This window comes from Crinia signifera, chromosome 9 (genome assembly GCF_055691185.1).
Source record: "Crinia signifera chromosome 9, ASM5569118v1, whole genome shotgun sequence".
NCBI lineage: Eukaryota > Metazoa > Chordata > Amphibia > Anura > Myobatrachidae > Crinia > Crinia signifera.
The window spans coordinates 148,394,277-148,538,455 of NC_139225.1; the positions used below are offsets into that span (position 1 = coordinate 148,394,277).

The 144,179-nt window shown below is 45.9% G+C and overlaps 2 protein-coding genes and 1 pseudogene across 4 annotated transcripts in view; 1 reads left to right on the forward strand and 2 right to left on the reverse strand.

The window, feature by feature from the left end:
- Positions 1-22,587: 22,587 nt before the first annotated feature.
- On the reverse strand, positions 22,588-89,888 carry LOC146036974 (class I histocompatibility antigen, F10 alpha chain-like; annotated as a pseudogene). Its single transcript, XR_014460975.1, has 7 exons — positions 89,831-89,888; positions 86,642-86,902; positions 80,332-80,610; positions 46,461-46,733; positions 36,272-36,382; positions 34,259-34,294; positions 22,588-23,524 (listed from the first exon to the last, which is right to left on the reverse strand). The product of XR_014460975.1 is annotated as a class I histocompatibility antigen, F10 alpha chain-like (transcript).
- A 6,265-nt stretch (positions 89,889-96,153) lies between these two features.
- LOC146036280 (major histocompatibility complex class I-related protein 1-like) lies at positions 96,154-124,771 on the forward strand. 2 transcript variants are annotated; one of them, XM_083160196.1, is made up of 6 exons: positions 96,158-96,702; positions 117,254-117,517; positions 121,250-121,534; positions 122,510-122,782; positions 123,852-123,937; positions 124,528-124,771. In XM_083160196.1, the coding sequence occupies exons 1-6, from the start codon at positions 96,630-96,632 to the stop codon at positions 124,561-124,563; spliced, it is 1,017 nt and encodes a 338-aa protein (XP_083016322.1). In that variant the 5' UTR covers positions 96,158-96,629; the 3' UTR covers positions 124,564-124,771. The 2 variants fall into 2 exon arrangements, with proteins under 2 accessions (XP_083016323.1, XP_083016322.1); XM_083160197.1 differs by lacking the exon at positions 123,852-123,937 and having other exon boundaries at positions 96,154-96,702.
- Positions 124,772-127,295: 2,524 nt separating this feature from the next.
- Positions 127,296-144,179, reverse strand: part of LOC146036281 (HLA class II histocompatibility antigen, DM beta chain-like) — a 20,885-nt gene continuing 4,001 nt past the window's right edge. Inside the window, exons 2-6 of the mRNA XM_083160198.1 lie at positions 141,817-142,104; positions 139,474-139,752; positions 137,714-137,830; positions 130,964-131,032; positions 127,296-128,766 (exon numbers count right to left, since the gene is read on the reverse strand). Of these exons, the coding sequence (XP_083016324.1) occupies positions 130,995-131,032; positions 137,714-137,830; positions 139,474-139,752; positions 141,817-142,104 (722 nt within the window). The 3' untranslated portion in view covers positions 127,296-128,766; positions 130,964-130,994. The remainder of the gene's footprint in view (positions 128,767-130,963; positions 131,033-137,713; positions 137,831-139,473; positions 139,753-141,816; positions 142,105-144,179) is intronic.

The window sequence follows — 144,179 nt, forward strand, 5'->3', positions numbered from 1 at the left end:
GTAATCCGCGTGCGCTCGCCACACTATATAAAATCAACTCCATGCGTAGTTGGATAGCGGGGGTATGAAATCACCCATGGTTGACTATACAATTAAAAATTGGGTCTTTACAATGAAAAATCGCATCGCATGCCTTAAGTAGTGGCATGCAATGAAAAAATCGGGCGCCCAGATAATACATAAGTACCAAGAAAACACATCATAATAACCAAAGTGAATTCTGTAAACCATGGCGGAGGGCAGAGTCCGCAAGATCTCCATAACTGCATAAAAATAACTGGTAAAATATTCAGAGGCTTATTTTAATTTTTATGAGGAAACTGGAAAAATTAAACATTAAGCAGGAGCTGCTGCGGCTCTTTGACACTGCTATTGTGGAGTCCCTTCTATGCTCCTCTATTACAATCTGGTATAGAGGGGCCAATGAATCTGACAAACGAAGCCGGCAAAGAGTGGTCTGTCTATTGTAGCAAAAGAAAACAAAAGTGAACTCTGTAAACCATGGTGGGCAGAGTCCGCAAGATCTCCATAACTGCATAAAAAGTGTATATATAAGTTGTGTCCGAGCTGAAATAAACCATCAGTGTTGAATAAACACATCACGCCAGCAAATAGCGGCAGCATGGAGGGGGCGTTTAACTCCAGATGGGAAAAGCAAATATAAAAAGCTTGTGGCTTTCCCACATCAAATCTTTTACTTTGTGTAATGCTGCCCAAATGGCTTGCTTGTGCAGAAAGTTGAGGGTTTTAAACAGAGTGGCCCTAGGTCTGGGTTTGGTAGTTTCTTGGAGGCTGGGGAGGGGGTGTCCAGGTCAGTGTCCGGCGCCATGTTGCCTGGTGTGCGGCGGTTTTCCTGGTGGGAAGCGGGGGTGCTGTGCGGCGCTGCTTGGGTCAAGTAGCGGCCCATCATCAGAACAGCAGGGCGGAGGATTGAGATCTGCCAGACTGGAGGCTGCTAGCAGCCGTGAAAAAAAGGTAATCCAGCGGTGATCTGCGGAGCTACGGTGTCTGTGTCCTCACAATGGCCTTTATTCAGATCTGATCGCAGTACAAATTTGTTTGGAAAATGGGCAAAACCATGTGCACTGCAGGTGGGGCAGATGTAACATGTGCAGAGAGAGTTAGATTTGTGTGAGTTATTTTGTTTCTGTGCAGGGTAAATACTGGCTGCATTATTTTTACACTGCAATTTAGTTTTCAGTTTCAACACAACCCACCCAAATTTAACTCTCTCTGCACATGTTACATCTGCCCCACCTGCAGTGCACATGGTTTTGCCCATTTTCCAAACAAATTTGTCCTGCGATCAGATCTGAATAAGGGCCATTATGAGTCAAAACACTTTTTTTTTAAAGTTGTTTAATATTATATGGACCAAATTCCTTGCTTATTACACATGAATAATCAATCACATACATATACAATATACACACATCAATAACGGTAAAAAAAAATGAAAAATAAAGGTACTTGTGTATTAGCACGGCGCCCACTTTCCCTACGTACGCTAACGTAGTGAAATCGCATCGCATTGCATCGCATGCCATTATTGTATGGCATGCAATGTGATGCGATGAGATACGATCTTCCTATTTAATTTATTCACTGCTCTCTGTCACTGAATAAATCAAAAAAATTGTATACGATGAAAAAATATCCGGATATATCCTATGATATCCGATTTTAAATGTTATAATGGCATTTAATGTGGTATACAATTAAATGACATATAGGGGGAAATTTACTAAGAATACGAATACAAAAAATTGTATTCGTATTCTTGCTTCGAATGAATACGACTGCATACCTCGTATGCAAAGTCGTGTTCTGGAGGGGAATTTACAAAGCATAAAATAAAAAAATTGTAATAAAAATATTATCACATGCAATGAAGTCCTGTACAGGTGCTAAAATATTCAGAGGCTTATTTTAATTTTTATGAGGCAATTGGAAAAATTCAACATTCCGCAGGAGCTGCTGCGGCTCTTTTACACTGCTATCGGTCTATGATCCTCTATTACAATCCGGTATGGAGGGGCCAATGAATCTGACAAACGAAGCCTGCAAAGCTAGGTGTCACAGTGCCCGGAGCAAGGGCATGCTTCGCTACCCCCCCCCCACCCTGATTTATTGTCTGTCCTGGGCTCATATAACGCGTTTCTCCGCCTGTTATCAGCGGCTTCCTCACAAGAGAATAGTGAATGGATAGCTATTCGCGATTCCCCCACGCATCCATATGCAAATCACAATCGATTGATATTCCCAGCCTGTGCAAATGTGAGTACTGTAGCTGTCACAACTGTGAGACAGAATCAGGCAGATCGAGGCCGGTGCTGACATCAAAGACCCTTCCTGTAAAAGCCTGGGAACGCCTGCGTTTCTTCTGACGCTCCCAGAAAACTGGCGGTTTCCGCCCATAAATGCCGGCTTCATGTCTGTCAAATTGCGAGGGCATTGCGATCAGATGTATACGCTATTTCTGCTCTCCCATACACGCTACGATCCATACACATGCACAGACATTTGATAATCGAATGGTTCTGAATTCACACAACATCGATCAACTCTGAATAACCCCCATAACACTAGGGATGGCCATCGGTGTGCTCACTATCGATGGTGGAACTTCGAGTTGTCATTGATGATCACAACCTATGCCATGGGAGACCATTGATGGTTATCCCTCTTCTTTTAGTAAATAGCCAGTGGGCCAATCACATCCTTGGGGCAGGGCTTCACAGGTGTCAGGGGCGGAGCTATGCTCTTTGTTCTGGCAACTTGCAAAAAAAGTGTTCAATCTGTGTCATTGATGGAGGGAAACAATCTGTTCTCTTCCATTGATGGCAAAACTATTTCACATCAATCATAAACCATCGATGATTGTGAATTATTGATGGTCGATGGCCACACCTATACAGAACACAATGGGACCAATTCAGACTTGTTCATTCGGGTCCAAACTCGGTCCTGTTTTCGATGGTGGGGATCTGCGCATGTGCAAACCCCCTGTGTGAACGCCTTCGGCACGTATCACACTCGCCGATGCATTCGCACTGTCAGGGGAGGGAAGGGAGGGGGCTGGAGCTATGGAACGTAGGCGTGCTGATGCCTGGGCGGGCGGCTGATGTTAGATTAGCGGCCATCTGAAAAGTTTAGACTGAAGGCTGCAGAAATCATTCAACTGTCAGCAACCATCGAATGATTTCTCTGAACTTACGCAGTCTAGAGAACAGGTCTGAATTAGGCCCTTTATGCCGATGACACATAGGGATGGTCACACAGACACATGGCCCCTCCCATCCCATACACATAGCCCCTCCCATCCCATACACATGGCCCCTCCCATCCCATACACATGGCCCCTCCCATCCCATACACATAGCCCCTCCCATCCCATACACATGGCCCCTCCCATCCCATACACAGCGCTCTGCTCCTGGTCTCCCCCAATATGGCTGTCACCTATTATCTAGTACAGCACAGGTGACTGATATCATCCAGTGAGAGAGGAGCAGAGCATTGTGTAACTGATAGCAGGATCCACTCATATACAGCATACTACCAATTGTCCGCACAGGGTGGGTGGAGTTGGGGGGTGGCAGCATGTGAATAGAATAAATGTCGTGCAATGCGATGTAGTCACACTGAAGGGAGAGCATCACGGAGAGTACTGGGAATGCCCCTCTATTGATGGAAACTGTGATTGGCCACAAGGACATGCTCCTTCACTATGAGACTTTCACCCTGTAACCCACTGTATGCCCAGCCCCTTGTGGTGGGCACCTAATGCATACTATACCTTCCAACTTTGCCTGTTAGGGAACTGGGACCTGCCACACTGGAGGCATGTCCGCACCTGAAAAAGGGCAGGGCCCCTGGTGGAGGGAGCAGGGCTTCACTTCTTGACCCCCTTTTTCATCATTTTGGGGGCATGCCCAGCACTCCCTGAGCAGCTGTGCAGCCCCTGGCTCCCCTCCCAGCACTGCATGCGCATGGCATCTATTCAGTGATCACCAGCTGCTTTGTAGAGCAGCGCTGATCAGAGGCTTTTCCAACTGTCCCCCCCCCACCACCACCACCTCACGGGACACTGACAATTTAGATGCTGCCTGATGGGCAGCAGAATCTGGCTGTATAGCAGCAATCTCAGATTCATCTGTTACATGATGAATTAAAGGAGATAAGAAAAGGTGACCCAATTTGTGCAGTAGCCGGACCCTTTTTTGGGCCCCTGGGACCCCATGAAGCCGAGAATAAGGTCTTAGTGGTCGTAAACGTAATCTGGACCAAATCAAACCACCTATGATTGGTTTAGTCCAAATTGGTATGACGGTGTCCAAATGCATCCCGGACAAATAACAGGTGTGTAAGAGATACTGTATGAGGAGATACTGTATGAGGAGATACTGTATGAGGAGATACTGTATGAGTATTATTGGAGAGGGTAGGGGGATTGAGGAGGTTGAAGGTAGGTGGCAGCTATGTCCTCCATGGTGATAGCCACATGGCTCAGGATACACACCCAACCACATCACCAGTCGTACACCATGAATTTGCACACACTCCCTGTGCCAGCACACAATAGGCCCTTCATCATTTTCAGCTCCAGGCCCATGTGGACCTTAATCTGGTGCCCCCACACACACACACACACACACACACACACACACACCTCTTCAGCGATCAGTGCGCAAGGATTCCGGGAATGGAGACAGTTGCATTGGTGTCAGTAAACACCTGGCAGCAATCAATTAATGTATTGACCCCCCCCCTGCCAGCCCGCCCGCCCGCCAGCCGCAAACACATACCTCCCAACTTTTGAAGTTGGGAGGTCGGGACGTTCGCGCGGCGAAGCCGTGCACGCTCCCGAAAAGGGGGCGTGGCCTCGATAAAAGGGGGCGTGGCCTCACGGGGTGACGCGAACTCCGGCCCCGTTTTCGCCGCTCGTCGGCGCTGAATAGATGCTGTGCGCATGCGCACAGCGTCTATTCTCGGCAAGCTGGGGGGGCTCCCAACTGTCCCCCCCACCGCGGGACAATGGCGGCCCCGGGCGGGACGCGGGAACGTCCCCGAATATCGGGACGTTCCCGCGGAAATCGTGACAGTTGGGAGGTATGCAAACATAATAGGGGATATGGAGCTATGGGGGGATGCTGCGCGCTGATCGGATCCCTGTGGATCCGCGGCACTGCACCCCCAGCTGACTTCTGAGCTGTCTGTGCAGAACGGATGGAAATGGTAGAGAAGTTTGTCACCAAAGAGAAAGAATTAATGAGAAACTTAAAATTTACCTTTTATTATGGTTATTTTAAAAAGGGGCTACGAAATATAACAGACTACATAAAACATAGAACATAAACACAGTGAATACAGTGCAGATTAAAATGCACGTGCGGTGTCTCTTAGCACTTATTGCTTATTAGAGAGTACTGGAGTATCTGTCCCTTTAATATTGGCCCTTATGGCTCATAAATGTGACGGGACTCCTGTTGTATCAATAGTTGTGATCGACTAGTCTATTGTACGCAAATACCAACAGATCTGGACGATCATTCGTTTGTCTCTGTGTATCATTTTTTGTGAGCGATTTAATTAATTTTTATCCCGGTCTCGTCAGTTCGCTGTAATGTTCATGGATACTGTTATGTCTCAGTCTCCACTAAGATACTTTTAAATAGACATACATGTAAATCAGAAAGGCTTCTGGATGTATGTGTGCTTGTATATATTCACGGATTGGATAGAGTGTTATGTGTCGGACTTTCTGTAGAATTAATGTTCAAAAGATGATACAAATGTCTCTGTAATTTGACACGAAGCACTCTCTCTCCAATAGTAAGAATGTTTCTTTACACAGTAGTCACTGACTGTTTTTATTAAGCTGATATCAAGTGGACAGGTTTATAAGGTTCTACCCAGTGGTGTAGTCTGTGAAGACCAAAGGCCTTTGATAAAGTCATCTGTGGATGACGAAACGCGTCAGGCGCACACCCTCTACTGGACCCTGTGGATTACAAAATTTCCCTACCCTTTCTCACTTGGACCAGCTCTCTTTTATCCAATTAAGGTACTGGACTTTCTAAACAAGGGACACTACCACCTGATAATTTCGCAAGGCCCTGCATTCCGTGACAGGGGTGCCATCTTTCCTCACTAAGGGGCCTTACCACCCCCAGGTGTGAGCAGCTTGGCAATATCTACCCATCTCTCCAAGCGCCCTATATAAGCTCTGCCATCTAGGTGGTAGGGTTTATAACTTTTTTCTGCTTTTATTTAACTATTGGTTTTGTTGTGGAACTGATGGTGCGTACACACTGCTGCAATTAGTCATGAAATCGCTGGCAAAATGGTCGCTCAGTGACCATATTGCCAGTGATTTAATGTGCAGCCAGCGATAAATGGCTGGGAGCGCGCTCCCGCGGCCAGCCCTTCATGGTCGCTGGTCGCAGGAGCTTGTTTCTCCGATTCTCCCTAAAAATTGCTGGTCGCTGGTGCACAAAGCACTGTGCACCAGCGACAAGCGACACCTTCTACGTCCAGCGCCGGCCGGGACCCGTGGACCCGCCCACCCTCCCTGTCACAGCGTGACACGCCGGCCGGGACCCGCCCACCCTTCTTGTCACAGCGTGACACACGGCCCCCCCCACCCGCCCTGTCACAACGTGACACGCCGGCCGGGACCCGCCCACCCTCCTTGTCACAGCGTGACACACGGCCCCCCCCACCCGCCCTGTCACAGCGTGACACGCCGGCCGGGACCCGCCCACCCTCCTTGTCACAGCGTGACACACGGCCCCCCCCCCCCGCCCGCCCTGTCACAGCGTGACACGCCGGCCCCCCCTGCTTCCTCCTCCGTCCCTGCCCGCGCATTCAGCACAGAAGCTGCTGCGCAAATCTCCCCCCCCCACTGTGCCAGCACTCACACCTCCTGCGCGCCCCACAGCTGCACTAGTCAGTGCATAGGCTGTCTTTAGAGGGCATTGGTGTTGGGCAGCATGATTATGTTCATGCTGCCCATCGATGGTGATTTGCACCATCGGTGGGCAACATGAGCATTACCATGCTGCCCCACACCAATAGTATGTGACATTGAAAAAATGAAGGGGGCATTGATGTCGGGCAGCATGATTATGTTCATGCTGCCCATCGATGGTGATTTGCACCATCGGTGGGCAGCATGAGCATTACCATGCTGCCCCACACCAATAGTATGTGGGCTCAATATAAATGAAGGGGGCATTGGTGTCGGGGTGGCAGGGGCCGCACGGCCGTCTTGTGCCCCCACACCCCTGGCAGGAGCGGGGCACTAGCGGCTGCTGCCGCTAGATTATCCTGCCCCTACAAAGATGACCCCTGCTACATCTGTATATACACCATATACACTTTTATTCCCTTCCAGAAGGACTTCCCACAACCCATGTCAATCATAATCAAATCTAGTCAAAATTGATAGCAATTTTCAGGGAAAATTGCTGGTCCCTCTGAAAAACTGGAAACTGAGCAATATATTGCTGAGAAATATATTGCGGAGATATATTGCAAGTACACCGAGCAATATATTACTCAGCAATATATCTCCCCCGTGTGTACACACCATAATGCTGTGTACACACGGGGGAGATAGGTGCTATAATCGCTGGGAATATGGTCGCAGGCGACCATATTGCCAGTGATTGGGAGTGTGCCCCGGAGATAAATCTCCGGGTGCGCGCTCCCGTTTTCTGCCCCATTGTAATCGCTGGTCGCAGGAGCTTGCTCCTGCGACCAGCTAATTACCTCTGCGGCTCCCCCAGCAGAGGTTCGTTTTCAACAGCGACCATCTCTGGTCGCTTGTTGAAAAAGAGACACTGAGCAATATATTGCTCAGCAATATATTGCAAGCAATATATTGCTAGCAATATATCTCCCCCCGTGTGTACGCACCTTTCGAGTCCCAGCAAGCCCATTAATGGGCCGCATGCTGGGACTTGTGGTTCTACAAGTCCCAGTTTGCGTTCCAGGCTTGCTGGGACTCATAGTTCCACAACAAAACCCAATGGTTTAATCTATTTGTTTATACTTTATCAGCCCGGTACCCACAGCCCAGGGGTACCGGGGACAGCACCAGGCTTTAGCCTGGCCAGGTAAGTCCTGGAGGGGGGGACCCCTTTATTGGGGGGGTCCCCACTCCCCCTGGCCAGGCTGACCGGTCACAGGAATGAATGCTTTGGCCGGGAGGACCTGTATTAAAAAGTCTCCCCCCCGGCTGCGGCATTACCCTGCTGGCTGGTTGGACCTGGTTCTTAAAATATTGGGGACCCCTAGTCGTTTTGTCCCCTGTATTTTGGGAACCAGCCCCAGCCCTGGAGCCTGGGGCTGGTTTTAAAAAATACAGCGGAGCTCTGTGCAAATTGTTCCCTGATTTTTTAATACCAGCCCCTGCTCTTTCAGCCTGGTGCTGGTTACGGCCGTGGGGGGGGGCACGCAGGTTTTTTTTTTTTTTATATATTTACACTGAAGCCTGCAGGGATCTGACTGATCCGTGCAGGCTGAAGCCAAATACGACAGGAAAATGAAGTGTATTTTTCTGGCGTATTTGGCCGGCAATTAGCGGGCGTATCACACTAATTGACGATAATTACCGGCCATATTGAAATTACGGCCGGTTAGTAAATTAGGAATCACCATTTTTTTGAATAGTGATTCCTAGTCGTATTCTATTGATGTATTTGTAAATACAAATACGAATGTCCCATCAATACGAATAATCGTATGTTTGGCATAATAAATGCCACAAATGCTCCCCCCAAAAATCGTATTTTACTATGAAAATATGATTTTTTATTTTTACGAATTTCGCTTAGTAAATTTTCCCCAATAAGTTTTTTCGGTACTTGTGTATTATCTGGGCGCCCGATTTTTTTATCTTAAGGCATTGTACAACCAAAAATCGGTCGCATTGCATCGCACCGTCCATCCCCAGTCGTCACCCCTGCAACCCCCCCCCCCAACCCCAGGTCCAGCTGATAAACGGATGGATGGAGACCTACGTACGGGGTCAAGATAGGTAAGTATCTGTATGTGTGGGCTGTGTATGTAATAAAGTTTTATTTTTCTGGCATCAGTGTGTTTTTATTTAACTATTGGTTCTGCTTTGGAACCAGCAATTGTGGTTCTCCAAGTCCCAGTATGCAATGCAGGTTTGCTGGGACTCATAGTTACACAGCAGAACCCAATGTTTTTTTTCTATCTGTAACAAAAAAATCAGCCAGGACGCAGGACCCCTGGACCAGGACGCCAGACCAGAACGCCGGAACCCAGGACCAGGATCCCAGGACACAAGACCAGGACAAATTGTTCCCTGATTTTTTAATACCAGCCCCAGCTCTTTCAGCCTGGTGCTGGTTACAGCCGTGGGGGGGGGGGGGGGGGGACAGATGTAGTAAAACCATCTGTTTATCACCCGTCGATGGCCAAAGTATTTGACATTGGCCTTCAACCAGTGATGATTTTGAATCAACGATGGTCGATGGTCATTCCTAACCATTAATCACTTAAGTGGTATGGGTGGAAATTTTCCGGGCTCAGCTTTGCTACCGCAGTACCCTGTCCCGGAAAATTTCCAGCCATACCACTATGTAGTAGATGCGCACCAGTGGTGCCTCCATCAGAGCACCACTGGCGCACTACCTTTAGGGCCCCCCCTTCACCCCCACCCCTCCTGTTGGTCCCCCCCAGTCCCTCCGCTCTGGCGTACCCGGCGATTGTACACCGGTGCTCCCCCGCCGCTAATCACATACTGCGCTGTTGGTGCGGGGTATGTGGACTGGCTTTTCACATTGCTTGCTGCAAACACATGCTTATAGTCTTATTAGTAATCATTCTTGTATGCGTGATGCATTTGTAAAACCATAAATTGTCCTGGCCTATTCTTCAACCTATAAATCTTTGCCACATGGCTGTGTGTTTTGGCAGTAAGACATGTACAAAGGCAGCATGACATCCATTTTGACATGTTGCCTAGTTACGCTTACATAGGCTTAAATGATTTATAAATAAAATAGTTCCAAAGGATGTTTATGTATTACAATATAAAAAAATTGTTTTCCAGAGCTTTACGGAAAACGCAAGAGGCTTATTCAGGAAAAAATGTCATCATCGGCAGGATCATCAGCGAGCCAAGGTAAATTTTAGAACGCAGTCACTTTTAATTCTAAAAATGCTTGTGATGAGTTAATTTTTGGTACAGTAGCTTCCTGACTTTAGGCTTTACTGTAGACATGGTATGTGCTGCATTTGTGCACAATTGTGGGTTATTCAGGATAATTGTCAAGGCTGTGAATCAGCCTTGCAAATCCACCAAACCCCACCCTACGAATTTCTGCCCCGCGCCCCCCCCCCCCTTTCGCCCGCACAGGCTGTGAGTGGATGTTTACCACAAACATCCATTTGTATGCCGTGGGTAACCTCCACATCTTTCGATGGTCACCGACCATCGAAAGTTGTGGGAGATACACTCATATAAAAGTGTTTCTCAAGTCACTTCCATATGCGTGCACGCTGGGACGGATAGTGGCAGGCAGCCATACACACAACCCGCAGCCTATTACCACAGTCATTAGATTAGAGGACACCGCATTGTGGTGTGGCCAGGAGAGGCGTGGTGGGGGCATATGTGTATCTTGCACTGCACTATTGTGGCCTTATATCATGGCCCCATTTTCATTGGACATGCCCCATGTGGCATGTGGCCCCAGTATTTATCTAATTTATTAGCAATTTCGGTACTTGTGAGTTATCTGGGCTGCCGATTTTTTGATTGTATGCCTTAAGTTAAGGCATACAATCAGATGCGATGCGATATCGCATCGCATCGCATGCGACCATCGGATGCGATGACCCGATTTTTCCATAGGAATCAATGTTAAAATTGACTGAGTCCATTTTAACATGGAATTCAATGGGAAAAAGGGTCCTTTTCATACCCCTACTATCCAAGTGGGCATGGAGTTGGATATAAACCTGTGGCGAGCGTAGCGAGCCACCGAGCCCGAAGCGTGGCGAGCGAACGGTATTCTGTGTCCCCTCGCGGGGCTCGCTACGCTCGCCACGCTTCGGGCTCGGTGGCTCGCTACGCTCGCCACAGGTTTATATCATACTCCATGCCCACTTGGATAGTAGGGGTATGAAAAGGACCCCTTTTTCCCATTGAATTCCATGTTAAAATGGACTCAGTCCATTTTAACATTGATTCCTATGGAAAAATCGGGTCATCGCATCACATCGCATCGCATCCGATGGTCGCATGCGATGCGATGCGATGTGCCCGATCCGACCCGATTTAGAAATCGGCAGCCCGGATAACTCAAAAGTACCGCAATTTCTTGCATTCTGCAGCGCTAAACCACTAAGTATTTTTTTTAGACTTGCACCACTTGCTGGGGCCAATACTTATCTGGCACTGCAGAAGAACATTGTGTATCTGGCATTATTTGTATATATGGCACTGCTGGGGCCATTGTGTTCCACAAAATGTTGACCTGCACCTTTGGGAGCTCCACCCTCAATAACGGCCACTTCTGCCCCGCCCACACTTCCTGAACCGATTTTCCTACAAAAACTATCTCTGGATGTATAGGATGGTTTTATTCAGCAACAGTTGTACAGGTAAATGTTCTCCTTCACTATATACATGTCACTGTCAATTTTTTGAGTTTTAAATTTAAAATGTATTTGAAAAAAATTCATTAAATTTACATTTTTTTGTTATATTTATACTTACAAGTCGCTCTTCTGATGACTACACCAGCTACTGGACTGGATTCATTGCCTTATATAGGAGCCACGAATGCCTGTGGCGTGTCCGGAGCAAGGACTACTCCAACAATATCAAGTGGAACCTTGCATTCCAGGACCTTGTGAAGTATTGCCAGGAGAGAAACAGCGATGCATCTGTGAAAGGTGTAAAGACAAAAGTCGCCATTATGAGAACAGTGTTCCTTAAGGAGTACAAGAAGCACCAGGAATCGTTACAATCAGGTGCTGGGGCGGATGAGGTCTACAACCCAACGTTGTGGTACTATGACCTCCTCAAATTCACCGTGGAACAGCTTGCAAAGACGACATCCGTCAGTAACGCTAGACCCGTGTCTCTTCCACAGCCTTCACCTGCCAGTGTGGAGGTTGAAGAGTCACGGAGTCCGGATCTAGTGAGTATATTTACATTTTAAAAATTTCATAATTCTTCTAGCTTGCAATGTATTTCATTATATTCTTTCTTTTGCAGGCGTTATCTCCGGAGCTGGGCAAGGATTTGCCATCGTCCATGCACCGGGATCCTACAGAGGGTACAGCGGACGTGGACCAGCCATATCCTTCTCCGCTTGTCAGACGGAGGAAGGCCTCCAAAAAGTCTGCCCCGGTGCAGCCCAGCCATGAGCAATTTTTTCAACAGGCTGATGCATTCCTCAGTTTGCAGACTAATTCGGATGCGTTGTACTGGCAGTATATTGCTAGTGAAGTAAAAATCATGGATGAGGAGCAAAAGAGGCTTTTCAAGAAATTGGTAGCGGAAGTAGTGAACTATGCTTCGGCCAAGAAATTGACCGAAACATGTACGGTGCTTCCGTCTACCACCCCTCATCCAGCAGTGATGCCTCCACCCACCTTTCACCATTCCCAACCCTTTCTCTATGTGCCGGGATGTCATCAGCGTTCCCACACTTATATGCCGGGTGCCCACATGTCCAATCCCCCCCAGGCAAGCAAGTACTTCATCCAGTGGAGCATATTCGATGATGCTGGAGTCCGATATGACTCCACAGGATGAGACTAGCTTGCTTGATTTATAGTTTCTAAATTTTACGTCGTTCTTAAAATTCTTAGGTTATGTTTAAAAAATTGTTCATGTTGTCGTCTTTGTAAGCTGTTCTGTGAATTGGAGGTGGTCTACCGTCCCACACGTTGGATTGTAGACCATATTCCACCCGGTCACCTGTTGTATAGATTCCTATGTGTTCTTGTGCTTCTTTAATGAATGCTGTTTGCATTTTGTCTTTATCCTGACCACAGATGCATTGACCGTTTCTCTCTTGACAAAGTTCTTTGCAAGGTTCTCGTATGTAAATTGTAAATTTCCGCTTGATGTTGTAGTCTTTGCTTCGGGGACATTCGTGGCTCCTATAGGCTAATTGAATCCAGTCCAGTATGCTAAATACAATTTTTTTATTTATTTTTTTATTTTTACTTTTCTAAGTAAAAAAGTTATACTATAATTAATTGTGTTGTGTCTTCATTAATGTCTAGTTATTAAATGGTAAAGTATTAATGTCATGTTTTTTAGATTGATTTAATAGGTATGTCTTAGTAGGAGGAGGTGATGCTGCTTTAAAAAACCCAACCCTGCTTTGACCCGGTTTTTAAAATGTTTTTATTTTAAGGGCTCAAATCAGATTTCTGTGACTTTCTGACCGCACATATTAACTGGTATTACACAGGGTCTATCCTGGTTTGGATTTTTGAATGCAGCATCACACTGTCAGGTAACATGTGTGGCCAGCACTGAGGGCCGATGTCTTGTGCTTGCTTCCAAAATTGGGGAAACAATTGCACAACTCACCTCTTTCAAGTACTTAAGCACTGACATTGAGCTCCTGCTCTGTACAGATCTAAAGAATGGGACCCAGCATAGTGAATATTTTATGAATGGGTCCCCGGCACCTGCATACCGAACGAGCGGGACCCGTTCATTCAATAATCACTGTGCAGAGAGGGTCAGACTTTTTAGGTATGCACAGAGCTGGACCAGCTTGGCCTCAGTATTGGCGGGGTCGGCATCATTGGTGGCAACGTCATTACCTTGTAGCTGTTGTGGAACTACACGTCCCAGTAAGCCCTGCCCGGCAACTGTTCCCGCACACCAATTTTATTAATTGCCTGGCAGGCCATGCTGAGACATATGATTGCGTGGCAGGCCATGCTGAGACATATGATTGCGTGGCAGGCCATGCTGAGACATATGATTGCGTGGCAGGACATGCTGAGACATATAATTCCACAACAGGTGCAGGGCAATGACTTTGCCACCACAGGTCTACATGTATGTCATTGAATTTCTAAGGCTGGGATGGGGCACCTTTGGCCCTACAGTTGTTTTTGCACAACACCAACCAGCCTACAATGCAACTGTTTTAACATTGCAAAACTGTTCAAAATTAAAAAAACATGCTGGGCTATGTAGTTCATCAACACCGGGAAGGACAATGGTGCCCCATCACTGCTCTGGTATCTGGAGTGAGTCATAAGGTCGACCGCTAATCAGCACTCAAAAGGTCGACAGGGGCAAAAGGTAGACAACCAAAATGTTGACAGGGTTTAAAGGTTGACATACAATAAGTCAACAGGGTCTGAAGGTCGACATGGCTAAAGGTTTCACATGGAAAAGGTCGACATAAAAAAGGTAGACATGCTTTTTTACCCCAGAATTTCAGCTAACATGTGCGAACAGGCGGAATTTTATGCACTGAGGTACCAAGCCTGAAGCATGGTGAGTGCAGCGAGTCATGTGAGAGGACATGGTACTCGACATAGACACCTTACAAACATTAAAACCTCATGTCAACCTTTCAACCATGTCAACCTTTTACCTGTTGACCTTGTTACCCTGTCGACCATTAGTGGTCGACCATATGACAGTCTGTCATGAGTCAATCTATGTTTAATTCCATAAACCCCTGCTCTCATTGAATGCAAATGAACAGTAGGGATGACCATCGTTGCCATTGCCATCGATGGTTGCCATCGATGGCAATTCTGCAACTGCCCATCGATTAGTCCTAAACTATGCAATTGATGACCATCGATATTTCTACATATCGATGGTCATCCATTGTGTTTGAACGATTGGCCTGTGGGCCAATCAAAACACGGGGCCGGGGCTTTGCGGGTGACGGGGAGCGAAGCGATGCTCCGTGTCCCTGCACTTTGAAAACAAAACATCGTTTTGTTGTTCCATTGTTTCCATTGAGAAATAGACAACACCCCCTCTGCAAGTAACGAACACCCTTTATTCAAATATACAGATAAGGCAAAATCGCATAGTGAAAATCTCATAGCAAATCTCATAGCAAATCTTAAGCACAAAAGTGTAAAGGGGTGTACACACGGAGCAAATTTGTGCTATTTTCTAAGCAATCTGACTAGATTGCTTAGAAAGTAAGCACAGATCTCTCCGTGTGTATGCTCAGAGAGTTTAAATATCTCTTGCTAACTAAGTCAGTGCATGCAGTCAAAATCTAGTCAGATTGCTTAGCAAATGACTGAAAATCTCTGTGTGTGTACAGAATGAGAGATACTGATCGCAATCTCTCATTCTGAACCACTACCCGGTTCACAGATCTCTACGTGTGTATGCCCCTTAAATCTCAAGCTGATCTCACATGAGTAGAGAAAAAAAGGGAAAAGCAAAAATCAGATGAAACATCAAACCGAACATCGAATCGCATGGCACATCTCACCATGTGTACACACTAATAGTTATATATATCTAACAGGTATACTACTGTCACAATAATAAGTCAGTTATATATAATTTACATTTTTTTTAAATAAATGAAATAAAAAATGAATTTTCAGTCGTATTGGTCGACATACACTGTCATTGGTCGACATACACAACAATGACACAAGGTCAGGTTTTTTTCGGTGTCTACAGATAGTGCCGCACTTATCCATCCTACAAGTGTCCCGTCTATGCGCCCCATTTGTGGCAGTGAGACGCGTGTGTGTGAGATACTCGTTCATTCCCATCTCGGCAAGACAGGTCATTCCGGTGCACTGGCCGGTTAGATGAGCGCGGCTCCATCTGTATGTCAACATATGTCGTTATGGACCGTTGCGTTGCTATGCTTTGGGCACACTATTTTATTCTCCCTCTATGCCATATTTGCCTCCCCTACTGCAATCTCCCTCTCTCCCTCATTAGTCTAGCAATCTCCCTCATGTCACCTAGCCCACATTACACTGTTACATCATAGTTACCTCCCCTCCTGCATTCTGCAGGAGACTCCCTGACATAGCAGCAATCTCCCTCTCTCCCTCATTAGTCTAGCAATCTCCCCCATGTCACCTAGCCCACATTACACTGTTACATCATAGTTACCTCCCCTCCTGCATTCTGCAGGAGACTCCCTGACATAGCAGCAACCTCCCTCTCTCCCTCATTAGTCTAGCAATCTCCATCATGTCACCTAGCCCACATTACACTGTTACATCATAGTTACCTCCCCTCCTGCATTCTGCAGGAGACTCCCTGAAATAGAAGCAATCTCTCTCTCTCCCTCATTAGTCTAGCAATCTCCCTCATGTCACCTAGCCCACATTACACTGTTACATCATAGATACCTCCCCTCCTGCATTCTGCAGGAGACTCCCTGACATAGCAGCAATCTCCCTCTCTTCCTCATTAGTCTAGCAATCTCCCTCATGTTACCTAGCCCACATTATACTGTTACATGTGCTGGGAAAAAAAGGAATGAGAGACAGATACATTTACATTGAATAATCAGTGCCATTTCCCAGCATTGGCGATAAAACACAATGATCCCATGGTTACATGCATGTCTTGTGGCCATTTATATGAAACGACGTGGAACACACAATATATGAAAAATCCCTGACATGTATCAGTGACTTTTCTTTGGTAAGTATTGCCCCTCTTACTAACTGCTTTGGGGTCATCTACATTTGGATATAAGTCATTTTAAAAGATTCCTCTCAGGTGTAGAGGTACATACCCATGATTCTAGGCGCCACATTAACAATCTCTTTTCACAATCTCTCCATATATGGAACTAGACACGCCCTTTGGGTGGAGCATGACACACTCCGTCAATGGAGCGATGTGCACAATTCTACTACCAACTATAATCTTCCTGAAACTAGTTTTAAAAAGTAGGCAAGTATTCTCTATGCCTGCTGGGATTGTATACAACAGTCAGTTGTAAAAAAAATTCTAAAAAACTAATATCGACCTTTTTCTGTGTCGACCATGTCTACTTTGTGTCAATGTCAACCTAGAGTATGTTGTCCATTTTCAGGTGCCAACCTAGTCACTGTCGACCTAGACATAGTTGATCTGATACAGACAAAAGCTGGGTACACATTGTTCTTTCAAAACGATAACTATATCTAATCTAAGCGTCACACTACTCACACACATTACAGTGTTTATGCTTTCAACACATCCCACATATTCACTACACCACCATACATATTACATACACTGCAAGGGGAGTATCCAATAAGCTGCAATTAGAAATCAGGAGTGAAAAACATTTTTTTTTTTTATTTGTGGGGAATTTTGTGGGGTAGAAATACATTTTCTCCTGAAAAACATACTGGCTTAGTGAAACCTGTGTGTTTCCCGGCCACAGGGGTTTGCATGCCTGAGGCAGGAAAAACCGATTCCTGATAAACTGCGGCTCACTATGGCTTTATTGGGGCTCATTGTATAGTCCTGGGAGAAGTAATTAGCTGTATTCAATGGCCGCAGGACACTGAAAACCGCCCTACAGATGACTTTGCTTCATGTGGTTTCCGGGGACAGCGGCAGCGGGCGGGGACAACAGCGGAGGCGGGCGGGGACTACAGCGGCACTGGAGGGGGGGGGGGGCGCATTGCGGCAGCCCTCCCCTCCATAATGTTAAGAGCCGCTACTGTATACAACACACAAACACAAGTATATTTCTCTGTCATACAGATCTTATTAGATATGAGACTCCCATAAGCCGCACGTTCTCCCCATCACACAGTTATTACATCTGACATTTAAAAGACGTTTAATAATTTTGCTTTGGGAATGACAACCGGGAAATACAACTAGGGCCTATAGATAATGTGTAATGTCTTATATAAATGATGCATAAATGCAAAGTTACATGTAACAAGTCTATATGTTATATTATTAATATTCAATTACATTTTTAGATCTTTTCTCTATTTTTGGCAATGTCTGCTTATCTCCCAACGGTCCCTACATTATAGGAATGTTCCACCGCTGCCGCAGACAGGAGTTCTGTGCTAAATGCTGTCATGGGCCCGATTCAGACCTGATCGCATGGCTGCAAATTCGCATGGCGGCCGATTACCTTGGTAGTTTTTTGTGATATTAAAACACAGCCTGTAACTAGAGGAAGGGTCCCGGTGGGGACTATGAGATAAAACAAGCATATAAATAAGAATTAACAAACAGTTATTAAATACACAAGAAGGTAGATAAAAATATGTTTATAAAAATATGTTTATAGTAATAACATTAGTTGCTGCATATATCTCATAGCTTTAAGTGGCATGTAACAACTTTGATATGCCAATGGTACATTAGAGCATTATAAGGAACAAAAAGGAATGTATTAATATGTATTACCATTGTGAGTTGTTTGGCAACACTGCCATCTAGTGGCCGTTTATGAATAAGACCAGGGAAAAGTGCGTCTTTCATGAGCATAATTGTTTCTCATTGTATGTTGGTTTTTAATAGATGATATTTTTTACATTACTCACTCACTGTATTTTCTTTTTTTTTATGTAAACAATTTTATTGAGCAAATACACGGATAAACAAGCTTTACAGACCAGCTGTTTTCACAAAATATCAAGACAGCGAGTATCACAATTTGCCAAATTTTCTGTATTTAACATAGTACAAGAAGAGAGCTGAGAAATAGAAAGAGGGGAAAGAGAAGGGCGTGACATCAGGGGAGAGATAGAGAGGAGGGAGGGATTGGGGAGGAAGGAACAAGAGAAGAACGAGTGAGGGGGGGACTGGGAGGTGAGGGGGGGGGGGATGGCCTCCATTAACATGGCTCAAACGGGGGTGGCACGTTTTGATGTGAAAGCCACGGGTCCCAAACCTTTTGAAAGGACTTAAGTGAGTGGCGTAAAGTTGCAGTAATGTATTCCATCTTATATACATACCACACCCGTGTGAGAATTGCCTGTATTGGGGCTGGAGTGGGTTTTTTCCAATCAGCCGCAATTTGACAAGTCATTGCCGACGATATATGTCTTAGTAGTTTGTGCTGATGTTGGGAAAGCTCGGGGGGCTTCAGTGGGAGGAGGAAGTATCTGGGGTCCCTTGGCACCGTAACTCCCAGCAGAGTTGTGATTAAGTCGATTACTTCTCTCCAAATGCCCGTGATTTGGGGGCAGGTCCACCAAATGTGGAGGAAGTCACCTTCAGCAGGGCAACCCCTCCAACATCTGTCAGAGACCTCAGGAAATATCTTATGCAGCCTAGAGGGGACGTAGTACCAGCGATATAGCAGTTTATATGTATTTTCTTTGATTTTAACGCAGATGGAACTTGATGCTGCATTATCGCGTATTTCCTCCCAGTCTTCTTCGTCCAGGGTGAGACCCAGGTCTCTTTCCTAAGCCTTTTCATGAGGATCCCGGGACGAGGCTGTGAAGGGATCTAGCAGGGAGTATAGTGCAGAGATTAACCCTTTAGATGAGTCGCGCTTCCAACAAATGTATTCAACGGAGGATAGAGGCCTAGCAATTATTGTAGAAACTACTTTGGCGTGAAAGTGGCGAATCTGGAGAAAACGGAAAAAATCTATGTTTGGAATTGATGTGCCTTCTCTGACTTCGGAGAACTGGGGGAAGGTTGCCTTGTCCGATATGTCGTTTAAATAATAAATGCCCTCTTTAAGCCAGCTGGACAGGGAGGAGCATCCCAAGCCGGGGGGGAAAGCAGGGTTATGGAATAAAGGTATCAGTGGGGAGGGTGGTGGGGCCAAGTTATATGTTTTGTTCATTCTATCCCAGACCGCCAGAGCACGCGACACCACCGGGTGTGACACTGTTGATTGCGGACGTTTAGTTTTGGGTAGCCACGGCAGGGAGGACAAAGTGTTCAGACCCAAGTACCCTGCTTCTATGTTCACCCATACTTTGTTCGCACCCCAGGGGTTACACCACTGCACGGTCTGGGACAGTTGTGAGGCATAGTAATATCTCTTGAAATCTGGAATCCCCAGGCCACCTTGGCAGGAGGGCCTCTGCAGTAGTTTTAATCTAATACGGGGGCGTTTTTTGTCCCATATGAATTGTGATGATTGGTGTTGCAAAAATTTAAAAACATAAGTCGGGACATATATGGGCAGGGTCTGAAAGAGGTACAACAGGCGTGGGAGGATATTCATTTTTATAGAGTGTATTCTACCTATCCAGGAGATTAAGTGGGAGGACCAGGTGGAAAGGTCTGACTTAATCGTGTCTAGCAGTCTCGGGAAATTGGCTTGAAAAAGTTGGTGGTAATGATGTGTTAGATAGATACCTAGATATTTCACTTTTTTTCTGTTCCAGTTACAAGGTAGTATTTTTAACAGTTCTGTTTTAAGGGGTCCGGGCACATGAAAGTCAAGAACTTCGGTTTTATCAACATTTATTTTATAGTCAGAAAGGCAGGAGTATTGTTGAATCTCTGCTAATAAATGGGGGATAGAGCTCATTGGATCGGCGAGGGTCAAGAGCACGTCGTCTGCATATAATGCTATTTTGTGCTCCGAGGAGCCTACTTTGATGCCATGGATAGACGTGTTATTGCGTATCCTCGCTGCCAGGGGCTCCATGACCAGGGCAAAGATTAATGGGGAGAGGGGGCAGCCTTGACGAGTGCCGTTGGTTATACTGAAGGGGTCTGACCTCGCCCCGTTTACAACTACCCGGGCGGAAGGTGTACGATATAGGGCTTTGACCCCCTCCAAGAAGGGCCCTGAGATGCCCATCTTTTCCAACACTGCGAAAGCGAAGGACCACGATATACGATCGAATGCCTTCTCTGCATCTAATGCTAGGAGCAAGGCCGGATTTTTCTGCTTTTGGATTATATGAATAAGGTCAATCGCTCGCCTTGTGTTGTCCGACGCCTGGCGCCCCGGGATAAAACCCACCTGGTCCGGGTGGACAAGGAATTGGAGTAGGGGAGCCAGACGTCTGGCTAGAATTTTTGCATAGATCTTCAGGTCAATATTCAATAGTGAAATCGGCCTGTAGTTTGCACAGATTGTTGGGTCTCTGCCCGCTTTAGGAATCACCACTATATCCGCTAGGGCCGTCTCCGGGGGAAAGGAGGCACCCTCCAGTATATTGTTAAACAGGGCCACTAAATGGGGGGCTAGTTCTTTTGCAAACCGTTTATAATAAAAGGCCGAAAACCCGTCTGGGCCGGGCGCTGCTGATGAGCGCATAGATCTGATCGCCGCTACCACTTCTTCCTCTGTAATCTTCCCACTTAAAGTGGCTAGTTGAGCCTCGGGAAGGAGCGGGAGGGGGGTATCTGCAAGGTAGGAGATCGTCTCTTCATTAACTGATCACTCACTGTATTTTCACTGATCAAATGTATAAAACTATAACTGATAAGCACAATGCACTTTATGCAGCCTGTACTAACTGTGGGCACTTTGTACACTGTTTCCCTAGTGCGGCTTCCTCCGCTGCCAGGACAGCCGGGTCACTTCCGGGAGTACCCGGAAGTCGTCATCAGGAGTCCCAGACGGAGGAGGACGCTGCACGGCGGGTCCCCTATATGTAAGTTGATTTTTCTTTGATTCACTGTTGTTACACTGTTTTGTTGTGATTTCCTATGGTCCTGACGAAGGGTTAAATACCCGAAACGGCGTAGACCGTGGAAGTAATAAACTTCACCTGACTGCTTCACCTAAAGCCCCGGAGTGACGCCTGCTTTTTGAAGAAAATATTTGTGGACACCATACCACTGGGAAGGCACCCGGGCAGCAGCATTGCATGATAAGAGCGGGGAGTGCCGGACACCCACACGAAATATATATATATATATGTATATATATAAATGCTCCAGGGGTCCGGTACAGCCACTGATAATGCTCCAAGCTGGGTGCCCACATAAACGATGCACAGGAACAAGAGGTGCAGCACTCCAAGCAATAGTAAATTATGCACAGCAATGTTTCAATGCCTACACAGCATCGTCCTCAGGCTAAAATGCACTTACAAACACATACCTTAAATAGCAGATCACAAGGCTCTCCCGGCAGCACGCCACGTCCAGGGATCGGCGCCCAGCACTGACGTCACAGCGCTCGAGTCACCTGACCCGTAAGCGCTCAACGTCAAGCCGGCATTCAGTCGCCATGGTGATGCTATCAACTAACATATACCAATACAAATACAATCTAAAATCCGGCATATGCCGATATCATTAATGGGACATACAGATAGCAGCAAAACTCTATAGGCATACAATGTTATATCGATACCTTAAAACGAAAATAGATATAATTGACAATTATGCGGCAATGAATGGACAATATTACTATGCAGTACTAATCAGTTATATGAAACACCTCATCAGAGGTACATCATATGCAAAACCATACAGTACAAATCTCTGATAACCACGATTAAAACAAAACTTTATGTATTCATAAGGGCATTAATGCCAGGGTGGTGCCGCGATTTGCGTAAAAAAAAACACCTCCCGCGACCCGCCCCTCCCGCGATTCTCTGCAAGCCCCCCGAGCCCCCCCCCGTGATTCGCGGCACCCACCCACCTGAACTGTAACTTCCACCACTAGGGAGTCGCTGACGCTGTGTTGCCCACATACCCCTATCATGCCTCATAGCCAAGCCTCCTGCTTTCATGCACCCTAACTCCCACCCAGTAGGAGGAGACACTGACTCAGGGCCACCGTCCGGTACTAAACAACCACACACCTAAACAACATGCACACACAGCCCCCCACACCCACACTCACAAATGTCACTGTACCATCCACACTATCAATGTACATCTTACTCTGTAACCGCTTTTTAATTAAACAAAACAATACACACCCCCTTCCACATCATATGCTCTCTATTTAACACATTTCACCTATAACTCAAGTTGCAATACAGGCATCTTTCATACAATTCTAACCATCTTTCTCATATGCAAACGTTCACAAATTAAGGGGGCGCAGTGTGAAGAGCGCGATGAATCACCTAGTACATAAATCTATATATATATATATATATATATATATATACATACATACATAAATAGATATATACATGCAATCACATTACTTCACAAGGCGGGATTTCACTTTAGCGGGGTGGTGGCTTACTTGAACGCTGGTTGTTCTAATTCTCGCACGTGCGATCACGTCTGAATACGGAACTGTGTGTATCCTGCTCACACCACTAGAGGGTGCCCATAGCAATTGTAGGGGATGTTTAGGAAAGCGGAAATAAATTCAGGCAGCCGAGCACTTCAGAATACATAGAGCAAGGTACAAATGAGGTAGAGGATGGCTGTGCGGACAAGAGAAGGAAGAGAGTTCCCTGCCCCTAAGAATGTCTTATTATAACATTCTAGATACAATTAGATTCTTGTAACAATGATGTAATAACTCGGTGTAACCAGGATCACAGTAAATTAGCAATAAGGGTAACAATATATCAAGTAGAACAGGACGTCTGTAGTTTCCTGTGTGATGCTCCTCAGTGGTTTCTTATGCTGTAAAGAAACAAAGATCCATTAATTTGTGCTGGTGTATTTCCTGCTTATTGTACACGATATGTTACTCAGAGTATAGGTGTGATTACAGTACACAGACCTCACCGTATCTCACCTGTATAATCCGCTTATTGTACACTATATGTTACTCAGAGTATAGGTGTGATTACAGTACACTGACCTCACCGTATCCCGCCTGTATAACCCGCTTATTGTACACGTTATGTTACTCAGAGTATAGGTGTGATTACAGTACACTGGCCTCACCGTATCCCACCTGTATAACCCGCTTATTGTACATGTTATGTTACTCAGAGTATAGGTGTGATTACAGTACACTGGCCTCACCGTATCCCACCTGTATAACCCGCTTATTGTACACGTTATGTTACTCAGTATAGGTGTGATTACAGTACACAGACCTCACCGTATCTCACCTGTATAATCCGCTTATTGTACACTATATGTTACTCAGAGTATAGGTGTGATTACAGTACACTGACCTCACCGTATCCCACCTGTATAACCCGCTTATTGTACACGTTATGTTACTCAGAGTATAGGTGTGATTACAGTACACTGGCCTCACCGTATCCCGCCTGTATAACCCGCTTATTGTACACGTTATGTTACTCAGAGTATAGGTGTGATTACAGTACACTGGCCTCACCGTATCCCACCTGTATAACCCACTTATTGTACACGTTATGTTACTCAGAGTATAGGTGTGATTACAGTACACTGACCTCACCGTATCCCACCTGTATAACCCGCTTATTGTACACATTATGTTACTCAGTATAGGTGTGATTACAGTACACAGACCTCACCGTATCTCACCTGTATAATCCGCTTATTGTACACTATATGTTACTCAGAGTATAGGTGTGATTACAGTACACTGACCTCACCGTATCCCGCCTGTATAACCCGCTTATTGTACACGTTATGTTACTCAGAGTATAGGTGTGATTACAGTACACTGGCCTCACCGTATCCCACCTGTATAACCCGCTTATTGTACACGTTACGTTACTCAGAGTATAGGTGTGATTACAGTACACTGGCCTCACAGTATCCCACCTGTATAACCCGCTTATTGTACACGTTATGTTACTCAGAGTATAGGTGTGATTACAGTACACTGACCTCACCATATCCCGCCTGTATAACCCGCTTATTGTACACGTTATGTTACTCAGAGTATAGGTGTGATTACAGTACAATGACCTCACCGTATCCCGCCTGTATAACCCGCTTATTGTACACGTTATGTTACTCAGAGTATAGGTGTGATTACAGTACCCTGACCTCACCGTATCCCACCTGTATAACCCGCTTATTGTACACGTTATGTTACTCAGAGTATACTGTAGGTGTGATTACAGTACACTGCCTTACCGATTCCCACCTGTATAACCTGCGTATTGTACATGTTATGTTACTCAGGGTATAGGTGTGATTACAGTACACTGACCTCACCGTATCCCACCTGTATAACCCGCTTATTGTACATGTTATGTTACTCAGTATAGGTGTGATTACAGTACACTGACCGCAACGTATCCCACCTGTGTAACCCGCTTATTGTACACATTATGTTGCTCAGAGTATAGGTGTGATTACAGTACACTGACCTCACCGTATCCCACCTGTATAACCCGCTTATTGTACACGTTATGTTACTCAGAGTATAGGTGTGATTACAGTACACTGACCGCAACGTATCCCACCTGTGTAACCCGCTTATTTTACACGTTATGTTACTCAGAGTATAGGTGTGTTTACAGTACACTGACCTCACCGTATCCCACCTGTATAACCCGCTTATTGTACACGTTATGTTACTCAGAGTATAGGTGTGATTACAGTACACTGACCTCACCGTATCCCACCTGTATAACCCACTAATTGTACACGTTATGTTACTCACAGTATAGGTGTGATTACAGTACACTGACCTCACCGTATCCCACCTGTATAACCCGCTTATTGTACACGTTATGTTACTCAAAGTATAGGTGTGATTACAGTACACTGGCCTCACCGTATCCCACCTGTATAACCCGCATATTGTACACGTTATGTTGCTCAGAGTATAGGTGTGATTACAGTACACTGGCCTCACCGTATCCCACCTGTATAACCCGCTTATTGTACACGATATGTTACTCAGAGTATAGGTGTGATTACAGTACACTGACCTCACCGTATACCACCTGTATAACCCGCTTATTGTACACGTTATGTTACTCAGAGTATAGGTGTGATTATAGTACCCTGGCCTCGCCGTATCCCACCTGTATAATCCGCTTATTGTACACGTTATGTTACTCAGAGTATAGGTGGGATTACAGTACACTGACCTGACCGTATCCCACCTGTATAACCCGCTTATTGTACACGTTATGTTACTCAGAGTATAGGTGTGATTACAGTACACTGACCTCACCGTATCCCACCTGTATAACCTGCTTATTGTACAAGTTATACTACTCAGAGTATAGGTGTGATTACAGTACACTGACCTCACCGTATCCCACCTGTATAACCCGCTTATTGTACATGTTATGTTACTCAGAGTATAGGTGTGATTACAGTACACTGACCTCACCGTATCCCACCTGTATAACCCGCTTATTGTACACGTTATACTACTCAGAGTATAGGTGTGATTACAGTACACTGACCTCACCGTATCCCACCCGTATAACCCGCTTATTGTACATGTTATGTTACTCAGAGTATACAGTAGGTGTGATTACAGTACACTGGCCTCACCGTATCCCACCTGTATAACCCGCTTATTGTACACGTTATGTTACTCAGAGTATAGGTGTGATTACAGCAGGGGCGGGCTGGGCCGGGGGGCAGGGTGCCACATGCCCCCCGGGCCGGTATGCAGTGGCTGGGCCGGGGCCGGCTGTGTGCAACTTGCACAGCCCTGCTGCCGCAGCCGTCTCCGGGTCCTGCCGCACACAGGCCTCCATGTATGGCGACGGCCCCTCCAAAATGGCCGCCGCCTTGGAGGAGACAGACTCTAGAGGTACTGCTGTACCTCTAGAGTCTGTCAGAGCCTGGATGACAGTGTGGCCAGCAGAGCAGTATGGGTCTGCACTCGCAGTCCTAGCGGCAGCGGGGCGGAGCCATCTCCACGGCACTATCCGGCAGGCAGTGCAGCAGAAAGCAACGCCAGGCACATGAACTCATCTATGATCAACCTGATCAGGTAACAGGCTTGAATAGGGGGGGGGAGGAGCGCTGTACTTGTACTGATCAGTATCCTGGGTGTTGTTATTCCATTAGGATCCTGAGGTACTCAGAGTTTTGGCAAAGGTCGTGTGAACTGAAGGCATTCAGGTATACTGGACGCCAGCATCCTAACCACCAGGATGATGACTGCATCCATGCCTCCTGTTGCTATCTCCTGCGTGTGCCTGAAACCCCTTCCCTGCAAGTTATAGCCCATCTCTCCTTCTCTCACCTGCTCGTGCCCACCTCGACCTAGTAGTTTCTCTTCTACTTGATCCCACTCCCTCTCTCTGACTTTCTCTCCCACTCTCACTTGTCTTGCTGACATTGTTTCCCTCTTTTTCCCTTTCTGCTCTCTTGCATTCTCTCTGTTTCCTTAATACCATCTCTCTCTCTCTCTCCATCTCTCCATCTCTATAATGGTATACCGATATATACACATCTAACAACATACACACATGCAGCCGCACTGGAAGCGGAATCCAGACACCCCAGGAACACCATTTTCAGCTGCCGAAAATAGTTACTAGAGATGCACCTTACACACAAGTGGTATACACCTAACTGCACACAGGCAATATATAACTTTCACACAGGTGGTATACATCTTACTGCACACAGGCAGTATACACCTTACACACAAGCGGAATACACCTTACTATACACAGGCGGTATACACCTCAATACACATAAGCAGTATTCACCTCACACACACAGGCGGTATACACCTTACTACACACATGTATGTAATGAACAAACAGTGGCACTCCATGGGTTAAAGCAGGCAAATATGTTTAATGGGCATTACGGTGTGTGGCTTTATGTGTAATGGGCATTACAGTGTAACATTTTGCAGTGCGCTGTTCCCATTTCGGGTGTGTGTGGGGGAATGATTGTTTAATAATTGCTGCATACTAGAGGGGAGAGGGAAGGGTGGTGAAACGATGGCGAGGGTGGTGGGCCACTTGCTTGTGTTGCCCCCCAGGCTGAAAGTTGCCAGCCAGCCCCTGGATTACAGTACAGTGACCTCACCGTATCCCACCTGTATAACCCGCTTATTGTACACGTTATGTTACTCAGAGTATAGGTGTGATTACAGTACAGTGGCCTCACCGTATCCCACCTGTATAACCCGCTTATTGTACACGTTATGTTACTCAGAGTATAGGTGTGATTACAGTACACTGACCTCTCCGTATCTCACCTGTATAACCCGCTTATTGTACACGTTATGTTACTCAGAGTATAGGTGTGATTACAGTACACTGGCCTCACCGTATCCCACCTGTATAACCCGCTTATTGTACACGTTATGTTACTCAGAGTATAGGTGTGATTACAGTACACTGACCTCACCGTATCCCACCTGTATAACCCGCTTATTGTACAAGTTATACTACTCAGAGTATAGGTGTGATTACAGTACACTGACCTCACCGTATCCCACCTGTATAACCTGCTTATTGTACAAGTTATGTTACTCAGAGTATAGGTGTGATTACAGTACACTGACCTCACCGTATCCCACCTGTATAACCCGCTTATTGTACACGATATGTTACTCAGAGTATAGGTGTGATTATAGTACACTGGCCTCACCGTATCCCACTTGTATAACCCGCTTATTGTACATGTTATGTTACTCAGAGTATAGGTGTGATTATAGTACACTGGCCTCAACGTATCCCACTTGTATAACCCGCTTATTGTACATGTTATGTTACTCAGTATAGGTGTGATTACAGTACACTGACCTCACCGTATCCCACCTGTATAACCCGCTTATTGTACATGTTATGTTACTCAGTATAGGTGTGATTACAGTACACTGACCTCACCGTATCCCACCTGTATAACCCGCTTATTGTACACGATATGTTACTCAGAGTATAGGTGTGATTACAGTACACTGGCCTCACCGTATCCCACCTGTATAACCCACTTATTGTACACGTTATGTTACTCAGAGTATAGGTGTGATTACAGTACACTGGCCTCACCGTATCCCACCTGTATAACCCACTTATTGTACACGTTATGTTACTCAGTATAGGTGTGATTACAGTACACTGACCTCACCGTATCCCACCTGTATAACCCGCTTATTGTACACGTTATGTTACTCAGAGTATAGGTGTGATTACAGTACACTGACCTCACCGTATCCCACCTGTATAACCCGCTTATTGTACATGTTATGTTACTCAGTATAGGTGTGATTACAGTACACTGACCTCACCGTGTCCCACCTGTATAATCCGCTTATTGTACACGTTATGTTACTCAGAGTATAGGTGTGATTACAGTACACTGGCCTCACCGTATCCGACCTGTATAACCCGCTTATTGTACATGTTATGTTACTCAGTATAGGTGTGATTACAGTACACTGACCTCACCGTATCCCACCTGTATAACCCGCTTATTGTACACGATATGTTACTCAGAGTATAGGTGTGATTACAGTACACTGACCTCACCGTATCCCACCTGTATAACCCGCTTATTGTACACGTTATGTTACTCAGAGTATAGGTGTGATTACAGTACACTGGCCTCACCGTATCCCACCTGTATAACCCGCTTATTGTACACGTTATGTTACTCAGAGTATAGGTGTGATTACAGTACACTGACCTCACCGTATCCCACCTGTATAACCTGCTTATTGTACAAGTTATACTACTCAGAGTATAGGTGTGATTACAGTACACTGACCTCACCGTATCCCACCTGTATAACCCGCTTATTGTACATGTTATGTTACTCAGAGTATAGGTGTGATTACAGTACACTGGCCTCACCGTATCCCACCTGTATAACCCGCTTATTGTACACGTTATGTTACTCAGAGTATAGGTGTGATTACAGTACAGTGACCTCACCGTATCCCACCTGTATAACCCGCTTATTGTACACGTTATGTTACTCAGAGTATAGGTGTGATTACAGTACACTGGCCTCACCGTATCCCACCTGTATAACCCGCTTATTGTACACGTTATGTTACTCAGAGTATAGGTGTGATTACAGTACACTGACCTCACCGTATCCCACCTGTATAACCCGCTTATTGTACAAGTTATACTACTCAGAGTATAGGTGTGATTACAGTACACTGACCTCACCGTATCCCACCTGTATAACCTGCTTATTGTACAAGTTATGTTACTCAGAGTATAGGTGTGATTACAGTACACTGACCTCACCGTATCCCACCTGTATAACCCGCTTATTGTACACGATATGTTACTCAGAGTATAGGTGTGATTATAGTACACTGGCCTCACCGTATCCCACTTGTATAACCCGCTTATTGTACATGTTATGTTACTCAGAGTATAGGTGTGATTATAGTACACTGGCCTCACCGTATCCCACTTGTATAACCCGCTTACTGTACATGTTATGTTACTCAGAGTATAGGTGTGATTACAGTACACTGACCTCACCGTATCCCACCTGTATAACCCACTTATTGTACACGTTATGTTACTCAGAGTATAGGTGTGATTACAGTACACTGACCTCACCGTATCCCACCTGTATAACCCACTTATTGTACACGTTATGTTACTCAGAGTATAGGTGTGATTACAGTACACTGGCCTCACCGTATCCCACCTGTATAACCCGCTTATTGTACACGCTATCTTACTCAGAGTATAGGTGAGATTACAGTACACTGACCTCACCGTATCCCACCTGTATAACCTGCTTATTGTACAAGTTATACTACTCAGAGTATAGGTGTGATTACAGTACACTGGCCTCACCGTATCCCACCTGTATAACCCACTTATTGTACACGTTATGTTACTCAGAGTATAGGTGTGATTACAGTACACTGGCCTCACCGTATCCCACCTGTATAACCCACTTATTGTACACGTTATGTTACTCAGTATAGGTGTGATTACAGTACACTGACCTCACCGTATCCCACCTGTATAACCCGCTTATTGTACACGTTATGTTACTCAGAGTATAGGTGTGATTACAGTACACTGACCTCACCGTATCCCACCTGTATAACCCGCTTATTGTACACGTTATGTTACTCAGTATAGGTGTGATTACAGTACACTGACCTCACCGTATCCCACCTGTATAACCCGCTTATTGTACACGTTATGTTACTCAGAGTATAGGTGTGATTACAGTACACTGACCTCACCGTATCCCACCTGTATAACCCGCTTATTGTACATGTTATGTTACTCAGTATAGGTGTGATTACAGTACACTGACCTCACCGTATCCCACCTGTATAACCCGCTTATTGTACACGATATGTTACTCAGAGTATAGGTGTGATTACAGTACACTGGCCTCACCGTATCCCACCTGTATAACCCGCTTATTGTACACGTTATGTTACTCAGTATAGGTGTGATTACAGTACACTGACCTCACCGTATCCCACCTGTATAACCCGCTTATTGTAAACGTTATGTTACTCAGAGTATAGGTGTGATTACAGTACACTGACCTCACCGTATCCCACCTGTATAACCCGCTTATTGTACATGTTATGTTACTCAGTATAGGTGTGATTACAGTACACTGACCTCACCGTATCCCACCTGTATAACCCGCTTATTGTACACGTTATGTTACTCAGAGTATAGGTGTGATTACAGTACACTGACCTCACCGTATCCCACCTGTATAACCCGCTTATTGTACATGTTATGTTACTCAGTATAGGTGTGATTACAGTACACTGACCTCACCGTATCCCACCTGTATAACCCGCTTATTGTACACGATATGTTACTCAGAGTATAGGTGTGATTACAGTACACTGGCCTCACCGTATCCCACCTGTATAACCCACTTATTGTACACGTTATGTTACTCAGTATAGGTGTGATTACAGTACACTGACCTCACCGTATCCCACCTGTATAACCCGCTTATTGTAAACGTTATGTTACTCAGAGTATAGGTGTGATTACAGTACACTGACCTCACCGTATCCCACCTGTATAACCCGCTTATTGTACATGTTATGTTACTCAGTATAGGTGTGATTACAGTACACTGACCTCACCGTATCCCACCTGTATAATCCGCTTATTGTACACGTTATGTTACTCAGAGTATAGGTGTGATTACAGTACACTGGCCTCACCGTATCCCACCTGTATAACCCGCTTATTGTACACGTTATGTTACTCAGTATAGGTGTGATTACAGTACACTGGCCTCACCGTATCCCACCTGTATAACCCGCATATTGTACACGTTATGTTGCTCAGAGTATAGGTGTGATTACAGTACACTGGCCTCACCGTATCCCACCTGTATAACCCGCTTATTGTACACGTTATGTTACTCAGGGTATAGGTGTGATTACAGTACACTGACCTCACCGTATCCCACCTGTATAACCCGCTTATTGTACACGTTATGTTACTCAGAGTATAGGTGTGATTACAGTACACTGACCTCACCGTATCCCACCTGTATAATCCGCTTATTGTACACGTTATGTTACTCAGAGTATAGGTGTGATTACAGTACACTGGCCTCACCGTATCCTACCTGTATAACCCGCTTATTGTACACGTTATGTTACTCAGAGTATAGGTGTGATTACAGTACACTGACCTCACCGTATCCCACCTGTATAACCCGCTTATTGTACACGTTATGTTACTCAGAGTATAGGTGTGATTACAGTACACTGACCTCACCGTATCCCACCTGTATAACCCGCTTATTGTACACGTTATGTTACTCAGAGTATAGGTGTGATTACAGTACACTGACCTCTCCGTATCCCACCTGTATAACCCGCTTATTGTGCACATTATGTTACTCAGAGTATAGGTGTGATTACAGTACACTGACCTCACCGTATCCCACCTGTATAACCCGCTTATTGTACACGTTATGTTACTCAGAGTATAGGTGTGATTACAGTACACTGACCTCACCGTATCCCACCTGTATAACCCGCTTATTGTACACGTTATGTTACTCAGAGTATAGGTGTGATCAGTGGCGTAGCTATGGTGAGGCAGCCCTCGCGGCGGCTTGGGGGAGCCAGCGCCTGCGGGGTCTGTGGGGAGCGCCGGGTCCAGGATGATGTGGCAGGCGCAGTAGCTGCCGCCTGCTTAATCAGTAGAAACCGTACCTCGTAGCTGTGTGCCTTCCTCCCTCCCGCCCGAGTGCGCTGCGGTCAGTGTTGGCTGACGAATTCCTGTCAGTCGGTCCCGGCGACCCTTCAGTCTGCTGTGCTCGGAGGTCCGCTCCATCAACCTCCTGCCGTACTCGGAGCTCCGCTCCATCCCCACTTGCTAGCTGCTGCGCTTGGAGCGCCGCTCCATCACCCCCTGCTAGTTGCTGCTGCGCTTGGAGCGCCGCTCCATCACCCCCCTGCTGGCCGCTCCTGCGATCGGAGCTCAGCTCCAATCAACAGCGTTCTGAGCAGCAGAAGCCGAATCACGACCAAGGGAATATGGCCGCTGGTGAAGCTACTGCACATGTGCAGTCGCACCATCATACCCCTCTGCAGAGCCCAAGCTGATGGCTCTGCCTCCAGCTCACTCTGCAAAATGTTTAAACAATCATGCAGAGCAGAGCTGCCTGCTGCAATGAACTTGGGGATCTAGCTGCTACCCTGCCTCTGTACAGAACAACCAAAGCCAGTGCCTAGCCAATTAAGTGAGTAAAACCTCATAGAGCACGACTATGTTTAAAAGCTACATGTGATTATTTATATATACAGTGTTAGGCATAGTATACAACATTATGGGCCTGAGCCTGACTGACCAGTGGCAATTTTGGGCGCATGTCAGAGATGTACAAGCACCACTATAGGGCCATATACAGCATTATGGCCCTGATTTTGACCAGGGTGATGTTGGATGCAGTTGAGTGGTGTGATACAGCATCACCACTATGGCATAGTATACAACACTATGGGCCTGATTCAGTGCAATCAAAAGTGGCATTTAAGGATGCACAAAGCATGATTGCAGCATCTGTATACACTGACAGGCAGTTTCAGTCCTTGGCGCATAAATATGCACCAGCAGTTTTAAGCTAAAGCTGCAGACACAACTGCAGCAAATGATGCAAGAAAGGCTGCAACTGCATGTGTAAGGGGCATTATGTTGTGTGGCATATTGTCTAATGAGCATTACAAAATGTGTGTGAGTGGGGGAAGGGGGGCGTCAGAATCTTTTTTGGCAGGGGGGAGCAAAATTTGTAGTTACGCCACTGGGTGTGATTACAGTACACTGGCCTCACCGTATCCCATAGGTGTGATTGGTGTCTCAATGCTGTGTGTGTGTTTGTGTGTCTTTGTGTGTACACACTATACCTGGTACGGTGGTAGGAAAAGCAGTTTATAAGATGCAGAATTTGGGTGCACTTTATAACTAACTTAATAAATAAATCCTTACTCTCATTCACATGTGTAACATACATATAGGACAGGGCAGATAATACTGTAGCAGTGGTACTTACTGGGGGCAGGAGCATAGAGAGGACCAGGATTCATCCCTAAAACACAAGAGACTGGGGTAAGAGCAGGAACACTCGGTGCCTACGATCTCTTTACAAATGAATGAGCAGCGTTAGTCAGACCCGCATCTTCTCATGGATGTACAGATATGTCCTCATACACCTATATCCTCTCTGTGCCATACGGAGCGACTGACGCTCTGTCACAGGCAGCAATTCCTGGAGTTCTGTACTTGTTACTAAATTTAGCTTTTCTGAATTTAGCAGATCAGTGGGGCAGTGTGGGGAGTGGGGGCATAAAGACTTCCCAGATCAGCACAACATGAGCCTTATTTGCAGGAATCATGACATGGATTAGCCCAGTGGTTCCCAAACGGTGTGCCTAGGCTCCCTGGGGTGCATCAGGACACTTGCAGGGGTGCCTTGGGTTGGTGGACCAGGATCAATTCATATTATTAATGGTCAATGTACCAGGCAAAACCAGTGCTGGTGGCTGCCAATCATAACATATGTGGACAAACAGGAGCAAATCCTGTCCCTCACCAGATAACTGTGACATATAAACACAATGCACGTAATTTAATATTTTTTTATAAATTTCTCAATAAGAAACATTGAAAACATTTTGATGCTCTAGGGTGCCGTGATTAAAAAAAGTTTGGGAACAACTGGATTAGCCGATTACTCTGCTGTTGTAGATGTGTCTCTGTACTGCTACAGGTGGGAGTCATAGAGACACAGATCTAGTCTGCTTCTTTTTTTTAACCCTATTTGATACTTATTTCTTTGTAAGAATGTCCTTATGTCTATCCCTTGCGTGTTTAAATAGTTCTGTTGTGTAAGGGGCAGATGTATTAAGCTTGGTGAAGTGATAGTGGAGATAAAGTGGAAGGGTTATGGACAGACATGAACTAGGTCTACAAGCATTAGGTCGACATGACTGAAGGTCGATATGACTGATGGAGACATTGGTTAGGTCGACAGGGTCATTAGGTCGACACAAGCATTATGTCGACATGTGGAAGGTTAACAGTCAAAAGGTCGACATGGGGTTTTTCACTTTTTTTTTACCCGAATGTCATGGACACTGAAACGTAGTACCGCGTCTCCTTGCATGGATTGCTGCGCTCGCCATGCTTCGGGCACAGTGCCACGCTACGCCCGGCACACTATTTTATTCTCCCACCACGCCCTAGTGCAGGGCTGGGCAATAGCGGCCCTCCAGATGTTGATGAACTACACATACCAGCATGCCTTGCATCAGTTTCAGCATGGCTACATAGCAAAACTAATGCAAAGCATCCTGGGATGTGTAGTTCATCAACAGCTGGAGGGCCACTATTGCCCAGCCCTGCCCTAGTGGATGGTAGGGCAGGAAATGCCGCCTGTCAGCTAAAAAAAGTGTGAAAAACCCCATGTCGACCTTCCCCATGTTGACCTAATGCTTGTGTCAACCTAATTACCCTGTCAACCTAACCCATGTCGACAATCAGTCATGTCGACCTTCCTGCATGTCGATCTTCAGACCAATCAGCTCCCAAATGTAATCTTTCAAATACAGCCGATTGGCTGGTGCATTATCTCCTTCCACTTCATCACCACTTTATCACTTCACCAGGCTTAATACAAGCTGTGCTCATAAGGCTACATAGAATGTGTGATTCTCCGGCCATTTGTCAGAGAATATGAATGATGACTCACAAACTTCTCTATCACTCATGGTCAGTGGTTGGGTGAAGCCATTTATTGTCACACAACTGTCTTTACTCTTTTGAAATCATAATGACATAATGCCGTCACTCGGCAAAGTGCCGACACGGGCCGCAGGACATGCTGGGTAATGGATAGCTTAAACAGCGCTGCGGAGAGAAGCCCTAGGCTTCTATAGGGTATCGCCAGCATAAGATGGTGAGTCCCTCCACAACGGTGCCCAGGGAAGGGGTTTTAGTTAGTTTTCACTTTCGAGCATCCCGCCCAGTGTCTCTGCCTGCATCACCCTGTGACTGTCACACTCACCTGAGCGTCTCCTGTACAGAACGATCCCAGTAACAGCAATGGCCAACACTAGAAGAACAGCGATGATGCCACCAATAATCCCAATGTATGATGCCCGGTTTTTATTAGGATCTAAGAGAGACATTGCATAATGTTACTTCATATGATGGGTGCAGGCATATCTCCCAACAGTCACGATTTTATCGGGACAGTCCCGATTGTCAGGGCCTGTCCCGATGTCCCACCCGCGGGCGGCAGTGTCCCGCGGTGTGGGGGGGCTGTTGGGAGTCCCCCCTGTCAGCTGCTAAGCAGCGGGGAATAAACGCTGTGCGGGACTGGGGGCATGGCTAGAGGCTCACAGAGCCTCTGGGTCATGCCCTCATAGCGGCAAAATGGGGGCGTGGCCTCGCGGAAGAGCTGAGAGTATAGGCCACGCCCCCCGAAAATTTCGGCACGCCTCCGGCGCACAGGAGCATCGTCCCGCATCATGAGGTGACAAAGTTGGGAGGTATGGGTGCAGGGAACATGATGGGATACAGTAGGGAGCAGCACTCGGTAGGGAATACAGGAAATAATACAACAGTAATGTGTGCCTATTGTGTGTATGACTGTACCACAGTGAGCCAGGGGCTGGCATACTGTTCACCCAAACTTTGGGGATCTGAGGGGACTGAGGGCCTGATTCAGACATGATTGTATGACAGCGAATTCACACAGCAGTTGATTATCGATAGTCTGGGCATGTGCTTAGCCGTATTGCGATGAACTCCTACAACTATTTGTTTGCTGGTCGTTCACAGGGTGATTGACAGGGAGTGGGTGTGTGGGAGTGGAAACCGGACGTTTTTTGGGAGTGGCAAGATAAACCCATGGTATGCAAAGACCGCTGGGAGTGTCAGGGAAAGCGCGGTACTTGTGTATTATCAGGGCGCCCAATTATCATACGTATGGCACCGTAGGAAAATCGCATGCGTTTTTTGCGTGCGATGCGGTTTTCCTATGTAATTTATTCACTGCTCTCTCTGCTCGAATGCGATTTTATATGGTGCAATGCCATTTGATTTACTATACACTTCTATGAGAAGAATTACTGCAATGAGATTTAGGCACCCCCCCCCCACCACTATCCACGACACCCTGAAGCATGGCAAGTGCAGCGGAACGCGTCCTCCCGACCTTTTCATACACCCACTATCCACGTTGGCGTGGAGTTGATTTGATATAGTGTGGCGAGCGCACGTGGATTATGTTACATGTATTCCGCTCGCCACACTATATAAAATCAACTCCATGCCGGTGTAGATAGTGGGTGTATGAAAAGGTCGGGAGGACGCGTTCCGCTGCGCTTGCCATGCTTCAGGGTGTCGTGGATAGTGGGGGGGGGGGGGGGGGTGCCTAAATCTCATTGCATCTCATAGATGTGTATAGAAAATTAAATGGCATCGCACCATATAAAATCGCATGCACCCGCGGGCAGAGAGCAGTGAATAAATGACATACGAAAATCGCATCGCATTGCATGCGATCGCATTGCACGCAAAAACGCTTGCAATGCGGTTTTCTTACGCAGAATCGCCCGCTAAGCAATTTGCTTAGTGGGCGCCCGGCCAATACACAAGTACCGAAAACGCTTGGCGTGCCAAATCCTGTTAGGGGAGGGTGCATGACGTCACTAGAAGGTCGGATATGCCTGTATTCATCGTAGGCGCTGAGTAAGTCCTGCGCTACGTAATGGCTGCAACGCGTTGTGTCCAGCTCACAATCATTCAATTGGCTGTTACGATGGGTTTTGGACATTTTCACTCAGGTGCGAATGGATGTGCAGCCGTACTTATCCATCCGCACAGCATACACATCCCTCCGCACAGCATACACATCCACCCGCACAGCATACACATTCACCCGCACAGCATACACATCCATCCGCACAGCATACACATCCATCCGCACAGCATACACATCCATCCGCACAGCATACACATCCATCCGCACAGCATACACATCCCTCCGCACAGCATACACATCCCTCCGCACAGCATACACATCCCTCCGCACAGCATACACATCCATCCGCACAGCATACATATCCCTCCGCACAGCATACACATCCACCCGCACAGCATACACATCCACCCGCACAGCATACACATCCATCCGCACAGCATACACATCCCTCCGCACAGCATACATATCCATCCGCACAGCATACACATCCCTCCGCATAGCATACATATCCATCCGCACAGCATACACATCCCTCCGCACAGCATACACATCCCTCCGCACAGCATACACATCCCTCCGCACAGCATACACATCCATCCGCACAGCATACACATCCCTCCGCACAGCATACACATCCATCCGCACAGCATACACATCCATCCGCACAGCATACATATCCCTCCGCACAGCATACACATCCATCCGCACAGCATACATATCCCTCCGCACAGCATACACATCCATCCGCACAGCATACATATCCCTCCGCACAGCATACACATCCATCCGCACAGCATACATATCCCTCCGCACAGCATACATATCCATCCGCACAGCATACATATCCATCCGCACAGCATACACATCCCTCCGCACAGCATACACATCCCTCCGCACAGCATACACATCCCTCCGCACAGCATACACATCCATCCGCACAGCATACACATCCATCCGCACAGCATACACATCCATCCCCACAGCATACACATCCATCCCCACAGCATACACATCCATCCGCACAGCATACACATCCACCAGCACAGCATACACATCCATCCGCACAGCATACACATCCATCCGCACAGCATACACATCCATCCGCACAGCATACATATCCATCCGCACAGCATACACATCCCTCCGCACAGCATACACATCCCTCCGCACAGCATACACATCCATCCGCACAGCATACACATCCATCCGCACAGCATACACATCCATCCGCACAGCATACATATCCATCCGCACAGCATACACATTCATTTGCAAGGCAGGTTTTCACCAGAGCACAGCGGAGGCTTAATTGATTGTTTTGGATTGGATATAAGTCCCTCACTCAGACTTATCACCAGGGCAATAGAATGTGACAGTAGATCAGAACCACTTGGCCAACCTAGTCTGCCCATGTACACGCGCGCACTTACACACTACGGTTAGTATTTGTTAGGAGACAATTTACCTGTCAGTAGATTTTGGTAAACTAGAACACCAGAGATGAAACCCATGCAAGCAAGGGGATAATATACAAACAATAAGGTAAGAATCAAACCATTCTTTCGATACAGACAGTAAAGGCCATTAAAGAACAACAGGGGGGGAGGGTCTGGAGTACCTACGGGATAGAAACAATGGGACAGTTATATCAGGGTGGGGCGCTGAAATCCTTTGTCCAGCTACAAACTGAGTACGAGGTTCCAAGAGAAATGTTCTTTAGGTACCTTCAAATACGGAGTGCCCTGAACCAATATGGTAGGGGCGAACCGGTGTGTATTGAAGAGTCTCCATGTAAAAAACTCCTTAAACAATTGGGACAGGGTAAGCGATTATCCAAACTTTATAATTTCCTGCATTCATATATTCAAGCTTAGGAACTGGGGTCTGTACGGGCTAAATGGGTGGAAGATATTCCTCAGCTGGATGAGTTAAGCTGGAGAGTGGCCTTATCCGTTCATAAATCGGCCACCAATTCAATGCGGGTACAGCAGATACAGTTCAATATTCTGCATAGGATATATATTACCCCAGTAAAGCTAAAAAGATTCAATGGAGCAAAATCCGATAAGTGCCCCAAGTGTGGGGAAGGAGAGGATACATTTTGGCACCTACTATGGAGGTGTCAGGTGGTGGCCAGATTTTGGGATAAGGTAACTAAAATCATGGTTCGCATAGGAATTCCCAGGAGTCAACTAAGTGAAATCAATGTACTGTTGGGGGTATGGAGGGAGGGTAATATGCCATGTGACATGACGCAAATGGCTAGGAACTTATCCGCCTTAGCAAAAGTAATCACTGCTAGATATTGGATGGCAGCTAAAGGACCAGAGGTTGCAGAATGGCTGAACCTAGTAAACTCTACACATGATCATGAAAAATTTGTATACGCCTCACGGGGGAATCTACAGAATATATGGGGATATTGGCACAGCTCAATTTACTATAAGGTGACGAATGGTAATTAAGTACAAGAAGTATAAATTGGGGCAATATATATATATATATATATATATATATATATATATATATATATGGCCAACGGACCAGCACTCTCCACAATAATCCACACGCTGCGTGCCTTTGTCAGGATCAAACAAATGAGAAGTTCCCCAGCTCCCACCGGACACCGGAAAACAGACACGTCACTGCAGCAATATCTTCAAAAGCGGTGAAGTATTTATTAGCGCCCCAACGGCTCGTTTCGGGGTTTCCCCCTTTCTCAAGAGGCAATATAGACAATTTGAACAGTGTACAGCACATACCTTAAGTACCTCCCCAGTTGGCGCCAATCTCCCGTCCCAGCCTCCCGACTCACAACACACACCTGCGTACAGGGTCCCACTGCGATGACGTCAGCGTCTCACACACGCTTCCCTCAGCACTATGGAAACCCGACGCTTGATGTGTTAGTAGTCAGGGAGTATCCCGCCTTCTAGCACACCCCCACACGGACGTCACATGTACTACCTGACAGCCTCTCTCACTGGCGTCAGCGTAGTCATGGATACTTTACCGTGTTGGGAACCAGAATAGCGGGTCAGGGATAGGAAGTTGGACCCAAGGATCGGCACACCCAGAACATATATAAACAATAACCTAAATGTATAGAATAAAATACAAAAATAGTGCCGACAGATGGCTCAGGTATGAGACATCGGGGTCAAAACTCCATGTCTCACACACATGGAGCAATCTCACGATGTCCCCGACCAGAACCATATCTCAGCAACATTATATACAAAAATTGCATAGTATATAGGAGGGGAGAGAGGATGGCCACTAGGAGCTCACACCTCCAAAATTAGCCACCCCGCCTCACCACCCCAATACACGCAACTAAACCAATACCACACAAAATGAATTAAAAACAAATGAAGGAAACATAGATAAAGTTAAATACACAATATATTGCCAAATGGCAATCAAGGCAGTTTGCATCATACATAGATTATATTTATAAATGTACATTTATCACAGCAGGAATTTGCAAAAGGAGATAAAGATCCTACATAAATGAACTCCAAACAATACGTTCATTCAGGCCATTAGGCGCTACGGTATCTAATCTATAGATCCATGAAGCCTCCAGTTTTAATAAGCGTTTTACTCTATCGCCGCCACGATTAGACGGAGGCACATGATCAATGATCAGATACCGTAGTGATTCCAATGCATGACCCTTCTCCCTGAAATGAATTGCTACCGGTTGGTCTGCCTTTTTTCCAGCCAGTGCTGCCTTAATTGAGGACCTATGTAATGCCATCCTTTCTTTGAACTTCCTTGAAGTCATACCAATGTAAAATAAATTGCATGGACAGATAATTGCATAAATAACGAACTGAGTATCGCAAGTGAGAACATGTCTCATGCGATATATTTTATCAGTATGAGGGTGTTTAAATCGATCTGTAGCAATTAAAAAGTTACAAGTGGCACATTTAGGGCATTTATAGCAACCGGGCTTCTTATATACTGTTTTGGAACGTACCTCTGGGTTAAACCCTGTAACATCTGAGTGTACCAGTATATCCCTCAGGTTGCGACCACGTGTATAACACGTTAAAGGTCGTATATCTCTAAAGGCAGGTAAATTTTTATCAGTAGCCACAATTGGCCATAAGGCTCTGCTGGCAATAGGGACTACCATGCTGGACGAATCAAATTTGGAAATAAACGGGAACACTTTATCCATTTTTTTAACAGCAGGTTTCAATAAGTTGGTTCTATTTAATTTAAGGGCTCTTTGTTTGGACTGAAGTAGTCTGTCCAATGCATAGCCCCTGACATGAAATTTCTCGACAATGAGATCCAATTCCTCTTCAACTTTGGAAGGATCACTGCAAATACGCCTGGCACGTACCATCTGCGAGTATGGTAACCCGTTTTTAAGGGGCGGGGGATGGTGACTGCTTGCAAGAAGGAGTGTATTCCTATCGGTCGGTTTTCTAAAGACCGAGGTTTCAATGTTACCATTATTTAAAGAGACAGACACGTCCAAAAATTCTATCATACTTTTACTGATTTTATACGTGAATTTAATGGGCGTGTCAGCTGCATTAATCTCTTCCATCATGGTAATAAACAGTTCTTCCCCGCCATTCCAAAACATAAACAGGTCATCTATGTATCTGCAGAACGCCCGGATGTGCTGGCCAAAGCGGTGTCCAAAAATGAGTTCTTTTTCAAAATTAAACATAAACACATTGGCGTATGCTGGAGCGACCGCCGCCCCCATTGCACACCCGGACGTCTGCAGATACATAGACCCATCGAATAAAAAATAATTCTTGGTAAGAACCAAGCGCAAAAAATCCAAATACAGAGGGATATTAAATTCAAAGTTGGTCAAATTTTTGAGGAAATCACTCATGGCTGAGAGCCCTTGAATGTGGGGAATGGACGTGTATAAACTTGACACGTCCATTACACACATAATGGTATGTTCCTGTAAATCATCCATGGCAGCAATTACATTCAGAAAACTGGTCGTGTCTTTCAAAAAATGAGGCTGTACAGTAATGAATGGCTGAATAAGCATGTCAAGCAGTTGTGACACCGGTTGATAGAGACTCCCCCTGGCAGAGATGATAGGTCTGCCAGGGGGGTTATCACTGTTTTTATGAATCTTTGGTAATGAATACAAGACAGGGATTACAGGATTCTTAATTTTAAGGGCTTCAGCACATTTTTTATCCAATAGTCCCTGTAGCACAGCACAATCAATAAGTTCAAACAATTCCCTTTGAAACTCTTTAGTCGGGTCGCTATCTAATTTACAATATACATTGCTGTCAGATAGTTGACGGTATAACTCTGAACGATATGTCCCTATATCTTGTATCACTATACCGCCCCCCTTATCGGCGGGGCGGATAGTGATACTTTCATCACCACCTAGTGATTTCAAGGCCTGTTGTTCATTTCTAGATAAATTATGATGTACAGTGCGATTAGCTGCATTAAATCGTATCATAGAGTCATTAAGCAATCTAGTATATGTTTTAATTGATGTGTTGTTGCTAACAGGGTCAAATTTCGACAGATGTTGGCGTCGTATAAATGCACCAATAGTGCTGGAGTCCTGAACAGAGATAGTGTCCTGAAAATGTTCTTTAAGTCTCATATTTCTACCAAGTCTTTGTAGACTGCACTGCCACTCAAAGTCATCATATATATATAGTCCAAAGTTCTAGCGTGTCTCCCAGGGGTCCCGGATAGAACAGAGAGCGGCACTCAAACGGATTTTGAGAAATCAAGGTTTAATTTTCAAGGTGGTAAAGGTGGTAAACCTTGATTTCTCAAAATAGTTTGAGTGCCGCTCTCTGTTCTATCCGGGACCCCTGGGAGACACGCTAGAACTTTGGACTATATTATCTGATTGAGGGCACCACGGTAGCTGGCTTTATCGTCCGGAGTGCCGAGCAACACCAGGAAAATATATATATATATATATATATATATATATATATATAAAAAAAAATAGTGATAAGCTAGAATCACGTTGTGAGCAACATTATATTCACTGTTTAGAATAGGAGACGGGTAAAAATAATCTACTTATTTTATGTTTTTGCACGGCATGCAGATGTACACAGTATATAATTCTATAAAGAAAACTATATCAACTATATAAAAAATGTTCACGTAATTATGGATTGTATAATTAATTTGATTGAAATATATAAAGATGTTGGTAAAATTTTAAATAACAGGCAACACTATAAATAAATCACGAGTGTTAGAAGTAGCACTATATTTAATAACGCTGGATACACTATAGAATAATGTACATTTCTCTTTTCTCTAGCACAGTATGCAGATTTACACAGTATATAATGCTATACAAGGAATTATATAAATTTTTATAAAAATAAAAAGAATGAGAGCTGCAGTTTATTGCCCTACTAGAAATAAATGGCATATATAATCAGTATAAAGATGGGTTAAATTTAGGGTAAATCATGATAGGGGTAATATAGGGGTGAGAATTGACAGAGGAACTAGTCTTGGGATAATGGGCATGGTTAGGAATGGGAGGGAGGAATTGCAGGAACGTGTATGTTGTGTTGTGTAGATAAAAGTGTATGTTATGAATTATATGATATTTTTGTATGTTGAATGTTATGAAATTATAAATAAAGACTCAATTTAAAAAAAAAAAAGAATCAAACCATGACCTCAATTCTGTGAGTCAGCAATACTAACCATTACACCATCTGTGCTGCCGGATCCAGAGCATTCAGACTATACCCACAGGTTTGTAGTCAGCCTGGTATCTGTGCTATGATCTTTGCCTAAAATTTCCTGCAAGCAATATTTACCCTCTCTTGAATTGTATTAAACAGCATCTAACATCTGCGGAAAGTGACTGACACATTGGTAGCATTTCTAGTTTTTTTATTAAAGTATTTCTGGGAAATTCCCCTGAAGGAGATATTTATTGATACTGAGAATGTTGTACTCTAGCACCTTGGCCATTGGCTCAGACACCACTCCAGCTCCTTGGCCATTGGCTCAGACATTGTGGTAATGCTATCCGTGCTAGGGAGATTTCCATTTCAGCTAAACATGTTACAGAATTCCTGTATGCTTTGATGAGATTGTTATAAAAATGCTGGAGAGGTCTAGCCTATAACAGCAGCTATTGTTCCATAGAACTTGAACATATTCACCGGTACTTAAGCTGCCACCAGGTCTCATGTTCTCATGCTATAGCAGCTCATCAAAGCACAGGACTTCACAAGAGGGTCATGGTGAGCAATACGGAGGTATGGAGTTGTACAGGCAGGTCAGGAATGACTGGATAACTGGATTGCAGCAGAGCAGCGGCAGGAAAGGTAATACAGGTGTGCTGAATTGCTAGGCAGGACAGGTATACAGGTATGCCGGATGCATAGCAGCACCAGCAGGACATGTTGCTCAGATTGGCTGGACTGCAGAGCACACACCAGCAGGCCAGGTAAAACAGATTAGGCGGATTGCAGAGCAGCATCGTCAGGCTGAATAGCTCAGATTGGCTGGACTGTAGAGCTGCATCAGTGATACAGAGTACCTTGATTGCAGAGCTGCCCTGGCAGGCCAAGTGGTACAGACTAGCCGGATTGTGTAGCAGCACCGGCAGGCCAGGTGGTACAGATAACCCGAGTGCAGAGCAGCACAGACAGACCAGGTGGTACAGAATAGTAGGATAGTGTAGCAGCACCGGCAAGCCAGGGGGTACAGATAACCCAAGTGCAGAGCAGCACAGGCAGGCCAGGTGGTACATGTGAGCCGAAGTGCAGAACAGCACAGGCAGGCCAGGTGGTACAGACTAGCGGGATAGTGTAGCAGCACCGGCAAGCCAGGGGGCACATATTGTATTTACCAGACAGATGGACAGAATATCCGACAGCAGACAAATGCAGGCTATGGATTAGGGACCAGTGTTAAGCCTGTACCAACAAACTATAGTCGGCAGGGCTGTGCTGGCCGGGTGTAAAGTTATAAGACAGCCGCACCAATCAAACAAGACATCCAAGTAAATAATGTAATAATAGAGGGCAGGTGAAGTGCTGCACATACTGTAGCAGCACTTCCGGGGGTTGTAAGGCAACAAGGGAAGAAGTCATGCTCTGATGTCCCAGTTGCCCAGAAACAGGCCGCACTCAGTGCCCCCTGCGAGCAGGCAGAGCAATGTCCCAGTTGCTAGGCAACCGCTGAGACTTGCACCAGAGGATAACTTCTGCCGTGCTGTACAGGGGGAGAGCTGTAGCATGGCTCTGGGTAAGATCTATTACAGTATTAATTCAGACAGAAGTCCAGTACAGTAGGCAGGATATTCCAGTGGGGATCTGTTCTACACATGGGTGAAATGTGCATGGTAAAAGCATGTTACAAGTAGTGATGCACTAGTTCTATTGTTTTTATATGATAACTGAAAACCATATAGAACTTAACTTTATCTCATTCTTACCCTACCATTGGCACAAATATGGCTGACACTCACCCCATAAAACAGTCAGTGTCTGATCCAGGCTGCTGTGATCCACATAACAGGAGTAAGTGTCCTCATCCCTGAGTATGACTTCCACAGAGACTCTGGTCTGATAGGTGCCGTCAGGATGGGGGAGGATCTTTCTAGCTTCATGTGAGGGAACCTCGTCTGTCTCATTCCTCATCCACTTCACATCCACAGCTCTGGGGTGAAACCCGTACACCTGACAGTGGAGCTTTGTGATACCGTCTGATTGGTGACTGGAGACCTTCACCTGTGGGCGAACTGAGAGGGAGACAGAGATCCAGATGTTACATAGAATGATCTATGGACTGTCACTCAGTGTTCCTCGTGTGAGAGCGTTGTGTCTACATGTGATCCTGGGGGATGGAGGCAGGGAGTACACTGGCTGCAGCTCACTCACTGGTGCAAATCACTCTTCTGCTTCTCACTGACCAGTTCTCTATACTATGACTGGCTGCATCCTCTTTACTCTGCTTCCCACTCAGTCACTCACACTGTCTCTCACTGACCTGTTCTCTATACTATGACTGGCTGCATCCTCTGTACTGTGCTTCCCACTCAGTTACTGACAATGTCTCTCACCACCTGGTTTTCTATCCTGTGATCGAGTGGGTAGCAAAGTACATAGGATGCAGCCAATCACAGGCTAGAGAACCAGGTAGTGAGAGACAGTGTGAGTGACTGAGTTGGAAGCAGAGTACATAAGATGCAGCCAGTCACTCACAATGGAGTGTATTTAGTAAACTAATTCTGCTGAAAAATCTGAATGGGTCACTTTCATTCTTATGTTTAGCATCTTCCCAAGGGTAGATGCCATAGTGTTGTGGAGCCACTAAAATGTGAAGAGTGCCCTGGGTGCACACAGACGCACCCCCCCCCCCCCCCTGTGAACAAGCGTGGCGAAATGTACGTTAGGTTACAGCCGGTTCACATGGTGCACTCACGTGACCGGCGCTGCAGAGACTGGACGCCAGAAGCAGCGCAACCGAAGAGACGCATACAAGCAGCAGACCGCCAGACAGCCGGCTCTATACAAGCTGTTAGGTCTTAAGGAAACCACTGGCTTAGTCGAGTGGATCAATCTCTTTGGTTTGCGAATATTACAATAAATTGTTAGCCGCACTTTCGGCATTTTTGCTACAAATAACTCTACTGCCCCCCCAGCGAATAGCTGCTATAATTACAATCAAAACTTATCACCATTTGTTTGCAGCACCTGCTGTTTTGGAAACCACTGGTTTTATCACAAAAGAAAGGTCCTATGATTTAAATCCTATTATACATAATACCTTAGCTGGTTGTAATCATAGGAAAAATAAGGACCACTCAATAACAATATTGAAACAATGCAGGTCTCCTCTGGGCAAGGTTTTTGCCTCATATCCACAAATATTTTTGCAGTGCTCTATTCATTTTAAATAGTAGGAACTTCCCTATTTTAAAGCATATCAAATACAGTTTTGCATTTCAATTGTACATTCATAATCCCATTTTGCCTATGTTGTAAGTGTGCCCCCACCCAGAGTTTTCTTTGGCTGGCCATGAGACAAAGGACTGCCCCACAAAGAAGACCTGCAACCTGTGCAGCAAAGTGGATCATCTCTACAGGGACTGTCCCGACAGGGTAAGGTCCTACGCCAATGCAGTAAGGGGTGTGGATGCGACCCCCAAGGTACCCCCCATGCCTGTACCAAGGAAGCAGAACCATCAAAAGCAAGGTGGTAAGAAACCTTCCCCCACCATTCCTAAGCCTCCTCCCCTCCCTCCCTCTGTGACAGTAACTCCACCCCTGCTTCTCGCACCACCTCCTCCCTCACCCTCCCGACCTCTGATCCAACCTACCACTCTTTCCACCACTGTCCCTCTCCTCTCTGAGGAATAGTTTCCACCTCTTGCCCCTGCAGGTACAGCCCAACCAAGAAGGAAGAGGAAGGAGTTGGACAGGAGTGGAGTCTGTCGAGTGAGCTCATGACCCCCCTTACCTCGAGGAGGAGATGGAGGCCTTGGTGGAAGGCTATGATGAGACCAGGGTACCTGAGCTCAACAGCCTGTGCGAGATAAACCAACTGCTTGATATCATCTAGACACCCCAGAAGGGAGATCCAGTTGCTGACCCAGAGGAAGCCCCTCCCGATGGGAGTGGTAATGTAAATGTACTATGACCTAACCCTGCCTTTTCTCCTAACAAATGGTAGCTTTTAATCTTTTTACCATTAATGTGAGGAGTATTAAGGATAAGTGCAGACGTCAATCTGTTTTTTACCTTTCTTGACATTCAGAAATGTGATGTGTATATGTTGCAGGAATGCGCTCTCCCTTTCTCCAGATCCTACAAGCACCTGGCCCAGCAGTGGTCCCATGGTCCATCCAACTGGTCCGGTGGAGGTGTGAGTAAGTCTGCAGGGGTAGCCATTCTGATTAGTGGTAGCCTCTTCACGTTAGACTCTGTTCAGGAGTTTGTCTGCGGCAGGTTACTGGTCATAGATGGCTCCTGGGCAGGGGAGCCTATCAGGCTAATCTGCGTGTATGCTTCACATATTAAGAATGAGCATTTGAAACTATTCCAGACCCTGCGGACCCAGCTTGCCACCACCAGGGCTGTAGTGACGGCCGGGGACTTCAACTGCCTGATCGAAGGGGATGGTCGAAGCACCTGCAACTCTGCAAAGCTGGATATCACATCCAACCTGCTCATGGAAACGGTGGCTGAAGCATCACTCCAGGATGCTGTGGGCTCCATGGGGGCTGGCTCAGTGAAATTCACGTGGAGCCTCTCTAATGGTACCGTGCATTCCCGCATTGACATTGTGTTCACTTCCCGAGCAGTGCAGCAGGCAAGGCATTCTATGGTTCCCTGCTTCTTCTCTGACCACAGGGCCATTCTCTTCCAAGGGGTTCTGGGCCATGGTTTTCCATCTGCCCCAGGCTCCTGGAAGTTGAACTGTGCCCTACTGGAAAGGGAGGAAGTACTGGCTGAGTTTAAGTATGCCTACATCACATGGTAGAATGACAAATGTTATTTTGACTGTATGTCTGACAGGTGTCAATATGCCAAATCTAACATCCGCAGTTTCTTTCAGGTCAAAGGGTGTATCCAGTCAAGCGACCATAAGAGGAACCTCAGAAAACTGCACCTGAGCGCCAGTATCCGGTGGATCTCCAGCGGTGCTGCTGGGACATGAAGAATGACCTGGACAAGACCAAAAAGAGCGTGAAAAGGCACTTTAAGGAGGAGTCCAGATGCATTGCATTCCGTTCTAAGGTGGAGAATCTGGAGAAGGGTGAGAAGTATTCTTCTTTCTTTTTCAGGAAACTCCACTCTGGCCACATACCCCTGGCCGAGCTGCAAGATGAGAATGGCATCCCCAGACAGGGGAAGGAGGGAGTGATGAAGGTTGTCTGTGAATATTACAGCGACCTCTACTCCCCTAAGACTACAGACACCAATGAGGCGGATAAGTTTCTGTCAGGTATGACTAACACTATTGATCCTGCAGGTAAATAAGCCATGGATGCTCCCTTGGCATTGGAGGAGGTGCTCTCTGCCACTAAATCATTTAGGCAAGGCAGGACTCTGGGCAGTGATGGTCTCCCAGCAGAGCTTAACGTTGTGCTGTGGGATCTCATTGGCCTGGACCTGTTCAAGCTGTATGAGGAGATGGTGATGGAGTGCAAAATGCCTCCTTCTCTGAGGGAAGGAATGATCACGATCTTGCATAAGTGGAAGGGGGAGAGATGCGAGCTGAAAAAATTGGAGGCACATCTCTCTCTGGAATGTGGACTACAAGATCCTCACCAAGGCCCTTATTCTGATTGACGCGGACTTTACCGCATACTTTCGGATCGCGTCTTTTCGGCGTCTGCGCATGCGTGGAGAACGCAACGCGCATGTGCCACGCCTTGACTCCGTACCAGTTCGGCCAAATCCCGTACAAAACTGTTCCCCGCAATCAGTCGGGAAATATGGGCGTATTATGGGCGTCATGCGGAATGTCACATGGGCGTAGTTTCAAAGTGGGCAAAACGGGGCGGAAACATGGGCGGACACGGGGGAGTACACTTATGTTGGGGGGCGTACATTCGGATAGCACTCCGAATGCACGCGATCAAAAAGGGAAGAAATGTGCGGTGTCCACAAGTGTACTATTGCTTTGCGGACACCACTCGTTCATGCGGTAGGCGAACGTACCGCCTAATGACTACAAGCATTAACACCTGAACCCAATAGAATCTACTCCTTTACTCATTACTCACTAATAGGCCGCTTGTCAGTGCTTTAATTGAAACCATTGCTGCTTCAAGGAACCCTTACTAAACACCCACATATCCTGTACTTGTCAGACACTTAAAAACTGCTAACAATGGACATGACAGAATATTAATACTAGCAATACACATGTGTATTCGACATGTACTCATGAAACCACACATTTTTGGGTAAAGTAAACAAATTTATTTCTATACATGTCACAGTCAATGCCACTGTGATGCAATGACCAAAAAATACAAAATCCAAAAAAGAAACAACATGGCAGGAATGTAGCAAAATAAATAATAATACAAAACAAATATAATTGCACACAGATGGACTCCAGCACCTCCTATGTGCCACTGCACATGCAGCCAGTGGGAAATGAGGATGCTGCTGGCCCTTCTACAGCAGGGCAACCTGCACCTGACCATTCTACAGCAGGGCAACCTACACCTGGCCCTTCTGCAGCAGGCCAACCTGCAGCTGGCTCATATGCACCATCAGCAGAATCATTTGGAACACAACCGGGGACTTCACAAGATAGTACCATGGCCATCACTTCAAGTACAGCTGACAGTAATGGCAGGCAAAAGAGGGCAACAGGGGAACCAAAAAGGACATATGAAGCAAGGGCTCATCTGGTTACCCTCAGCACGTGATTGGACACAAGAAGCTGACACACACAGCACAATGGAAGATTTGGGACCACATAACGGTGGAGATTAATGCAGCCACAAGTTCATTTGCGACCACGTTTGGCCTTGGTAGGCTCCTTGGCCTGTGCAGCAGCTCTTCGGGGACGGCCAGATGCTGGGGCAGGTGGAGCAGATGATGTTGAGGGGTTGGCTGGTCTACCCCTCCTGCCAGCAGGGAGTGTTGCCGGTGGTAATGCACCAGAAACGGATGACATTAGGACCCTGTTGCTGGTAACCAGCTCCACCATAAGCTCATTATGGTGGAGGAGGAGATCATTTTGGCGGGTGGCTTGCTCGGCCAGCACCTGAGCACTTGCAGCCATGGCCTGATGTGACTCAGCCATGGCCTGCATGCTCGCAGCGATGGCCTGCTGGGTGCTGACCAAGCTCGCCAGGATCTCCTCGGTCCTATGCATCCGTTCTGATGCCAAGTCTCCCTGCTGGTTGATGTCCCCAAGCATCTGGGCCAAGGCGGCCAAATCGGCTTGGGCCGATGGCTGCTGCTGCACAGGCCTACCACTGGGGCCAGGTGGCACGGACTCCTCCACCTCCTGAGCAGAGTCGGCACCAAGCGGTGGGGTGTCTGTGGAAAAAGATAAACACAATTAGGAGACATTCTAAGATAATTACTTGCACAAGTTTATGGCATGACCAATATTTACCTTCCAGAAAAGACGCAAACACTTCAGCTGGGGCCTCGCTATCCATCGTGCTCACCCCCCTGATCTCCTCAACTGATATACAGCTCTCGGCCATCAACTCCAGGGGGGTGAGCTCTAGCCCTGATGGCATGGGCCCGGCCCCAAATGTCTGGCTGTGTTCCCACCGCTTGGTCATCTTCCTCTTCAGGTTGGTTTTGAAGTCCTGCCACCTGCAATGTAAGTTGACATATTAATACATGTCACTCCAGATGTTAGCTGTTGCAGCCATTGCTCTGTGCTACATATTACGACATGTGATTAATGTCCAAAAGATAATATTACATGCAACTATGATATCCACCGTTACAATACACATTCACAATCACCCTACTCTAACTCTCACCGAAATAACATGGCAATAATGTATGTGTATCGTAACAACCTCACGGGCCATTTGCAAAATCCATCTAAGCATCAATTCAATCATTACTTGGCTATTACTGGGCACATGTATCACAAAACAACTTGCCTCTTCTTCACATGGTCCGTCTCACGAACTTGTGGCGCTACTTCATTAATCTCTGCCGTTATCTGTTCCCAAATCTTCCATCTGCGTGTGTGTGTCAGCTTCTCCGATGGACACTCAATCCAATCACGTGCTCGGGGAACCAGGATGGCAAGCTCCTGTGCTTCATATGCCTTATTTTTTTTGGGTGGTTCCTCTGTTGCCCTGGCTCTCCCCTTGCCACGTCCTTGGCCACGCCCCCTGTCACGTGTCGCTGCACTTGAAGTGCTGGCCATGGTACTACCTTGTGAAGTCCCCGGTTGTGTTCCAATCAATTCTGCTGATGGTGCATATGAGCCAGCTGCAGGTTGGCCTGCTGCAGAAGGGCCAGGTGTAGGTTGCCTTGCTGTAGAATGGTCAGGTGCAGGTTGCCCTGCTGTAGAAGGGCCAGCAGCCTCCTCATTACCCACTGGCCGCATGTGCAGTGGCACATAGGTGGTGCTGGAGTCCATCTGGTCAAATAGTTGCTGCAGATCTGGGTCCACCTCTGGTTGTGATCCAGACATGTTAGCAACAACATGGTCACCTTCTAATACACCTTTATATACTGTTTGTGTATCCTGTTTGGCGGACATCAGCGGCAGCTGCGTTCCGTGCGTGAGCGTACGTCGCTGTTTTTTCGCGCCGCATACGGTGGCGGAAATTCCATTGTGTAAAACCTGGCGAAAGTTCTACATGAAATACTGGGCACCAATGCTAACATTGCATAGAATCTTCTGATACACCTGTGACTATTGCACAATACACATGCTATTTGCTAGCATGACATGACATTTGATTCATGACTACTGTGGTATTGTGGCGTTTGATTGCAAGCTAAAAGTAGCCCAATCCCTTAGATAATCCAGGCCACAAGTCATGCAATACTCATCTCTACTGTTATAGACCACACATGTGAGAGGCCTATAAATAGTGACTTGCTGCTAGAATCATTTGTCTCCAGATCTGGACTTGTCAGGGTCTAAGGTAAGCTCTTCCATGCTCCTTGTAGATATGATATCCATTAACAATGTAAGTGTATGAATGTATGCACCATTGCCTCACTGACTACAGATTGTTGGGCCAGCAAAGTGCGTGTAGCATTATTGCAACATGTCACATGTTCACTATTTCACTCACAGGTCTTAAACCTGTGTGGGTTCATCTATTGCAGGACAACATGTCCCAGCAATAGATGAAATGTCTCATAGTACATGATGTCGGCAAAAAATGCTGACACCTTTATCTGAGTGTTTTGGACGGTGTGTATTGAGTTCATATTATTGTGTCATCATTATAGAGTCAAATGGATCTGAGGGATTTCACGGGGCGGCCATCTATTGTACGTATTGAAGGCTACAAATCTATTTGTAGTGGGATATGGCCATTATGTGCATAGGTGCATCAGTATTTATGTTCATTTCTTTATAGGTTGCTGAAGCAATGATGCGCTACATGGAGAGGAGGCTAAGGGCACTTGCGGCTCTCCCCACTCGTCGGCCAAGGAGGCCAGGACGTGCTAGAATCTATCGCACACGGGTGACTCTGTTTGCTATGCCCGATGATGAGGTACTTACTAGGTACCGGTTACCGCCACATGTCATTCTGGATCTGCTCACCTTAATTCAGAGCGATCTGGAACCTCTACACGGGATCACGACAGCAATTCCGCCTCACACACAGCTGCTGGCGGTGTTGCATTTCTGCGCCTCAGGATCATTCCAACAAGTAGTGGCAGTACTTGCTGGAATATCTCAGCCGGCCTTCTGCCGAATCCTGAGGCGTGTGACGTCGGCCATGTTCAGGCGCAAGGGGCACTTCATGGCCATGACATTTGCCACCGAGACCCTGCGCAGAAGCCAGCAGGCCTTCCATCAAATTGCTGGCTTCCCTAATGTGATAGGGGCTGTGGATGGCACCCATGTACCATTTGTGCCTCCATCTCGAAGTGAGAAGATATATAGGAACCGCAAATTGTTCCACTCACTGAACGTGATGGTGGTATGTGGCCCATCCATGGAAATTCTCGCCTTCAACTCGAAGTTTCCCGGAAGTGCCCATGACTCTCATGTCATCCGACAAACCGGGATATGGCAAAGACTCCAAGAGCTGGAAGGCCGTGATGCGTGGGTTCTGGGTGACTCCGGTTACCCATGTACGCCCTGGCTACTTACGCCGTACAGCTACCCAGCACCGGGCCCACAGGAGGCATTCAATCGGGCGCATGTTGCCACCAGGCAAGTGGTGGAGCGCTCAATTGGCCTTTTAAAAGGTCGATTTAGAGTGCTCCACCGCACTGGTGGTGACTTACAATATGCGCCTCAAATGGTGTCGAGGATCGTGGGCCTGTGTATATTTTTCCACAACATTGCTGTGCGGCGTGAGATACCCTTTGATGAGTGGGAGGTACCATCTGAGCCGCAAGATCCGCCCATGCGCCCATCCCGCGCCCCTGAATGCCGGAGGGGATACCAGCTGCGGGACTCTGTGGCGCAAAGATACTTCAGGTACATGTTATCGAGTTGACAGAACACACCAATTTTAGTCAAAATCAGCCCTTCAAATAAGTACAGTGTGTTAGTTGTCAGTGTTACAAAACTAAAATTAGCCAGCCTGCCCTCCTAATGGCAAAGAAATAGGAGATATTTATCATATGTGCTTAGTTTTGGGGGAAGTTCAATATAGGTGCTAATTATTATACCTTGTACAAGGGATCTTATGTGTTTGTTATATCTTCATTATTGTAGTTGATACTATCCCTGATGACTGGTGAGTACATTGATTTATTCTCTAATGTGTTGGGGATTTTTTCCTGTGTTGATGTATGATTTGTTTGCAGATATATATATATATATATATATATATATATATATATGATATTTGAATTTATTCACATGTTTCAACATTTCAAGGAGCAGGCACCCAGGCAGGCAGGCAGGCAGGGCTGGTGTATAATGCTGGTCTCAGGATACCTGCAAGTATGTGTATGTGTCTTTTACACATAAATGTACGCATACACATAGATGCATAGAGTAAGTAATGCTAACTACAGCTATGCGTTGCTAAGCTATAGCACGCGTTGCTTGGCGGAGCGAGGCGTCATTGGATTTGCTAAGTGCATACACACTGTGTTTTATATATATATCAGATTTGTTCATTGCCATACATCAGCACTACTGTTTTGAAGGCATGCAAATTTGTCACCATTTGTGTTGGCGCAGAGACGCTGTTCATGTAAAGATGAACAATAAAGTTATTAACACAAATAACTGTGATCAACCAATGCCACCACCTGATTGGTTGATAGATGCCATTGTTAACATGGCGGAGACACGAAGGGCAGACCCCTTTACATATGCGGAGCTGAGGGTTCTGGTCTCCGTCATGGAGACAAGGCTGGGCCGTGCGGGGCCCTTTATCACTAACCGCCATAAGCGGAGGGCCTATGCTGCGGCAGGGCGCCGTATTTACGCCCGCACTCGGGTGCGGAGGTCCCTCGGGCAGCTCGAGAGGCGGTGGTCGGACCTCCGCAGGCGCCAGCCCCAGCTCTTGCAGCAAATCAGGGGCGAAATTGCTGATTGTGAGTATTTTAGCTATGAAATTTCGCACTTACAACATAGCATATATAAACAATAACATGTGTCTCATGATAAGTGGGTGTCCATGGGTTTAAAAGTCCATAGACTGTTATGTGTGCTTCTTCCTGGTTAACATGCAGTCATGTAACTTTTATATGTAATGACATAGCATTGAGGATTCTGATGCATACAATGTGCCAGATCTAATATGTGTTACACATTGATAAATGCCAGGGTTGTAATGTTTGAACAAATTAATAACAATCACATAATAATTTAAATGTCACATTTTTTAGTCCATTAACAGTAAGGAGCTACTTGCCTGCATCGTTTGCCATCATTATCACCCTTCCATGTATGTCTTGTTATGGATTAATACATGTGCCCCAATGACCCGACATTGACCATGATTTTTTTTTCTACCACACAGCACGAGCCCGAGCCCGACAGGCCCGTGAAGAGGCCGAGGCAGACCTGGCCCAGGAAGAGGCCGAAGACCCTGAGGAGGAGGTGGCGGCAAGGGTGGAGGAGGAGGAGGAAGTGGAGGAGGAGGAAATGTTGGAGGAGATGGTGGAGGAGGTGGTGGAGGAGGAGGAGGTGCCTGAGGAGGTGGTGGTGGAGGAGGTTTTTAGAGGAGTTGGTGGCAGAGGAGGAGGTGTTGGTGGCGGAGGAGGAGGTGGAGGAGGAGGTGGTGGTGGTGGAGGAGGAGGTGGAGGAGGAGGAGGTGGAGGAGGAGGAGGAGGTGGAGGAGGAGGTGCTTGTGGCGGAGGAGGTGGACGTGGTCATGGTGGCAGAGGAGCTGGCGGAGGAGGGGGCTGAGGAGGCCACGGTTGCCCCAGAGGATTCCAATTCCGAGGGGGAGGAGGCGTGCCAAGCCCCGGAGTCCCAGCAGATCGGTATGTTTACATAATGCATCATTCATGAAGTAGTTGTACTGGTATTTGTTATGTAGCACTGGTGATTAAAAATTTTGGTCCAATACTATTCATATAGACCCCAAAGTGGGTAGCTACAGATACAGGTACGGGTTAGATGGGGTGTCCAAGGCATCCCTTTCATCCAGGACACCTCTCAATTACACAGGTTTGTGGGATGGGTTGGAGCTCCATTTTGACTGCCACATAACCGTTGTAGTTAAACAGGATCCTGGAGTAAAGGGATGAGTGGATCATTTGTGGATTAAATTCACCTGCTGCAATCGTAGATTATGACCCATCAAATAGTGGAATCTATATTGTTGGTGAATGTTATTTATAAACTCTAGGATGTATGCTATAAATGGAGTATGGCCCGGCCTACCTTGGAATGGAGTCAGAAGTTGCCAGTGTCCCAGGAGCCTCCTCTACCTAAACACCCCCTGTAGTTCCGATTTTTTTTTTGCCCTCACAGAATTGTAGGTTGGTTTAGACAGAATTATGATTTTGAGGATGTGTACTGTGCATTCCTGACATTTGCATAACTCCCATGCCACGAACCATCACTGAACTTAGACTGAGCAGATTGTGACAAGTTCTTATTGACGGAGGCCATGACATGCTTGTCATTGGTTAGTCATGGGTGGGTTGTGACTGAGAAGAAACACTATGACTGTTATGTCTTCTGCAGAGTAAAGGGTAGAGGCAAAAAAAGACAGTATGTAGTAAATAAGTTTGCATGTATGTATATATGTATGTGTCATATCTATTTATCTATGTGTGTCTCTATCTCTCTACATAGATAGATATATATATATATATATATATATATATATATATATATATACACACACATGTCACCTAGCATTTGTGCAATTTATGTCGCAGTATGTGAAATGTATGCATGAATAACATGACTAATTTTTGCCCCTTTGACATGCCCACAGATGACACCACACCGGCAGATGAGGGGGTGCGTGGGGCCCTCCTGCGGGCGGAGCACCATTTGAGGCTCCTGCTAGCCGACCTGCAGGACCTCAGAGATCTGCTGATTTAATTTATTATTTGATATTTTTTTATTTATATGTTAATTGTGTTTTCAAATAAATTGTTTATGCAAGTTCACAGTTGTTGGTTTTATTTGCACATTAAACAGTATATGTGTAGATTGTTTATAATCTTTTACACAGGGTCTAATACAAACCATTGCACTTAAATTGCTGTAAGGGTTAATGTGTGCAATGCATGTGTTAGGCATGCTTGTAAGGATATATTGGCATCTAATTGATTCCAATTCCAAATAAGCAGTTTTTTATGAGGATAGGTAATTGAATAAGTGGGTCATGTGATGTATTGCAGAAGATACTTAATAGTGGGTTGTTTGGCGTAAATACTCCGCTTACGGGCGGTAGCACCGCTTGGCTCCCGGTCGGATGCGGTATTTCCGAGCATACTCTGTAATACTCTGTAATAACGTGCAGAATCGGAGTGTTTTGCCCGCACACGCATGGTTTGTATGTCGTCCGTAAACACGCCCTGTTCTTAAAGAGTGAGTCCGTCCGAATGCGGAGGACACGTGGGCGTTTCTACGGACGATGGCCGCATGCGGCAAAACACCGTGGCGTGCGGACCGCTCCGTAAGAATGCGGGAATATCCGCACCGATCAGAATAAGGGCCCAAGGTACTTGCCAACCGGCTGAAGGCTGTCATTGGGTAGATCATTCATCCAGACCAAATCTGTGGCATTCCTGGCTGCAGAATTGCAGACAGCCTTGCCCTCCTCAGAGACACGGTCCATTTCGTGAAAGATCGTAATGTGCGCACGCCCATGATCAGTCTTGATCAGGAAAAAGTGCGCACGGCCATGATCAGTCTTGTTTAGGAAAAAGCCTTTGACTGTCTCCCATGAGCTAATGGGCAAGGTACTGCGCAAATTTGGTCTTGGTGAGCTGTTCTGTTCATATGTTAACCTGATGTACCTTGATATTCACAGCTCGGTGTTGGTGAATGGCTGGAAGACTAACCCCTTTCCGGTCTTGTCGTTGGTCAGAGGCTGCCCTCTTTCAACTCTTGTTGTTTGTGTTATAGAGCTCTTCGCTGTATCCATCAGACAAAATCTAGAGATCAGAGGGATGACCTCATAGGGTCCAGACCACTCAGAGGCCAAGTATTCGCTGTACATAGATGATGTCACTGTCTTCTGCACAGACAAGAGATCGGTGACGGCTCTCATCCATATCTGTGAAGACTTTGGTCATGCTTCAGGAGCAAGGGTCAACCTTGGGAAGTCAGAGGCTATGCTCTTTGGAAAGTGGCACCTGTTGTCCTTTGCTCCATTCCCATTTACCGTCAAGCCAGACCTCATCAAGATCCTGGTTCAGGGGAGATGGAGCAGCCCTGAAGTGCTGGGATAAAAGACTTGCAATGATGCATCAGAAACTTGGACTGTGGAGTCTCAGAGACCTTACCATCGAAGGGAAAACCTTTGTGCTGCAGAAAGAGATTCTTCCCGTTCTTCAGTACACCGCCCAGGCCTGGCCACGATCTGCAAGGCCATTACACGGGCTATTTTCCACTTCATCTGGGGCTCCAAAATGGACAGAGTGAAGCGAATTGTTATGTACAAAGATCCCCTCAAAGGTGGCAAAGACAATACAGACATTCCAACTACGCTGAGAGCCTTCTTTGCATGTTACTGTATCCGCAGAACTCTCATTGATACTTGTACCGGCACTGCAGGGAACTCCATGTCTCGCTTCTTCCTCCTACCCTTGTGGAGGACCCTTAAATGGGACAAGTGGGACAGCTCTATCCTTTACAACTGGACTACTCCATGGTTTCCCACTCCTGAGGAAGCCGCTGATACGTTTTTCGAGGCGGAGAAACGCGTTGAGAGGTCAGAGGGGACAGTTTTCGGCTACCAACAGACACCTGCTAATCGCTCTTGGATATGACCGTGCAATAGGAAGCAAACTAGCGGTCGGAGACAAGCATTGTGGTACATATAAATCCCTAAGGAAACACCACATCCCTGCCTCAAGACTGGAGAGAAGCTTAAGTATACTCCATTTAACCTTGCATGTGCACATCAAGTGTTGACTGTTGTTTTATAATTAATCCAAGCCTTGTTTACAAACTAACAAAGTATCTTGCATGCATTTGATTAATCATTAACCAGTCTGGTTGAGAGGGGAATGGACTAACAAGTTTTATATGTTGTGAGTCTTGTCTGTCTATTGTTGGCCATAAAATTGTGTATTTTTAATAAATTAATTTATATTATTCAACACAGCGCTGTACCATACTTCTTTTTTCTTTTTGCTTTGTCCACTTTAAGGGGTTTTAGGTAATTTCCCCTTTTGGTACAGCTGCAGTGCAGAATATTTTAATCAGCGCTCAATATCACCTGTATTTCTTGTTACTCCATGGTTCTACCTTGACATGTCCAAGTTTATGAGGGAACAACAACTGGAGGGATTAAAACCTGACTTGTGGAAGCCAAAAACTATCCACAAGATCATCAGAACCAAATACGTTTGGTGAGAAATCTTCAGTTTTTTTTAAAGCGGCAATCATTTACACTGCAAAATCAAACTGGTAAATGAGTGCCCCCACACAGGAGTCTTCTTTTTCTTCTGTATAAGTGAATCAGAATAACCCCCATAGTGAAGTGCCAATAATGCATTTAAGAGAGAGTGTGCGTCTAGATTTTAAAGGATAGGATCACTGTCAGTTATCTTGGTTGCTGCAGTTTAAACAAAAATGATTCTGTTATTTCAGGGTATGGTACATTTCCTGGGATTAGTGTTGGATAGTAATTTACTGTAATATTATCCATCCTGTTGGCATTCTGCCCAGGATTTGTATTTTGTTAGGCTTGATACAATTGTCTCAGACACAGTTGTTACTTTGTATATATTTCCTTTTATCATGTATCAATTGGATTGTAAAGTACAGTCTGTTCTTTCTTTTTCAGTCAGTGGTTTATTATTCGACGGAATGTGAAAAAGAAAATACATTTATTAACATTGGTCCTCTGGGTTTTATTATCCAGGGAATTCACATCACTCACACGTATATAGGTGTTTTACGTTACCTTTTGGTGAGTGCTGTGGTGCCAGAATGGTGTGATTCAGTTTTCAGTGTGATAAGAATATCCGCATTCTCTATGTCTATTACTGTAATTCAGTCCTTTGCTGTAATTCTGTATATCATTTATTCTAATTCACTCTGCTGACATCTGGTGGATGTTCTCCAGGTCAGCAGGATACCACTTTGGTACCCTTGGCTGTGAATAACTGTCTGGCCAGTGGCGGAACTAGAGAGTCATGGGCCCAGGTGCAAAAAAAATAAGGGACATTATCTGTGATCCTACAGTATATGTTAAAAGAGCACAGAGAGTTTTTCCCCATGACTTTGTAATAAAGAATTAATGAAAGTATAAGTTTTAAAATATTTTTGTGGTACACAGCTTGCTCAGGGATTATTCCATTAGGACAGGGGTTCCCAAACTTTTTTGAATCACGGCACCCTAGAGCATCAAAATATTTTCAAGGCACCCCTAGGCCAAATGCTTCTTATCGAGAAATTCAGAAAAAAAATATATTAAATGAAGTGCATTGTGTTTATATGTCACAGTTATCTGGTGAGGGACAGGATTTGCTCCTGTTTGTCCACATATATTATTATTGGCAGCCACAAACACTGGTTTTGCCTGGTACATTGTCCATAAATAATATAAATTGATCTTGGTCCACCAACCCAAGGCACCCCTGCATGTGTCCTGAGGCACCCTATGGTGACTAGGCACACAGTTTGGGAACCACTGCATTAGGAATATCCCTGAGGAAGAAGAGATCTAGCCCTCGGGGCTTCCTCTGGTCCTCTCCCTTTGTTTGAACTGTTTTACAAGACTTTGGGACTGTGGCCCCTTCCCCCTCACTTCACAATGTCTGATTCCCCCTCCCCCAACAACCCCCTACCCTCCACACCCATAGACACAGCCCATAGTCACAACCCCACTGGGTAAGAGAAAGGAGGGAGGGCTTACAGATCAGAACAGGAGTTGAAAGGGTGAGAACCAAATAGTTGAGAGCCAATTCCCCCATAGTGCCAAATCCTGGTGTCATCCAAATAAAAGATAAATTTCTGTTGCAATAAATGTACATATTGCTGTCATTAATTTTTCTACCCTTTTGATTTTTTTTTCTTTTTCCATTTTTCCTCCTACTCTTCTGTTCCAGAAACTTTAGAGAGCCACAAAACCTCTCCCCCAGGTCTTGCAGGATTGCACACTGTCCTTACCGATACAATGGGTCAATGATTTATTGTTATGTCCTTTCTCATCCACAACACCAGCAGATGGCGATAGACAACTTCTGGTGTATCCTCCTGAGGCAGGACATAAGGTATCGCAGGACAGATTGCAGTTGTGCCTGAACGGGGGGGGGGGGAGGGAGGGGGGAATCTGGGACACATTAGTAACCACAACCCCACAAATGATAGAAAAGTAGTTCAAAAAATCTGTCGCACACCCAGCAGAGAAATACCTATTATGAATATGCAGTACCCCATAAAACAGCACGAGTGGACAAGAGAGTAGTCACACTATTTTTCAGTAAATTTTGAACAAAGTCCCAGTAACCTTAAGCATTGCTCCTTACGTTACCCAGGGCAACCACAGCCACCATCTTGTGAAAAGCAGTCAAAGAAGTGCACAAAGCATTCCCCTTCAACAGAGAATGAAAAGGGTTGTAAAACGCATTTACATATGAATAGGTGCAATCACAAAACCCATGTCCTCACAGACAGATGTGGATAGTAAAGAATGAGAAACAGGCGTGATTACAGCCCTTGCCCTGGGTATGACTGACATAGGAGACCATATGATTTGGAATACTAGGCATCTGCTGAGTGTGCGACAGACATAATGACTTAAGAAACCTGGTGATGCCAGCCTGACCAATGTCGTACTGCAGTGTACAATTAAAACCCAGTTACTCGAACGTCTCCCACTTGTCTACACAGTATAGTTGCCATAGCACTACCGGTAAACAAGCTTGAGGATATGGTGTTGGGGTATGTTTTAACTAAGTTATCCTACTCATATAGTCTGGACACTCCTAAAATTCTGCCTAAACATGAGAAAAATATTCATCAGCCAAGTTCACTAAATGGGAACTTGCATTGATGAATTCTATAAATGTTACCAGTAAAATGGGTAATATTGTAAACCCAGCAACACTCTTACCAGGTGTGCCCTCCAAGGCACAAAGGGTGGGGGGCTGAGGCTGAGGTTGCTGGAATGGTGGAAGTTAGTGGGACCCTAGACGAATATGATTGCATGGCATGTTTGAATCAGACCTTTGCAGCATGTCCCCAAAGGGTGGTAACAACCCATTGGAAGAGGTAATTCATTTTTTTCCCTCTTTCTTTTCACTAATGACAGCTGCCACAGAGAACACTGAGATGGGAAAATTGTACACTGGCTATACCGTGATAGATGGAGAAGACCCCTTGGACGTCTCACTCAGCAACAGCAGCCTCATTAGTAGTGCTGCGGGCTGAGAGAAAAAACAGCCAATATTTATGCCGACTCCAAGTACGTTTGTTGGGGTAATACAGAAGATCTTGGGCCCTATGGCGCCTCAGAGATGTTTGTTTCAGTAGCTGGCACTCCAGTGGCGCAAGCGTTGTAAGTTCAAAAGATTCATGACAGCCACACAGCTGCCGGACAGAGTGGCAGTTATCAAGTGTAAAGCCCACACCTTCGATAAGGATTCAGTGTCACTTGATAATGAACATGCTGGCAAGGCAGCTGGGTGAGCCATGCGCTCTGCGGATAATGTTTGTGTTCCCCCTGTAAATGTCAGTGTATTCACATAGAAATACAAGATTTGTGTCCCCTGCAGGAGAAGCAGTCTGGAAGCCGAAGGGATGTGGACAGGAATAGAAAGATGGACAAGGAAAACCAGTGACTCTGAGAACATGCCAAACTGTCAGGGCAGAGATAGCCTATGGCCTGACTTGCCTTGGCAGGGAAGGTATGTGGAAAATTAGTCCGAAATTACTGGTGTGCCCACAGACAGGTAAGACGACAGGGTCATGCCTTACTTGTCTGGGGAAAGATACTGGAACGGCTGTTCCCACAGAGCCATCTCCACATCCCTCCTCCAGCAGGATCCTCTGCAGGTAATACAAATTGACTTTGTACAGTCCACTCTAGAAGCGTTTAGTTATTTATTTACTTATTTTTTATATATGTGTTGATGTTTGTGTGTATAGATATGGTAGCCCAGAAGCACCCCTGAGTACGCAAGTGTATATGAAAGGTTTTAAGTCATATGTAAACCTCTAGGGACTGATGGTACACCCCACACTCTCTGATGACCCCAAATAACTGCTAAGGTGGAGAAGGTGAAGGGTACTATCAAGAACAAACTGGGTAAAGTTATAGCTGAAAGAGAATTGCTATGGCCAGGGGCACTGCCCATTGTGCTGCATACTGTAGTAGTAGAATCACTCTCAGAACTCCACCTCATTTGTCCCCATCGAAACATTGCTTGGCGGGCAGTCACACGTTATGGTAATCCCACAAGAAGATCCTAGACCCCACCACGAACTGACCCATGTTTCAAATATAATGCAAATGATGTATCCACACCTGGAAAACTGCAGCAAAAGGACTTTGTTGACAACTGTTGTGAACTGTCATAACCATGAACAAGGAGATGTTGTTGTTTCCCATGCTTTGCCATATACAGGTTGTTTGATAGACCTTTGAAAAGAACCACCCCAAGTCCTGTTGACCAGCACTACCTCAATAACAAAGTCGCAGAGAGAGAGATTCGGTTACGTTCGTCCTACTGCCAAAAGACCAGAAACCCAGAAGGTCCTTACATTCAAGAGCAAAAGAAATAAATCGCTAGAGGCATCATTTCGGGAGGACTGGAGAGCAGCTAAGGTCAAGCAACCTGTACAAGCTACAAAAAGGACTGTGACACACCCCACTGGTAACAGGTTGGAAGGATCACTAACAAGTTTTTTTTCTCCGTTTTTCTCCATTATTTTGGGTCCTATTTTTGTCTCCCCCCCCACTATCCGTTCTTATCCCCAAAGTCAAGGATACTGCTTTCGCACTGCTGCCAGGTATTGGGCAGATGATACAGAGTTCTAAGAAGTGTGTTACCCGTCCCAGTTTAGGTCAAGATAGAATCTCTAAGCTTGACACGTTTCCCAGGACCGGATGTTGGTAAGGAGGTTTGATAGTAATAATACCAGCATACTCAAAAGTATACCAAAAAGGACTTCCGCTTCCGGGTTTGATGGACAGGGAGCTCCGTCTCTGAGCTCCGCTGCCGCCGCAGACACCGCCGCTGTTACAAGGCTCCTGGAGCCTCTCCGGTCCCCCGGACCTCACTCCAAATATCCCCGCAATTATAAGGAGTACTGAAATGGAGCGCATACCGACTCCGGCACCCGCTCAGACGCCGCAGCAGTCACGCCAGGAACGCAGGCGGGCTGCAGAAAACATGGCGCCCGACGAGGTAGGAGAATCTCCTCTCCCTGCACACAAAAAGCCAGCGGCAGAAGGATCCTCTCCTGGGGGATACACCAGACAAGGTTTGGACACCCCAGTGACATATAAAGAGGTGGTCGAGGCAATCAATGCTACAATGGCCCCTCTTCTTAACAGGGCTGTTGAGGATATTACATCCCAGCTTAAACATCTCACGCAGCGCGTGACTACAGCAGAAAATCAAATTGGGGCAGTAGCTCACGACATTTCAAACGCTCAGAGAGACATAATCAAACTCTCTAAAGAGAATTACCAGCTTTGGAACAGGGTTGAAGAATTGGAAAATAGGTCGAGAAGAAGTAACATTAGATTGGTGGGACTGCCTGAGTCAGTAAAGGGTCCTGCACTGGCCCATTTCGTCCGCAACACTCTCCCCTCGCTCCTAGGCATTGAAACTCAGTGTCAGGATATGGTAATAGAGAGGGTTCACAGGGTGGGCCCGCCACCAACCCCCAACAGACCACGTCCACGTGTCACCCTGTTCAGTGGCGGATTCAGGGGGGGGGGCACCCGGGCACGTGCCCCCCCTGTCATTCATTTTGTAGCTGAGGACCAGGGCTTTCCAACGAGCCCAGCCCCATGTCTATAGCCCCCCAGGAACCGGAGATATCGCCTGGCAAAGCTGTAACATTTTTTCCCCATAGGATAATATGGGACCCGTCAATTCCGACCCCCACCCGGTTCCGACGGCTGCCAGTTCCCCCCCTGGCATTACAGGAGCTTGAGGTTGATGTCATTCAATTCCAAATCGCTGGGCCTTCAATATGATAACAGGATGGTCCATATCGGTCAATCGGTTCCAGAGGTATAGCGTGTAAATCGATTTTTTTTTTTATTTTTGAAATGTAATTTCATGGCTGTTCATGTTCTTTGAGGGCAGATTACTCTGGAACCAAACGTTCCAGTTTCACTGGACCAAAATCATTCAAAGCCCACTCAAAAGTTCTTCAATATGATACTTGTCTCATGTAAATGGGTCAGTTAGTTCCGAAGATATAGCCGGTTAAATGAGATGATAGAAATCTTCAAATATATCAAGGGTTTTAACATAGTACAGGTGGGAAATTTTCTTCAAAGGAAAACAAGTAATAAAACACGAGGACATGCACTGAAACTGGAGGGAGGTAGGTTCAGGGGAAATGTTAGAAAGAATTACTTCACAGAAAGGGTAGTGGATAAGTGGAATAGCCTCCCATCAGAGGTGGTAGAGGCTAAGACAGTAGAACAATTTAAACATGCTTGGGATAGGCATATGAATATCCTTACAAAGAAATAAGGATTAAAAAGGGTTGAGTTTACCTGAAGGGTAAAAAAGGGGCAGACTAGATGGGCCAAATGGTTCTTATCTGCCGTCAAATTCTATGTTTCTATATAACTGGTTAAAGGGGGGAGGGGTGGTTTTCTCTACCCCTCACACCAGAAAATGTAGGGACTAGGCTGGTGTAAAAGGGGCCAACCTGGGAACGCATTTTCTGGTGTGAAAGGGGTATTATTTCAAATAGCCTGGACCTGCAGTGCTCTGAATACAGCCAGGCTCTGACACTGTCGGTGGCTATCACTTCTGCCTGGCGGCAGCTGTCCCCCATTTACCACAAGCATGTATTCCCCCTTGGCAATGAGCATGTAATCCCACATGGCAACGAACATGGAACCTCTGGCAATGAGCATGAAACCCTTGGCAATGAGCATGTAGATAAGCAGCACTTACTGTATGTAGCATAATTTTTAATAGGCATTATGGTGTTTGGCATAATACATAATGGACATAATGGCGTGTAACTTAACGTGTAATGGACATTATGGTGTAAATCAGTGGTTCCCAAACTGTGTGCCTAGGCACCCTGGGGTGCCTCAGGACACTTGCAGGGGTGCCTTGGGTTGGTGGACCAGGATCAATTCATATTATTTATGGTCAATGTACCAGGCAAAACCAGTGCTTGTGGATGCCAATCCTAATATATATGGACAAACAAAAGCAAATCCCTGTCCCTCACCAGATAACTGTAACATATAAACACAATGCACTTAATTTAATATTTTTTCTCTGAATTTCTCAATAAGAAGCATTTGGCCTAGGGGTGCCTTGGAAATATTTTGATTCTCTAGGGTGCCGTGATTCAAAAAAGTTTGGGAACCACTGGTGTAAATGTTTAATGCGCGCCTTTGGTGGACAATGTCCCTGTTTATGAAGCGTATTGCGAATTTTGTCTTAATCCGTGTGGCATTATGTGAATTTTGGCTCAATCCATATGGCATTTTATGAATTTGGCTCAATCCGTGTGGCATTATGTGAATTTTGACACAATCCATGTGGCATTATGTGAATTTTGGCTCAATCCATTTGGCATTATGTGAATTTTGGCTCAATCCATTTGGCATTTTGTGAATTTTGGCTCAATCCATGTGTTATGTGAATTTTGACACAATCCATGTGGCATTGTTTGAATTTTGGCTCATTCCATTTGGCATCATGTGTAAGGGGCAAGTATAATGGGGTCTAGTATTTTGTAGCATAATGTGTAGAAGTTGTATATGGTGTTGTACACTACACTCAAGGACATGCCCCCTGTTGAGTGGCCACACCCCCTTTTCCAGAGCGCGCCTTCGGCGCGCACACACAACTACATCCTTCACTTTTGTTGCCATGGTGGGCCTGCGTACTTTAAATGCCAGGGCCTATTTTTAATCCCATTGCCACCCTCTCTCTGCCGCTCTCTTAGCATGTACACTGGCACCACTAACACTGGCCCGCCCCCACCTAATCCCTCTTTTATCATGGTGCCCCCCCTGTCATTTTATCCTGGATCCGCCCCTGACCCTGTTCAAATGTCTCAACTACCTTCACAAGACCGAGATATGGGCAGCTTCACGGAAGGTTAAAAATCTGACTTGGGAAGGTCACAAACTTTTTATCTTTCAGGACTTTTCAGCTGAGCTCTCAAAAGCCAGAAAAGCCTTTTCCACTATTTGCTCAGCTTTGGCTTCAGACGGAAGGAAATTTGGGCTGCTATACCCAGCTAAGCTGCGTATCTACGATGGGACATCCTTCAAGGACTTTTCGACCCCCTCAGACGCAGAAGACTACTTGCGTGAACTTCACAGATCTAGGAGAGAAGACATCTCTGACACTACCCCATGATGGGAATTCCTGCCACACCGTGACAATACTAATTTCCAGGTGTATTAGGCAACATGCCTCTAAACTACACCCCTATGTCGTCTCATACTATGTTTACTCTGTTTATACAGACCGCGCCATGTTGGCTGCTGACTGCTGACCATTGATTGTTGAATAATGCCATCCCGGCTGTGCGGCCGCAGACCGCTACTTATAAAAATCCTATTGTTCACCTCAGTCTTATGACTCTCCCCACTAAGCTACATGATTTACGCAAATCATATGGATGAGGTGGTGTTCAAATTTAAAGCTGATTTGATTTAGTTTATATGTGTAAATGTTTAATCTATACCTGTTGACAGTTTACGGCAAAGGACAAATAGCTCCAAAAAGTACTAGCTGATTAGGCAAAACTCCTACTACTCCCATCCCCATTCCGGGGCACATAACTCAAAGATTATATTCACTAATAACTATACTATACTACCCTTCTCCCCCCCCCCCCCTTTTCCCCTCCCCCCTCCTATTACCTTACCACATACCATACCAATATTCCCCCCCACCCCCCCCCCTCCCTCCCATAATATCCCCCCCCCCCTCTCCCCCCCCCACCATCACCCTCCCTCGGCTTAACTACCTGAGGACGGAGGACCGACCACCATGACGCACGGACAGCGTCACAAAAAAAAAAAAAAAAAAAAAAAGGTGTTAGCGGAGGAAGCTGAGCTATAATGCCGGAATAATTATTTTGTTTATGTTATTTAGATTTACTGTTTTTGTAGGAAGTCCTACCAGAGGCAATCTTGCCTCTAGACTCATATTCTTGTCTCTCTTTTCTAACCTATCCCTTCCTTTCCACCCCCCACTTTCCCAAATCCCCTATCCTTACCCAAATCTGGTATTTGGGTACTACCTAACAAAAACTCACTCTCCTGATGTCATATTGGACTTCGGGGGGACTCAAAATGAGGTCTGGTCGGGCTCTCACATAAAAATAAAAACAGAGCTCCCAGCGTGGCTCACACATTTTTACCACTGGTATACCCCATGACTTCTGACCTAAAAATAGGCACATGGAATGTTGGTGGGATCAATTCACCGATGAAAAGACGGAAATTGTTGATTTATTTGAATAAAAGTGAAGTAAATATTGCCTTTCTACAAGAGACTCATCTAGTCCCATCTGAAGTCCCTAAATTGCAAATGTTGGGATGGCAGGTATTAACATCTTCTTCTTACACTTCCAGGGCACGTGGTGTGGTCACTTTGGCTCGAAGGTCTCTCGCTCTGGAGCTGGTACGGACGAAGGTGGACGTGGATGGTAGATATGCAATTGCAGTTGTAAAGCATCTGGGCAGATTATATACCATGGCGAATGTGTATACTCCCCCCCCATATTCTAAACCCTTCTTTCGCACACTCATTTCCGTGTTGACCCCCTTCATGGAAGACAACCTCATCATTGGAGGTGATTTCAATATGGTCTCCACTCCCCTCTTAGACAGGTCCAGTACAAGAAACACCCCCCCCACCCCTGCCAAAAGTTGGCCTAAACCTTCTCATTAAAACGCTAAGAGTAGTCGATACGTGGAGAGCCACCCATCCAACAGATAAAGATTATACTTGCCAGTCAGCAGCCCATGGAACCTTTTCCCGCATTGATTTCATTTTAGTATCCCATTCACTGTTCCCTTTAACCATAGACTCCCATATAAACCCTATAATCATTTCAGACCATGCTTTGGTCACTATTACGCTCCATTTCCCCACAGAACAGGGAGCCTCACGTCTATGGAGATTCCCCTCCCGCTTCTTAAAATCAAAAAAATTCCAGTCCTTCTTGGAGGCAGCATGGGACGATTTCTGCAACACAAACAGGGAACATCAAACCAATAACCCAGTCCTCTTCTGGATGTCCATGAAATCCGTTATAAGAGGGGCGCTGATTTCGTTTACTGCCGCCTCCAATAGGGACTACACAAAAAAGTACCTCCTTCTCCAAAATTCGCTATCGGAACATTTCCTTGAATATAAACATGATCCCTCCCCCTGCAAAAAACAGAAATACACTACGGCCAAAACACAACTTGAACAATATATTTCAGAAATGGGAGATAGACATCTATTTGCAGTAAATTATAAATACCATCGCTTCGGAAATAAGTCAGGCAAACTCCTCACTAGCCTACTGAGAGGAACAATGAAACCAGCAGTAGTTCAACCTCTAAAAACTCCACATGGCTCTCTCACAAAAAGCAATAAGGAAATAGCCCAGATAATGCAACAGTTCTACAAAGAACTATACTCCTCCTCCCTTAAATCTCCTCCAGACACAGCAAATAACAACTCAGAAACACCAAACCCAACCCCACCCCACCTAGATGGGCTTAATATAACTAAGGGTAATACACCCTCGCAAAATTTACATACAGACTCCCACACCCAATCCCCTCTATGGGACTCCATAACTTACCCACAGATCACCCCTGCTATGTCAGAATCCCTATCAACCCCAATATTGCAAGAAGAGATTGAGTCAGCAATTAAACATCTAAAACCCAACAAGGCCCCAGGCCCAGACGGGTACTGCAGTGCATTCTACAAATTCCTCTCACCAAAAATCAGCCCAATACTAACGCAAGTTTTTAATGCTCTTCTCGATTCCACAACACCCCCTCCACATTTCAATTCGGCAGTTCTCAAAATTCTTCCAAAACCAGGGCGGGATCTATCCCTCCCTGGCTCATACAGGCCAATATCGCTCCTTAACTTGGACTATAAAATTTTAGCAAAGCTCATTGCTGACAGGCTCAAACCCATGCTCCCTTCAATCATACACCCGGACCAGACGGGGTTCATCGCTGGTCGTCACTCCTCAGTTAACGTTCGCAAAGTCATAGCCGCCCTTACCCAGACTAAAAATTCCAACAAAGATGCCTCCTCTGCTATCCTTTCTTTGGACGCAGAGAAGGCATTTGACCTAATAGAATGGCCTCACCTGCACAAGACCCTGACGCAATTCGGTTTCCCTAGAACATTCATTCAATTGATTAGCCTCCTATATCACCACCCCCAATCACAAATTTCATGTAATGGCTTCCTCTCAATGCCTTTCGAAATAGAAAAGGGCACTAGACAGGGATGCCCCCTATCGCCCTTATTATTCGCAATAGCTCTTGAGCCATTGGCGCTGGCCTTAAGAGCCTCCACAGTTTACAGAGGAATACAGATTGGGCAGACTGAACTGAAAATCTCATTGTTTGCTGACGATATGTTATTATTTGTGTCTGAACCGGAGTCCTCCATACAAGAAATACTTACCCTTATAGACGAATTCGGAGCAGTGGCGGGATATAAGATTAATATTACTAAATCCGAATTACTACCATTACAATTCTCACAAACACTCCTAACTAACACAATAGCCTCCACCCCCTTTAAAATAACTACCTCCCACTTTAAATACTTAGGCGTCCAGATCTCCGGAGTGATAGATCAATTATATAATTTAAACTACAAACCCACCATAACCAAACTCATCACAAAACTAGAAGGTTGGCAAGATCTCCCACTTTCCCTACTTGGTAGGATCGCAGTAATAAAAACAATCATTTTCCCTAAACTTCTATACGTTATGCAAACTCTCCCGTATTCTATTTCTCCCACAGATGAAAAAAGATTAAGACAGGCAGTTACTAAATTCATATGGCAGGGGAAAAAACCTAAAATAGCTTACAATAAACTCACCATGCAAAAGGCAGATGGTGGCACAAACATGCCAGACTTTTCACTCTACTCCTTGTCTATCCTATCGAGATATGCCGCAGACTGGATCATAGGAAGGAGCACATACACTGACTATGATCTAGAATCAAATATTTTCCATCCCTACTCCCTAAATGCACTCCTACATACAAAGAAAAACCTAATCCCACCAACAGTCCTAAATCATCCTCTGTTTCACGACACCTACTATTCATGGATAAAACTCCACAAAAAGATAGGAGGACAACACACTACCTCGCCCTATGTCACCATATGGGGTAACCCTTCATTCCCGCCTTCTTTGTCCAACAAACTCTTCCTACAGTGGAAGATGAAGGGGCTCGATACTGCAAACCAAGTGTTTGACCCAGGAGGACACATACTGACTTTCGCCTCCCTGCAAACCACATTTCACCTACCAAATTCACAATTCTTTATGTTTCTCCAGATGCGCCATTACATACAATCACTCTCCCTCACACTTCCAATCAACACTAAATCTTCACACATACCATCACTCATACACAAATGGACCAAACTTCCACATAAACTGAAAAATGTCTATGATATACTAATTTCCATGCAGGCGAAGCCCCTCTCTCAGGCACTAACTGATGCCTGGAAAAAGGACATCCCGTCTATACCTTCGCCTGATATATTTCTGTCCAATTTTGCTTCCTCCCTCAAAATATTGGGTTCAGCATACTTGCAAGAAGTTCATGTGAAAACCACTCATAGAGCTTATATGTCCCCATCCGTGCGCGCTCACTTTGATCCCGCAGTTGATGGTGCATGCTCCAGATGCGGGAGATCGAGAGCTGATCTATACCACTGCCTATGGGACTGTCCGAAGATAAGAAGATTCTGGAATAAGGTATACATGTTTATTAACAATCACTTCCGCCTCACCCTACGACCCTCACCTAGTGCCAGTTTATGTCTTGTATTCAATGAATGGGCAGCCCTGCCCTCAGTAAACCCTTTAATTCCATTGTTTATTATGATATTCACAGTGGCAAAGAAACTAATTTTAAAGAACTGGACGGTCAAAACCTCTCCGTCTATGGACCAACTTCATTCCATGTTGCTCCAACAAATTTATTTTGACAAAAAAACCCTCACGCTATCCCAAGGCTCGGCACGTAATTTCCACAAAAAGTGGGATCCATATATCAACTCTCTTGACCCAGAGAATAGAGAAAAAATCACACAAATGTCAGAAATAACAAATTGGACATTTGCCCCTAACCACCCCCAAATCATCCCCTAATCGAGCCAAAGCTCTTGATCTATAAGAACACCCTCATCACGTTGTTAAGAGCCACAACTAAAACCAATCACCCGACCAGGCCCCATGACCCCTCTTGAGGCCCCATGACCCCTCTTGAGGTTCAGCTAAGTTCAAAGCGTTTAAATTTTCCTATCTGTTCAGACCACAGTATTATTATACTAGACATCTCAATAAACAATGAGAAATAGTTGTGTATAAATGTAACCAACCCCTCCTACCCCCCCCCCCCTTTTTACCCTCCCTCCTTTCTCCTTCTATCTTTATTTCTTATTAATAATATATAATTAGAATGTATGTTATTTGATGGACATCATGGAGGGTCTGACCGACGAAGTAGTTATCTTTTGATAGTTTGGCACACAAGCATCGGTCAGAACCATATATTAAACCATATATTAAACCATATATTAAATAAATACTAACTTTGCAATGCTAAGATCAGGGGGGGATACAATGTATCCCACCCAAGCCACAAATATGTCATCCAAAACTATGTCAAGAGTATGTTATGTTTGTCCATTTTGTCCACAACGTTGGAACCTTGTCAAATGTACACATTGTTTATGATGAAAATATTGAAAACAATAAAACAACGTCTATTCAAAAAAAAAAAAGTATACCAAAAAGAGAGACAACAAAGAATTCAAGGGTCTGTTGTCACAAACAATGCCTACCAAAGGATGCCATGTCTGAAAAACAATTGTATATAGTGTAACCTCCCCTGTTTTTATTTTTATCCCAAAAATTGTACATTATCCTTCGTCACCCTGAGTAGATTGTTCGATAAATGTGGCCCCTCATTTATCCATGATCCTGGATTGGCCAAAGAGCAGATGGTTTACTCCCCTTATATGTTTAATTCAAAGATCCAAACATTTCTCTGTTAGGATTATGAATTTCTATGTTTTAGGAAATAATTTTGTACTGTGACAGTTTTGTATTTACTGTCAAAGGGTGGACTGTTAAAGTCGAGTTACACACACGCCATTTTAGGATAGTATGGCTGCCATTTTGGTTCGCAGAGTTGCGCAAATAAAGTATAATACCCGAGTCTGTGTAACGAAGTGGACCATAAGCGCAGCCATACTAATACACATAAATTCATAATGTGCCACTAACACTAAATAAAATATAGTTAATTAAAGGATTAGTGCACTACACATAGTTTAATTAGAAATACACGATTGTTTCTGTACATGTTTGGTATCTTTATGTTCATTGTCCCGTGCGCAGCATTCCGGTTGCAGCCAAATATTCGCAAGTCCTATGGTCTGATAATTACGGACAAAATACCTATTATATGTACTTTTATCATGTGTCCTGTGTGAGACAAAGGAATGCAGTTGTAACCAGTTCCTGTTGCTGTTTACGACCCCCGATGACGATGCCAGCAAACAAAAGGACACCAAAGTACCCTTCCCCCCCTGCACTTCTCCAAGCCAGATGTAATACCTTGCCCAATCACTGAGGACTGGACATTTGAACCCTTGACCAATTGTAAGGGCCTTTGACCCCCCCTTCCTGGACCCTATAAGATAGCCATCCCTGAGCTGGCTCGCTCTCTCTTTGGAACTGCTGATTATCCCCTCACCATTAACCCGGGCTATAGTTCTATTTGAATATAGCGAGCTCCGACCGGACTGCGCTGCGCATATTCCATGACGGTAACATTTGTATTCCTCTTCTGTGTAACGTGGCTGGTTATGAATGTATTCTGTAATTGTTTATCTTTCCCCTAGTAGTATTTGACTTGTATTAGTATTGTTAAGGACATTGTATCACGTGTTATCCTGTATTTCTTCTTTCTGTAACCCCCTTTTGTCCGCTAGGGACTAAATACACTATTTTGGATAATCTATCTCCGCATTTGTTATATCGTGATCTCGTCTATTATTCGCATCTAGCGATAGCGTATATTACGGACATTGTCCTTAAAAGGTATTCGAGAGATTAGAGACTAAGTACTGCGAAGGGATCTCCTATTACTGCAGTGATTCAAGCGTGTACAATACACGGTAAAGGTCCGCTACGCTTTGTTCACACGTAGCTAGGAATAAAGGGTAAGCAGAGTTACGGAATGAGTACGTAAACTGCACATTTCACTTATTGTTCTTTGGCTATATAAATATCAACATTGATACTCTCTGCCCCAGATCCTCTCTCCCATTGTTACACCACTGAGTACAGGACAGTATAATGTAATGAGACACATGAGGATATGACCAGTATAACTGATAGGGATGTATGATGGGTGTAATATAAATGTGATACAGGTATATACAGTGTATATAATGTGTGCTGTCACCTCTCTTCCCCAGATCCTCTCTCCCATTGTTACACCACTGAGTACAGGACAGTATAATGTAATGAGACACATGAGGATATGACCAGTATAACTGATAGGGATGTATGATGGGTGTAATATAAATGTGATACAGGTATATACAGTGTATATAATGTGTGGTGTCACCTCTCTTCCCCAGATCCTCTCTCCCATTGTTACACCACTGAGTACAGGACAGTATAATGTAATGAGACACATGAGGATATGACCAGTATAACTGATAGGGATGTATGATGGGTGTAATATAAATGTGATACAGGTATATACAGTGTATATAATGTGTGGTGTCACCTCTCTTCCCCAGATCCTCTCTCCCATTGTTACACCACTGAGTACAGGACAGTATAATGTAATGAGACACATGAGGAAATGACCAGTATAACTGATAGGGATGTATGATGGGTGTAATATAAATGTGATACAGGTATATACAGTGTATATAATGTGTGGTGTCACCTCTCTTCCCCAGATCCTCTCTCCCATTGTTACACCACTGAGTACAGGACAGTATAATGTAATGAGACACATGAGGATATGACCAGTATAACTGATAGGGATGTATGATGGGGTGTAATATAAATGTGATACAGGTATATACAGTGTATATAATGTGTGGTGTCACCTCTCTTCCCCAGATCCTCTCTCCCATTGTTACACCACTGAGTACAGGACAGTATAATGTAATGAGTCACATGAGGAAATGACCAGTATAACTGATAGGGATGTATGATGGGTGTAATATAAATGTGATACAGGTATATACAGTGTATATAATGTGTGGTGTCACCTCTCTTCTCCAGATCCTCTCTCCCATTGTTACATCACTGAGTACAGGACAGTATAATGTAATGAGACACATGAGGAAATGACCAGTATAACTGATAGGGATGTATGATGGGGTGTAATATAAATGTGATACAGGTATATATAGTGTATATAATGTGTGGTGTCACATCTCTGCCCCAGATCCTCTCTCCCATTGTTACACCACTGAGTACAGGACAGTATAATGTAATGAGACACATGAGGAAATGACCAGTATAACTGATAGGGATGTATGATGGGGTGTAATATAAATGTGATACAGGTATATAGATACAGTGTATATAATGTGTGGTGTCACCTCTCTTCCCCAGATCCTCTCTCCCATTGTTACACCACTGAGTACAGGACAGTATAATGTAATGAGACACATGAGGATATGACCAGTATAACTGATAGGGATGTATGATGGGTGTAATATAAATGTGATACAGGTATATACAGTGTATATAATGTGTGGTGTCACCTCTCTTCCCCAGATCATCTCTCCCATTGTTACACCACTGAGTACAGGACAGTATAATGTAATGAGACACATGAGGAAATGACCAGTATAACGGATAGGGATGTATGATGGGTGTAATATAAATGTGATACAGGTATATAGATACAGTGTATATAATGTGTGGTGTCACCTCTCTTCCCCAGATCCTCTCTCCCATTGTTACATCACTGAGTACAGGACAGTATAATGTAATGAGACACATGAGGTAATGACCAGTATAACTGATAGGGATGTATGATGGGTGTAATATAAATGTGATACAAGTATATAGATACAGTGTATATAATGTGTGGTGTCACCTCTCTTCCCCAGATCCTCTCTCCCATTGTTACACCACTGAGTACAGGACAGTATAATGTAATGAGACACATGAGGAAATGACCAGTATAACTGATAGGGATGTATGACGGGGTGTAATATAAATGTGATACAGGTATAGAGATACAGTGTATATAATGTGTGGTGTCACCTCTCTTCCCCAGATCATCTCTCCCATTGTTACACCACTGAGTACAGGACAGTATAATGTAATGATACACATGAGGATATGACCAGTATAACTGATAGGGATGTATGATGGGGTGTAATATAAATATGATACAGGTATATACAGTGTATATAATGTGTGGTGTCACCTCTCTTCCCCAGATCCTCTCTCCCATTGTTACACCACTGAGTACAGGACAGTATAATGTAATGAGACACATGAGTAAATGACCAGTATAACTGATAGGGATGTATGATGGGTGTAATATAAATGTGATACAGGTATATAGATACAGTGTATATAATGTGCGGTGTCACCTCTCTTCTCCAGATCCTCTCTCCCATTGTTACACCACTGAGTACAGGACAGTATAATGTAATGAGACACATGAGGAAATGACCAGTATAACTGATAGGGATGTATGATGGGTGTAATATAAATGTGATACAGGTATATACAGTGTATATAATGTGTGGTGTCACCTCTCTTCCCCAGATCCTCTCTCCCATTGTTACACCACTGAGTACAGGACAGTATAATGTAATGAGACACATGAGGATATGACCAGTATAACTGATAGGGATGTATGATGGGTGTAATATAAATGTGATACCGGTATATAGATACAGTGTATATAATGTGCGGTGTTACCTCTCTTCCCCAGATCCTCTCTCCCATTGTTACACCACTGAGTACAGGACAGTATAATGTAATGAGACACATGAGGAAATGACCAGTATAACTGATAGGGATGTATGATGGGTGTAATATAAATGTGATACAGGTATATAGATACAGTGTATATATTGTGCGGTGTTACCTCTCTTCCCCAGATCCTCTCTCCCATTGTTACACCACTGAGTACAGGACAGTATAATGTAATGAGACACATGAGGATATGACCAGTATAACTGATAGGGATGTATGATGGGTGTAATATAAATGTGATACAGGTATATAGATACAGTGTATATAATGTGCGGTGTTACCTCTCTTCCCCAGATCCTCTCTCCCATTGTTACACCACTGAGTACAGGACAGTATAATGTAATGAGACACATGAGGAAATGACCAGTATAACTGATAGGGATGTATGATGGGTGTAATATAAATGTGATACTGGTATATACAGTGTATATAATGTGTGGTGTCACCTCTCTTCCCCAGATCCTCTCTCCCATTGTTACACCACTGAGTACAGGACAGTATAATGTAATGAGACACATGAGGATATGACCAGTATAACTGATAGGGATGTATGATGAGGTGTAATATAAATGTGATACAGGTATATAGATTCAGTGTATATAATGTGTGGTGTCACCTCTCTTCCCCAGATCCTCTCTCCCATTGTTACACCACTGAGTACAGGACAGTATAATGTAATGAGACACATGAGGATATGACCAGTATAACTGATAGGGATGTATGATGGGTGTAATATAAATGTGATACAGGTATATACAGTGTATATAATGTGTGGTGTCACCTCTCTTCCCCAGATCCTCTCTCCCATTGTTACACCACTGAGTACAGGACAGTATAATGTAATGAGACACATGAGGATATGACCAGTATAACTGATAGGGATGTATGATGGGTGTAATATAAATGTGATCCAGGTATATAGATAGTGTATATAATGTGTGGTGTCACCTCTCTTCCCCAGATCCTCTCTCCCATTGTTACACCACTGAGTACAGGACAGTATAATGTAATGAGACACATGAGGATATGACCAGTATAACTGATAGGGATGTATGATGGGTGTAATATAAATGTGATACAGGTATATAGATACAGTGTATATAATGTGTGGTGTCACCTCTCTTCCCCAGATCCTCTCTCCCATTGTTACACCACTGAGTACAGGACAGTATAATGTAATGAGACACATGAGGATATGACCAGTATAACTGATAGGGATGTATGATGGGTGTAATATAAATGTGATACAGGTATATACAGTGTATATAATGTGTGGTGTCACCTCTCTTTCCCAGATCCTCTCTCCCATTGTTACACCACTGAGTACAGGACAGTATAATGTAATGAGACACATGAGGAAATGACCAGTATAACTGATAGGGATGTATGATGGGTGTAATATAAATGTGATACAGGTATATACAGTGTATATAATGTGTGGTGTCACCTCTCTTCCCCAGATCCTCTCTCCCATTGTTACACCACTGAGTACAGGACAGTATAATGTAATGAGACACATGAGGAAATGACCAGTATAACTGATAGGGATGTATGATGGGTGTAATATAAATGTGATACAGGTATATAGATACAGTGTATATAATGTGTGGTGTCACCTCTCTTCTCCAGATCCTCTCTCCCATAGGTGATGTATTCTTTAAGCCATTTGACACAGATATTCTCCAGGTAATTCTTGTGCATCTCCGCCACTCTTTCATCTGGACCATTTCATGTCTGGGTACTGATCTGAGCCTCGTGCATGGTGGGGATATAGATCCATCTCTCTGTGTCCAGGTGAATGAAGTCTCTCCCGTCAAATCCGATCTGATAAAACACTGCAATGTCGCCGTCATCTTTCAGCTCACAGCCGTACATCACTTGGACAAAATGGAAACCTGCACACAGCATAGGAATATGTTACATAGGAGCTGAGTGCATGATATCATGATATCTGACTAACGTGGTGAATTATCTGGTATCTGCCAAGTCTAAATGCCAGTACTCACTACTTATTCTTCTAGATCTTTCTGCTGCATTTGACACTATGGATCACATTCTTCTACAAACACTACACTCCCTTGGTCTTAATGATACAGCCCTTTCCTGGTTCACATCTTACCTATCTGATCGCTCTTTCACTGTTCGCTTCTCTGACTCTACTTCCTCTTCACTACATCTGTCAGTCGGAGTTCCGCAAGGCTCAGTCTTAAGTCCTCTGCTTTTCTCAATCTATACCTCCTTGCTTGGCAAACTAATCAGCTCCTTCGGATTTCAGTATCACTTATATGCGGATGATACTCAAATCTATCTATCAACCCCAGAGTTGTCACCAGTGGTTTTGGGCTGAGTCTCTGAATGTCTCTCTGCCATCTCATCTTGGATGTCTTGTCGCCAACTCAAACTCAATATTTCCAAAACAGAATTACTTATATTCCCGCCATCTAAGAACAGTTATCATTCTGACATCTCGATCGCTGTTGACAACTCGACAATCTACCCTACCCCACAAGCTCGTTGCTTAGGGGTCATCCTCAACGCTGAACTGTCCTTTCTTCCCCACATTCAATCTGTCTCCAAATCCTGTTACATGCATCTACAAAACATATCCAAAATATGACCGTATCTCACACAAGACACTACCAAATCTCTTATCCATGCACTCATTATATCCCGCATTGATTATTGCAATAGGTTCCTAACTGGTCCCAAGAACAAACTCTCACCACTGCAATCCATTCTAAATGCTGCTGCTAGGCTGATCTTCCTTGCAGGACACTCATCGTCTGCTGATCCGCTCTGCCAGTCCCTCCATTGGTTACCTGTATCTTACCGTATTCAATATAAAACACTTCTACTCGCATATAAAGCTATTAACCATACTACACCAGCTTATATCTCTGCACTTATCTCAAAATATCTCCCATATCGACCACTACGCTCTGCACAAGATCTGCGTCTCTCATCTGAGCGGATCACTAGCTCCCATTCACTATTACAGGACTTTCATCGGGCTGCTCCCATCCTATGGACTTTCATTGGGCTGCTCCCACCCTTCCACGCGCAGTAAGACTCTCCACTAGCCTCCAAACTTTCAAGTGTTCCCTGAAAACTCACCTCTTCAGGCAAGCCTATCATAGTTAAGTTCTACATGCATAACCCTCTGAGGCACATATGTATTATATAGCTTCCCTTCTGAACTCGTAACTTGGTGGGACTGCTATGCTATTACTGGTGCCTGTCCTTGTGTTTCCCTCCTATATCCCTATAGATTGTAAGCTTGCAGCAGGGCCCTCCTACCTCCATGTCTGTCTGTTGTTACCCAGTTTGTTTTATCACTGTTTACTATTGTAAAGCGCAACGGAATCTGCTGCGCTATATAAGAAACTGTAAATAAATAAATAATAAATAAAATATCATGGGTGCAACAGTGTGAGACAGCATGCGTGTTACAGGCTAAAGCAGAACTATAGCGCATTTAAGGGGTAATTCATATATGGCTACTAATGTGAGAATATGCAGAGGTCTGTGAGTCAAAATTGAGCTGCCTGCACAGTCTATTTTTTATTGCGATACTGACCCCGCATCGCCATTGCAAGCTGTGTATACATGTGGAATATGTATGGAATAGGTTTTCTACCAATATGTACTATATAGTCCAGGGGTGGCCAAACCTGTCCTCTACCAACAGTTCATGTTCCTCAGGCAACCTGTGGATCTATAGTAGGAATGACTGCAGCAGGTTTGATAATGTGACAGTTAGTAATGACTGCAGCTGTGCACCAGCTAGGGGATCTGGGGAATGTGACAGTCAGTAATGACTACAGTTGTGCACCAGCTAGGTGATCTGGGAATGTAACAGTTAGTAATGACTGATCCTGTGCACCAACTAGGTGATGTGGGAAATGTGACAGTTAGTACAAGACTACAGCTGTGCACCGGCTAGGTGATCTGGGACATGTGACAGTTAGTAATGACTACAGCTGTGCACCAGCTAGGGGATTTGGGAAATGTGACAGTTAGTAATGACTACAGCTGTGCACCAGCTAGGTGATCTGGGAAATGTGACAGTTAGTAGTGACTACAGCTGTGCACCAGCTAGGGGATCTGGGGAATGTGACAGTCAGTAATGACTACAGCTGTGCACCAGCTAGGGAGTCTGGGAAATGTGACAGTTAGTAATGACTACAGCTGTGCACCAGCTAGGTGATCTGCGGAATGTGACAGTCAGTAATCACTACAGCTGTGCACCAGCTAGGGAGTCTGGGAAATGTGACAGTTAATAATGACTGATCCTGTACACCAGCTAGTTGATGTTGGGAATGTGACAGTTAGTAATGACTACAGCTGTGCACCAGCTAGGTGGTCTGGGAAACATGACATTTAAAACATACCCTCCAACATGACCCTATCCTTTTGGTACAAAATGCTCTCTTCCTGGACTTCCCTCTTAATTTATGATTGCCGTCACCTGTGTTGAACTAGTTCATTTATAAGAAAGGTGTGTCGACACAGGTGATTTCAATTATAAAAGTCAGAAGGAAATCCAGGAACAGAGCATTTTGTACCTAATGGAATGGGTCATGTTGGAGAGTATGTTAATAATGACTATACCTGTGCACTAGCTAGGTGGTCTAGAAAATGTGGACTGTTGGTAGATCACAGATATCAGTTTGGTCATCCCTGATTTAGATGATACAATGCAGAAACCACAAGGTAAATATATCAGGGTTGCCTACATGACCCTCTCCATGAGGGAGAACATGCACTGTCCTGGCCTTCCCTGGTAATGTATGGTTGCCATCACCTGTGTGGAGCTAGGTAAATGATAAGAAAGGTGTCACCACAGGTGCTGGCAATCATACATTACCAGGGAAGCCCAGGAACAGAGCAATTTCTCCCTGAAGACGAGGGTCAGGTAGGCAACCCTGAAAAATGTTGAAATTGACAGCAGGGTACATACGTGAGCATGGCCTAGGAATGTGGGGAATTGTGAGCCATGAAGCTGTCCTGAGCGTGCCATAGGGGGTGCCATTTTTACACCAGAGGGGCAAAGGGGGTGTGGGTAGGGCGCCTACTTCCTACCGTACTTGATTAGGAAGCGCGTCCCTTCTCCCAGGCTAGCGCCATCTTCCCAGTGATATTGGGAGGATAATGCTGGTTACTAGAAAGAAAGACTATGATGCTTGCTTTCAATGTACAGTGCCATCTTCCCGAATATATCACTGGAAAGATGGCGCTGGCCACCAGCATATTTCAGAGAAGGGGGCAGCAGACCCAGGCTGACACCAGGCCCCCCTCAGCAGCCGGATAAACCAATAGGCTGATTAGACTGCAGCCTAGGTCTCTAGGACCGGGGGATGCCCTGCAGGTGACAGGCCTAGTTTGTTAGCTATCACCCGTCCCGATGTGCTGTGATGACTGCCAGATGGCTGTGCCAATGTAACTTACTGATGAAACCATTATGCATACCTCCCAACATGACCGTCTCCAGGAGGGACACAACCAGCTGTATACTCTGCTTACATGCACATGGGCAGTAAGACTGGTGAGTCCCTGAGCACCAATACATCTGTGTTTAACAAATACAAACATGCGGTGCCTGATGCACACTCTGTAATATTAAGCTCTGCTATCTCATATAGTTTTGTCTCCCTGTATTGTTCCTTTGTATGGCGCTGTGAAACATTTGTGGTGCCTTATAAATAAAATAACAATAATAATAATATTGGGGTTTATTCTAGTTCATTCTTTCTGACAAAATCCTTCTTAGATGGACAAAACCATGTGCAATGCAGGGGGGCAGATGTAACATGTGCAGAGAGAATAAGATTTGGGTGAGTTATTTTGTTTCTGTGCAGGGAAAATACTGACTGCTTTATTTTTACACTGCAATATAGATCTCACTTTGAAGTAAAACCCCACCCAAATCTAATTCTCTCTGCACATGTTACATCTGCCCCCCTGCAGTGCACATGGTTTTGTCCATCTAAGAAGGATTTTGTCAGAAAGAATGGACTAGAATAACCCCCATAGAGCAATAAATTGAGGTTCTTGGAATATTTATTGGCCAGGAAATACTAGCCCACCAACTGCGTCAAGGTAACCTCATCAAGTTTGAACCTAGGGTGCAGCACCCCAAAAAAGCCTGCTAAAGCCAGTGACCTCAGGGCAGCACACAAGTGAATTAATAAGGTATTAGTGAGTTAATAAGAAAGAAGCAATAGCTAGGGCAGTGGTTCCCAACCCTGGTCCTCAAGGACGTTTTCCAGGTCTCCTCACAGAATCACAAGTGACATAATTAGCTCCACCTGTGAGCTTTTGAAATGTGCCTGAATAATCAGTGCACCTGTGTTTAGCAGCATTACAAGGGGAGCTACATGTGTATTAGCCTAGGGAACCTGGAACCTTTAATCAGGCCCTGTATGTGTGTATATATAGAGTGTAGTGTTTTATGTGTATATACAGTGTAGTGTGTTACAGTATGTTTATACATACACTGTAGTATGGTATGTGTGCCATGTGTCTAATATATATATATATATATATATCGAAAGTGTGTGTGTGTGGGGGGGTTGTGATCCTTTTTCTGCGCTGGTTTGTGAGCTGCACTTCTACCGTACCTAGCTGTTAATATAGGTACCAGGTGGGAAAGATGGAAGGAAGAAGAGATAGATGTGCGCTCTGTCTATTTCACCACTTTTGTACATTAATGATCATACATTGGTACATAAAATTTGTATTTATTCTAGTTTTCTTTATAATGAAAAAATATCAATACAAATGAGTTTGTACAGGATTCGATACAGATTACAGATTCAGATACAATTTTGTTCAAGTGAATGACAACAGATCCAACTGAATGGTGAAAAATATATATATATGCCGTGAGTGATATGGTTTAACATCTATACATTTGTATGTTTTTAAGTCCCTCTCGAAGGGACTTAAAAACACTAGGTCACTATTCTGCACCTTGAAAACGGGGTTATACCCCCGAAATGTCGCTACTTGTATGCACTTTAAAATGTTTTCATAAAGAACACCTTTTTATCCAGCCTGCGAGTGCCACCATTTCCTTTACCTGTTTATACATTGTGCCATTGGGAGGCACCGCAGCAGACGCCGCTCAAGGACCGAGTGCCAGTCTGCACCCCGGATATATACAGATGGGGCTGGCTTTATCTTTGCAGGGCTGGCGTTTCTAACGCCAGCCCCGCCATCACGCCAGCCCTGCCAGGGGGCGCGCATGCACGAGACACTCGCATGCCCCCTGGGCAACGGAGCCTGCCTCGGGTTCCCGCCACCTCCCCTGCCGTCGCCGCCCGTTGACCTCGCTGCCCCGAGTGCCCCCCTAACCCTGCCCGTCTCCCTGAAGCGGAGACGGACAGAGACACGCAGCGTCCCCGCCGAGAGACTGGGACGCGCGTGCGTGTAAGACGCACGCGCATCCCAGTACAGTGCAGCCCCTGCCGCCGGCGCTCGTCAGCGGGGAGGGTCTGGCGAGCCCCGGCCAAGGATGGCAGGGGCTCCATCTGTATGTGTAGAGTGGTACATGTGCCATGTGTATATATACAGTGTAGTGTGGTATGTGTGCCATGTGTGTGTATATATACAGTGTAGTGTGGTATGTGTGCCATGTGTATATATACAGTGTAGTGTGGTATGTGTATATACAATGTAGTGTGTTATGTGTATATATACAGTGTAGTGTGGTATGTGTGCCATGTGTATATATACCATGTAGTGTGCCATGTGTATATACAGTGTAGTGTGGTATGTGTATATACAATGTAGGGTGTTATGCGTATATACAGTATAGTGTGGTATGTGTGCCATGTGTATATATACCATGTAGTGTGGTATGTGTATACACAGTGTAGTGTGGTATGTATGCCATGTGAATATATACAGTGTAGTGTGTCTCACCTGCAGTCTGATTGAAGCGGGTCATCGCTGTCCTCACTCTACGTTTGTAGGCTGCCTCTGTGGCTTTGGCAATCTGCATCTGCCGCTCCCAATACCCTGGTCCCTCCTTAGCCATCCACAGGGCCACACCATGGAAGAGACGAGAGTCGCTGTTATAATTTACTATCTGCTGATCATTCACATATCCGACTATAGAGAACTCCGGTAGACCAGATCCATTCCTTGACACCCCCGTCAGATAATAGTGCAGTGTGTGACTGTCTGAGAGAGGCACAGAGACTGTTATATATCACATATTATACACAGGACACAGACCACAGTCATGTCATAATCTTACAGCAGAATACAAATAACATTAGGTAATATATACAGTACTAGTATTGTGTCGACTTGGTTGCTATGGGCAACATCCTCACTCCACAAAACCATGCACTTTATATACAGTTGTGCTCACAAGTTTATATACCCTAGCAGAATTTGTGATTTTCTGGCCATTTGTCAGAGAATATGAATGATAACTCACAAGCCATTTATTGTCAAACAACTGTGTTTACTCTTTTTAAATCATAATGACAACAGAAACTACCCAAATGACCCTGATCAAAAGTTTACATACCCTGGAGATTTTGGCGTGATAACATGCACACAAGTTGACACAAACGGCTACTAAAGGTAACCATCCACACCTGTGATCTGTTTCTTGTAATCAGTGGGTGTGTGTGTGTGTGTGTGTGTGTGTGTGTGTGTGTGTGTGTGTGTGTGTGTGTGTGTGTGTGTGTGTGTGTGTGAGTTTCTGGTCTCCTGAAAAACCCTTGCATCTTTCATCCAGTGCTGCACTGACGTGTCTGGAGTCTGAGTCATAGAGAAAGCAAAACATTTGTCAAAGGATCTGCGGGAAAAGGTATTTGAACTGTATAAAACAGGAAAGGGATATAAAAAGATATCCAAGCAATTGAGAATCCCAATCAGCATTGTTCAAACTCTAATTAAGAAGTGGAAAATGAGGGATTCTGTGGAAACCAAATCACGGTCAGGTAGGCAAACAAAAATTTCAGCCACAACTGCCAGGAAAATTGTTCGGATGCAAAGAAAAAACCACAAATAACTTCAGCTGAAATACAGGACTCTCTGAAAAAAAGTGGTGTGGTTGTGCCAAGATGCACAATAAGGAGGCATTTGAACAAAAATGGGCTACATGGTCGAGTCGCCAGAAGAAAGCCATTACTACGCAAATGCCACAAAGCATCCTGCTTACAATACTCCAAACAGCACAGAGACAAACCTCAAAATTTCTGGAACAAAGTCATTTGGAGTGATGAGACCAAAATTGAACTTTCTGGCCACAACCATAAACATTACATTTGGAGAGGAGTCAACAAGGCCTATAATGAAAGGTACACCATTCCTACTGTGAAACACAGAGGTGGATCGCTGATGTTTTGGGGATGTGTGAGCTACAAAGGCACTGGAAACTTGGTCAAAATTGATGGCAAGATGAATGCAGCATGTTATCAGAAAATACTGGAGGAATATTTGCACTCATCAGTCCGGAAGATGCGCATGGGACGTTCCAACATGATAATGATCCAAAACACAAGGCCAAGTCGACCGGTCATTGGCTACAGCAGAATAAAGTGAAGGTTCTGGAGTGGTCATCTCAGTTTCCTGACCTCAATATCATTGAGCCACTCTGGGGAGATCTCAAACGTGCAGTTCATGCAAGACAGCCCAAGAATTTACAGGAACTGGAGGCTTTTTGCCAAGAAGAATGGGCAGCTTTACCATCTGAGAAAATAAAGAGCCTCATCCACAACTACCACAATAGACTTCAAGCTGTCATTGATGTTAAAGGGGGCAATACACGGTATTAAGAACTGGGGTGTGAAACTTTTGATCAGGGTCATTTGGGTAGTTTCTGTTTTCATTATGATTTAAAAAGAGTAAACACAGTTTGACAATAAATGGCGTCACCCAACCACTAACCATGAGTGACAGAAAAGTTTGTGAGTTATCATTCATATTCTCTGACAAATGGCCGGAAAATCACAAATTCTGCTAGGGTATGTAAACTTATGAGCACAACTGTATACCCCAATGTTACTCAAAGTCTTCCCATTGCTGTCTCTCAGAGGTATAGCGACCCTGGCCTGGCTTGGCCTATGGCTTCTCACCTGGTTCCTTGCAGGCAACCTACAGGCTCTGACCAACTCACATCCAAGGTTCCCCGGCCTGGCTTATTGTCAGCAACATGTCGGTCCTAGAGTTTGGTGCCCTTCTCATATGTTTAGGCTGTGGTCTCCTGACCTCAGAAGCTTCCAAACATAGGCCCCGATTCAGTAGCACTTGGAACCGAGAAAATTCGGACCCATTTAGACGTTTGGGGGTCTGCGCATGTGAAGACCCAAGCAACAAACGGCTTTGGTGAGTTACACACGTGCAGGGCCATTTGTTGTGGGAAGGGTGAGTGGCGGGGGCAGTGATGGCGCTGGACCAAGGCAATGCCCATCATTTATGGGCAACCCCATGAAAACAGGTGGGCCGATGCCTGCCGGGGGCGAGGAAGGCAGCCGCCACCTCGTCTTCATCGTAGTGCTCATAAATAAAAGTCCATTATCACTGACATTTATTTGCAAAGGCAGGAGAAATCATCCAAGCCCACTGAAGCACAGGGAGGGATTTCACTATAGTGGTGTGGCATCTACCTGAACGCTGGCTGTGCGATCAGGTCTGAATTACCCCATAGTAATGATGGGTGTTTGCTCAGTTGGTGCTCTAGGCCGGCACGGTACTTAATAAGATATTCTTATACCCAAGCGGCTTTATATTGGCCAGTGGTGGCCCCCTTACCTAAGGAAGGGTAGGGAAGTATGGGGTAGGACTGCCATAATATCCTTCTATCAGGACACAAATAAATGACACAGATTCTGTGGTTGATTTAAACCAGATGAAACGCAGGTTTGCATTTAACCAGCCACAGAACCTGTGTAATTTATATGTGTCCTGATAAAAGGGATATTATTGCAATCCTACCCCATACTTACCTAACCTCCCAGAACGGCCGGGAGGGTCCAGAAAATTGGTGTTAGCCTCCCGCATTTAGCTGGGCTCCAGCATCAGCCCCTGCACCCCCTCCCTCTGTCGGTCAAATACAGGCATCCGCGGCTCTATGGGGTACACCCTGATACTCACCACAGTACACCCCTGACACCCCGAGAATAAGCAGGAAGTAGGGGTACATCTGCAACATCCGCCAGCTGACAATATTAGGGGAATTGAAGGATCAATTATACAGCCTTCAGTTACCAGGCGGAAGGCGAGTAACAAGGTGAGAAAGAGAAAGTGAAAGTGAGACGTCAGTAAGATTAACTGGTTGTTTGCCTGACTCCTCCATGAGAGAGAAAATGCTCTGTTCCTGGGCTTCCCTGGTAATGTATGATTGCCATTAGGGAGGGCCATCGTTGCCATTGCCATCGATGATTGCTATCGATGGCAATTCTGCAACTGGCCATCGATAGTGCTAAACTATACAATGGACGGCCATCGATATTTTTACATATCGAAGGTCATCCATTGTGTTTGATTGATTGGCCTGTGGGCCAATCAAAACACGAGGGGCGGGACTTCACTGGTGTCGTGGGGCAGAGCTATCCTCCGAGTCCCTGAACTTTGAAGAAAAAAAAAGCAAAACATCGTTGTTACATCGATGGAGGGAAACCATAAATAAACGTACTACTACTACTACCATCTGGTTCTCCCCCATCGATGGCAAAAGTATTCAACATCGGCCATGAACCATCGATGATTTGGAATCATCGATGGCCGATGGCCATCCCTAATTGCTAGTCGCGGTTTGTTCCTGGTGTGAAAGGGGTATAAGTGGAGCCAGGAATCTAACCCGGCTAATTTGCAGGGTTGGTCCTGGGAAGAACCTGGGTCACGGTTTATTATAATTGGGTAAGCCAGGTCAATGCTACCAGGTCCCAATTTATTGCAAAGGAAGGGTCGGCGCTAGGAGATAACTAAAGCCCCCATATACTAGTGCAATTTTGGGCAATTTTGCCCGATGCTGTTCGAAATAGGGTAAAATCGGCTGTAATCGCAGGTGTTCGAAATCCCATCCGATTCGATGCGCGGCCCTGTGCACATTGGATCAGCAGATTGAACACAGGATAAATATAAATTGTATTTATTAAATCTGACTTTATAGCAATTATTAATCAGCCTATCTTGGTGAGGTGATAAAAACATTCACAATAGATGTAAACAAAACCATATTTAAAAAAATACAAAAAATGTAAACATATAAAAAAGGCAAAAATATTCTAAGAACAATTTAATCAACACATGAGCGGTATTTCAAACACCATTACTTTTTTTTTTTAAACCCATGTCGACCTTGCGACCTGTTGACGGAAAGTCATGTTGATTGTTTCATCTGTACATTCTATATGTCTGTATTTTGACCTTGTCGGGATTTTGTCCTTGTCAGTATTATGACCCATTCGGGATTTTGACCTTGTCGGGATTTTGTCCTTGTCGGGATTTTAAATGTCGGGATTTTGTCCTTGTCGGTATTATGACCCATTCGGGATTTTGACCCTGTCGGGATTTTGACCGTCTGGATTTTGACTGCATCCCCCAGGTGTACATACAGTTTATCAAATAATACAAAAGAACAGTAGTTGAAAGACAAAGTCTACACACCAACAACACAAATTATTATCTCCATGCAGACACCAAAATAACAAGATTTACAGTGAATGTCCTGATAGTCCAAGTTTTAAATAGTTGGAGCTTCGCCCTCCACCCCCATCCGTGAGAAAAATCCATGGAGTATTTAAAATCCTACTTTATTCTCCCTCAAATTCTAAATGGATTGGAGGATCATTTGCAGCTAGTATTGATGAATTTTTCAGGCTGACATCAATTTTTGTTGTCAAAGGATTAGATACGGGTGCTATATACAGCAGGTTTCCCACATAAGTTAAAAAAATTCTACTTTCATTTCTTTATCCAAAATAACCCTAACCCAGCGGTCCTCAAACTATTTTGTTATGGGACCCCATTAGACAATAAAAATAATTCCAGGACCCCAGTAAGTTACTGCAGAAGGTCATTACATCAAATGTGTATTCAGCAGACAGCACATACATGGCAGCATTGTGGAGGCACAGAGTGATGGGAGGAGTCTAATATACCATAACCCATCACATCACAGGTGTAGTCAGCAGACAGCACATACATGGCAGCATTGTGGAGGCACAGAGTGATGGGAGAAGTCTAAATAACAGACAGTTCAACAGATGTTTCAGACTCTTTAAGGGGTATTCAATGCCGCAGCGAGGGGTTAAACAGCGAGGATTGCTGAAAACCAGCGATCCTCGCTGTTTAACCCCTGCGCCGGCCGCTCACTCTATTCAACGTTGTGGGGAAATCCTCACCGTCAGAGGACGGCGAGAATTCCCCAAAACAGCGAGACCCACGGCTGCTGCAGAAAACTCGCAGTTTTTAGCCGCGAGTCTCGCTGCTTCTGGAGCCGCATCCGCCAATTCTCCCTCGCTCAAAAAACGGAGTGAGGGGGAATTGGCGGATGCGGAGGCTGTGTTGAATGCTGTCAGGGTGAGTGGTGACAGCGAGCAGGAAGACCTGCTCGCTGTCACCACTCGCAAACAGCATTGAATACCTGCCCTTGAATCACTGACTGACATTAGAAAAGTCATTAGCCTGATGGTCAGCAACATGGAGTCGTGACCCCATGCTCAGAAGGCCGGGACCCATTTTGGGGTCAGGACCCACAGTTTGAGAACCGCTGCCCTAACCCATTGCATTCTAAATAGATAATGTAATTTAGCTTTGAAAAGCGTTAGTGGGGGAGGAAGAGGCTGCAACCAAATCTGCAAGATAGCTTTACAGGCTGCTGCACCAATGGCCAACAGAAGACGTTTACCACCATGTGTTATAAGAGTATTAGGGGGAAGTATAAAAATAAGGCCCATTTTGGTGATATCGGGATATAGTTAACCAAGCTAGTTGTGGGATAGTCAGTAACCTGAAGCCAGAATCTACAGATAATTGGGCAATTATAGAAATCAGCAGACAGATATTAGTTATCCGAGTCTCCTATCAAGAATCTTCTATGGGGAGATAAATAAGCTCTATGCAGTATACTGTATATAAAAACATGGTATATAGGCCGGATAAGGTAATAATAGTGCACAAGCTCTAGCTGAGTTAGCCAGGGAGCCAAATTTGTAGATTTGTCTTGAATAAATTACCTCCCGCAAGCAGTTATAAATTGTTGAAATCGCTCGACCTGATAAAGTAAAATTTTGAAACATGGGGGGAAATTTACTAAAGGAAATTTGTAAAAAATAGGTGTATTTGTATCCAGAAATACAGTTATTTTTGACATTTACTATCCCGAAAATACGGCAATTCGTAGTCGTATTGATGTGCTTTCAATACAAATACGAATTGCCGTATTTTCGGGATAGTAAATGTCAAAAATAAGTGTATTTCTGGATACAAATACACCTATTTTTTACAAATTTCCTTTAGTAAATGTCCCCCATGGTATCTACCGGATTTTTCCAATCCAACTAACAGATAGTGCTGGGCCTGAAGAAAAGCGAGAGGGAAAACTGCCAAGGGGGGTGTGAGGTGTTGCTCCAGTGGCATAACAATGCTGCCGCAGACCCTGCAGTGGCTTGGAGGAGCCAGCGCCAATGGAGTCTGCGGGGTGCACAGGAAGTGCAGCATGGGTATCTTATGCAATTTTTTTAAATATGATTTTGTTTGCATCAATTGTGAATGTTTTTATCGCCTCACCAAGATAGGCTAATGAATAATTGCAATAAAATCAGATTTAATAAATACAATTAATTTTTATTCAATGTTCTATATTAGTATATTATTAGTACCATTGTTCTGCACAGACAGCGCTCCAAATTGTATTTTTTATGTCTATGATACCCCTTTCACATCGCACCTAATTACTGGGTACAAGCCATTTTTTTGCCGGTTCGACCTGGAAATTAGTGCGATGTGAAAGGAGTTACCGGTTAGGTTACCGGTTACAGCTAACCGGTAGCAACACGGCAATCTCAACTGGGTAAAAAGCAGGGTTCTTACGGGTTCATTGCCATGTTGCTGTGCGGTGTGAACGGGTTAAACGGCTCGAGCGATCCATTTCCCGTTCACACTATGGTGGAGGAAGCTCTTGGAGCAGCTCTAAGTGCTGCCTCCTCACCCTCCCCCCCGCCCCAATGAAGTGCCAATGCTCTGCCGCGACGCTGGATGATGTTAGCAAACCGGCAATATCGCCAGTTCATAGAGGAGATCTGAGCAGACCGCACACGCAGGGTCGCACAGGGACTGAACCGTTTCAAAGTCCCGGGGCGACCCTGCATTTGCGATCTGAAAACGGTATCAGTCTACTAAGGAACAGCACCTTAGTTTTTGGGAGCAGCAGTCTGTAGCAGAATAAAGGGATAATTAGTACAGTGCCTATTGGAGGTGGACTAGCACCTTTTATTTATTTTTCTCCTGCACATAGGATCAGCCAATTAGAGAATTCCTGTGGCACAACACAGCAGATAATCAAACACAGTCACTGTTATTCAACAGGTCTTTCCTGCTGTGGTCCCTCCTACATACAATGGGATATTTTCATTCTTGAGACATAATTTTTTTTTCTTGGCCATGGCGCAGTGTATCTAAGGGGCTCTACTTGGTGCAGTGTGTCTTAGGGGCTATACCTGGCGCAGTGTGTCTTAGGGGCTCTACCTGGCGCAGTGTGTCTAAGGGGCTCTACCTGGCGCAGTGTGTCTAAGGGGCTCTACCTGGCGCAGTGTGTCTAAGGGGCTCTACTTGGTGCAGTGTGTCTTAGGGGCTATACCTGGCGCAGTGTGTCTAAGGGGCTCTACTTGGTGCAGTGTGTCTTAGGGGCTATACCTGGCGCAGTGTGTCTTAGGGGCTCTACCTGGCGCAGTGTGTCTAAGGGGCTCTACCTGGCGTAGTGTGTCTAAGGGGCTCTACCTGGCGCAGTGTGTCTAAGGGGCTCTACCTGGCGCAGTGTGTCTAAGGGGCTCTACCTGGCGCAGTGTGTCTTAGGGGCTCTACTTGGTGCAGTGTGTCTTAGGGGCTATACCTGGCGCAGTGTGTCTTAGGGGCTATACCTGGCGCAGTGTGTCTAAGGGGCTCTACCTGGCGCAGTGTGTCTAAGGGGCTCTACCTGGCGCAGTGTGTCTAAGGGGCTCTACTTGGTGCAGTGTGTCTTAGGGGCTATACCTGGCGCAGTGTGTCTAAGGGGCTCTACTTGGTGCAGTGTGTCTTAGGGGCTATACCTGGCGCAGTGTGTCTTAGGGGCTCTACCTGGCGCAGTGTGTCTAAGGGGCTCTACCTGGCGCAGTGTGTCTAAGGGGCTCTACCTGGCGCAGTGTGTCTAAGGGGCTCTACCTGGCGCAGTGTGTCTAAGGGGCTCTACCTGGCGCAGTGTGTCTTAGGGGCTATACCTGGCGCAGTGTGTCTTAGGGGCTATACCTGGCGCAGTGTGTCTTAGGGGCTATACCTGGCGCAGTGTGTCTTAGGGGCTATACCTGGCGCAGTGTGTCTTAGGGGCTCTACCTGGCGCAGTGTGTCTAAGGGGCTCTACCTGGGGCAGTGTGTCTAAGGGGCTCTACCTGGCGCAGTGTGTCTAAGGGGCTCTACCTGGCGCAGTGTGTCTAAGGGGCTCTACCTGGGGCAGTGTGTCTAAGGGGCTCTACTTGATGCAGTGTGTCTTAGGGGCTATACCTGACGTAGTGTGTCTAAGGGGCTATACCTGACTTAGTGTGTCTAAGGGGCTCTACCTGGAGCAGTATGTCTAAGGGGCTCTACCTGGCGCAGTGTGTCTAAGGGGCTCTACCTGGCGCAGTGTGTCTAAGTGACATTACTGTGTGGTGTGGTGTAATGTGAATTGGTACTATTATGTGGTCACACCCAGGGCCCAGGCTTGCTGGAGGGCCCCGGCGGGGGCCCTGGTCCCACCCCTTCCCCCTCTATCTCTCCCCCCTTCAGCAGCGGCAGCACACATGTATAGCATGTGCTGGGCTGACAGCAGGCTCAGCATGAGTGTCTTACTGACAGTGACATGCTGTAGGTGTGTGCTGCTGCGGCTGAGGGGGGGGGGGGGGCGACAGTAACACTCCCCTCTCAACTTTATAGTGTGTTTTCACACTAATCATGGCCTAATCACTGGAGGTGGCCACGCCCCCAAAATTTTACCAGGGCCTGGCATACCTCTTGGCTGCCCTGGTCACATCCTAAATTTTTGTCACGCGTCTCTGGTGCGCGCTGTTCCTATTTTTAAGCATCAGTTGATACTCCACCCACATTTAGCTCCACCCACAATATCCGCAGTGAGAGGCGCTAAAACCTATGTTTGCTTACCTAAAAAATAAGGCTCGAGCCAGCCCTGTGTATCGTTTTTTTTTTTTTCTGCAGACTCCCTTCCCTCCTCCTTGTTATACCAGAACAATGGGGATTCCCCAGTAAGGAAATCATTCAGCACAAACTGCAGTGAAAGTGAAAGTAGATTTGCAGCTGGAATTTCTCTCCCATATAACAGCTTGGCCTCAGCTGGTTAGTGCAGCACTGAGATGCCCACGCTCATTTCCTCGGCTGCTGGCTCGTCCTGTGTCCTGTATGTAAGGGAGAACTCTGCATCGCCTCAGCTCCTGGATCGCCCTGTGTCCTGTATGTAAGGGAGAGCTCTGCATCGCCTCAGCTGCTGGCTCGCCCTGTGTCCTGTATGTAAGGGAGAGCTCTGCATCGCCTCAGCTGCTGGCTTACACTGTGTCCTGTATGTAAGGGAGAGCTCTGCGTTGCTCAGCTGCCGGCTTGTTCGCCCTGTGTCCTGTATGTAAGGGAGAGCTCTGCATCGCTCTGCTGCTGGCTTGCCCTGTGTCCTGTATGTAAGGGAGAGCTCTGCATCGCCTCAGCTGCTTCCATGGAAAAGCTCAGAGGGATAACAAGACTCATTTACTTCCTGTTACTGCGGCTGCACCTGGCACACTCTTCTGGTGAGTATCTCATTTACCTTGCACAACTTATTTTTCACATGTACTAACCATGAGATCCTCAGAGGGGATAGATAGCAGTGGTGTAACCAGGGCCAGTGTAAAGGTGCCCATACACTAGTAAGATTTATCTTCAGATCTGGCTGGTTGGAACAAAAACATGGTTATGGATGAGTGACAGTTTGGCAGTTTTCCAGCATTTCCAAGCAAATGGTCAACTGTCATTTGCTCTCATCCATAACCAGGATTTTGTTCCAACCAGACAGATCTGCAGATAAATCTGCGTGTGTATGGCCACCTTAAGTCTTCTCAGCACCCTAGGCAAATCTTTAAGCTAATGCCCCCCCCCCCCCCCCCCCCCCCCCAAGTCCACTGCTTTCCCTGGAGATCTCCTTTTGACACCCACAGCAGAGTACAAGGAGGAGGGGGCAGTAAAGTAGGGAAGTATGCCTCAAGGAAAAGTATGTTGGTGAGGTCTAAAGGTGCGTACACACAGGGCGATATATCGCTCAATGCCCCCTTTTTATCGGCGACCAAAGATGGTCGCTGATAAAATTAAACCTCTGATGACAGTGCCGCAGAGGTAATCAGCTGGTGGCAGGAGCAAAGCTCCTGCCACCAGCAATTAGAAAGGGGCTATCGCCGGGGCACACTCCCTTCACTGGCAATATGGTCGCCAGCGACCATATTCCCAGCGATAGCAGCCCCTATCGCTGCCGTGTGTACACGGCTTTAGAAGTTGCTCATTCCTCATAGATAGCCATGATTTTTTGATAGGCAGCCTTGGTGGCGCCCCCCCAGATCCTGGTGCCCTAGGCAGATGCCTAAAGCTGCCAAATGGTAGAGCCGGCCCTGGGTGTAACTGGATATTTGTAGGCCCCATAGCAAAGATTTGTTATGGCCCCTGTGTACCACCCAATGGCAAACAATGTATATAACACATTACTTTGAAAGGCTGGGTGGGCCCCTCTCAGCTCTAGGCCCATAGCAGCTGCACCCCTGTATATAACACATGTAACTGTGACAGAGAAGGTGGCCCCTCTCAGCTTTAGGCCCATAGCAGCTGCTCTCCTTGCACTTATGGTAGCTACACCCCTGTATATAACACATGTAACTGTGACATGGAAGGTGGCCCCTCTCAGCTTTAGGCCCATAGCAGCTGCACTCCCTGCACCTATGGTAGCTACACCCCTGTATATAACACATGTAACTGTGACAGGGAAGGTGGCCCCTCTCAGCTCTAAGCCCATAGCAGCTGCACCCCTGTATGTAACACATGTAACTGTTACAGGGAAGGTGGCCCCTCTCAGCTCTAGGCCCATAGCAGCTGCACCCCTGCACCTATGGTAGCTACACCCCTGTATATAACACATTTAACTGTGACAGGGAAGGTGGCCCCTCTCAGCTCTGGGCCCCATAGCAGCTGCACTCCCTGCACCTATGGTAGCTACACCCTGTATATAACACATGTAACTGTGACAGGGAAGGTGGCCCCTCTCAGCTCTGGCCCCATAGCAGTTGCACTCCCTTCACCCATGGTAGTTATGTCCTTGGTAGATGGCGTTGTTACTGCAATATTTTAAAATGTGGGACTATTTTCTGTTGGCATTATTAGCATTTCTGAATATTGGCAATGTAGTACAAATCTATATAATTAAACTGATTGCTGATTAACGGCTTACTTTTTTTTGGCTTTGCTCCCAACTCGATATCCACCCCATTCAATCCCCATGTTGATCTTTCGTCAGGTCAAAAAATCTAGCATAGTTTAACCCCTTACCGCCGCAGCCTGTTTTTGCCTTCCTGACAGAGCCCTTTTTTTCAAATCTGACATGTATCACTTTATGTGGGGATAACTTTTTATTGCTTTTACTTATCCCAGTGATTTTGAGACTGTTTTCTCGTGACACATTGTACTTTAAGTTAGTGGTAAATTTTGGTCGATACAGTCTGTGTTTTTTTGTGAAAAATACCAAAATTTGCAAAATGTTAAATTTTCTGCTTGTGAGACAAATAATCATACCACTCAAAATAGTTAATAACTAACAAAGACCATATGTCTACTTTATGTTGCCATCATTATTTCAACCTCCTTTTAATTTTTTTGGACACTAGGAGGCTTAAAATATGAATAGCAAATTCTCAAATTTTCAAGAAAATTTCAAACACTGATTTTTTTAGGGACCAGTTCAGTTCTGATGTGACTTTGAGGGACTTGTATGTGAGACACCCCCATAAATGATGCCATTTCAAAAACTGCACCCCTCACAGTATTCAAAACAGCATTTTGGAAGTTTGTTAACCCTTTAGGTGTTTCACAGGAATTAAAACAAAGTGTAGGTGAAATTTCAAAATTTCATTTCTCTTTCAATGGTCCTGGTGACACAGCTTCACATTGGGATGTAGGAGGGTCCGCAGGAGCCAGGCACCTATCCTAAAGCTTTTGGAGGGTAGGCTCCTCCCCTACTGCATCCCAGATTCCTCAGTTCGTGTTAGGTGCCCACTGGAGTGGGTGCTATTCTAAAGGGCTGCCGGAGCAGCCGAAGGAGTAGAGCTAGTTAGGGTTTTTATTATTTTATTAACTTTTACACTAGCTAGGTAGGCACAGTGTGAGGATTCTCATTAGTGAATCCTCACACTGCTAGCGCAGCAGGAGCTGACAGAAGCGAGTCCTGTCAGCTCACTGTGCACGAGGGAGACGCTGTCTGGCCTCCCTGTGCAGCGCTTACAGCTTCTTTTAAGAAGCTGCCTGGGCTCCGGAGCGCTCTGAAACCGGCTTCACGCTAGGTGGGGATCATGGGGGACAGGCGCTCCGTGATGGCGGCGGCCATTTTATGCGGAGCTTACACACTGAGCTCCTGATATGAGAGGACAGCAGTGTTGTTACAGGCATGTTCCGAGTGGTCCCCAGCTGAGGGGGAGATACTGGAACAAGGAGATCCTACAATGGGAGCGGCTGTCTGGGGGTAGTTGGCGCCAAAAGTCACAGACCCCGCAGCAGCAGGGACTTGGTCCCTTCCCTCACTCTGTTTTGGCGCCATTCAGAACGCTTGCAGCGGAGCTGAGCTGGCTTACAGATCCTGACAGAGTGATTGGATTTCCTGGGCATCGCTTTCCCCATTCTGAAGACTACAGAAAGCTAAGTGAACTGAGTATATTGGTTCTGTATATAATGCTTGTACTTTTAATGCTGGGACTGTGTTAATTGAGAACATCAGGTCTGAGCAACAGCCTGTGGTCTTGGGGGAGGGAGCCTTAAATGCATTGAGCGCTTGCAGTGGTTGTACACTGAGATTTGTCCCTGTGGGGGGCTTATGTATTTATATGCGCTGCTGTGAAACCCATGGGGAGTGAACCCCAGAGGGTAGTACATCGGAACTTGCATGGGCCAAGCCCTAGGCAGGTCTGAAAATGCTTTGGTGCATTACTGGACAGGCAGAGTGATGGCTGGTACCTTCCCTAGACCATTGCCATTCTCTCAGCAGTCTTTTAGCTCTTTGCCTCGGATCCTGACTGATTAAGGTCATGCAGGATACTGCTATGGGAATCAGCAGGTTTAAATTACTTGTTGCACAAGTTTTATGGTTATTCTGTGGGGACCCCCAAAAAAGGTCTTATTCAGGGCCATTATTAGCTGCTGATGAGGTAGGAGAGTACACAGAACCAAACCAGGGTGATATTTCTGAAGAGTCCTCAGCCTCAGGGGTAGAGGATTTTATTACTGCTGTTAAACAGGCATTAAATTTGTCTGTGAAGGATAAACTCCTGCAAAGGTTGTTTCTCTTTCAATGGTCCTGGTGACACAGCTCAACACTGGGATGTAGGAGGGTCCGAAGGAGCCAGGCACCTATCCTAAAGCTTTAGAGGGTAGGCTCCTCCCCTACTGCATCCCTGGACTCTTCAGTTCGTGTTAGGTGCCCACTGGAGTGGGTGCTATTCTAAAGGGCTGCAGGAGCAGCCGAAGAATTAGAGTAGTTAGGGGATTTTTATTGTTTTATTAACTTTCACCCTAGCTAGGTAGGCACAGTGTGAGGATTCTCACAGTGAATCCTCACACTGCTAGCGCAGCAGGAGCTGACAGAAGCGCGTCCTGTCAGCTCACTGTGCACAGGGGAGACACTGTCTGGTCTCCCTGTGCAGCGCTTATAGCCTTTTCTAAGAGGCTGCCTGGGCTCCGGAGTACCCTGAAACCGGCTCCACATTTAGGTGGGGATCATGGGGGACAGGCGCTCCGTGATGGCGGCGGCCATTTTATGCGGAGCTTACACGCTGAGCTCCTAGATGAGAGGACAGCAGCGTTGTGACAGGCATGTTCCAAGTGATCCCCAGTTGAGGGGGAGACACTGGAACTAGGAAATCCTACCTAAGGAGCGGCTGGCTGGGGGTGGTTGGCGCCAAAAGGTCACGGACCCCGCAGCAGCAGGGACCTGTGGTCTCTTCCTTCACTCTGACTTTGGCGCCTTTCAGAACGCTTGCAGCGGAGCTGAGCTGGCTTACTGATCCTGGCAGAGTGACTTGGATTTCCTGGGCATCGCTTCCCCGCAGTTGAAACCAACAGACAGATAAGTGACTGGGTGCATTGCCTCTGTATAAACGCTTGTACATTGTTTGCACTGTGTATACTGATAGATATACATTTATCACTTGCATCATGTCTGAGCATCAGGCTGTGGTTTTGGGGGAGGGAGCCCTTAGTGCACTGAGCGCGTGCAATGTTTGCACACAAAAGTTTGTCCCTGAGCAGATGGCCAAGGGGGGCTTATGTATTACTTGCGCTGATGTGAGACCCATGGGCAGTGAACCCCATAGGGCAGAGCAGATGGAACCTGCGTGGGCCAGGGCCCTAGGCAGGTCAGTAAACGCTTTGGTGCAGCTTTTGGACAGGCAGAGTGATGGGCTGGTAGAATCACAGAGACCTATGCCATCATCTCAGCAGTCGTCTGGCTCCTTGCCTCTTACCCAGGCAGATCCTGCGCTGATTCAGGTGATGCAGGATACTGCTAAAGGGATCAACAGGTTCAGTGAAATGCTGGACAAAATGGATGATGTGGCAGGGACCCCTAGAAGGTCTTATGCTTTAACTACTGTGGTAGATGAAGAGGAAGGAGAGTATACTGACATCCCCTGGGATCAGGGTGATGATTTGGAAGAGAACTCTGCTGCTGGTATAGAGGATCTCATTGTAGCTGTGAAGCAGGCTTTAAAGCTGTCTGTGGAGGATAAGACTCCTGTTAAAGGTGTTTTTAAGCGACAGCGGAAGGAGGCTGTTACTTTTCCTTCAGATGAGGGGTTACAGGAATTGTTAGAAGGGGCTTGGAAAACTCCTGATAAGAGGCTTCAGATGCCTAAGCGATTCCTTAGTCTGTACCCCATGCCAGAGTCTCATGCGGAGCTCTGGGAAAAGGTCCCAGTTGTGGACGCTTCAGTGGCACGTTTGTCCAAGGCTACTGTATTACCAGTACAGGGCGGTGCAGCTTTTAAAGATTCTGTGGATAAAAAGCTGGAGGGAAACCTCAAAGCTATCTTTGAAGGGGTGGGGTTTACCTTACGGCCCCTTATTGCTTCAGCCTGGGTCTCTAAGGCCATGATAGAGTGGGCTGGTGAATTATGCACCATGCTGCAGGCTGACCCTGGAGCATTACTGCTTGCAGAAAAGATTAAGGCAGCGGCAGAATATGCAGTGGAAGCAGAGGAGGAAGCTATTAAAATGGCAACCAGAGTGTCCACAGTCTCCATTAATGCCAGGAGAGTGCTTTGGCTTAAAGCCTGGGAAGCAGACAATGAGTCCAAGAAGGCTCTGGAAACATTAGCCTTCAAAGGAAAGGTACTCTTTGGTACCGAATTAGAGGAGATTATAAAACAGGCCACGGGCGGCAAAAGTACATTCCTGCCGGCCTCCTCAGCAAAGCAGACGTCCAGATTTTCTGCTTTTAAGCCGTCCTTTCGGCCCTCCCCTAGAGGTGGTGCGTCCTTTCGAGGACAGTCTTTCAGGGGAAGGTTTCAGTCCTCTAGAGGCAAGACACAAAAGTCAAAATTTGGCTCTTTTCACAAGAAGCCTGCCACAAAAGGAGAGGATAAACCCTCTACATGACTGTCAGGGGCTTCGCCCGACAGTGACAAAAGTGGGGGGGCGTCTCACACTCTTCAGGGACGCTTGGGCTTCTCTAGGCCAGGATGCCTGGGTGTTAGATATTATAACACAGGGTTACAAAATCCCTTGCAGAGGGCCGCCTCCGAAGAGGTTCATCCCCACATCCTTACCAAAGGAGGCACGGCTGCGTACAGCTCTTGTGAGAGCAGCTCACTCCCTTTTGAAAAAAGGGGTGGTTACACCAGTCCCCAGGGCAGAGTGGAAGAAAGGCTTTTACTCCACGCTGTTCCTGGTGCCCAAACCAGACGGGTCTTTCGGACCAATACTAAATTTGAAATCCCTAAATGTTCATTTATGGGTAGACCATTTCAAAATGGAGTCCCTACGGTCAGTACTCCTGAGTCTGGACCAGGGAGAATTTTTGGCGTCCATGGATGTCCAGGACGCATATTTGCACGTTCCTATACACCCGGAGCATCAGACCTTGTTGAGGTTTGCCATAGGAGACCTGCATTTACAATTCCGGGCGTTACCCTTTGGGCTAGCAACCGCGCCAAGGGTATTCACAAAGATAATGTCAGTAATGGCGGCGGTGCTGAGGCTCAGGGGAATCACAGTAATACCCTATTTGGACGATCTCCTGTTCAAAGCAGAGTCAGCAGCCATGCTGCAGAGTCACTTGGCAGAGGCCATCAGTTTTTTGCAGGCTCACGGCTGGATTTTAAATTTGCAAAAATCTCAGTTGGTACCGTCACAAAGGCTCCAATTCTTGGGAGTCATACTGGACACCCATCTTCATCGGGTATTCCTCCCGGAGGTAAAGGCCAGGGATCTGGTCACCCTAGTCCAGGAGATTCTCAGGGCTCAGAGCATTTCAGTATGGAGGTGCCTCAAGCTCCTGGGGAAGATGGTGGTGTCATTCGAGACGCTTCAATTTGCCAGGTTCCACTCTCGGAGGTTCCAATGGAACATTTTGTCAGCCTGGTCAGGAAACACTTTGACCATGAAATCCGAGATGATAGTGCTGTCTTCGGACACCCGAGAATCCTTGAAATGGTGGACAGAAGTAGATTCCCTTCAGTGGGGTCGGTCATTACAGGCCTGGGACTGGTTGATAGTAACTACCGACGCCAGTCTCAGGGGCTGGGGGGCAATAGTCCTGGATCTCAGGCTTCAGGGCCTGTGGACGGCAGAGGAATCAGCGTTACCAATCAACATCTTGGAGCTGAGAGCTGTCTGGAAAGTGATTTCCTTGGCGGGAGACAGGTTACAGAACCTCCCTTTGAGGATTCAGACCGACAATGCCACAGCTGTGGCGTATCTGAATCACCAGGGAGGTACACGCAGCAGATTGGCCATGTGGGAGGTATCCAGAATCTTCCTATGGGCGGAACAGAATGTTCCAGCTGTATCGGCTATATTCATCCCAGGAATAGAGAATATAGAAGCCGACTTCCTGAGCAGGGAGGAGCTCAAGGAAGGGGAATGGAGCTTACACCCTCAGGTGTTTCACCAAATCACTTCGATGTGGGGAACTCCGGATGTGGACCTGATGGCATCCAGGATCAACCGTCAAGTGCCCAGGTTCTATGCCGGAACAAGGGATCCACTAGCGGAGGCAGTGGATGCCATGACTATTCACTGGCAGGGAGATCTCCTTTATGCATTCCCACCAGTACCAATGTTACCGAGACTTCTGAAGAAAATACAGGGGCAGAAGGTTCCAGTGATCTTAGTGGCCCCAGATTGGCCAAGGAGATCCTGGTACTCGAGGCTTCAGAGGTTGTCTGTGGACTCATGGCGTCTACCTCTGAGACCAGACCTTCTAAGACAAGGCCCATTCAATCACCTGGATTCAGATCGATTGATTTTGACGGCCTGGCTATTGAAACCACCATTTTGAAAAGAAAAGGGTTTTCTGAGGCAGTAGTACAGACTATGATAAAAGCCAGAAAAGCTGTATCTTCGGCAAATTATTATAGAGTCTGGAAGACTTACATTCGATGGTGTGAGAGAAGAAAGACTCATACATCTCATTTTAAGCTATCAAGAATGATGGAATTCTTACAAGATGGTTTTTCATCGGGCCTAAGCCTTCAGTCACTGAAGGTGCAGATTTCGGCCTTGTCCATCTATTTCCAGAAAAAGATAGCCATTTTGCCGGAAATTCAAACCTTTTTACAAGGAGTATCCAGGTTGAAACCTCCATACAAGCAACCAGTAGCACCTTGGGATCTATCACTGGTTTTGGAATGCCTTCAAAAGGCACCTTTTGAACCTTTAAGGTCGGCTGACTTTAAGTTTCTCACGTGGAAGCTAGTGTTTTTGTTAGCAGTAGCATCTGCTAAAAGAGTTTCAGAATTGGGAGCTTTGTCATGTAAATCTCCCTTCTTAATTTTTCATGATGACAGGGCTGTTTTAAGAACAGTGCCTCAGTTTTTACCGAAGGTGGTATCTACCTTCCATTTAAATCAGGAGATAGTTCTACCTGTGTTTCAACCCCCAGAGGGTTCTAAGAAAAGGGACAAGTTGAGAACTTTGGATGTTGTGCGTGCCTTACGCATATATGTGGACAGAGTGAAGAGTGTCAGGAAGACTGACATATTGTTGGTATTGTATGACGTACACAAAATTGGTTGGCCTGCATCTAAGCAGACTATTGCTAGGTGGTTGCGGTCTGTGATAGCCTTTGCATACACCAAAGTGGGTAGACCAGTACCGGCCAAAATAAATGCGCATACCACCAGGTCAGTTGCCACCTCTTGGGCGGTTCGACATGGGGCCACAGCTGAGCAGGTTTGCAGAGCTGCCACTTGGTCATCTGTTCACACATTTGCCAAATTCTATAGATTCCATGAGTTCGCGTCGGAGGACGCATCATTCGGGCGAGCAGTGCTGAGAGCTGCAGACCTGAGCGTACCCTCCCAAAGGACCGGCTCTGGAACGTCCCAGTGTTGAGCTGTGTCACCAGGACCATTGAAAGAGAAAAAGGGATTTTTGTAAGAACTTACCGTTCGAATCCCTTTCTCTGATATGGTCCTGGTGACACAGCGATCCCTCCCTTACGCTCAGTAAGTATGCCAGAAGTTTCATGATGTTCATGTTAAAATGGTTAAAAGTTAACAGTTTTCTGTTATAAAATGTGCATATAATGGTACTTGTTTCCTAGAACGGCCACAACGATTTAGATCGTTGTGGTCGTAAGATAAAAAATCGGATCGGTCGCATCGCATGCGATTTGGTCGCATACGATGCGACCGATCCGATCTGCCGATTTTTCACCCGATTTTTTTTTTTTTTACACCAGATTTGTTTAAATTGCCCCCCCAAATGTTAATAAGTGTGCTAGACCCCACGATAGACGTGAACCCGAAGCGTGGCGAGCGCAGCGAGCCCGCGAGGGGCGGCGGTGCGCGTCCTCCGACCTTTTCATTCCCCTACTATCCACTAGGGCGTGGAGTGAGAATATAATAGTGTGGCGAGCGCAGCGAGCCACCGAGCCCGAAGCGTGGCGAGCGCAGCGAGCCCCGCGAGGGGACGCGTCTAACTTCACAGGTATACGCGTCCCCTCGCGGGGCTCGCTGCGCTCGCCACGCTTCGGGCTCGGTGGCTCGCTGCGCTCGCCACACTATTATATTCTCACTCCACGCCCTAGTGGATAGTAGGGAAATGAAAAGGTCGGAGGACGCGCACCGCCGCCCCTCGCGGGCTCGCTGCGCTCGCCACGCTTCGGGTTCACGTCTATCGTGGGGTCATGGCGGGCACATAAAAAATGTGAAATGGGTCTTATTGGCCCATTTCACCTTTTTTATCATTTTTCCCTATGTGAGATGGACTTAATCAAGTCCATCTCATCTTGTGCCATTATAATGGCACAAGACCGACCGATTTCAATGTTAAAAGATTTTTTAACATTGAAGTCTATGGAAAAATCGGGTCAATCGGTCGGTCGCATCGCGGCCGATTTTAATTGGTCGCGACCGACCGATTGACCCGATTTCTGTCAATCAAATGGAAAAAATTGTAAAAAATCGGCCACATCGTGAGGATCGTGTCCCTTAATTAAGAGCCACGATCACTCACGATTGTGGCCGTTCTAGGAAACAAGTACCCATATAATATGTGCAGGCGTTTGTACTGAGTTAATGTATTCCAGTGGCTTTGAAAGATTGAACTGAAGAGTCCAGGGATGCAGTAGGGGAGGAGCCTACCCTCTAAAGCTTTAGGATAGGTGCCTGGCTCCTTCGGACCCTCCTACATCCCAGTGTTGAGCTGTGTCACCAGGACCATATCAGAGAAAGGGATTCGAACGGTAAGTTCTTACAAAAATCCCTTTTTTTTATGAGACAGCGTAAAGAATCTGATATCTCCCTGCATAGGGGCCTGAAAAACCCCTGAGAAAAGGCTTCAGATACTTAAAAGATTTCTAAGCCTGTACCCCATGCCTGAGGCGCATGCTGACCTCTGGAAAAAAGTCCCAGTGGTAGATGCTTCTGTGGCACGTGTATCAAGACCTCAGGTGGAGCCACTGTGCTACCAGTACAAGGGGTAGCAGCGTTTAAGGACCCCGCAGACAAAAAGCTGGAGGGTAACCTCAAAGCATTATTTTAAGGGGTGGGATACACCCTACGCCCTCTGATGGTTTCAGCCTGGGTCTCTAAGGCCATGATCGTGTGGGCCAGAAATTTGTGCGCTATTTTACACGCTGACCCTTGTGTGTTATTGCTTGCAGAGAAGCTTAAAAACGGCTGCAGAGCATGTATTGGAGTCTGAGAGGAAGCTCTCAAAATGGCTGCCAGAGTTTCCACAGTGTCTGTAAATGCCAGGAGAGTGCTCTGGCTTAAGGCTTGGGAGGCAGATAATGTGTCTAAGAAAGCCTTAGAGTCAATAGCTTTTAAAGGAAAGCTGTTATTTGCTTCTGAACTGGAAGAGATTATTAAGCAGGCCACAGGTGGCAAAAGTACTTTCCTGCCAGTCCCTGCAGCCAAGCAGACATCAAGGTTTTCTGCTTTCAGGCCAGCCTTGCGGCCCTCCCTTAGAGGAGGTGCGTCTTTCCGAGGGCAGCCCTTCAGGGGAAAGGTCCTAAAGTCTAAATTTGGTTCCTTTCATAAGAAACCAAACACAAAGGAGAGGACAAACCATCTGCATGATTGCCAAGGGTTTTGCCCGGCGGTGGTCAAGATGGAGGGACATCTGACACTGTTCAAAGACGCATGGGCATTGTTAGACCGGGATTCTTGGGTGTTAGAAATTATAACCCAGGGTTACAGAATTCCCTTTAAGGGTCTTCTTCCAAGAAGATTCATTCCCACGCCAATACCAAAAGGGGCTCGGCTCCGTACAGCTCCCTTGGGAGCGGCTCATTCTCTTTTAGAGAAGGGTGTGGTGTTCCCGGTCCCCAGAGCGGAATGGAAAAAAAAAAAGGCTTTTATTCCACTCTGTGTCGGGTGTCCAAACCAGACGGGTCTTTCAGACCGATTCTCAATTTAAAGTTGTTAATTATCCATTTGTGGGTAGACCATTTCAAAATGGAGTCTCTACGGTCAGTGCTGTGAAGCCTGGACCAGGGAGAATTTTTGGCGTTCATGGATGTCCAGGACGCGTACCTTCATGTTCCTGTTCACCCAGGACATCAGGCTCTATTGAGATAGGAGTCCATGCACTTGCAATCCCAGGCGTTGCACTTCGGCCTGGCCACAGCGCCAAGGGTATTCACCAAGATAATGTCTGTAATGGCGGCTGTGCTTCGACTGAGGGGAAACACTGTGATCCCATATTGGACGACCTGCTGTTCAGAGCGGAGTCAGCAGACATGTTGAAGAGTCACTTGGCAAAAGCCATTGGGTTTTTGGCAGGCTCACGGCTGGTTTTTAAACTTACAAAAGTCTCAGTTGGTGCCGTCACAGAGACTCCAATTCTTGGGGGTCATTCGGGTTACCCATCTACATCGGGTATTTTTACCGGAGGCAAAGGCCAGGGATCTGGTTGCCTTAGTCCAGGAGATTCTCAGCTCTCTGAGCACATCAGTATGGAGGTGCCTCAAGCTGCTGGGGAAGATGGGGGCGTCTTTCGAGACGCGGCAGTTTGCCAGGTTCCACTCTCGGGTGTTCCAGTGGAATATTTTGAAGGCTTGGTCAGGAATCACACAGACCATGAAATCCGAACAGATAGTGCTGTCTTCGGAAACTCGAGCCTCCCTGAAATGGTGGACAGACGTGGACTCCCTTCAGTGGGGGTCGGTCACTGCAGTCCTGGAGCTGGCTGGTAGTCACTACCGACGCCAGTCTCAGGGGCTGGGGGGGGCAGTAGTCTTGGACCTGCGTCTGCAGAGTTTGTGGACTCCATAGGAATCTGCCTTACCGATCAATATCTTGAAACTGAGAGCTGTGTGGAAAGTGTTTTCTCTAGCGGGAGACAGGTTGCAGAGGCTCCCTTTAAGGATTCAGATCGACAACGCCACAGCTGTGGCGTATCTGAACCACCAGGGAGGCACACGCAGCAAGCTGGCTATGTGGGAGGTGCCCCTAATCTTATTGTGGGCGGAACAGAATGTTCCAGCATTATCAGCAATATTCATACCAGGAGTGGAGAATATAGAGGCCGACTTCCTGAGCAGGAAGGAGCTGATGAAAGGGAAATGGAGCCTGAACCCACAAGTATTCCACCAGATTACATGGAGGTGGGGAACCTTGGAGGGGGACCTGATGGCATCCAGATTCATCCATCAGGTACCCAGGTTTTATGCCAGGATGAGGGATCCACTGGCAGAAGCAGTGGATGCCATGTCTATCCCCGGGGAGGGGAATTCTCTTTATGTTTTTCCACCAGTTCCAATGCTGGCAAGAGTGTTGAAAAAGATACAGGCCCTGACAATTCCAGTAATTTTAGTGGCCCCAGATTGGCCAAGGAGGTCCTAGTACTCGAGGCTTCAGAGATTCTCTGTGGACTCATGGCGTCTACCTCTGAGGTCAGACCGTCTAAGACAAGGACCGTTTAACTATCTGGATTCAGCTTGATTAATATTGATGGCCTGACTGTTGAAACCACCATTTTGAGGAATATAGGATTCTCAGAGGTGGTGGTTAACACGATGATTAAAGCCAGAGAGTCTTCTGTAAATTATTATAGGGTCTGGAAGACCTATATTCAATGGTGTGAAAGATAGAAATCACACACATCCCGATTTAAAATGGCTAAAATTGTTGGAGTTTTTTACAGAATGGACTTTCCTCTGGGATAAGCTTCAGTAACTCAAAGTTCATATCTCGGCCTTGTCAATTTCCTTCCAAAGAAGGGTTGCATTAATACTGGAAGTCAGACCTTCCTGCAGGGGGTTTCTCTATTGAAACCTCCCTACAAGCAACCAGTAGCGCCAGGGGAATTATCTCTGGTTCTGGAGTACCTTAAAAAGGCGCCTTTTGAGCCGTTAAGGTTGGCTGACCTTAGTTTCCTTACAGGGAAGCTGGTATTTTGTTGGCAGTGGCGTCAGCAAAAAGAGTATTGGAGTTGGGAGCTTTGTTCTACAAGTCTCCCTCCCTTATATGTCATGATGATAGGGCTGTCTTTCGGACAGTACCCTAAGATTTTTACCAAAAGTAGTCTCTGCTTGTCATCTAAATCAGGAGATGGTTCTGCCTGTGTTTCAACCCCCAGAGGGTTCTAGGAAAAGGGACAAATTGAGGAATTTGGATGTTGTGCGCGTCTTGCGCGTTTAGGTGGACAGAGTTAAGAGTGTCAGAAAGACTGATACTTTACTGGTTTTGTATGACATACACAAAATTGGTTGGCCTGCTTCTAAGCAGACCATTGATAGGTGGTTGCGCTCTGTTATTGCGTTCGCATATACTAAAGTTGGTAGGCCTGTACCGGCCAGGATTAATGCGCATACCACCAGGTCGGTTACCACCTCTTGGGCGGTTCGACTTGGGGCAACAGCTGAGCAGGTTTGCAGGGCTGCCATTTGGTCATCTGTTCATACTTTTGCCAAATTCAATAGGTTCCATGAGTTCGCGTCGGTGGACGCATCATTCGGGCGAGCAGTGATGAGAACTGCAGACCTGAGCGTACCCACCCAAAAGGACCGGCTCTGGAACGTCCCAATGTGAAGCTGTGTCACCAGGACCATTGAAAGAGAAAAAGGGATTTTTGTAAGAACTTACCGTTCGAATCCCTTTCTCTGATATGGTCCTGGTGACACAGCGATCCCTCCCTTACGCTCAGTAAGTATGCCAGTGTTCATGATGTTTCATGTTATAATTGGTTGAAAAGTTAAATTTTAAATTGTGCATATAATATGTGCAGGCGTTGTACTGAGTTAATGTATTCCAGTGGCTTTGAAAGATTGAACTGAGGAATCTGGGATGCAGTAGGGGAGGAGCCTACCCTCCAAAAGCTTTAGGATAGGTGCCTGGCTCCTGCGGACCCTCCTACATCCCAATGTGAAGCTGTGTCACCAGGACCATATCAGAGAAAGGGATTCGAACGGTAAGTTCTTACAAAAATCCCTTTTTTTTTTTGCAGATTTTCAATTTTAATACATTTTTCTAAGGAACACAGTAGATTTTACTAGAGAAATGTGACTAAAAATTGATTCCCCCAATTCTTTTGTTTTCATAAATATCCTATATGTGGCCCTAGTGTGCATGTTGACCAAACCACAGGCTTCATAATAGAAGGAGCACCTACTTGATTTTGGAGCCTCCTTTTTATGAGATTATTTTTTAGGCACCATGTAGGTTTCTAGGCACCATAAGATGCTAAAAGTTAGGAACCCCCCCACAAGTGACCCCATTTTGCAAACTACACCCCTCAGGGAATTCATCTAGGGGTATAGTGTACATTTCAAACCCCCAGGGGTTTCACCAATTTTGGTACAACTGGGCTGTGAAAATGAAAAATTACATTTTTTTACTCAAAAATGCAGTTCTGGCTCAAAATTTTTCATTTTCACAAGGAATGAAGGAGACAAAGCACCCCAAAATCTGTGCCGCAATTTCTCCCGAGTACGGCAATGCCTCATATGTGACCAAAAAATACCATTTGGGTGCATGGCAGGACTCAGAAGGGAAGGAGTGATATTTGGATTTTGCAGCACAGATTCTGGTGGAATGAATGGTGGGTGCTATGTCGCATTAGCAAGACCCCCGAAGCACCAATACAGTGGAACCCCCCACAAGTGACCCCATTTTGCAAACTACACCCCTCAGGGAATTCATCTAGGGGTATAGTGTACATTTCAAACCCCCAGGGGTTTCACCAATTTTGGTACAACTGGGCTGTGAAAATGAAAAATTAAATTTTTTTACACAAAAATGCAGTTCTGGCTCAACATTTTTCATTTTCACAAGGAATGAAGGAGACAAAGCACCCCAAAATCTGTGCCGCAATTTCTCCCGAGTACGGCAATGCCTCATATGTGACCAAAAAATACCATTTGGGTACATGGCAGGACTCAGAATGGAAGGAGTGATATTTGGATTTTGCAGCACAGATTCTGGTGGAATGAATGGTGGGTGCTATGTCGCATTAGCAAGACCCCCGAAGCACCAATACAGTGGAACCCCCCCACAAGTGACCCCATTTTGCAAACTACACCCCTCAGGGAATTCATCTAGGGGTATAGTGTACATTTCAAACCCCCAGGGGTTTCACCAATTTTGGTACAACTGGGCTGTGAAAATGAAAAATTACATTTTTTTACACAAAAATGCATTTCTGGCTCAAAATTTTTCATTTTCACAAGGAATGAAGGAGACAAAGCACCCCAAAATCTGTGCCGCAATTTCTCCCGAGTACGGCAATGCCTCATATGTGACCAAAAAATACCATTTGGGTGCATGGCAGGACTCAGAAGGGAAGGAGTGATATTTGGATTTTGCAGCACAGATTCTGGTGGAATGAATGGTGGGTGCTATGTCGCATTAGCAAGACCCCCGAAGCACCAATACAGTGGAACCCCCCCACAAGTGACCCCATTTTGCAAACTACACCCCTCAGGGAATTCATCTATGGGTATAGTGTACATTTCAAACCCCCAGGGGTTTCACCAATTTTGGTACAACTGGGCTGTGAAAATGAAAAATTACATTTTTTTACACAAAAATGCAGTTCTGGCTCAAAATTTTTCATTTTCACAAGGAATGAAGGAGACAAAGCACCCCAAAATCTGTGCCGCAATTTCTCCCGAGTACGGCAATGCCTCATATGTGACCAAAAAATACCATTTGGGTGCATGGCAGGACTCAGAAGGGAAGGAGTGATATTTGGATTTTGCAGCACAGATTCTGGTGGAATGAATGGTGGGTGCTATGTCGCATTAGCAAGACCCCCGAAGCACGGTGAAATGATGAACCTAATAATCCATAGATGTGTGGTATATTTTAAAACACTCCTTCATACATAGGCCGGGTTTGTCGGGGCAAGTTTCACAGTGGAAAATAGTTTGCTTTCTTATTCCCTTTTTATAGCAAACTTTGCACCTTTTTTGTGTCCTGCCCTTTTTTCCAGTGGAGGGGATTTCGTTAGGAAAATGCTGCCCTGATACAATACGGGGGCCAGTACTAGAAGTACTGGGGCCAGTACTAGAAGTACTGGGGCCCTCTGCCTGCTGGTTCCCAAATATTAGGCCTTTTATGACTTCCTCTTGAAAGTGCAAAAATGTCCCCGTCTGGCTGGTAGAACGGAATAGTACGTAAGCGTTATACAGTGCCATCTGGATGATATACACGGCCAGCTTCTTATACCATATTTTGGTTTTCCGCAGGGCACTGTACGGCTTCAGTACCTGATCTGAAAGATCCAGTCCGCACATGTACTTATTGTAATCTAGGAAACAAATAGGTTTTGAGGTGTGGGTACTGGTACCTCGTACAGGGACGGAGGTGGTACTGTCTCCGTGAATTGTTGTCAGTATAAGGACATCCCTCTTGTCCTTACATTTGACCAACAACATATTTTCGGTGGATTGTGCCCTGCTTTCACCCTTTCTCAGTAATTGGGCAACATGCGTTTTTGGGAGGCCTCTTTGGTTCTTGCACACAGTATCGCAAGCTGCTGTACCTCTTGAACCAAGGGCCTTAAACAGGGGGATGCTGGTGTAAAAGTTATCCACATAGAGGTGATAACCCTTATCCAGGAAGGGGTGCACTAAATCCCAGACAATCTTTCCACTAACACCTACGAGGGAGGGGGGGCATTCTGGCGGTTCAATTCTTGTGTCCTTCCCTTCATATACCCTAAACCTGTGGGTGTACCCTGAGGTACTTTCGCACAGCTTATACATTTTTATGCCATACCTTGCCCTCTTATTGGGAAGGTACTGGCGGAATTTAACCCTTCCTTTAAAATGTATAAGTGACTCGTCTACACAAGTCAATTTTTCGGGGATGTACATCTCAGCAAAATTGGCGCTGAAATGATCAATGACCGGCGTGACTTTGAATAGCCGGTCAAAGGTGGGATCATCTCTGGGTGGGCACAGTGTATTATCGTTGTAATGCAAAAATTTAAGGATCGTCTCAAAACGAGTCCGGGTCATGGCCATACGATGAAGTGGGGTGCTGTACAGAACATCTGTACTCCAATATTGTCTAATTTCTGGCTTTTTAACTATGCCCATATGTAACACCAGACCCCAAAACGTCATCATCTCTACTGCATCTACAGGGGTCCACCTAGCAAATGATGACGTGGGGTTTTGAGCAATAAACTGCTGGGCATATAAATTACTTTGGTCCACCATTAAATTTATAAAATCATCAGAGAAAAATACTTTGAAAAAGTCAATTTCTTTGAGGCCTGTAGTATCAAATTGGATTCCTGGGTTGGCCAAAAACTCAGGAACCTGGGGCTCAAAATTGTCTGGTGGTGGGGTCCATACGGGATCAATCATTTGGGGGGGTCTCAGCTGCTCTACGGGGGCGTCTTTGAGGGGGTCCCTCATCACTAGAGGAGGAAGAGGAGCTTAAGACGAATGCAAATTCATCGCTTACATCACTGGCTGTGTCAGTGTCAGAGGCAATAAGGGCATATGCCTCCTCCGCTGAAAACAGTCTTTGGGATGATTGGGACATTTTTATTATTTTTGTGTTTGTGTAAGTGTAGTGTTTCAACACGTGTATAGTGTAGGGTGGGTACAAACTTTATTTCAACACGGGGGGTATGTAGTGTGTATGTAGTGCTTTAACACGTGTAAGTGCACTTAAGGGGCAGCAGCTTCAAGGCAGCTTTTGGTACAACCTTGAAGGGGTTAAAAGAAAAAAAAAAAAGCTCCTGCGCCAAAAATTGAGCACAGATGTTGGTCAGTAACGTCCGTCACTGATCAGCGCTCAGCGGCCACAGGACACCCACAAAATCACCATGGGTGTAAAAATTTTTTAAAAAAAAGACCCCACAGCACCCTAAAAAAAAAAACAAAAAAAACTGCTGATCAGTCAAAGGCAACAGGAATTTGATCCAAAAAAAAAATTAGATCAACCCTGTGCCAAAAATGCTGATCAGTGATGTACGTCACTGATCAGCGCTCAGCGGCCACAGGACACCCACAAAATCACCGTGGGTGTAAAAAATTTTTTTAAAAAAAAGACCCCACAGCACCCTCAAAAAAAAAAAAAAAAAAAAAACTGCTGATCAGTCAAAGGCAACAGGAATTTGATCCCAAAAAAAAAATTAGATCAACCCTGTGCCAAAAATGCTGATCAGTGATGTACGTCACTGATCAGCGCTCAGCGGCCACAGGACACCCACAAAATCACCGTGGGTGTAAAAAAAAAAAAAAAAAAAAGACCCCACAGCACCCTCCAAAAAAAATAAATAAAAAAAAACTGCTGATCAGTGATGCAACACTGATTAGCAGTGAGGGGCAGCAGGCGCACAACTTTTGGTGCAACCTGACGGGGTATATATAAAAAAAAAAAAACCTGTACCCCAAAAAAGTTGCTGATCAGTTAATTTATACTGATCAGCACAAAAGGGGGGCAGCAGAGACAAAATTATATTACACAATGACGCTGCAGCAGCAGCAGCACAAAATTATATTACACAATGACGCTGCAGCAGCAGCACAACAACCAGGAAGCACCAGCAGCAGGCAGCACGGATGCCACCACACCACCAACGCTGATCAGGTCAGTATAAGAGGACAGATGGGCATGGAGACCACTCTGCACGCTGTTCCTGACCGGAATGGCGGCTGCAGGGCTGTCTCCGTTATTTTCTCTGAGGTGTAATGGCTGTGATAGGTCCGTCGGTCCGACGGACCAATCACAGCCTTGGGGGCAGGTGGGGTGAGGTGGGGTGACCACCAGTGACCCCTTTACACCCGGTGGTGATTGGTGCTGTACTTAACAGCACCAATCACCACCGATCCCTGTGTTACCGAGCGCCGTTATTCGCCGGTACACAGAAAACGCTGCAATTGGCTGTTCACATTTGAACAGCCAATCGCAGCGATCGCCGATGGGGGGGGGCATCGCTGCCCCCCCTGGGCAATGAGGGAAGATGTCTGCTGTCAGGGACAGCAGCCATCTCCCCTCTGTCACTGCGTCTATAGACGCGGTGACACTTTAAATGCATGACGTACATTTATGCCATGCGTCTGGAAGTACATCCCGACCATGACGTAAATGTACGTCAAATGTCGGGAAGGGGTTAAAACCGCGTGGATCGGTGAATTTGTGGCTGTTTACACAAGTTTTTGCAGCCGTTTTCGCCCGTGCCGGTTCTCGCCCCCCCCCCCCCCCCCCCCAAAAAAAGGGAAATTGCGTGAGCGAACATGTACTCAGAAACGGGCGAAAATGCTGAATACTGATAGGCGAATCGTTCCCGGTTTTTTTTTTTTCAAATGAGGAAGAATTCATCTGGGATGGAATACCCCCCTGAGTCTCTGTAGAGGTTGTGGGGAAATATCCTTTAAAATCTGGTTATTACAATATGCAATAGGCTTGTGTGTTATAGGCTTGTGTTATGTAATACGTATAGCTTATAGCACCATGCTAGTTACATGTATGGGTGGCAAGTTACTTTGGGTCAGGCCTATAAACTTCCTCCATGAATCTCGTCATCTTCACATTCGGCCTCATTCAGACCTTCTCGCTAAGCAGCATTCTTTTGCCGGGGGAGCGAATGCATGCCCCCCTTCACTGGCCGAATGGACATGGTTTAATGTGAATGCATGTGTAGGTTTACAAACTTTCGCATGCTTCCGAACGGGTGAAAAATCATCGGCCGACCATCGAAAGATTGTTTACCGTTCGCAAATAAAAGTCAGTCTAGACAGAATATTTTTGACTCGGACATGGCTGAATTTGGGGTGGGCCTCCCTGTGCGCATTGGTTCCTGAATTCAATAAAAAAAAATTTTTGGGTAAAGTGAATATTTTATTTAACCTGTACATTCTGTATAACACTATCTGCAGTGTGTTACCTTTATCATTCTTTGGTATAACGCTGAACATTTCATCTTTAGGTGAGCACACACTGTTATATTACTCTACGACGGTCCCAGCCCGCAGCCCCGGACTACCGGTGTATTCTTACGCTATGTACCTGGACGATCTGAAGATCATGACATACAGCAGCGACACGTACCGTATACGGCCCATGTTCCAGTGGCTGGAGGAGCAGCTCGGGGCAGAGCACTGGGAAATGCACAATAAGTTTGGCCAGCGCCATGAGCTAGAGAACCAGCAGCATGCCAGTCTCATGCAGAATCTTCTCAACAAGTCACGTGGTAAGCAGCAGCGGTTACTTCAGCATGGGCGGGTTCTGCAGTGCAGGAGAATAAATGCCTGTGTCATAAACACCTACAGCAACACTGCCCATTATAAAAGATTATTTTTTTACTATATTATAATGGCTGCTTAACTGGAAGGACCAATATTAAGCTTTAATCCCCACGTTTGTAGGCCTTTTACACTAATTCACAGATGGGAAACTGCCAAAAGATGCGGCTGAATGTGCTGCGATTCATAACCGTAGTCTCATCTTGTTTGCTCCATGTGTGGAGTCACTAGTTAGGTGTGGGCCACACCCGGGTGTCACCCGCCAAGAGGTGACACCAAAAATCCTGGCTCCTGCTTAATGATAGGAGTCAGGTTCTGCACTTGTAACATAACGTGCGTCACTGTGCAGGAGTCGGCACTTCTGCCACAGCACTCCCCGAGGGCAGCGCGCATCTCCCGGTCCCCCGGATTGCCAAAAACAAGGGTTTGGGGCATGGGGCCAGGCCCCCTTTCCGCACCGGATGTAATGAGGGTAAAGCTAGCCATACACTAGTGCAATTTGGCCACTTTTTATCCTATTCCATTGCATCGAGTCGAGAATTCGAATGAAAAGTGACAAATTCTCAGGTGTTTGATATTAGATCCGATCCAGTGCGAGGTCTCGTGCGCCTCAGATCGGTGTAGGAAGACCACCCGGCAGCAGGAAAAAGGGAACGCATACAACATAATTTATTGAAAAATTACCACATACCATATGTGATCCTGCCGCCGGTAGCTACCTGGCAGCTCAAGGGGGATCGGCTGTAACTTCTCCCCTCAGGGAAGTCGCAGAAGTGTATGGAGGCCTTTAGTGAGGACCCTGTCTATTATCAACTGCTTTCTTGCTCACACTTGTTTGTAATCTGATTGTACAGTTTGTGGCACTTCCTGTTCTGGTGCTGTGGTGCTGTGTGTCTCCTGTCCCTTATTATCGCGTATCACATGAGTGTAGCTGAGTCATTATTAGTCACTACTCCTGTTTGTATCATGGCTATTGGCTTGCACATTGCACATTGTCACATATTTCCCCTACTGAGCTCAAAAACAGAACTATTTTTTCTTTTTTTTTCTCTTCCTGCTAGAAATGGCAGCCATCATAAAGTGATGGCGGACCAATATCTCAGCACGAGGGGGGTACAGCCTTGGGACAAAACCATTGTTCTCATGTTTTCAGGGCACCATCTCTACTTATTAATAAATTGATTCTATAGATGAGAAATATGTACTAGTAATTTTGGGGTAATTCAGATCTATTCACTTGTCGCATATATTTGCTAAACGTCGCACTGCCAAACGCAGGCCCCCAACCACCCGAATCCTCGCGCTATGATGTAAATGGTTGCGTACTCTTACACATCTGTTCGCATGCGCCCGCGGAGAGGAAAAATAATTTGATGGATACTCACCACTGAATTGATTTTTTCCTCTCCTCGCAGATTAAAGTAAGCCTGGGCTTACCTTTATTCTGCACGGAAATGGCCGAATTGAGGGTGTCATGTGACGTCATCCACACGCCCCGAGCAGGCAGGGGCACGGCTACGTTGTGATGGGTCCGCCCAGCGTTTCTATGGGCGCACACACTGTTTTTTTGTGGGCACGCCCATGAGCACTGGACGGGCCGTCAGAAAACCCGCTGTCTGTCACACTCAGGCAGCGAACACCACGGGGGAATGAAAAACCACCTGTGCGAACATGTCTGAATCAGCCCCTTTGCTGTAATAAAAGCTGAGGCCTGAGATTTGTGGCCAATTTTTTTTTTATTTTTAGAGACTAAAAATGTGTTATCAAAATCTTTAAATTTTGTTTTTTTGGCTCAAGTCATTGTCTAGCGCTAGGTACCAAACAGAACCCTTTGGTATTGTAGTATTGTTCCAGTCATTTGTAACCAAATTATTACCCTAAAGGGTCAATTTACTGAGTTTATGGGAGTTCTAAATAAATCTGATTGGTTGCTACCGGCAACATCCCATCTTAAATATAACTCTCATCTTAGCAAATTTACCCCTTAGTATTTAGGTATATATACATTATATGTTTATTATTTTCAAAATCAGATATATTAGGCCCCATACACGATACCCGTGGGGTGGGGGTGGGGGTACGCATCGGCAAGTAAATACACACTTGACGCTCCAGGGTGCAAGGGGGCCAACGGCGATGGGAGCGACGGTCATGTTACGGCTGTATCAGGACCGTTGTTAATGAGGACTCCCTCATCCGAACATGGAGTGTACACACTAGACCAGCGGTTCTCAAACTGTGGGTCCCGACCTTCTCATCATGGGGTCACGACTCCATGTTGCTGACCATCAGGCTGATGACTTCTCTCATCTCTGTCGGTGATTCAAGGAGTCTGTTGAATTGTCTGTTATTTAGACTCCTCCCATCAGTCTGTGCCTCCACAATGCTGCCATGTATGTGCTGTCTGCTGCCTACACATGTGATGTGATGGGTTATGGTATATTAGACTCCTCCCATCACTCTGTGCCTCCACAATGCTGCAGTGTATGTGCTGTCTGCTGACTACACGTGTGATGTGATGGGTTATGGTATATTAGACTCCTCCCATCACTCTGTGCCTCCACAATGCTGCCATGTATGTGCTGTCTGCTGACTACACGTGTGATGTGATGGGTTATGGTATATTAGACTCCTCCCATCACTCTGTGCCCCCACAATGCTGCCATGTATGTGCTGTCTGCTGACTACACATGTGATGTGATGGGTTATGGTATATCAGACTCCTCCCATCACTCTGTGCCTCCGCAATGCTGCCATGTATGTGCTGTCTGCTGACTACACATGTGATGTGATGGGTTATTGTATATTAGACTCCTCCCATCACTCTGTGCCTCCACAATGCTGCCATGTATGTGTTGTCTGCTGATTACACATGTGATGTGATGGGTTATTGTATATTAGACTCCTCTCATCACTCCGTGCCTCCACAATGCTGCCCTGTATGTGCTGTCTGCTGCCTACACATGTGATGTGATGGGTTATGGTATATCAGACTCCTCCCATCACTCTGTGCCTCCACAATGCTGCCATGTATGTGCTGTCTGCTGACTACACATGTCATGTGATGGGTTATGGTATATTAGACTCCTCCCATCAGTCTGTGCCTCCACAATGCTGCCATGTATGTGCTGTCTGCTGACCTCACATGTGAGGCGACCAGGAGGTAAATTGCTGGGGTCCTGTAATTATTTTTTATTGTCTGATGGGGTCCCAGAGCAAAATAGTTTGAGGATCCCTGCACTAGGCAATATAGTTCACAATATCGCTCAGAAAGCCCTTTGTGAACAACACTGCCTAGTGTGTATGGAGCGATACACATAAAATAGGAACCAATGACAAAAGTCTCATAAGTACAATTATACATAAAGATCTGTTACCTGGAACCAATTCTCTCCTTCCTAATACCGGCAGCAAACAGAACTTATAAAGAGGGTCGGACTTACAATAGACAGCCCTGCAACAGCAGCGAATACCCCTGGTGGGCCAGCACATTGGTGGTGCCGCCTGTGCTCGCTAGATTATAGAGGGTGACAGACTGGTGATATATATCAGGATTTTCAATAGGCCCCACCCCCATAAAAGACCCCTCCTCCATATGGGCTGCTTCCAGCAATTTCCCAGGCTGGTTTTCCATCCCAAACCACCCCTGCTCATAAATGACTTCTATTTCTCTGTCACAGATCAATTAGGCTCCTACACGTATCAGATCAAATGGTCCTGCGTTCTGCATGAAGATGGTTCAGTTACTGGTTCCAAAGAGTTTGGTTTTGATGGCGAGGTCCTGGTTGCTTTTGACAAGGATCTGATGATGTTCAAACCTATGTCACATAAGGCAGAGCTGGTGACCCAGATATGGAACAATCAGAAGGTTTGGATCCAGAGGACGAAGGCTTGCATCGAAGTGGAATGTCCTGCGTGGATTAATGATTACTTTAAACATGGCAAAGAAGAATGGGAGAGGAAAGGTGGGTGAAGGCCGTTACATTGACTGCTCCTGATTGGATGCCATTACGCAAGCTCCAATTGACTTGTGAAACAGCAACAATTTCAAATAACGCCGCTTGCCTATGTGTCAGCTGATATAGCGGGCACCCTCACTGTCCGGGTCTGGGATTGGTGTCCTGGCGGTGCTCCCCTGATGGCAGCCCTGCCAACATATACCATGTCACTTGACAACTGGGGACAAAGAGTAGTAAAATAAGGCTGGAAATCATATGCCTACAACATGACCCATTCCATTAGGTACAAAATGCTCTGTTCCAGGACTTCCCTGCGAGTGGCACTTACAGAGATGGGGCTCCAGCACAGTCCAAAATTCAAACATGGGGGGTCACACTGCCAGTGAGTCCAGGACAGTGATGTTTGGGGAGGAAGTAGGTGTGGCTCCCCTATTTGAATATAGGACCATGCTACAGCCCCACATCTGCAACTACTACTGGCAAGGAAGACCAGGAACAGAGCATTTTGTACTTAATGGAATGGGTCATGCTGGAGGGTATGGGATATTAGAGTGGAAAGAGGGCCCTGCTTGCAAGCTTTTTGTCATCGGAAAATAGCGTTGCTATGTGATACGCTCACAGGCCAGATGTTTTTGAATATCGAAAGAAAATGAATGCATGTTTTTGAGTCAAATGGAAAGTGCAAGATTCCACAGAGTGCGTACAGTCAGGAAATTAGAGTAACCGGGAATGGCAGCAGGTAATGAGCGAGGATGATAGACTCAGATTTTGGGCAGAGCAGAAGGGTCCAGATGGCAGATACTCGGGTACAAGGGAAGAGATGTTGGTGCAGTTTTGCTAATGGCTTTTCTGTTAGTGGAAGTGTTTTATATCTGATTGGTCACATGTCACTGACTGATGTTATATTATGACTTGTTCAGCGGTCACTAGAAGCTCTGTCTCGTTATAGTGAAGGGTAATATGATTTATGTTCCTCATTAGTTCCCCCGAAGGTGAAGATTATCAGTCACCAAGGAGACAGAGTAACAAAGCTTTACTGCTTGGTTTACGGGTTTTACCCCCGAGCTGTGGATGTGAAGTGGCTGAGGAACGAAACAGATGAGGTTCTCTCAGATGAGGCCAACCCGATCCTCCCCAACCCTGATGGCACCTATCAGATAACAGTCACCGTGGAAGTGCCGGCCGGGGAGGAGAACCGTCACTCCTGCCATGTGGATCACAGCAGCCTGGAGGAGATACTTGTTGTAAAGATGGGTGAGTTTAAGGGCTTTTCTTAAAAGTGTATCTATATTAGAAACTGGTTAATATCCCTCCCCAACCACACTCCCCCCACCCCCCCACCCCCCCCCCCCCCCCCAAAAAAAAATAATATATATATATATTTATATAAAACACTCAGAAATTGTCAGGGGTTTGTTTATGATTGATTTAGGTAAAAAAAAAAAAATCCAGTGAAATCATATGCAATACGAATTGATAAAAAAAACTCTCAAGTTAAACCGCTTGAGTGGTGAAAAAAAAAAAAAAACACCCTTGGAAGGTGTCTTTTATATTTGTGGCAGGAGCTGGGGGGGACAGTGCAAGGGGGATCGTGCGGGGATCGCCAGCAGGGATTCCCAGCCTTCAGCGCTTGCGGTCCACAGGGGATCGGAAAGTGGTGTAGTCCTGAAATATTCTGGCTGATGGGCATACCACTTAAAGAGCTAATAGCCCTTTCACACTGTGGTGATCAATATCTTGGGTTATTTCATGAACTTGGGTTCAGCCGGGACTCATCGTGTGAATGGGTAAGCCGGATCCATGTGACCCGGTACCTGTTCATAGCATATAGAAGAGCTGGCACTAGGAGATGATCTAATCTCCAAGCCCCATCTCGGGACCTATGCTGACATCACCAACCAGGCAATAAGCCGAGACAGGCCCCCAGTCTGAAAGGACCAATGTACAAAATCCCTGGTGCGACCCGGTATATCGATCTGAAAGTGTATTAGTTTGTGTATATGTACTTTTGCCATAACATCCCTTTAATCTGAAACACATATGAAGTACATTGGTTCTGTGGCAGAGACTACCGATGTGTCCGCGGTCATCTGTCCCATGAAAGTACTGCACATAAAAAAAATCACAAAGAGCCAGAAAGAATAGCATCTGATTTCAGTGGCCATGTGGAATGCCCACTGAGCTGGGAGTTTTTGGTTAATCACTTACAAGGCATGGTTTTGTCCCTTATAGGGATACCAACAAAATGGTTTCCTTAGTAACAGAAAAACACAACAACAACTATCCAATGGCGACTCTCTGTTATTTCTCCTTGTGTTCCTAGACACGTCGCACTCAATCACCCACATGTACCTCTCCCTTACTGCTGCAATTATATGCCTGGCTGCACTGGGGGTATTTATATACCGGGTAAGTACAAAAGAGGATCGGGGTGTTCACACGTGAGTAAACCAACTAAAGTGATGTTCCCTTTCCTACTGTTACTTATATACAGTATACATAGCGATAGTCAGGGTGGGGTGTGTCACTTGGCATAGGAGGTGAAGGGGGCATTACTCGGTACAATATACTTTGGGTGGGGGTGAGGCTGCTATAAACATAGCCGTAATTGTACAGTTGGAGGCGATGGAGGGAAACCATCTGGTTCTCCCCCATTGATGGCAAAACTATTCTACATCGGCCATCGATGATTTTGAATCATCGATGGTTGATGGCCATCCCTAATTCAGACTTGCACGCTAGGCTACGTAGATTCACTGCCTAGTGAGCAGGTAAATGTCGCCCCTGCCGAAGGCATCACCATCAGGGAAGGGGCCACATTCGGACCTCTGCATACAGGTTTGAATCAGTTCCATAGTAACAAGTAAATGTCTCTGTGTGACTGTGCGTACTGTGGCTGTAGTTCTTTGGCCACTCTTTAAACAACTCTACCAAATGCTTGCAGATGTGTTTTATTAATCTGATATTATTTATAACACTGGCATATTGTCCTTATATAGAGATATAAAAGTCAGAGGCGACGGACTGGTAACTGAATCGTCCTCCAGGGAACCAGACATAAGAGACGAGACCAGAAACCGCTTACAGATGGAGAGACTTTCATAGGTTCCACCACTGCCGCCACCACTAATAGTAACCCAGGGCAACGGCTGCATCCCCAAGTGCGCTCTCTAGTGTTCACAATTGTTATATATGTGTAAATAAAGTTAGTGCTCCTACAGTATGCCTGCACGTTTCCCTTTCCCTCATGTAGTCTGGTGCGTTCCGTGACCGTCCATTGTTTGATTATACTTCGAAAATAGCGATACTATGATAATGGTTCCAGCGTACATATGTATGTGCAGTCATAGCAGGTACAACACCAGGAAATATCACACCCTAACTTCTTGTGTGTTATGGTATGCCATGCATTTGGTATGAATGCTATTGTGTTCCTGTTGGCCGGATTCAGAGACTACACTAATACATTCGCTAGTAGACACGGAAATATACAAAGACCAATCTCAGCCTTCCCTTTGTTCAGCAGCGTGCAATGTAGAGTAAAAGTGCTGAGACGCTCCATGGTGTGTGCGACGGTGATTATAAACACTCCACCATCGGATGCACCATCGCCACTTATAGTAGCCTACAGGACTCAATCCAGCTATTCATCTTAAACACTTCCAAACATGTGATTGGGAGTAGGTTCTTTTGAACGGATCCCATAAAAGACTGAGGGAGCCGCCGATCCCAAAAAGGTGATCCGTCATTCTTTTACTTTCAGTTTCGTTTTTAATTACAATGCATTTGCCTGAGCTCAGCACTGCCACCTGTGGCAGCTGAGATGTACTAACTCTGGAGACTGAGTTCAGTGCTGCGACTGCAAGTGAAAGAAAGAATAACAAGGCTGCTGCTGCTAGGGATGGCCATCGGTGCAGACTCCATCGATGGTTGCCATCAATGGCGCTTCTGCACCCAGCCATCGATCAGTGTTTTACTCGGTTATGTATGTTCTTATTTGTTCAGCTCACTGTTTAAAAGAAAAAAAAAAGTAAAAAAAAAAATGGCAATAAAAGATTGTAAAACAAATTATGCTTCGTTATTATCAATTACCCCTTCTTTCAAAGTGAACATTCGATCTGCCTAAAAGATACGGATCTTTTCACTGACTGATCTGCTGGATCCCAGCTCTCACTAGTGACCCGTTTTGCCCCTCTAATTGGGAGCACAGCTCTGATTGTAAACACGCCCCTGACACTCCCATCACTTTAACCCACGCCTTGGACTTTGCACGCGCTCAGTGTGGGTTTGCCGACGAATCCTCCGTGACCGGGCCTACAAAGTGATTTATAAATGTTATTTATTTTTGTACAGATAATATATTTACAAAAGGGCAAAAAAAATATCCGAGCGCGGTTCAGGAACTGACATCACTTGTGTTAACATTTTCTTTGAGTCCTTTTCAGGAGACGGACGCTCGTCCCGTGCAGCTCCGGTGGCTCCTCGCTCGTCTAATTTACCCAAACATCTACCTATCACAGAAATATAGGGACAGTTCTCTGCCAGATCCATTATAGAAGGAACAAATGGGCTGCTGATGGAGCGCGTCTGTTTTCTGGGCTGGTCTGATGTAGCCCATATACAGGGAGGGATTAATGTCTGTGGGGGCCTCGAACCAGGGGTGTCAATAGGAACTTTATCATTTACATAGACCTGTTAGTTTCAGTTTCTTTATATCACTCTCTAACTATTTTGCAGCTTCTAAATTCTTATATAAGTCTATGGCATTGTTTGCCTGAGCAGAGCCCCCTCAGTCCCCTTCATACCCCTTCTTCATATGCCTCAGATCCCCTTATGCCTCTTTATATGCCTCAGATCCTTTCATGTCCCTTTATATGAGAGCTGAGAACCTCTTATGCCCCTTTATATGCCTCAGAGCCCCTCACGCCCCAAAATATACCTCATATCCCCCTCATGCCTCTTTATAAGAAAGCCCAGAACTTTCCATGCCCCTTTATAAGCCTCAGATCCCCTCATGACTCAGATCTCCTCATACCCCTTTAGATCCCCCCTGAGTCTTTATATGAGAGCTCAGAGCCCACTCACATGCCTCAGAGCTCCCTCCAGACTTTTTTATATTACCCAAGACTCTTCAATACCTCAGAGCTCTGGAAGTGTTACAGGGGGGTGTAAAAATTGCTATTTGTTAATTTTAGCAATTCTGTGCTTGCGCACACACATGGCAGCGCGCTTGCGCAGTCTTAAACTGCGTTTGCATTCTGGAGAAGTGAGACACTGAATGAAGCCACCGGCCCTGATCCACCTATCCCGCCATAAGTCTCTGGAGACAGTTGGAACAAGAAGTCTTACATTTAAACAGAATATATTTAAACATAGTATTTATAGTTTCTTTATTCAGTATTAGACTTTTTGTATAGTACTGTTCCACATTTTGATAAATACCACAAAATAAACTTTTTTTAAACAAATTTTTTTAATATTTTGTAATATAAAAAAAACATATTAAGACAAAATATGCCAAGATTAATAAAGATTTCTTTATGTAGCACTTTTCTCCCAATAAGACTCACAGCACTGTACATTCCGCAGAAGGTGCAGTAACGTACATGCGGGGTGAGATTTAATAGGATGAGAGATTCAGAAAGTGAGAGATTTGGTGAGAAATCTCCAGTTTTTTTTAAAGCGGCAATCATTTACACTTCAAAATCAAACTGGTTTAGCAGTGTAAATGATTGCCGCTTTAAAAAAACTGGAGATATCTCACCAAATCTCTCACTTTCTGAATCTCTCATCCTATTAAATCTTACCCGCAGACTTGTCACTGTGTCTCCTCTGTAACAGAAGCCTGGTTAGGAAATGCTGCTGGCCACTTCAGGGGGCGGGGCTCTCATATCATTAGGTCCCAGCCACTCCCACCACAAAATGCTGTGATTTGCTGGTCTGCAGGGAGGGGGTAGGGCTACATTGACGTGATTTGCATCATTAAGCCCCACCCTCCTCCATATAGTGCCATGATAATCTCACCATCCTTCCTGTTCTATTGACTAAAAAGCGGCCAGGATGTGGTCTATCCACCTACTCTTCCCCCAGGGTGAGGGGTGATACCCAAAAATCTTGAGTCCCCCGCAACTCCCGGCAGAGTAGGCAAGTAGCCAACTTAGACGCAGGCGGTTGCTATTCTAAGTAATTCACATTAGTCACTGCTCTATTGGAGTTTACACCTCTGCAATCATAAGAAAAGACAAGCAAAGAACACATACAGGGCTCTGTTTAGAACTCAACCCCCCACCGAGCACTGTGAGGCAGCAATGCTGACCACTACGCTGAAGACTGACACAATACAAATGGCGATGGTGGTGCTTGAAGGTTAACTCTACTTTCATAAGTGTGATATAGAACTTTGTTGAACCTATATTGTAAATGTATTCTGTATAGTCTCCAACAGTGTGTACAAGCTTCTGGGGCCGCAGATGCAGGAAAGTCCTTGGTACATTGGAGGGGGCAGGGCGGTTGGCACAGGGGGGCAAGGCCAGTGGGCATATGCGCTTTGCGTGGCCATGGTGATACAATTGTGTCATTGTCATTTTGCCCCTCAGTATTAACGCTTTAAACAGGCATCGTATAGCAGGGGGGCGGGTCCCCCTTGGATCGCCCACTTGTGCCCTTGGCAACTAATCAGCACAGAGGTAACATTTTTCAAGTACATTCTATAACATGATAGATAGATAGATAGATAGATAGATAGATAGATAGAAGCTGATTAGTTGCCATGGGCAACTTCGGCCCTGTTCCACTTCTCCACTCTTATCACTGCTTGATAAATCAACCCATTAAGCCCTATTAAGGAAAACAAAAAATAATCCCCACAACAGAAGTTTTTGGTTGTAAGGTCACCATGACAACCGCTACAGTACTGACAGACGGACGGACGGATGGACAGAGGAATCACTACAATATCACACATGAGGTATAACAGGCCTGAGTGCAGGAACATCACTGTCCATAGCTGGACTACATGGTATCTCATTATTATATTACTATGATTTTGGGATGGCTGCCATTTTGCCCACAGCGGGCTACAATTATCTCAGATGACAGGATCTAAAGCGCGGAACGTTTGACGGTTACGCCTCATGGATTGTTCTTGCCCATAGAAACGTACTGTATATATAATATCATCCGTCACGCGGGAACCTGGGAATGTCTTCCACGGAGGATGGAACATGTTTTTCTTTGACCTGTTTGAAGAAACAAAGACAGTGAGGGGTATATTTACTAAAAGGCATCATATTTGCTGACCATTCTGGCTGTTGCTGCTTCCCAAAAGGGAGAGCCAGGTTGCACAGCGTTGGGGAGTGAGCGGTATGAGGCAGCATAAGTGGGTGGAGCAGGGGTGGGCCAGCATGATGGCATTATATCACTGCCCCTGCTATACAGGGGCAATAACAACGGCATTGCAAATCCGGAGGTAGGGCTACAATGACAAGAATCCCTGGTGAAGTGGGCAGAATGGGGAGATCAATACAGCGAATCCGCGGCGCCTGTGGAGGAGGCGGGCTTAACGATGCAATACTATGCTAATTGTAGAGTACTTTGCAGGAGGGCTGGCGGGCGGCGGTAGTCGGTGACGGGTGGCAGAATTTGAAAAAAAAAAAACTTTTCAAAACACTGGGCGGCCCTCTGATTGGCTGAGAGAGCTCTCACATCCAATCAGAGAGCTGCCCAGTCTTTTGAAAGTTTTTGAAAATTCTGCCGCCTGCCACTGACCACCACCGCATGCCAGCGCTCCTGCACAGCACTTCGCTACACCACTGCCAGCCAATAGCACTCCTGTCGCCCGCTCCCTGAAACCGTCGCCAGCCACCAGCATTCCTGTCGCCTGCAGAACGTATTGCGAGTGTATCGCGTCGGGTGATACATTCGACATGCATACAGGTGTTTGATTTATCGCACAGATGTGGCCGAAATTGAAGGAATGTATGCAATATCACCCTAGTGCACAGGTCGGGGAACCGGGGTAATTTACCCCAAATGGGGTAAAACTGAAATCTCTGGGAGTATTGGACGTCAGCGAGACCGTCCCTGCACGGCTTCCCTCCTTACAAGCTCTTGGCAGCCGCTCATTACATATGCATAATGCATATGTAATGAGCAGCAGCCTGGCAAGACGTCACTCCTGCCCAGTCCCTGCGCGGATTCCCTCCTTACAGTCTCCTGCGGCTTTCTTCCCCCAGCCTCCAACACTCTGCTGCGGGGGAAGGGCACCTGCTGGACCCGGCTGCTTCCATTCTGGGTCTTGGAGACCCATATATCACTCTCCCACCCTAATTATCCTGCTTGTATTCCCCATTCATAAAAAAGTGTTTGCTATTGATGTACTGCATTTGATTAGTTTGGTCCATTATTATTCCATTCTTACTGCAGTCTCTCGTTATTGATCCACTGCCGTCCTCCAGGGGCTGATTATATTTATATACGCACAGGAGGCAGAGCACAGTTTGTGCTGGGTGGAACAAGTCTGATGATTTGAAGTTGAAGCTTGAAAGAAATTTTGGATATATTCAATAAAATTTTGAATTCAAATAATAAATGATATATGATTTGCTTCCTTTCAAATCAAGGGGGTAATGTCTGCGTATCTAAATATTTTTGGGGAAAAAGGTAAAAAAAGTTCCCTGACCCCTGCCCTAGTGTATGGGCACCATTACACTAATACTTTTACAAAAGTACAAGCAGTAACAGCACCTACAGCAGGTAACTCATGGGAGGTTTGTGCGCTTACAGGGGCTCAATGATTCATTCTATAACTCCACACTAGGGATGCCAATCCCGGGGCATTTTTTTCAATCCCGGGAATTGGGATTGAAAAATTCTCAATACCAGGATTCCCGGGATTGGCATCCCTAAAAAAAACTGACTCTGTGCCCCACACTGACTCACTTTTGGGGAGCAGGGGGGCAGAGGCAGGTGGCGGGTATTATGCGTGCAGCTGGGGGAGGCCCGGCGGCTAGCGGGTTTCGGCGCCACCATCACTTACTTCCAAAGAAGCGGCGTAGGGGGCAGGCGGCAGCAGTACAGAGTCAGGCCGCGGGTATGACGCGTATGGATGGGGGAAGCCGGGCGGTGAGCGAGTTCCAGGCGGCGCTGGTGGTGTAGCGCTGCGGCCTGCGCAGCGTGACCTATGACCGAATCACGCTGCGCAGGCCGCACCCTGGGACGGGAACCGTCGGGCAGCATCTGAGCAGGTGCTCAGATGCAGCCTGGCATTAGACTGCGCATGCGCAGTCTAATCTCGAAATCCCGGGATTGGATACTTCAATCCCGGGATTGAAATCCCGGACATTTTGGGGCTAAATCCCGGGATCCCGCGATCCCGGGATTGGCCACCCTACTCCATACGCAGTACAATGGTGTCCAGAAGAAGTCACCGCTCACCTGACACTGACGTCCGTCTACCGCACAGACCTCAGTTGTCGTCACTGTTTCCTGGAATTAGAATATAACCTGCGGAGAGAGAGAGACAGAACATTACAATATACATTTACTAAGGTGGGAGTTCTCTTTCACAGTTGTTACTATAGGCAACCAATCAGAATCTACTTCTTATACTTATAATTCTAGTACAGTAGATCCCAACCCTGGCCCTCTAGTACCCCCAACAGTGCACGTTTTCCAGGTCACCCAGCAGGTGCACTCATTATTCAGGCACATTTTATGGAGACCTGGAAAACGTGCACTGTTGGGGGTACTTGAGGACCAGGGTTGGGAACCACTGTTCTAGTAGATAATAGATAGTATCCGATTGTTTGCCCGTAGCAACATCCCATGTGAAACAGAATTCCCATCTTAGTAAGTTTCCCCTTAATGGGACACAGTGCGGGTTCCCCTTGGTAATATTTACATAGAATTGGATTTTTAACGCATTTTTCCCTTTAGTGCATCACAGCCATTAGGGTGATATTTAATTGGACGCGAAAATGCCGTCATTTACCTCAATCATACATTTCTTACACATGAAAACCGCTGCCCGCCACATTGAACGCTCCCATTTTCCAACTTATACAATGGTAAATGCGCAGCAATGGGATTCTTGGGGGTAAAACCTGTTGGTAAAAATGGGAAATCTGCCTGTGGCCCCCAAAAAGCCTAAATAATAAAACAGAATAACACTATAGAAGTGGATTAGTGGTCATAGAAAAAGTATTCGGGGTAATTAAATGGGGTTACAGTATATGCAATTTTTTTAAAAAGTGGAACGTTATAGAAAGCAGGCGTTTTTCAGCAGAATACAGTAAGTGTTCATATTAAATTAGGGGGTATATAAAAAATGGGTAGAAGTATATAGTTGGGTCATTTAAAGCCACAAAAAAACACCTTCCAAAAACAACCAATAACTCCCACCTACAAGCCTAAAAACACTTTGCACATAGCAACCAAAAGTATTATAATAATAATAATAATAATTTTATATCAGCTTCTGTCATTTACATAGCACAGTCTCAGAAATGAAAGATGCTGATTGGTTCGCATGGGCAACAACTTCACTTTAGGGGGGGTGATTCAGCTTAATTCCTTTTTGGCTGAATTCGGCCCCGTTTAAAATATTTCGAGGACTGCGCATGTGCAGCCCCTTGTGCAAACACCTTTGGAGACTTTGACAGCCGCCCGAGGCGTTCATGCACATCGGGACCGGCAGGGGGATGGCGCATGGGGACAGAAATGGTGGGTGCGCCCAGACAAACAATGTGCGTGCCCATACGAAGGCAGGCGGCTCACGTCACAAGGCTTGATACATTTCCCCTATAGACACAGGCAGTGGCATAACTACATATGTGGCAGACCCTGCGGTGGCTTGGGGGAGCGGTGGCAGCAGGGTCTGTGGTGGGTGCCACTGGCTGAACTGACAGATGACCTAGGCAGCAGAGAGTGCTGAGCTGGTCCCGCTCCGTGCATATTTAATGAGCGGGGACCCAGCGCAGTGTATATTTAATGCTCAGCGCTCACTGCTGCCTGGGTCGTCTGTCAGCTCAGCCAGCGATGCCCATAGTCAATCGCCTCGCCCCTTTTTGGGGGGTGCCAGAATTTTTTTGGCAGGGGGAGAAAAATTTGTAGGGTACTTGTTTCCTAGCACGGCCACAATTGCGGGCATCGGGTGTCATTTTTAGTGGTCTGCGACCGACACGATGCCCCCGATTTTCCCATTGAAATGCATTGAAAACAGTCAATATCGCGTCGGTCGCGTCGTATGCAGCTAAAAAAGGCTTAAATGGTCCAGACGCGATGCCCCCGATTTCCCCATAGAGAACAATGTTAAATGCCTCAATGTACCCGCGATGCCCCCGATTTCCCATAGGAATCAATGTTAAATGGCTCAATTTAACCAAATCATCATAGGGAACAATGGTAAATGGGCCAGAAAACCCAAAAAACACCCCTGAACCGTGAAATGTCCCCCCAAAAGTAGTTGACGCCACCCCACGATCAACGCGAACATTGACAAGTAGATAAAGTGATGTAGAATGTTCTTCTCGACTATTGATTATTATTAAATAAAATCAACCTTTTTCTGTAAAAGGTCAATCCAGATGAACTAACATAGTTTGATTGACCATTTTTCAATTTGTGTTTTTAATTCACTATAAATAATTCTATCTTACTTCCTGTTATATTGTTATATATTAGAGAATCGTGGGGATTAGTGCTGAGCTTTGCCCTAGTGTGCGTACAATCAAATGTGACTACAGATGCGAGTGTAATTGGGATAAGGGTATAAATGATATCTGACACAGTGATGTAAATGGAAAAGGAAATATTTTTACTTGGTGATATCTTGTATCAAACAAAGAAAATTAATAATATTAAATAAAACAATTAAATTCATTCAATTATTGGTGGAATGGTGGTGAGTGGAACTAACGTCTGCAGTACTGGTCTAAAAAGAAATGCTAATCCTGGGCAGAATTAAGCAGATGTCCCAACAAAAAACTTGCGCACCGGGCTTGCTGCCCGTCTTGCCAAGGTGATTGTGGGTATGCAGACAGTTGTTCAGTTTTTTGGGAAAGAAAAAGTCACGGATTAAAGTAAATTATGCTGCACGAATTGCAGAAAAGTCTCTGTCTGAGTGCGGCGTCCCGCTGCTCAGACACAATGTTAGCTTCGGGTACCCCTTTGAACACTTGCCACGAAGTTGTAGTACAGTGCAGTAGGAGATAGGAACTGCTCGCGAGGTAGGAGGGCTCCCAGTCGGACGGCGGGACACCACGCTGATACCGACACTATCGGTTGAAGCGAGGTAATCCTGCCACCCGCTCAAGTGCGCACGTCTGTCACACCGGGACCGCTACACGCTGTGGGATCCACACGCGTGCGGCGGTAACACGTGTCACAGACCCACGCACACTGGCATACCCTAGGCTGCACCAACAGTAAACTACCTCCGAAAACCTGCACTGTACTACAACTTCGTGGCAAGTGTTCAAAGGGGTACCCGAAGCTAACATTGTGTCTGAGCAGCGGGACGCCGCACTCAGACAGAGACTTTTCTGCAATTCGTGCAGCATAATTTACTTTAATCCGTGACTTTTTCTTTCCCAAAAAACTGAACAACTGTCTGCATACCCACAATCACCTTGGCAAGACGGGCAGCAAGCCCGGTGCGCAAGTTTTCCTTTTCCATTTACATCACTGTGTCAGATATCATTTATACCCTTATCCCAATTACACTCGCATCTGTAGTCACATTTGATTGTACGCACACTAGGGCAAAGCTCAGCACTAATCCCCACGATTCTCTATGATTACCACTTTCAGTATAGTTTGAGTCAGACTATACATAAGTGCTTTGAAGCTAGTCCGACCAGGGAACACTCAGTGCGCAGGTACACCCCCAAATTCCAATATTGTTATATATGGCGGCCATCTTTAAAACATGGTGGACAGTGATTTTCACTCCCGTCTTGCCATTGGCCCCCGGGTGATGTATGCTCTGTTGGACCACATTCAGTGGTACATTGTGCATTTGTGAGGGAACCATGTACATTTGGGGTGTCGATTGGGGGTGAGGATGCAGATGGAGCGGAGGACACCTAGTTCGGGCCGCCCCAAGCTCAAAAGAGGGGAAAGGAGAGTATGAAGCGAGGAAGACAGTATAGTGGGGTTCACAGCGTCTAGATTGTGTCTGGCGACACGTGTAGCTAGATTTTTTCATTTTTAGTGTTAAAAGATGATTTTGCTATTAAAAGTAAAAACAATTGTTCACAGTTGCACTGAACAGCAGTCTCCTCCCACTTTAGTTTCCAGAATGTACAGATGAGAGGGAACAGCTTGTTTCTCTACAGCTGAGTCTTAACAATGACAGCTTGCTGTTAAGAAATAAAGTAATTTTCCTCAATGTGAATATAGCTGAATGTTTTGGGTAATTTTGTTCAGCCTTTTTTTTTTAATTCTAACATACAGTATGTACTTGTTAGGGACTATACAAAGATGTAAATTGTTGGTATTTTCGAAATACTGGGTACTAATATTTATAGCATAAATAATGACAATTACTGTATACTGTGCCTTTTTACTGGTTTTCACTAAATGATCCTGCAGCTGCCTTGATTGACCAGAAGGTGGCACTGCAGATTAACTGTGAATTGTGCATATACTTAAAGGCAGTAAAACGTGTTGGCTTGCACAATATTTTGTGTAACTGAAAGACATTCAGGAGGTATCATCTCTTTATCATTAATCACATATTCAGTGCAATTTGAGTGCGATATGACGCCCAGAATCACACTGCATTTTGCAATTATAATTACGCCATGTATTACTGAGTAATCACAGAAACAGGGGGTGAGATTTAATAGGAGGAAAGATTCAGAAAGTGTAAGATTTGGTGAGAAATCTCCAGTTCTTTTAAAGCAGCAATCATTTACACTGCAAAACCAGTTTGATTTTGTAGTGTAAATGATTGCCGCTTTAAAAAACACTGGAGATTTCTCACCAAATCTCTCACTTTCTGAATCTCTCATCCTATTAAATCTCACCCAGGGGCTCTGAAAGCTTTGCAGTCTAGCTGGAGAGAGTTCTGAGGAAATCCTCTCCCGGCTAGTTACTGTCTGTGATGTGTCGCCCATAGGCCGTATAGGTATCAGAGATCTCGGTACTTATGTAGTATCTGGGCGTCCGATTTAGAAATCGGATCGGATCACATCGCATCGCATGCGACCAAATCGTATGCGATGCGATGGTCAAGATTTTTCCATAGGATTCAATGTTAAAATGGTCTGAGTCCATTTTAACATAGAATTCAATGGGAAAAAGGGGTCCTTTTCCTTTCCCCACTATCCAAGTGGGCATGGAGTTGGATATAAACCTGTGGCGAGCGTAGCGAGCCACCGAGCCGTAAGCGTGGCGAGCGTAGCGAGCCCCGCGAGGGGACACAGAATACTTTTTAAGAAATATGCATCCCCTCGCGGGGCTCGCTTCGCTCGCCACGCTTCGGGCTCGGTGGCTCGCTGCGCTCACCACGCTATATAAAATCAACTCTATGCCCACTTGGATAGTGGGGAAATGAAGAGGACCTTCTTAACATTGAATCCTATGCAAAATCGAATCGCATCGCATCTGATTGTATGCCTTAAGGTAAGGCATACAATCACAAAATCGGCAGCCCAGATACTACATAAGTACCGAGATCTCTGCTGTGGTCCCTCAGTCCTACATGGCGTGATACTAAATATTTGCGCTTCAGCTGCAACTAGAATTGATAAATGGTCTCCTTACCAACGGGATACGGTCATTTGGTCTACAGCAAGATGGTCAACAAGCATTGTGGCAACACCATTACGTCGACATGGGTCTAGGTCGACATGGGTTTAGGTCGACATGGGTTTAGGTCGACAGGTCATTAGGTCAACAGAAGCATTAGGTTGACATGGGCAAGGTCGACAGTCAAAAGGAGCCGACATGTGCTGACAGGCGGTATTTAATGCGATACCATCCACCGTGGAGGGAGAAAAAAATAGTGTGGCGAGCGCAGCGAGGCACCTTGTCAGAAGTATCATGAGCGTACACAGTGTTACGTTTCAGTGTCTGTGTCGACTGTGTTGACATTTGGCTAAAAAAAAAGTGAAAACCCCATGTAGACAATTTCCCTGTCGACCTTGCCCATGTCGACCTAATGCTTGTGTCGACCTAATGACCTGTTGACTTAACCCATGTCGACCTAGACCCATGTCGATCTAAACCTATGTGGACCTAATGACCTGTCAACCTAAACCCATGTCGACCTAGTCCCATGTCGACAAGGGCGTAACTACCATAAAAGCAAGGGGTGCAGCTGCTATGGGGCCCAAATCTGAAGGAGGCCCATCTTTGCAGTCTAAAGGTGCCCACAGACGCATCAATTATCGAATGCGTTTTGTACTTTTTAAGCACAAATTGCATCTTATGTACAATTATTGGATGGTGTTTATGGGCTTGTGCGATGCGATAAGCCCGATATTGTATGTCTAAAAAAGTACGTGCTGCACGTACTTTTTAGACTACATCTGAAATTTAACATTACAAACATGGGTTCATCACATGCATCCAAGTGCACATCTCATAGCAAGCTGGAAGAAAAATTGTATAGAACCATTGTACAGTCAAAAACGCATAGCACAGTACAATTGTAGCGTCTGTGGGCACCTTAAGTAATATGTTTTACATACATTTATCACCATAAGTTGTTAAATAGGGGGCCCTTACAAACTTTTGCTATGGGGCCCACAAATATCTAGGTACGCCTCTGCATGTCGACCTTTCAGCATGTCGACCTAATGCTTGTCGGTCATCTTACTGTAGACCAAATAATCCACACCCTTACCAACTTACTTTTGTAATAGTTCTCAATTCAATACATTGGGGGAAAACACCCTACATCCTTCAATCATCTATGTAAGGTTATAGTTGCAAATTTTTTTAGGATTCCCCCAATTTTATCTGTCAGAATATATCCATAACTCCCCTTCTGCCAGTGACTTCTACCACCCCGCAAATGTAGTCATGCCTGCCAAACCAGACATCCCGAGAGAGCCTCCTGAAAGGCAATATTCTCAGGCCACAACAAAATGGCCGCCACTGAGTTATGTTCTCCTCTGAGGAAACGTAAAGTGAGTGAATATAAATCTTCCTTTTATCCGAGTTCCGTTTTCTTACCACTTTTCTTGCCATTCTTCCAGCATACTACCCCTATGATGAGGAGGAGGAGCCCTACACAGAAGACCACTGTAGAGACACTGATCTTAATGATCTCAATGGAGGTCAAACCAGCTTCTGTAGGAACAAGAAAGGGTGGGTGAGGTTATTGCTTAGAGGCCCCTCATGTGGTGTCGTAAAGCTGGAGAGAGACAGGGACAGACAGATGGAGCTTGTTTTATTACTGACAAATGGCTGATCAGGTCCCAGTATGCGCACAGCTATCATAGAGGGGATTCTGGGAAAGAGGAGGGGTTATACATGGCTGTCATTTGGACTAAGGTTGGGCAGCTGGATATACATTTCTGCGCTCTCTTCCTACCGCAGCCACGTACTAAAAGACTTGTAGTGCACTGAGAACTAAGGGCCAGATGTTTCAAGCTTCAAAAAGTAATAAAGTGCGAAGTGATAAACAACCAGCCAATCAGCTAACTGCCATGTTACTATCTGGGTTTGAAAAATAACAGGTAGGAGCTGATTACCTGTCAAGGGTTTGGGGTTTGCTCGCCACCGCGGCAGTGTAAATTTGCACAACACTGCTTGGTGGGAGGAATGCAGCGGCCCTGTAATATTGGTTTCTTACACTGCTAACATACAATTCCACTAGTGGTGTACAGGATGCGCATACCTCCCCATCAGCAGACAAGAGAGATGCATAACGAGGAAATATTGTGTAAAAAAGACACATGGTGCCTCCCATTTCTCATGATGCCCCAAATGGGGCGCGATCAGTGAATAGATGTAACCTTTTATGTCATCACAGGACACCAGAAATATTTAACCATGTCCCCTGTATTGGATACACATGTGCCCATAATCCCATATGCTTCCTGTGCCTGGGAAATGGAAACAAACAGCTCCCACTGATGATATAACAACACTGCTGAAAGGGACAGAGGGAAATTACAATTTACCGGGTGGCAAATGTAAGCCAATACATTATAGTTGTGTGGATTTCAGGGCCGGATTAAGGGGTGGGGGGGATGGGGGGGGGGGGGGGGCAGTAACCCTGGGCCCCCCATTATCTAGGGCCCCTGGTGTTGGCATGTTTGTTTGTTTTTTATAACTGTTTTTTTTTTTTTTTCTAAAGGTTTTGTGCATGGGAGTGGGGTGGTGATGCAGCTACACTTATCTGTCAATGGGGCAATGATTAGTGGTGCTGAGCAACAGGAGCAAAGGCACACTAACAGCACAAGTGTACAGTGCATTACTGGGAGATGACTAAGTCCCATGAGACTTTGCACAAGAGGTCAGAGGCTGAGAGGCTTGTGCTGAGCTCTGATTGGTGGAGCTCATCGCATGCTTCTCAGGCCCATGGAGGACAGCAGCAGCAGCCTTGTCATGGGATGGTTTTTAATCAGAGGCAGCACTGAGCCTGTGAGGTCTCCTACAGAGTAAGGTACAGAGTGACAAACACAAAATTTTCATGCATATTATATGTATATATATATATATATATTAATTCACCCCTGCAGTTACCCATTGACCAAGTTTATACTGCTTTTACTCTGTGTTTTGACAGTGTAATATTCTACTCTGCAGTTTGTGGCCAGTATTGACAAGAGGGAGGGGGCCCCCCTGCCTAAAGTGAGCCGGGCCCCCTGAAGGCTTAATCCGGCCCTGGTGGATTTTAAACCCTAATTAGTGCCCTTCTTAGCATTCCTAAAGTAGATATACAGTCTGGCGAGAGGCCCCCAGGTCCCCACCATCCCCTCACTTACGCCAACTCTTCATCATCGTCTCCTCCAGACTTATATGCTCTACTGCACATGTGTAGTTGTCTCCAGGGAGGGAGTCTCTCAAGTCCAGCTTGGCAATGACCTGGTAGGTCCAGTCTCCCACGCGTACCCCCTCTGTATAGTTCTTGATCACGGCTTCGTCATTTTTGATCCAAGTTACAATGATGTCTTGGGGGTAAAAGCCCCACACATAGCATATCAGTACCGGGAGGCTGTTCACATTCACTTTAACTGGAGAAAAGACTTCCATGGAGGGTTTGACTATAGGGGCATGAAATGAACAATGTATTAGGGAAAGGAAAAGACACCGTGCTACAGACGTGGAAGTTGGGTCGTCTATGTGTCGGCATTTATTGAGTGTAGTATGCCTGTGCTACTATTGTATGTGCAAAATAATACCCCTTTCACACCGCACAAATAACCCGGTCCTACCCCGGTTGTTGCCAGGTCGACCCAGGTCACTGTATGGTTTAAAAATCCCGGGTCTAGCAACCCGGTAATTCGACCCAGATTAAAAGAAGGGTTTTACCAGGTCGGAGCCGGGTTGCTGAGCAGTGAGAATGGGTAACCTGGGCCAAGCAACCTGTGTCCCGCTCATACTATAGGGAAGAGGCAGCGTCAGCTCCAAGCTTAGACCATTATGCTTGCACACCCCGCCAAGGGTTCCTCATTATCTGCACGTTCCTATTCTGTCTGCATGTGGCACAGTCAGAGCCTGATTAACTATTCTGCATGTGGGGACAGGGGCAGGGAATGCCAAGCATTTTATGTAAACGAAGGCATGGCGTTGCCAGCCATGCACAGGGGCGGGGAAGTGCGTTCGGGGGAGCGGCATTTACATACTTGCTGGGTCTGAACACTCGCAGCTCAGCGAGCAGGTCTGAATTAGGCCCAATGAGAGGAGATGGGGATCTACCTGCTGGCGTTGGCCTGGTATCACTGACAAGTACCACGTTCTACTGCAAGTGACGTCTCCTTGTCTACTCTGTCATTGGCTACATCTCATTGTCCTCCGAGCCCTGACACACAGGTGCCGCCTGGCCTGATGTTGCCGTGTGTGGACCAACATTTTTATCCTATCAAAGAACATCTGTGGGCGGATCCCTGTCCCTGTGATGTCATAAAGTCATGCGTAGTCACACAGTCCTGCTATGGGAACATTGTGGGCGGCCTGATTATCTTTATGGGGCCCCTTAGGACCTGCTGGGCCCTATGTAGGTGCCTAGGTTGCCTTGGGGAGGATGCCTCTATCTCATCCCTGCCCATACGTGAGCACCACATACACTGCCCCCTCCCACTGACCTCCGCCCTGCCCCTATGTGGGCACCACATACAGTTCCCCCTCTCACTCACCTCCTCCCTGTCCCTATGTGGGTACCATGTACACTGCCCCCTCTCACTCACCTCCTCCCTTCCCCTATGTGGGCACCATGTACACTGCCCCCTCTCACTCACCTCCTCCCTGCCCCTATGTGGGCACTCACCTCTCCTCCCACTGTGCTGTCCCAGAAGGTCCTCGACTCCTCCCTGCCCCTACGTGGGCACCATGTACACTAGTTTCCTCTCGCTCACCTCCTCTCTGAACCTATGTTGGCAACATGTACACTGCCACCTCACACTCACCTCTCCTTTCCACTGTGCTGTTCAGGAATGTCCTCACCTCCACCCTGCCCCTATGTGGGCACCATGTACTCCGCCCCCTCTCACTCACCTCCACCCTACCACTATGTGGGCAACATGTACTCCGCCCCCCTCTCACTCACCTCCACCCTGCCCCTATGTGAGCACCATGTACTCCGCCCCCTCTCACTCACCTCCACCCTACCGCTATGTGGGCAACATGTACTCCGCCCCCCTCTCACTCACCTCCGCCCTGCCCCTGTGTGGGCACCATGTACACTGCCCCTTTTCACTCACCTCTGCCCTACCCCTATGTGGGCAACATGTACTCCGCCCCCTCTCACTCACCTCCACACCCCCCCTATGTGGGCAACATGTACTCTGACCCCTCTGACTCACCTCCGCCCTGCCCCTATGTGGGCACCATGTACACTACCACCTCACACTCACCTCCTCCCTGCCCCTATGTGAGCACCAGGTACTCCGCCCCCTCTAACTCACCTCCTCCCTGCCCCTATGTGGGCACCATGTACTCCGCCCCCTCTCACTCACCTCCTCCCTGCCCCTATGTGGGCACCATTTTCTCCGCCCCCTCTCACTCACCTCCTCCCTGCCCCTATGTGGGCACCATGTACTCCGCCCCCTCTCACTCACCTCCTCCCTGCCCCTATGTGGGCACCATGTACTCTGCCTCCTCTCACTCACCTCTCCTTTCCACTGTGCTGTCCCAGAAGGTCCTCGCCTGCTCCTCACACCTGATCTTCTCGTTCTTCACGTAATTTGCCATAGAGGGAATGTGATTGAATTGGTTGGAAACTTCGTCAGCTACTGCCTGTACTTCCTGGATGCAGTAATAACACGGGTAAAACGTATCATCTTCCTCATCATATCCCACTACTGCTTGGCGATTAAATGTAATTAAATACTGGAATGTAATATTTCCTTCCTTGTTATCCCCAAAAGCGCACATGGATGTCTCCTGCATCAGATAGCCTGTAATAGAAAGTACAGATACTTATCTAAAATGCCTTTTTACCATTTGAGTGCCAACATTGGTTATATAAATTCAAATAATTTATTTTTTTAAATATTATATTTTAGGCTAGGGTTGGGCTGTGGGGGGAGGGTTAGGGATAGGCTGTGTGGGGGCTGGGGGATTATGGTTAGGCTGCGGGTGGAAGAGAGTTAGGGTTAGTTAAGATGAGCGTCCCTGATGGGAGTTTAAGCGGTTGGGATGCCACGTCCATATTCTGACCACCGGCATATTGACTACCAGAATCCTGTACCCAACCCATAAAAAGTTCAGATCAAAACATCACTCATACCACTCAACTGATGGAGGGCGGGGCTCAGGACTCCATGCGCCATCCGCTCACAAAAAGGGGCATGACCTCGTTCATGTTTCGCTGCTTGGGGCATGGCCAACGCTCTCTCAGCTGCTGCCCATGCCCCCTCTCACTCTGGGAAGACACTGTGCGCAGAATAATTTTAGAGCTGCTTTACTAGGGGGACTTCCAACTCCCCCCCACACACACACGTCTGTAGTTGGGAGCAGGGGACACTCCAGAGGAGGGGCTGCAGCACAGTTCAAAATTCAGATAGGGGAGCAATACCCTCTGCCACCAACTGCCATTCCAAACTGACTCACTGGCAGTTGGTGTTTCTCCCCTATTTGAATTTTGAACAGTGCTGCAGCCCCCTCTGGTAGGGAGGTATGATTTGTTGGTAGTAGTGATATATATTTTACACATGCTACTTTGGCCCCTAGGTGGCACTGTTCTACACATTATCATTATGACAGTTTCTTATATCACACATTCTATTCCGTTGCGCTTTACATTATCAATATTGCTGCATATTCATTGCGTCTGTTCAGAGTAACGATCTATCGGGGTAATTCAATAAAGATTCTCTAATGGGCAATACCATGCTGCACCTCAGGGGTATATGGACGTTTTGTCGACACACCTATGGTTGACATGCATTGGGTCAACCACTGAAGATCGACATTGACTTAGGTCGACCCCTCAGAAGGTCGACTTAGTCTTAGGTCGACAGGGTCATTAGGTCGACAAAAGTATTAGGTCGACTTGGGCAAGGTCGACAGTCTAAAGGTTGACATGGGTTTTTCATATATATCTTGTGAGCCGACATGTGCTGACAGGCGGTATTTTATGCCCTACCATCCACTAGGGCGTGGTGGGAGAACAAAATAGTGTGCCGAGTGCAGCGAGCCCTGCCAGTGCCCACGTCGACTTCAGGACAAAAAAAAAGTGAAAGACATGTCGACATTTTGACTGTGGACCTTGCCCATGTCAACCTTAAGGTGGCCATACACACACAGATTTATCTTCAGATCTGGCTGGTTGGAACAAAAACATGGTTATGGATGAGAGCAAATGACAGTTGACCATTTGCTTGGAAATGCTGGAAAACTGCCAAACTGTCACTCATCCATAACCAGGTTTTTGTTCCAACCAGCCCGATCTGAAGATAAATCTTACTAGTGTATGGGCACCATTAGTTGTGTCTAACCTATGACCCATACCTACTGCAGGTGGGGCAGATGTAACGTGCAGAGCGAGTCGGATTTGGGTGAGTTATATTGTTTCTGTGCAGGGTAAATACGGGATGCCATATATATATATATATATATATATATATATATATATATATATATATATATATATAAGAAAGTCCTGTCAGAATGCCCCAGAGCACGCAGAACAACCGGCACCAGTCGATGGAATGGAATTCAATGTAAATTCATTTAATGAACAATATATCCAGGCTCAGTACAGTGAGTTAATCATGAACACCCATCAAGCAGATACAACAAGGCAATACTTTACACGTCTCCTCGACGGCCGTTTTGGCGCACACAGCGCCTTCATCAAGAGGGGTCATCAAGACACTGAGCCAAAGACCTAGAATATAAAAGGTGTACAGAGCCATACTCACCTGCGCAGCGTCAGCTCAATCACAGGGATTCGGCGCTCACATTCTCCCACCCACACGCGCGTCACCGCAGTAAGCACCAGCCGCACGTATGGACAGGAAGTCCACAC

Bases quoted from the DNA above. Each gene is read 5' to 3' on its own strand.
- LOC146036280 (XM_083160196.1), top strand. From the start codon at position 96,630: ATGGAAAAGCTCAGAGGGATAACAAGACTCATTTACTTCCTGTTACTG. The intron at 96,703-117,253 runs GTGAGTATCTCA...TTTCATCTTTAG, and splicing joins GCACCTGGCACACTCTTCTG to GTGAGCACACACTGTTATAT. The intron at 121,535-122,509 runs GTGGGTGAAGGC...GTTCCTCATTAG, and splicing joins AGAAGAATGGGAGAGGAAAG to TTCCCCCGAAGGTGAAGATT.